The sequence below is a fragment of the Abramis brama genome, assembly GCF_963993115.1.
Source record: "Abramis brama genome assembly, chromosome: 18".
Classification (NCBI taxonomy): Eukaryota; Metazoa; Chordata; class Actinopteri; order Cypriniformes; family Leuciscidae; genus Abramis; species Abramis brama.
In genome coordinates, this window is record NC_139980.1 from 12,229,634 (window position 1) to 12,360,187 (window position 130,554).

A 130,554-nucleotide genomic window follows, 5' to 3' on the forward strand; every position below is an offset into this window, starting at 1 on the left:
GGCTTGGCACTGTACAGTCTTATGTAAGAAGAATGACATCTGAAGCATACAACCATCCAAAACACACCAGCACAAAAAAACTTACCATCTAATAGTCACTTTTGCATTTACAAGTGTGAAAATGCAAAAGATTTTTTTAATGATGCTGCATCATGAAATGCACCATCAGTGTGTGTGTGTGTGTGTGTTGTCCAGGTAAACCCTACACACTACAAAACCCTACACGCAAATGTCCCCATAAATATAGTAAAACTTGAAATTTTTTACCTTTTTTTTGGTATGAGGAAAACAGCATATAAATCATATTAAATTATGTTTTTTTGAAAATGTAAAAATGTTTTCTGTGAGCGTTTTGTTTAGGGTTAGGGCAAAGAATATACAGATTTCACCAGGTGTTGGTTTTATATATTGGTTTTGGCACAGAACATGAACATATATCACTCTGTTTCTTGGGATAAATGCATTGTAAATAACTGTTTCCCTTCTTATCTCCATGAAATTCATTCTTCATAAGAAACACGGAAGACATGAATTTAACATGTGAGCATGTAAGTATCTCTATAGTACTCTTTTTTTACTCTCTATAGTGCCCTTTAGTGATGTTTTCTTTTCTTTTAAAGGGGCATTGCCCTCGCTCAGCACAGCCATAAAACATGCGTTCTGCATTGTCACAGAGTTTCCATGTGAAATGACGCTCTGACCATTTTCTGGTTGCATAACACAGGAGTTTTATTTTTTATAAAATACATATTTTTAAAGTTATATGTGATTGAGTTGTAACTATATGTAGCTGTCAATGTAATTAAATAATCACAATTAATCTCATGTCTTTGGCAAACAGAATGATTATCAAATAATAATCAGAATACTATCAAATTTGGAAAATGTATTAAAAAATAATAGCTTAAAATGTATTTAATTGATATCTTATGTTAACACATTTGACAGCCCCAAAAACTGTCCCCTTAAATGTTTCATGAACCCCCAAGCACCTCCTTGAGGGTCCCTAGAACCAGTTTGAAGACCACTGGCATAACAGAAATCAAATATTTATGGATTTAACAGATTATTAATATAATTTTTCTAGCAAACATACTGTTCATTAACTTCAAAGTCCATTTAAAACCAGGTAGGTATGTTATAATGGGTATTTAGTGCAGTTAAAACTTTTTATAGTTTTTTTTTTTGGCAAAAAATAAATAAATAAATAAAAAATCTTCTCATACAGTATAGGCCACTTGAATGCCTTTACCTGCAAGACTAATTTTATTATGCCCGGAAGGAAATATGGGATCTCTCGAGGACAGCCTTCGCAGCTTGACTTCTGACAAGCTAGAGGAAGAATTCATCCCTCTACTTCTAAAGCCACTCGAGCATGTCTTGTCTTTTTTTAGTGTGTTGAGATACGTAGGAAATCTGGAGGTGATCTGGAGGGGAATGTGAAATTGTGAGATACAGATAAGTAGACATTGGCAGACGAGGCATGGTGGGTCTGCTGTTTCATTTTCATTCCTGTGGGCTGTTACCTTCCCTGCCTTATTACCCTCTGGGCAGAAAAAATAAAATAAAAAAATTCCAATAATAAGCCCGCCGCCAGCGCACAGAGAAGCTTCTTTAGCAGAAGAGCTGAATTTATCCATGCAGGTATTTTTTTATACAGTACGATGGTGGATGTATCACTGTGCTGCTTGATATATTAAGAACAACAATTCTACATGGTTCTCTATACTGAAGAAAAGAAGTATGACTTGAATCTGAAGGAACACAGACATAATGTATTTCTCATCTTCTGTTGTAAAGGTCTGTCAATGACTGAAAAAAAAAGAAATGGGTCACTGGGAAAGTGGGTGTCTGGGTGGCTAATGTTAAAAAAGGAAAGCAATGGCTTTGAAAAGAATCATTTAAGAAATATCAAATGAGAATACTGCTGTTCAAAAAAAAAAAATGTTGTGAGTGTGATTTTATAGGCTACATCAGTACAATTTAAATGTAAAAATACTTACAAAAGTTGACAGTGGTTCTCAACCTTTTTTGACTGCAAGCCCCCCATTGTCCATAACAATAAATTAAAGCCCTAGAATTTTCCAGGTTTTGAGAATTTATTTTATTTTATTATATTTTTATAACTGACCCAATAATATTTTAGAGATTGGCATAAATAGAAGAATGCCTATTGAGTTATATGATTTTATTATACATGACTTTTACATGCCAGGCCTATTAATCACACATTTAATTGTAAGCTACCTCATATTGACAGGATTGTTTTGTTTAGTTGTCTTTTCGTTCCTATGTGTTTGTTTCTTGTGCTTCAGTTCAGTTTAGCCTTGATTGTATCCTAGTTTGTCTCCTTTGTTACTGATTACGTTCAGCTGTCAATCATTAGTCCCCTTGTTACCTCTGTGTATCAGTTCTTTGTCGGTATTTAATGTGGTAAGCTTTTGTATTCTTGTGATATTCTCCCGTGTAACTCTTTTTTGGATGGTATCACCACATCTGACACATATGTCCAGGTTTTTCAATACAGTGATTATCCTGGTTATTTGATGAATGATAAAACAGTGGTTGTGGGGGTGAATTCAAATAAGGAATATCTTAATTTTGGGGTTTTTTCTTTGTCTTATTTTAAGTCATATTGAGTCCCTTGGGAAGTTTGCTGATGTCCCCTGGGCCCCGGCCCCCTTATTGAGATCCATTGCTACTGTATGCATTATGCAGTCATTTAGGACTACTCACCGTAAAAGCACAACGGTTGTTCTGTATTCATTTTCCCCCAAAGCATTTTTTAATGCACATAATCTCATGAGCTCTTGTTCCAATTAAACAAATTTAAAAACTCTTTAGTAATTAGATGCCTTTGGACCTTGAACAGGAAATGCTTGGTTGCCTTTAAAAGGCATTACATTGCTCAACTGAGAAGCCAGCTCTTTGAGAGTAGGCTATCTGCTTATGTTAATCAAAATAACCATCCCTGTATATCTGAGCCATTAATGGCTTTTAATGTAATGTATTGTGTTATTGATCACAATGTGGATTTTTTTTTAAATCCACATTTAAAGGGACAATTACAATCGGTATGAATTTTGATGTATTATTCACTTTCTTATTGCCAATGTATGAAAATCTTGTAACGAAACTTAAAAAACGAGACCTTCAACGACTTCCTATAGGTTGTCTATGAAAGACTGATTTTTATATGAAGGACTTCTCTTCCATTCTACGAAAGAGCCCTTCTGTACTGTATGTCAATATGTCATGCAAAGAAAAGGGATTAATTCAAACTAGATCTTCATTAGTATATCGCTGCAAAGGTATTTCCAACTTATTTTTACTTCTAAGCTAAGAATAAAAAAGAACTGCGTCGTGAATTTATCAGGGAATTAAATCAAGTTCAGTCTCTTGTATGTTACGTGTGCGAGCATGAGCAATAAGTTGCTGGCCGCAGTTCATTTAACAGTCAAAAACAAGTCACTAATAACAAGGGTTTCTGAAATCTAAATATAGCCCTATAGCCTTTTAATATTTTAGCTATTGAGTGCTGTTAAACCTATGTTCAGTTGCCTGTCAGCTCTAAAAATGCCTGTGGCTCTAGGACAAGAAATTTAGCTAAATCTTTAACATTTCATGGCATTTTTATGTGGCACTTTTTGTTTCTGCTGAAATGGTCTGTTGGTGGAGAGGATTAGAAAAAGAGATGTGCTTGGTTCAGATGTGAATACCCCAGATTTCCAATCACAGAAAGTGGAGCTGTCAGGAGTAATCACTTTATGAGACTCTGTGTGTGCACGTAAATGTGTGTGTGCATGGATGCATGAAATAAGTGTGTAGGGATGTGCCTGCAGTATGGGAAGAGGGCTGTTTTGTTGTGCAACTGTTTAAGTGTCTAAATGATTTCAGTGATGGCCCCAGCATTGATCAGCACTTCTGTTTTAATATATAGAAAAATGATTTTCTACTATACCCAAAGAATAACTAATGGTCAAATAACTTCATAAAATAAATAAAATACAAGAAATATATTATCCATTGTGTGTGTTCAAATATGTTCTGCAATTAGATGGTTCTGAAAGAATGGATCATTTAGAGAAAGTACTGTCAGGCCAACCCGGTATCACGCTAAAGCGTGTAATACACACGCTGGTCCACACTAACATCTCTATGTGTAGTCTGATTGATGAGGCATGACTCTCTATTTACCTGCTTCAGTAAACAGAGTTCCATCTTTATGGAGCCACTCATCCTGATATACAGAAAAGGCTTGCGTGATCAGCTCCATTAAACGGATTCATCCCTTGAGACAGGTTTATCTGGCCCAGAACAGGAGGCACACATGAGTAAACCTCAGGTAGAATTAATGTGCGTGAGTTGGTACATATACACCTTCTGGATAAATCAGCAAATGTTATATTACTCCAATTACAAGATTTGATTCCAATCATTTCAACATGATTGGTTTTGATTTGGGTATATTCAGTCATTAAGTCCATTTGCTTACATAGAGGCAACAAGATATACAGTGCAGTGTTTCAGACTGATTTAAGCCGGTATCTCGTCTTTTTGAAATATTCATTAAAAACGGATGATAAGAGTCATTTGTCTCGAGAATCAGGCTACCCTGGTTGCACGTACTGTATGGGTTTGAATCACTAAAACATACCGCCTCTTAAGACGCAATATGTGTTTATTTTGCATTTAGATGAGGTCAGCATCGAATTCAAGCTCCTTGAAGTAAGGCAGAATGAAGGTTAAATTTGTTGATCTGATGTTATCACGTGTCAAACGTGCCTTTTTTCCTGTTTCAGGTGCTTTGCGAGAAGAGTGTTTTAAAATCGTCCAAACCATGGGAGAATACAGCTATGAGGGAGCTCTGGCTTTTTAACAAGCTCAGGTGTCATTTTTGTTGTGTAATACAGATACAGAGAACAATTAACTCATCTCCTCCAATCCTGATGAAAGTTTGTTTTACCCAACTAGCATTAATGAGGAACCCCAATCCACTGTACCGCATTTTAAAGATCAACACATTTACACTGAGCCCATTTTCTGATGACACTGTGCGAGTCACTTAGAGGCAGTTGATGAATTATGAACATCAGGTAGGCACAATGTGTTTCTGGGATAGTGCTGAATAGCATGATGAATCCTCTGGAAACAATGGTGACATCCTGAAGGTAAACAGAATGAAGATGGATGGCTCATTATATGCTGTTTCTTCAGATTTTCATTCATCTCAAGCTATTATTTTGTTTGAAGTTGCTTACTAAGTTGCTAAGTTTTGAGTTGGCAACTATTTGTTCCATTTTTACAATGCAAATATTGCACTCAATTCAGCTTCTCAAATTAAAGAACACTCTGCATTTGATTCTTTTTTACCACAATTTGTATGGTTCTGTAGAGATGCAATGATTCAACACTTCCCAAGATCTGAAGTGGCCACATTTATGTTTTTAAATCAAACTGTCTGTAAATGTAGTGATTTTCTTATCATATTTTTCTCTCACAGAAATTAAAGGATACCTTTCCTATATGCCATGTCAATATACTTTCTTTCAGTTTGGAATCTGCACTGTAAGACAAAAATCTGTTGAAAGCCGAAAAGATAGCCTAGTGGTTATTCTGACAGAACATTATCCATTAAGTTTACAGACGTTTCCTTTAACCCCAAAACAAAACCCGATGCAATGCGTAATTCAAAATACAGGAAAAATACCTGTGAAAAATCAATAAGCATAAGTTCCTTCATATTAACACAGTAGTACATTGGAGCCTATTTTATGGACTTATGACTGTCTGCTCACCAACCAAGGTAAATCTACTGAAAAACAAAACAAATGACATTAACAACTTAGGTCGTGTACATGTGATTGATAGAAAAGAGTGTATTGGAGTCAATTCACTGGCCAAAGGTTGTTACTTCAAACATATTGCCATACAATATTAAAAGGTCTCAATCTTTCAGTAGGCTAACTTTATTATTTCTCACTTTATGAAAACACACATGCTGACTAGTTGCCCTGGCAACAAGGCACCTGGTGCCAACCAATACCTGATGCCAACCAATAGTGCTGCATTTCTAGACCATATGTAGCCCCGCCCCTTTTCAGCACTGCGCTTCTTGTCTTTTGTAGTCCGACTCCGGTTTGTATTTCCACAGCGATCTTACGTAGGCCATTTATGAATGAACTGCCCGTTTTAAAATCTTCCCGGTCTACTGACATATTTTAAGACATCTGCTTTAAACATTACAATGCTCGTGATAACTTTCATTAACTGTACAATAAGTAAATCCACTTCACCAGCTAATTACTCTTGGACAGCGATGCCAGTGTTCAAAGACAGTATTCTAAAGATGGCTGCGCACTTGTTTCTCTGGCGCATAAGGTCTATACTAACTAAAGAATCAGAGGGACCTCGAGCTCAGAACGTTTGTTGCAGCTATTTTTGGGGGATTCTTGGTGGGGAAGAGTTTTGTGAAAAGAAAAGAAAGCAGTAGTCGTTTGTGACTTTTAATAACTTTTAAATCAAGAAAGTGCACTAGTAAGCACATTTTAATATCCTAACACTTCATACCAAACATGCAAAGACAGCATGAAAAAGTGGGCAAATTCGCATTAACACACAGGCTGACAGTATTGCATGAGTAAGTGCTGAGGAAAGTACATTGAGGATGAAATAGAATGGCCTTTGCCAGTGTTTGTGCGGGGGAAATGTTTGTGTGGTAATAAAGTTGATTTACATGACAACTTGCAAAAACTCGCAAAGCTTGCAGCGAAAATCGTGAGGCCAGAGTAAAATGTATGTGCATGTTTGCATATTGTGGCGGGAGGAGCAGACAGAAACAGTGATAGTGGTGTCCAAGCCTAGGAGATGCATTAATTAACAGAAATAAACATAAAATGTAATAAAATGGGGAAATAAAGTGTTAAAATAAAAGGGGATCTGGTGTCCTCGTCGTGCCAGGGAATCGTGAAGGATGAGTAGTGAAGAGATGGGATGGGTCCAGGTAAGGGGGCGGTGTCCGGCGGTCGCACGAGCTTCTCTCTCTGGTCTGAGGCGCGAGGGGAGGCGGCTTCAGCATCGCGGCTTGTCCTCTTCATCCATTTGAGGAGAATAGCGGCCCGGAATCCTAGCCTGTCAGCGGCATCACGCATGGTTCTCCGTTCGGACCGCGGGTCCGGCGTCTCTCACAACGCGGGAATCCCTCCGCGCTCCCTTCCTGGACCCACGAGGGTGTGCTTGTGCTTGCACAGGGAAGAAACCGGTCTCTCGAGGAGAGGCGCACTCAGCATTTAAAGGGGACCTATTATGCAAAATTCACTTTTGTATGGTGTTTGGACATAAATGTGTGTTGGCAGTGTGTGTACACAACCACCCTACAGTGATAAAAATCCACTCACTCCTTTTTTTTTAATCTCCATAAATCAAAAGCAGTCTCTCCAAACGACCCGTTTTCAGAATGTGGCTTTAGTGACATCACTAAAGCCACAGGCCCCGCCCACGAGTGTTGACTGACACCGCCGTTATAACTTAGACCCGCCCTGATCGAGTTAACTGCGAGTTGTACACATCAGCCATTGCTGCAGCAATGCACTCATGAGAAGCGTCGAAGCATCTCCCAAGCGTTGAAGGTGTTGTAGCTGGATGTATTCATTCACATAGCTCTCTTTATTTACTCTTGAAATCTGCCAGCCACTGAAGACGAGGTGGATTCATTTTGTTTAACTTAACTCTACAGAAATTTATGTAAGTTATTTATGCACTTCTTATACTGTTTACTCAGCTCTAACAGTGATTTTCTGAAGAAAAACTGATGCTTCATCTTTTGTGTGACATACAGTAAAATTTATTAAACTCATCAGTATATTTTGTGTCATCATTCAGACAATTCAGATCGTCAGACGGAGTCCTACAGCAGGCTTGCATAGTGTATACAAGCAATGCCAAATAGGTTATAATCGTAATTAAACTAAACTATACCTTTTCCAACTCCATACAACATATATTCTCTGACTCTGCAGGCATTTTTATGGTCGAAATGAACACCATTACTGTGACTGTCTGTTTTATTATTATCAGAGCCATAGAGAGAAAGAGTTGCGACACTCTTTGATGTCGCCGCTATGGCTGTCACGTGGTTCATGTAAGCCGCAATAGTTCCAAAACACACGCTGGCTGTCATGTTCTTCTATGGGACAGACAGCAGCGATTGCATTATTGAACGGTAAATATAAAATAAAACACACACCCAAGTACTTTTTCAGCTGTTATTGCATTATTGCATTTTGTTAATGTCAGTTTTGCATTTGGAGATAAGTTTTAGGCTATATTTTTGGAGGGAAAAGCATAGTGTTCATGTTCGCATGGGTAGTAGCACTGGCTTTAGCGGCTCTAACTTAACTTTTCCATATCATTCATCTGATGATGGACGTCTCATGATATTTATTTTAGCACAACTGGGCTGTATTAGGCTATTGATTCCCGTGATTTTGCTTATAAATTTTGATTCAGCCATTACACCTTCGTGATCACGCAAAGAGGTCTGCCGTGGCCGTCCGTTCAGAGTTCGCTTAAATATTTTTTATTAAACAATGACAGACAACAAAAATGTGTGCTTGTGTGTGAACAAGAAAAACAAAAACCAGGGGCAGGTGATCCATGAAACAGACAGGACTGGTGATCCCATAACAATCCTAGAGGTCCAGCATTGTTCTCACAAGCCGCTTCACTCAAGACAATAAAACATAATGAAAAGTTAGTATATCCCAAAAAATTAAATTAAATAAAAGTTGCTATAAAGGTGGTAGCGATTCATTACCGAACTCTTACTGTCACAGTGACAGCTGACGAAGTCGCGCTAGCTAACTAGCTAGCGCAGTGCTTGAAAATTGGTTGAAACATCCAACATAAAATATAAATAATTACGCTGTGCATGTACAAATGAAGACCAGTATAAGCATCGCAAAGGGCCTCTGATACAATATAGACAGTTGACAATTCAAAAGAGGTCGATATCTCAACAACTTAACTCTGGAACAACTCGACGCGCTGCAATGTAAGTGAATGGTGTCCAACGCCAAAATGACAGTGTTTGGAACTATTCCGATCTTCTAATCCCGGAAGTAGGCGGTTAAAAGCGCCGCCATTGTTTACAACGGAGGTCTATGGGAGTGTCGCAACTCTTTAGGCTTGTTCGACTTCATGCAGCTCTGCGCAGACCGATCGGCGGCTGACTTGAAGCAGTGCATGCCGGTTAGAAATTTTGTCCGACTTGATCCAGCGCCGACGCCACGTGACTGTGACATGTGTCATCAAAGTACCGCGAGAGCGATTCGAGAGTAGCCGGAGAACTCAGCCAGCGCAGCTTCTCAAGAGCGGCTGCACTGGGCTGCACGAGGGCGGGTGACGACACAGCTGTTCCACCATTGGCCGGATTCACCGCATGACAACGATCACGTGTGTTGCGTGTTTATTCAAACACCTTTAGTTCCTCTAAAGCTCACAAATCAGTTTTTTTTATAACAGTAAACACTCTTTTTATGTAGTTGCGATGTTAAATTGTGTCATGTTTATCAAAATAAAACTGATTAAAAAACGTAGACTCCACTTCATTGATAGTAGCTTATGTTGAACTTTATTCTTGTTCAAACAGACGCTGTATGAAGCAGTACATAAAGTATTTAATGAAAATGTCTCTGACACATTATTTGGCAAATATTGCATTTATTTCACTTCAGCTGTGGTAAAGTATGCAAACACCACGTGAGCGGTCACTACGGGAACCAGAAAGTGTCCGACTTCACGTCTCCGTTTGCAGCTCCTCCCCGCCTGCACGCGGCTACTCTCGCCGATCAGTTGCATCCAGCCGCAGCCGATGTCGAACACACCTATTCTCTCTATGGCTCTGATTATTATCATCTTCCCTGTTCTAGCTCTGATCGCGGGATTCGCGGCTGCTTAGGCTCCGCCCCCTGTGACGTGAACCAGCAGCTCATTAGCATTTAAAGGAGAAGCACTAAAACAGTGCGTTTTTCACAGACCCAAAAAATGATGATTTAAACGTGCTGTAAATAAAATTCTGTTGGGTATTTTGAGCTAAAACTTCACATACACACTCTGGGGACATCAGAGAATTATTTTACATCTTGTGAAAAGGGGCATAATAGGTCCCCTTTAACATCTTCACGTGTGCATCATCACACGCCGCCAATTCTCCTCTTCAGCGCCCCTCCTCTCCAATCACACCCACTCCAGTCAGGAACCTGGCGAAGGGCGGCGAGTTAAGGGACGGGGTGGCGCTAATTAAGGGAGGGGCAGCCGTCACATTAGGCTTGTTCGACTTGAACCGGCGCTGCACAAACCGATCGGTTTATGACATCAAAGTACCGCGAGAGCAATTCAAAAGCATAAGGAGCCATCTACTCTCTATTCGCTCTTGCGGCATTTTGATGTCATTCACCGATCGGTCTGTGCAGCGCCTGTTCAAGTCGAACAAGCCTAACGTGTGCTGGAACAAGAAGAATCTGAGGTGCTGCAAATAAACTATATTCAGTGGCAGATTAGAAAAAAACATTCCCAGTGTCTTATCCGTCATATAAACTAACTAATTACCCAGTTCTGCCAAGACAACATGCAATTACTTTCTGCAACATTCTTCTCTAAAGAAAAACAGTCTCGTTTTACAAACACCCTAACCAGTGGAAACGGACATTGTTTTTGTTCTCAGCATAAATTGCCGAGGTTGTTTTTTCAGCCATGCATATTTTGTTTCAGTAAGTAATAATGCTGTTGTAAGAAAGGTCACGCAGATGACTGTATAGTCGTATATGCGCACCTCTGACGCATATTGATGTGCTCTAACGCACCCTTGAGCGCACGCAATGAGTAGCGCTCTGCTTCTGCGCAGATTCACGGACGATTCTGAAGCAGATGTGTGACAGGACGACGCGGCTGAGATTATTCCCGTTTGGAGAGTGTTTAGATAATATTGTGTGCGTCACTGCTGAATAAACCACACCTACACTCATCTAAATGCATAATGGAAGACTGTATGCCCATGTCTACTGCAACAGTTTATTAAACACCATTCATTCAGATCTTGGTCTGGTTCATGTGTTCTGACCGACACCCGAGAGTGATTACCACACTAAAGTAGTTCCAGCAATAGTATAAAATACAGTCCTTATAAGTCTCCCCAACAGCTGTAGCCTACACTATTCTTACTTTTTGCAATAAATAAATAAATAAAATTAGCTTAATTTGTCAGAAAAGCTTGAAATGCCTTTTTTGTTGCTATTGTGGTATTTGTTCTTCTATTTTTTCATTGAGTCTAAATATTAGTAATGAACAGTCACAGTGATATTTGCTCATTACCCACCAGCCACATTTGAAACGTCCACACTGATAAAGCACCCCACCAGCCCCCCATACTGGACAGTAGAAGATCAATATTGTTGCCTCATTAATTTTTTAAAGATGTCAATTCCCCTTAAACTTTAATGTTATTTAATTGCAGTGGGGGAGTCGGTAAGCAGTCGTCTGTGAAAGTAATCATTCAGTTTTGAGTGCTGCCCATTCATTTACCCCTGAGTGCGCAAACAGAAGGCTGGGAAGGTCAGGGACCATTGCTGAGATCTCTTGGAGACCCCAACTGTGTTTTGAATGAATGGAACAGCGGAGAGAGAGCAGAATAAGAGAAAGTACTGTAAGTTTTAGTGAATAGAGAGAATCAGAAGGACTCTAAGCTTTTGGGTTTGCTCCAAATACTTCCCTGCTGACTTCGGGCTCTGCAGTGAAAGAAGAGCTGAAGAAGAAAAAAACGAGGATGGCGACATTAAGAGAGACTACAGATAGAAATAATAGACAAAATAAGACCAGAGGTGAAACAGCTTTGGGTTCTTAGCATATTGTACAATACTTTACTTTAATTCTTTAATTAAAAACACTTTTGGTTTAGAAAAGAAATAAAATGGCTCAAAAGAGGCAGACAAAAAGTCATTGTGTGAAACTTGTCCAAGCTTGATGTAATTACCTTGCGTAATGGTCATGGTGTTGTTATGGTGGTATTGAACATAACAAGAAATGAAAGAGATGAATATGAACAGACATGCTGTCATCATTATCAAGCGATTCCAGTTCATCATTTATTATCATCTTTAGCAACAAACAAAGCTGCCGTTTCAGAGGTTTGACATCCTTAAACATACACAAATGATACACAAAAATCTGCAATACCTACATAGTGGCACAAAACAAAAGGCTATAGTGAACATGGCATGGTCAAAGACGAAAAGGGTTTACAGTATACCGAATGAAACTAAGGCATAGCCTATTTAAAAATGTCACTGTTGGTTGGTTGCAGTAGTAAGTGCACGGAAACGAGGAACTCATAGAGAACAATCTTTAAAATAATAATCCAACACAGAAAATAACTGGAGATCACGGGTTACGGGATCACACAACCATAAAAAGACGACACGGAAAAACGATTAAACAGAACTGAGGGTATAAATACACAGTGGAAGAAGATTTAAGGATCGGGAATAGTTGAGGACTAATCAAAAACCATTGACACAAACTAGAGGCAAAGACAATGGCTGCGTCAGAAAAGTGAAAAATGCATCAAGGAACGACCGAATCTAAAGTTAGCTTCACTTCTTGTCTCCTGAGATACCTTCATCAGATCGATCTTTAAAGGCAGTAGATGTATCGTTCACTGCCTTTGATAGGCTATCCCACAAACCTGTGCTTTCCATTCTGTGACAGTTGAACTAAAAAACGAAGACGGTGTCTGAAAGTTGAGGTTGGTGGTCAGTTTGTGTGTAAATGTACATTTTTGACCAATGTTTTCCACTTTTGATGTAATTTCTAGCGAGAAATTACTATTGTAGTAATTAAATATTCGCTTAGTTTTCACCAAAGCGCTCTCTGTTTTGCTGTAGATCATTAAACCGTTACACTGGCTCAGAAGTCTGTCCGAAATCAGTTTCGTGAGGTGTCTTCATGCGCAAACGCGGGCCACAAAGTCATTGTCTGATAGGGCAGCGAGGCAACAAGTCAGCTGCCTAAAATTTCGGACGCAGCTAATGACAAGGACTAAGAACAGAACTAAACAGAACAAAAACAAGACTCATTTGATGTCATATTATACTCGATTGTAACCTGTCTTTTGAAAATCATATTTCGTATGTTACAAAAACAGCCTTTTTCCACCTTAGAAACATTGCTAAGCTACGTAATATGCTATCAGTTTCTGATGCAGAAAAGTTAGTTCATGCATTCATGACCTCGAGACTAGATTACTGTAATGCTTTATTAGCTGGTTGTCCTGCGTCCTCAATAAACAAGCTACAGTTAGTCCAAAATGCAGCCGCTAGAGTTCTTACTAGATCAAGAAAATATGATCATATAACACCGATTTTATCATCACTACATTGGCTACCTATAAAGTTCCGTATTAATTATAAGGTATTGCTACTGACTTATAAAGCCCTAAACGGCTTAGCTCCAGTCTATTTAACGGATCTTCTATCACCCTATAATCCATCGCGCTCTTTAAGATCAATAAATTCAAGGCTTTTGGTCATACCTAGGATATCCAGATCAACCAAAAGAGGGAGAGCATTTTCACATTTGGCTCCAAAACTCTGGAATAGTCTTCCTGATACTGTTCGTTGCTCGGACTCACTCTCCCAGTTTAAAACTAGATTAAAGACGCATCTTTTCAGCCAGGCATTCATATAATATTGTTAATCTCACAGTTTCAAACTACAATCCGGCCTCTAGTTCATAAATGCCAGAGGAGAACTGGCCCCGACTGAGCCTGGGTTCTCCCAAGGTTTTTTTTTTTCTCCATTAGGTCACCTGATGGAGTTTTAGGACACCATTAGGCCGCTTGATGGAGTTTTTTCGGTTCCTTGCCACTGTTGCCTTTGGCTTGCTCAGTTGGGGATATTTTGGGGATATTTAATTTTATTCTATCAATCAATAAATTCCACTAGAAACAAACGTTGTTGTATTATTTTATTTTAATACTGTGAAGCTGCTTTGATACAATCTGTATTGTGAAAAGCGCTATACAAATATACTTGATTTGATTTGATTTGATTCATATTAAAATATTAAAATAATGGAACATTATTTCACTCATATTAGTTATTTGAAAGATGAAAGTAGACACTTTACTTTAAAAATGGTGACAAAGACATGGTGTCTTTAATCGGGCAACAGTTTCTTTTGAATCTGTGATAATACATTTGGGATGTTGTATCTTATTATGCAACATGGCACCTTGTTTCAATAACAAAAGTGAAATTGAATGACTGCCCTTATTTTTGAAGAATGCTAGTGTGATTTGAAGGTGTGAAGCTGGTTGAACAGCAGAGGCAATTTAAATAAAAAGCAGCCCTGTGTATTGATTTAAATTACAGTGTAGGCTACTTAAAGACTAATATGCATGGCACAATATTCTACTTATGGTTTAAACAGTGAACTTATTGCTTTGTGAAGTCGTTAAAGAACTGTGCTAATGATCAGGTGTGCAGTATAACATTATTATGTAGACCATTTTTATAACATCCTGGGTGAATAATCTCAATTAAATGTACAAATCTGTCAAGAATTATGAAAAAACAACAACATAGAAACATTGTTAGTTAGTTTGTGTTAGACAAGAAACATATTCTCTGTGAAAAAAGTCACATGCTCTACAGCCTTAGGAGAGAAATGCATACACTTTTGTGAGAAGTACGCACACACACACTTGGGCCCTTGTGTATTGGAGGGAGGGGAATTCAAATCTGATACACATCAGTGCGTTTCGGGTCCCCTGTGCATGTGTGCGTGTCTCAAGGCATGACTGTGACGGGAGTCACAGAGTCTCTCAGCCATATTCCCTCTACAGTCTCCTGTCCCAGAAGTCCCACTACTGTCTAATCCGTCCAGAAAGCCACCAGGACATTGAAAAATAAAACCATTGTATATAGGAATTGGCTTGGTAAGGTTAGAGGTTTGCCAAATGTTTGATTAGTCTTTGTCTTTGTGAAAATGACTTAGGGCTAATACTTGCATACCTTGCTCCATTTTCAAGTAAGGGCCTGTCTCTTTCTTGTAGATATATCTGGTTTGAATACTTTCTGCATATAAAATACTTTCAACAAAAGTTTTTACCCTCACCCTCTGTCTATCAATCTTTTCCGATCTCCCACTAGCTGTTGTGCCGTGTAGTTGTGTCTCTGTGCAGCGTCTCCAGAATTAGTTTAAATGTGCAGAACAGCAACACACATAATCAGCCATGAACAACAGGGAAAAGGGACTTCACCTTGTGTCTCATTTCTGCTAACATTAATGTGGCCTGATGTGCTAAATCAACTGTGCTTTTTCAGTGTGAACTGTCTGTCCATAGGCATCTGTGATGACAGGGACATGTCAACACCTCTTTTTACCATGGCAGGTTTTACCCCCTACACTACACTTATGGCAAAATGCGGAAACTGTCAAGCAGAGGTTTCCATTTTGTTTGTGTGAGGTGTAGTGTGATGACCATTTGCTGGAATTTGTGGCAAATTAATGAGGTACAGCAACAATTTAGGTTTAAACAGAAACCCAGAACTGTTTTTGAAAAGATGTATCTTATGCTCAAGAAGGCTGCATTTATTTGATTAAAAAATACAGTAAAAACAGTAATATTATGAAATATTTTTATATTTGAATTTATTTAAAAATGTAATGTATTCCTGTGATGAATTTTCAGCATCATTACTCCAGTCTTTAGTGTCTCATGATCCTTCAGAAATCATTGTAATATGCTGATTTGCTGCTCAAGAAACATTTATTATTATTATCAATGTTGAAAAAAGTCATGCTGCTTAAGTGATACATTATTCAGGATTCTTTGATGAATAAAAAGTGGAAAAACAAACAATCTTTCTTTTGAAATATTAGAAATGTCTTTACTCTCACTAATATGACTATTAATGTATAAAATGCAAGAATAATTTTAGGTAAGTTTTTTGAAAAGCACAGAAATGGTTATTTAATTATTTATTTATTGCATATAAAGTCAAAATATTATGGTTTACATTTCAGTTTTTACTAAGCAAATAGACCCGACGCCTGGTTCAATACGTCACGGTATTTCAAAACAGTAAAAAAAAAAAATCATATACAATTTTTGGCACCTAAATTATGACCATATTAAAATGTATAAATATTTTCAATATTATATAATATTATAAATCCCCACTGCTTGCGAACCTCTATTTTAGAGGCTGTTTACACGTCATTGTTTTCAACTAAAAACAAAAAAAAAGAACACTTTTTATGCGTTGTGGCCTTGTTGTAGCCTATAGCCTACAAACAGCGTTTTGGGGGCCTGAAAATGCAAACTTTTGAAAACGGGTTTCAAAGTGCACGTTTTTGAAAACAACAGCCTCATCATCTCCGAGTAAACTACAAAAATACAAATCTATGAAAACGTAGGGCATGAAAACGCACATGCGTATTATGTGTCCAGTCTAGGCGCGTGGTAATACAAAAATACAAATCTATGAAAACGTAGTCGTCAGCACATGCGAATTATGTGTCCAGTCTAGGCGCGTGGTGTTTCTTTACAAAGTGACATCGCCAACTACTGGCCTGGCAGCATAACACAGTATTTTTTAGTAATTTTCACAGATCTGTGTGAATGGGGACCATTTTGACAACGTTGTCGCCTGTACAAATATTTTTTTTACATCGTTGTCGTGTAAACGTAGGCTACCCTTAGAGAGGTTTAACAACACAGATGGCAGATGTGATTGTGTAGCTCTCATTAATCCATTGCTTGACATTTAAGTAGCCTACACACGTGTGTGTTTGCGCACAAGCTCGATGTCACTGTATTAAAGTCTAATTTAATTATGACAAAGGAGACTCAGCACAGCCCACTTTGCCCTCAGTGGTACAATGGGAAGCAGCAGTAATAGCCAGCCTGTACTCTGAAAAGCAACAAAGCAGTAATTGGGGTGTCGTGAGCCACAGGTGTGATATCCTCCCACATGTTTCAATGAGCAATTTAGGATGATTCTGTGTAGACATGAGATAGGCTACCTGACTCTAATTAAAATGAGCCAGTTCAGGAAGAGCTCGCTATGTTTGCTTGCGGATCAGTACATGGACTACTTACACTGTAATGCATTGTCATGTGTGGATTCATCATCCTGATCCTAATGAGAAACATTAAGCTTTAAAAACAAATGGTGGGATTTTACAATATTTTATTACATAACAGAACAGTAACAACATACACATACAGAGGATCACAATGTGTTCAACTATTATCTATTACATTCATAATAGCATCAAAGGAAACTGGAAAAATAACCAGTTAACTTTATTAAAAAAATCTTATTAACTTACAAAAAATTCAAAAAGAAAAAAATTATATATCTTTTTTGCTTTTTTATTTCTTGCATCTTTTAAGGCCTCAATATAATAATTTATTTTTTTATTATTAGTCCATTTCTGTTTGTGTATGGTATTTTCCATACATATTTATTAAGATAATCACCAAATTTTGATCCAAACACTTTACTTTTATATAGCAAAATGATATCTTTACCAGATAGTCAAATCTTTACATTTGTGAATTTAAATATTAGATGTTCAATATCAATCCGAAACAATTGGGTAAATACATATTCAAAGAATAAATGTTTTATGGTTTCTTCTAAATTACAAAAGACGCATTTAGTCTCTGTGTCTCTGAAAAATCTTGAGACTACTTGTCTCACTGGGTAAATCAAATGAATAACCTTATCTGTAACTTCTTTAGCTTTATTAGTTAGACAGTATTTACTGGGTAAACTCAACCTTTTTCCAATCAATCTTGTTATACATTGAGTTCCAAAACGGTTTGCATTTAGGCAATAATGTAGTTCTACATACTTTTTTTAATATAAATGTTATCACATTTATTATCTATATTTTTCACACCATTAATACTTAAATGATTTGTATATAATGAGATAGACTTAGAAGATGTAACAGTCAGTTTGTCAAATCAGAAAAGAGTTGTGGTGATGTCATCAATATCATACACTCCCATCACCTTTTTGAGGAGAAGTGGCATGTGACTGTCAGAAACATTGTAGATTTTATGACCAATATATATATATATTTTCAGGAAAGAAAGTACATTTTTTATCAAGATTATCTTTGCCTAGCATTGTATTGTAGATACAATTATTTGATTCACATAACCTAAGCTGTTTAGTTAAATTTGATGCTTTCCACTATGCCAACTTCAATAAACAGTTAGCTATGCTAAGTGGGGATAGTTGTAAAAGTTCATTAAAAATGTAACAACCAACCCCTAATGAATCCAGTTATCCAATCACTTCCTCTGTTAAGGCAAAGTCACGTGAATTTGTTGTTGTGCATCAATGTGTTTCCATGCGCATGACTTCTTGTTGTATAAAAACATTAGCCGCCTCAATTGAGTGCACAGGTTTTTTGTGCACAGTTTTTTTAATATATTTATATTATGCGGATCTTGGCCTTTCCATCCAGAGCTTTTTTATGTGATATCCCAAAATTCACTTAAAAATAGGTGGATGGCAACATATGACTGAACCCTTATGTGACTGGAATACAGTTATCAAGTTCTCGCATAAATTAGATAGTGTGATCTTATTTCAGCAAATGATTAGCCTACCTCTCATTGTTACATCAGTTCCCAGCTAGTGTTACAACTCTCACCCCAGTAGGTGGGTAGGTTGTAACAACTCTTTGTATTTGACATTAACTCACATAATATGTGAGTTTAATTTGTCTTGGACAAATATAGGTACCGTGAATCAAAGTTTGAGAGATCTAGCACAAACAAACACTGAGATACTGACAAAACCTGTTACTTCCATCCTCAGACTCCCCTATTTCTTTAACACAAATTAAAAATTACAGGTAAAACAGGTGTGAAAAAATCAATACGGAAAATTCCTTCATATTAACACAGTACAGTTTTTTTTTGGAGTGTGTTCACTGTGAAGTCACAATGCAGTTGTCATGAACTACTTCTATGAATAAAATGACAAAGGATCCATGTCATTTTTTTTTTTTTACAGTGTACCACCATGAGAAAGGGTGTGTGCACTGTGTATAGTTAAATGACTGCTTGACCTGTTTATGTCAATGTGGAGACAGAATGACGGCGGAAAGAGCAATAGGTGTGACCATCAATATAATGAGCATTTTAATGTGTCCCATTAAAGCTTCACAGTTGGAATTCTTCTTGGTTGAGTTACTTCAGAACAGGCCGCCAATGCTGAACCTCTGATGCAGGAACAGCTCTAATTTCAGTCATTATATAGTCGGACACACATTAAAGATCCAAGAATGGAACTGACTTTTAAAATCGCTGAACAAAATATTGTTCATTTACAATGTAGAAATGGTAAATCTAACCTAACTGAAGCAGTAACCCTTACGAAAAAGAAGTTTATTCAAGTGTGCAATTAGTATACTTCTTTTAAACTAAAAATAAGAAAGTATACTTTCATTTTATACTTTTTATGTAAAATAAAATATACACACTTAAGTATACTTGACTTAAACTGATAGAAATGTCTAAGTGTCTATGTCTATAATGTCTATAATGTCTCTATACTTGGCTTTTAGTTATGTTTACTCTTTTGATTGAGTAACCTATTAAATTTTTTTTTTTTCTCATAGTTTTAAATACCGTCTTATAAACTTACATTGTTTGAAATATTGATTTTATAAAGAAAACAGATATAGGTAATTCTGAATAGGCTACTATGTGAATTTTTGTGCTTCAAAGTGTATTTTCTTAAACTATAAAATGTGCTACAAGTATTTGACTAGTAACTATCAGTGTACCTGTCACGGTTTTGTTCATGTTTCATGTCCTTTTGTAGCTAAGTCATGTTCATGTTTCCCTTGTGCAACCCTTGTTTGTGCCATGTCTTAGTCATGTGATCCTGCCATGTGCTCCCCTCGCCATGTGTTCTATGTTGTCATGTTCTCATTGGTTTGTTTCTTGATTGTGCACAGGTGTCCCTTGTCTTGTCTTGTCATTAGTAGTTTGTGTATTTAAGCCTATGTTTGCCATGTGTCTTGGTCAAGTATTGTTTGCAACTGTATGGTGAGTGGTCCTGCTAGTCAAGTCCTGCTAGTGTATTTTGATCACGTTTGGATGTAAATAAACTTCCCTTTGGGTTCTGCAACTCGCCTCCAGTGGATCCATTATAGTAACACAAGTAGTATAGTTGCAGTGCAAAAGAAAAACTTGTCTGTAAACTAGTTGTGTACTACTGTTGTATAAGTATTCTTAAGAGTTCACTTTTATAGGCCTACACTAAAAATATAGTCCCAAGTAGGATTGAAACACAAGTCTAGTACATTGATATTAGTAGCCTGTACTTACATATAGATATAAGCCACTTAAAAATATACTTTAACTTTACTTAAGTACACTTAATAGTATTTATAAAAGTATACTTTTTTTTTTTTTTTTTTTGTAAGGGAAGCTCTGTAAAATGAGTCTGCTCTTGTTGTGCGTGTCTGTACTGTGATTCTTCTGCACATTAAATAGTCTTATTATTAACATCTGATCAGTGTGACTTCCATCTGCCACAGCACTGGATTCTGCACAAGTCCATCACGCATGGCTCATTCATCCTGAAGGGGTCAAGCTGTCAGAAATAAGTTTAAGGTCCATGCAGTGTCTGTGACCAGGAAGTCAACCGTATTGCCATTTTCTGGACACTGCACAAAGAATTATGTTCAGCTGTTGTGCAATGGCGGATGGTAACTCTGTTTTTCATTACAGAGGACGAAGGGATGTTTCCCCCTCCAGTGTTGCTGTGAATATACTGCCATCTACTGAGGCAAATAATTTATGGTTCAATGACAAATTTGAATATATTTGTTGCAGAACTTCTGTGGTGTATTTCTGGTGCACAGATATTACAGTAATAAACTAACATATAACACATAACAGTTAGTTCCTGACGGTGCCATAATCTGATTGGCTGAGCAGTTATAGAGCAGACGGGGTCTTCAACAGGTGATCCATGACAGTGGTATTTTAGTATTAATAAGGCTATATAGCTACTGTTCACTATTCACCTAGATTTAAAGCTTTATTTTAATTTTAGAGTTCAATCTAATTGTTCTGAATGAAAAAAAAAACATGTTAACGACCAACCAAAGCTATAGTTCACCTCTCTACTAAATGTTACACTGTCGCTCCTTTATTCAAATGTGTTACATACAATTCAAATGGTTATTTTAATGGATTTACAATGTAAACATAAGCAGTTATTGTTCAGACAGATACTTTTTTGCGTCACTTTACGAAAGAGCAAAGTCTAAAGTAACCTAGTGGTTCCTATACTTGGCCACTAGATGTCAGTCGTGTCTTATGTAAAACAACATCACAGTATTTGATGAAAAATAAAAGATTTTATTTCTCAGAAATGCTTAATTGATTATTTGTATTATTATTCCCTATTATTCCTGATTATTCCCATCATTGCTCATAAAACATCAGTTAAAACATACTGTGACTTTTGCTAACTGTGTGTCATATCAAATGTAATCAAATGTGTGCATATTACAAATGTGAGAACGTGTTAAAGCGGTGACCGTTTGCTCAGTCTCACCTATAACGGAGAGCTTTCGACACTGCTAGGAAGTGCACTCTCAAGCGAAGGGAGTGGCTTGAGCATTCTCTCTATCTACCTGACTCTGAGAGCTGGACTTTGACTGGGGATCTTAAAGGAAATAAGAAAAGAAAAAGAAAAACAACAACAAGACAAAAAGACCACAACTTTGCAAGGTTAGTGAGCAACTTTAATTAATACTGCGTTAACGGTGACGGGCAAAACATCTTACGTGCTGTTGTTTTCCATACTGTCAGGTCAAGTTGTTAATAGTAAAATACACTCATTAAAATCTCAAACGTGCAATAAATTCCGAAGTGTTGTAATATATGGACATGTTATTAATTCAAATACACAGTTTTACATTACAACTCTTTTTCATGCATTTATATTTAGGCTATGTGTGGTGTTTTGGGAGGGCAAGTCTGCGCAGGTACGGTTACGTGCACGCGCATTCCATTGTCTACATAGTGCATGCATTCTGGCCACGCAACCTGCTGCAGTCTAGGAATAGTGCGGTCTGCCTTAACTTAGTGTTTATTTCGTCTTTAGAAGGGTTTATAGTTGTCAGTTTCTTAACTAAGTGTTCACCCTTTGATAGGCGTTTACAGCAAGTCAGTACAGTAGCCTACTTCAGTTTTTGGCCTGTTTTGGGTAAGGAGGATTCAGGAAACCACACACAATCAGGCGCGCTGAAAGCTGTTTCATGCGAGGGGGGCTGAGGGCTGAGTTGGAAAATATGTGACTTCATTATGTTGTAGCTGACGACAAGACAGGAAATTTCTAAAAAGTTGTAGCCATTAAAGTTGTAGCCATTAAAGAAAACATTTTTAGTTTCATATTTATGTTTAAATATTATAGGCTAATGTTATTTTTTAATTTAATCAATGTTGATTATGAAAGTGAGCATGCGGCATGAGAATGATACATCATGAGATGTGCAATATGTCTGGAGACATGGAGTGGGTAAGACATGATTTTGACCACTTCATTGAGTTTTGTTTTGTAGAAAGACTATTTTTAAAAGATTTTCGTTTTGCATAAATTGTATCTTAATTTTGATCAATGTTTTATCAACCAATTGCCTGTATTTAATAAATAAGAAGCACATATATAGCAGACTAATAAGGTGTTGGCACAATCACTTGCATTGCACGTGAACTGGAGGGCGCTGAAACTCAGCCTCACAGATCTGAGAAATATAGGCTATTATAGAAAGCTTGAAATGTCTACTTTTAAGCGAAACTATTCAAAACGAAAAGAAATAGGCTACTCTCTGATTATGTAATCCATATGAAATGTGTAGGCTATTTCTCTCTGGCGTTCATGGCGAGTCCGCATCGCCAACTTCATCTTTGCAGCGACACAGAAAACACCAGTTTATTAATAAACAATTAAATGTCTCCTTGCAATCTTTGACACATACTTTCGCCGGTTCTTTGTGGCAAGCTTTATGCGTGCGCTTGACTGCGGCTATAGGCTATTATGTACACGCTCATTATCCTGTATATAGCCTATTTAACTTAAATGTTAATGTTGGCTTAAATGAACAACTACTAGTCGACTAGGAAAAAAACTTTAGTCGGAGGCAGCCCTTATTCCACATATTTTCGAAGCAGCAGGCCATTCTGGGTTGAGCAAGCGACCCTGAGCGGAATGAGCGAGCGGAGCGGAATATTCAGAAATGTGCTCTCCGCTCACGTGCTCTGATTGGAACAAAGCATGACAAATTCAAACTTTTTTTCATTTTCTCCGTAGCTTGAACACTCACTACATTATAGGCATAAGAGAGTTAGTTAACGCTGTCCATTTATTTATTTTTATTTCACGTTTTTAAGTGCAATATTATGTTAGTCCACAGCCCATCGGGGTTGCTGATGCTATGACGAGGGGGGCTGCAGCACCCGCAGCACCCCCCCCCCCCCCCCCCTTCCCTCGCTACTGCACACAATTAATATAATTAAATGCTAAACATGTAAGTGTATATTTTATTATTCCATTAAAGTTGATAGTGAAAATATCAAGACTATCAGACTTTTAAAATGTTCATTATCAGTGTCAAGTGTAAAATAACAATACCAGAACACAAGAGAGTGTAGCGAAATGTATCATTTAGCCTATAAATTATTTATTTATTCATTCGTTCTTGCTGTCTGCTCTCAGTCAGGGCATGTGCTTCACTATATAAACAAAACGTGGAGCTATATAATTCAGTGACTTATAAAAGTGTAATTGAAAAAAATGTTTGACATAAAACAAACAAAAATCTGTATTTTCTTTATTGTTTTAGAACTTAACATTGAAATACTTTATCCAGGTATTTGAAAATGCTGTTTGCACGTAGAACTCCTCCCTTGTGCTAGTTCTGTTTTGTGTGTGTGTGTGTGTGTGTGTGTGTGTGTGTGTGTGTGTGTGTGTGTGTGTGTGTGTGTGTGTGTGTGTGTGTGTGCTCTGAGCTAGCGCTAGCTTGTAAAAACTACAGCCTCCAGAGGTCAAATCCCACATACTTGTTATCTGTGTGAGATTAACTATTTCAGAACAACTAGTCAAGTCGTTCTGGTTTCTACACTAATGTTTTATTCTTTTTTCAACTAACCAGACTTTAAAAACAATGTCCACTTTACTGATGTGACACTGAAACTTTAGCCCTGTGTAAACAAATGATTAGTCACTTAAAATAAAGGCTTAACTGAAACCAAGTAAAGCTGATACTTTATTTAGCCATTTATGACTCATTTTGCAACAGTAACTGCAAGGGATTATAATCTCACTCTTCAAGAAACAGAGCACATAAAGGTTTTGTCATATGCATGCATTGCACAGGACTATTTCAGTTGCTTGTGCACAAACACAGGTAGCGTGGCAGTTGTGCTTTGAGCAAGTAAAAAAAAAAGTAGCCTTACTTCTAGGAATTCATTGCCTCAGGCAAACAAAACAGCAAGACAGGCCCTAAAAGAGAAAACACAGATTGACACAGATTGACAACACATGCTCACATACATATAAATATACATTTATAAACCTCCTATAAACTACAAGCTTGCTGTGCCTTTAGAATTTGTGAAACACCCTCTGATAATCTCAGAACAAATCAATATTGTGTCAGCACTATATTCCAGAAAATACAATCACATGGGTGTGGGGACAAAAAGAGATGTGATTATTTGAGCACAGAAACACAACCAGTGTGAGCAAACACAGTGTAAACTTTGGTCTAATGGATTTTTAAGGATGTGGACATATAACATCCATTTTGAATATGCTTTTTTTCAGGTTGTCTAATAACAATGCACAGTATATGGCTAGCCTGCCATATATCAGTTATCAGCCGATTTTAGAAAAAAAAAAAATGTATTTACCAATTTTACCGGTATTTGTTGATATTGTATATTTAATTGTGCATGCTAATTTCCCTTATTTTTACATGTAGATTACATTTTCCATCATTTTGTTGTGGACACAGAAGTGCCTCATCATCCAGTGGTTACTTAAATTTAATCTTTAAAAACACTAATAATGTAATAACACTGTTAAATGTAATCTTCAGCAATTCTCAAAATGAAATATCCCTCTGTAATTACAATTCCTGCTGTAAAATGGTAAAAGTGATATACTATATATATATATACAATGTCATTAATTGTTAAAGCCTTAGCACATGCCACAAATGATTCATCTAACTATAAACAATGTTCTTGTTTTTCCAAACTGGCCTTACTACCAGATGAGATGATTGTGTAATGGTGTGTGAATATCTTTGAGGACGTAACGTGGACATGGCGAGTGATGCAAGCACCCTTTCCTGGAAGGTACCCACACAGGACTGGGATGGGGGCATCAAAAGCCCTGACTTGGGTCCTGTTGGAGATGGTGGCCCTGTGAAGATTATCAAAGTGTGCTTCAGTAGCAGCAACAACCTCAGCAAAAACTTCAAACTGGTCAAATGTGACAGCTCATGGCAGATCAAGGTATACATACACTGCTGTTCAAAAGTTTGGGGCTGGTACGTTTTTTTTTTTTTTTATGTTTCTAAATAGAAATTTAAAATAGAAATCTTTTGTTACATTATAAATGTCTTTACTGTCACTTTATCAATTTAATCGATTTAATGCATCCTTGCTGAATGACATTTTTTTTTTTTTGATTGGCAAAACTAATTCATAGAATTTCTAGTAACACTATACCAAATGTTGGAATACATTGTCTAAACATTTTGTATTTTGCGTATCCATCAGACTATCATCCAGTCTATTCTGATCAGTGGGCGTTTGGGTCCAAATGTGCAGAACGCAGGCTGCTTTGGGCTGAGGCTCAAACACCTCAAATCTGAGGAGCTCCACTGGCTTCACCCAGACCTGACTGTAGGAGAGGTTGAGACACGCTACGAGAGCCATTATGCTGAGGCAGAGTGGAGGTGAGGTACAATGACGCTGGTCAACACTCCCACCCTCATCACCAAATAAACTGGCTGTTATTTTAATGTTATATATATATATATATGTGTGTGTTTTATTTCAGATATGACCTTAGAATTCGCTACATTCCTGTTGATTTCATGAAGAGGTTAAAAGAAGACAGAACCTTCCTTTTGTATTTCTATCAACAGGTCAGCAAACATCTCCAGATTTGCTTCGTCTCTGTGGTTGTAACTTGTATGTAGTCACTTTTTGTTGCTCAGTCCATGAAAATACTGTTTCTCTTGTGGCAGGTGCGCTGTGACTACATGCAGCATCATCCTAGCAAAGTTAGCGACGGCATGGCACTTCAGCTAGGCTGTTTAGAGATCAGGTAAAGAACAGCAGACTCTGTTTGTCTGTTATCGAGTGTAACTACAGGGCTTCATGAGCAACAACTGAGGATTTTTTTTTTGTTGAACTGTGTTGAATTGGGAGAGGTAATGTCAGAGCGTTGAATGACATATGTGGTTTGTTCTGTCTTTCAGGAGATTTTATAAAGACATGAATGCCAAAGGTCTAGAGAAAAAGACAAATTTTGACTTGCTAGAGTAAGTTTATATTTTTCATTTGTACAAAAGTCATTTTAAAAAGGTGATTTTGTTTGCTAATATCGTGGCTTTTTTATTTAGAAAAGATGTTGGTCTGGACCTGTTCTTTCCTAAGGGACTTATTGACAGTATGAAGGTTAGATTTGTTTTCTGCTTTTCAAGAGGTGACAATAGTTGATTGAATGGCCATTTCCCAAGTTAATGTTGTCTGTGTTAAATAGTACTAGTAATCATTTCTCCTTAACCAGCTGTTCGGCACAACCTATAATACCAATGTTAATACATGTATAATACAAAATGTTTACCGATAAGACATTTAAACTCAGCATAAATTCAGATTGGCTCATGTATTTCTGACTGAGTGGATGAAGTGCGGAAAAGTAAACCCTCTCAGGGCGATCAGGACCCTGATTAAATAAACTGAAAAATAAAAAAGTGGCAGCTTATGAGAGCTCAACACACTGAAATTCTACATCTAAACTGTACAATTTTGGTTTTAACAGCCTAAGCAACTTCGGAAGCTCATCCAGCAGACGTTTCAGCAGTATGCTACACTAAAAGAGGACGAGTGTATGATCAAGTTCTTCGAGACCTATGGAGAATTCTCCAACTTTGACGAGGAAATATTCCCTTGTGAGCTAGTGGTAAGTTTCCACACAAGTTCCCCAATTTAGGTGTTTAAAAAATATTGGGGATTATGCAAAGAATTGTGGCCATGTTAGAAATTGAACTCAGATTTAAAGGGATACTTCAGGATTTAGCATTAAGCTTTGTATTAGTAGAAAACCTGTAGTATTTTCGAATTACCGTGCTTTCCACCCTCATATCCCCCTGAGATGAGAGATTTATGTATTTTTTTGTCTGGAAAAAATCCTCCGATGACGCAAAAATCGTCATTTTGCGTCATCAGAGGATTTTCTGGCCAGAGGCTAAAGACTACAGCCAGTAGGAGGGGCTGTCCCGCATGTTTTCAACCCGCCCATAGAGGGTGGGATCTCACTCACAGAATGTACACACAGTGTCAGCCGTCTTTCTTTGGAAGCTAAGCTAGCAGGCTCTTGTTCTGTGGAGAAAGCTGAGTAGTAGGAGTAAGCTGAGTAGTAGGGGTTACCATCCTCCTTTCCCTGGACTTGTCCGGCGGGCGAGATCGTTCAAAATGTCCGGGATTCGGCTTTTGCTTTCTGCAGTCGCCATTCATTGTTTACATGCACACCTTTTGTTTCAATCTAACTGGATTCCCGCTCCTCCGTGAGAGATACGAGACCGGCGCATCTCAGTAATGACGCCACCGGCCTCGTGCCGTTCTCCCACGGCCCTCAGCCTCGTCCTGCTCGCCACAGTAAACATAATGAATGGCGACTGTAGAACGCAAAAGCCGAATCCCAGACATTTTGGGCGATCTCGAAATCTCGGGCAAACTCGTCACGGAGACTCTCGAGTAGCCTAACCTTGTTGTTTTCAACTGCGCTTTCTTACCGGTAGGCGTGGCTTGGGAGTGGCCTCCTAGGGCAGCGAAGCAAGTGCATTCTGGGAGTTGTTGTCTTTCATCCACATGAGCCAAAAATACATTTTCTGGCTTTTCTCAGTCTAGAAAGCTCCAAATTCAAAAATTTCTTCACATTTCTTCTACATAAATGACCTATTTTAAATACACCTTCATCTTTCCAGAGGTGAAGTATCCCTTTAATGTACTACTTAAATTTACTGAAGTCCTTCTTAATCTACACAGCAAGGCTGGAGTTTAGCAGTGGATTTAGTCATTGGTGTCAAAGGCATTCGTCAACGCACCAAATCAGACTCCACGGTGAGCAACGTCATACTTGGAAAAGTCTTTATTTTAATTACTATCAGTTTATTTTCAGTCTCAGGACAGTTGTCTATGGAAGATTAATTCTGCCACGCAATAAAAATCTATTTTTTTAAAGTTAATTGCGAGTTTTTGTCTTGCAAAAATTTTGCTTTGATCTCAATTCTGACTTTTTAAAAAATCTGAATGGCATATTTATATCCCGCAATTGCTAGTTATATGAAGTAAACTATCGCAGAATTGCAATTGCATCTCGCAATTCTTTTTTCTTCTTCTCAGAATTCTGAGTTTACATCTCACAATTCTGTTTTTATTCCCACATTTTTAGACACCTGTCCTGATCACATATACATGCAGAATTCTGAGTAAAAAAGATGTAAACTAAGAATTCTGAGAAAAAAGTATGAATTGCAAGATGTATAACTTAAAAGTCAGTATTCTGCAAAAAAGTCAACATTGTGATATATAAACTTGCAATTGGGAGATTGTAAAGATAAAAATTGTGAGATAAAAAGTCGCAATTACCTTTTTAATATTATTATTTTGTGGTGAAATAAACTTTAGTAGTTGTCAGTGTCCAAACATTGTTTAAAGTTCATTCTCTTTTACCCTCCCCAGGCTGTCTGCCTTGCTGAATTTAAACAGATCCGAAGTATCAAGTATAACGCACAAAATGATGGCAGAACATTGTTACTTATTGATATCGAGGGTGCCAAACAGGTAAGAATGTGCTCACTATGCTCAGTATTAGGTTGTTAAACTTTGTATGCACAATGCCACTCATGTACTAAACTAGCCGTGACGTTTTTTCCATTCATAGCCTCTCTCTGTCAGCGTGGCGTCTCTGGCCATTGCGGAGAACATGGCTGATCTGATTGATGGCTACTGTCGGTTGCTTAACCGCACAGACTCATCTTTGATAGCTGGAACAAATAAAAGTAAATCTCAAGGTAAGTCCCAATTAATGTATGTCTGCAAAATGTCAATTAAAAGAGTTTGTGTGAGCTAGTTTCAGAGGCATTTACCAAGGAGATAAATGACTAATAGTTTTGCAGTTGATCTGAGAATAGAGCTTAGGGCAGCGTTCTTCTGAACGTTGTGCGTTTTGAATCATGACTTTTGTGATTAATGTGGGTTTGTGTATTGCCATATTTCTCTGTGTTGTAAACTGAGATTTATCTTTGCTCTCTTAGGTGTGCAGTTGCGCAACTCTCTTCCTGAAATTCCCTCTGGGTGAGTACATCAACATTCCTCTATCTCTGTTTTGTTCTCCACAGAATTAATATTAATCACTATAACTCTAAAATGATCTCATGTGGAATAATTTACAATAAGTGAAATGGATCTGGACCTGCTGATTAAACGTTGCACATTTTTTAGAGACTTTTTTTCACTGTCCTCAATGCTGTTCACTCTTTCCCGCTGTTAGGGAGCAGAAAGAAAGCTTCAGAGACAGCAGTGAGTATCAGACCCTCCCATTCAGGAACCCAGCTTGATATTTACTGTATTATTGTAACATCTTCTTGACAATGTGAATAACATCAACTCCATGTTTCAGACTCTGATATATATTGTGAAATCGCAGATGAAAAGCCGCCACCACCTGGTATGTAACGGAATTGTTTTTTGTATCACTGTGAAATCATTATTGTTTGTACTGTATTGATGTTCAAGTCCTCTCATAGTTTGACATGTGTTTCACAATAGCAAAGGTTGGCCTGTACAGGAAAGATATCATCCTGAAATGTATGCTGGGCGAAGGCTTCTTTGGGGAGGTTCATGAAGGAGTTTATCATAAAAAGGCAAGCAGTACTTCCAGACACTTTAGATGTGTTATGATGCAACAAATACTAAAAAAAAAAATTTTTGTGGGTCAAATCTGGATTTTTCCTTTTACATTTAGCATAATATTGATAGATGTCTCACAATAACATCAATACATCTTATCATCAGTGAATTAACTAACATGATTATGAATTTTTTTAATTTAATCATTTTAATTTTCAATAATTGTTGTGGTTAGAGTGGGGAGAAGATCAGTGTTGCGGTGAAGACCTGTAAGGAGTGTGCACCTGACGTCAGAGAGAAGTTTGTGGGTGAAGCAGGTATGTTAATGTAAATGTCAAGAGATGGGTGTTTCTTCAACTGTGGGCACTTTTGGACCTGTGGACTTTTAGACAATAAATATTTAACTTGTGTATATACAAATGTATCTACATATCAATCACCTGAGAATTCTGTCATTATCTGTCACAACTGTCAACCTTTTCAAGCATATCTCAAATGATACATTGTTTAATAACATTCTCTGGTGGAAATAGCATTTTAAATATTTTTGGAATAAAATATCAGACTCCTTTGGCTAGCATTTTATGTATCTTACATACAATTAATAAATATTTTTGCATAATTTTATAAAATTTCAGCTTGATTAGAAATTATGCACAAGAAAAAAAAAGTGATATTTACCTTGCTTTTTCTTTATTTCCTTGCATTTTTGTTCTACACCAGTTGATCTCATCCAGGGGCCCGGGGCCCACTAGGGGCCTTCAACAAACTTCCAAGGGGTCCTCAAAATTACTTAAAATTATTTAAAATAAGACAAAGCAATATTTGTTTTTGTTTTGATCTGTTTTTTTCTATTATTATTTGAAGAACCACATATTTTGTTATGTGATATATGAGGAAGCCTAATTTTAAAAGTGAAAAAGTTATGTAAATTAATAAAAAATTATAAAACATGCCATGTAATTTTTTTTTTTTTTTAAATAATCAATATACATGTTTCTAGTTGTCAAACTTGGCTGAAATATTTTATCTGGTAGAAATAAAAAAGACATGAAAAATATTCAATAATATAATAATAAGTTTTCACACAAGAGATGAAAATTCTATATAATGGTTTTAATGATGGATTTTCATATTCTCTGGGTCCACCGTGACAATTATTAAAAATTCTAATTATATATAAAAAAAAATATCATAATCATGTTAGATAATTCACTGATGATACAGACATTTGAAATCAAGCAAAAATAAACAATAAAGACATGATAAAATGTTAAATAATAATAATAAGTAACTGTATTCTTTTTTGCATTATAACGTCCCACCCATCTAGTTATCATGAAGAACCTTGACCATCCACACATAGTGCGGCTGATTGGTGTCATTGAGGAAGACCCGGTATGGATCGTCATGGAGCTCTGTCAGCACGGAGAGGTAAGCAACAGCTCTGACGCTGGATGTTATCACTCTTATTTTTATTATATGTCAAAACACGTCTTTTGGAAAATTGCAGGGCCAATAATGTTGTCACTATGAGGGATTATTTTGGCAAGGGTGGTTATATATTACATGAGATAGAGGGGTTTACGTAACTTTTAAATTAAATCAATAAAATTTCCTTTCAATCCATAGTGTAATTCCATTTGCCAGGAAGGCAGTGATTGATGTAGCAAACTCAATTAAGTGAATGCCATAGATATGGCTCTATTAACATTTGCAGGCTCTGTAAAACTGTCATAAACTGTTTACAAACTCACAGGAAGTTTAGTATTATGTGATTCTTGTCAAGTACAGAATCACTGGTTTGAGAAGTCAAGTAGTGGTAAGCAAACATGGTTACGATTTAATACAGTAACTAAATGCTTTAGAAACCATCATAGGGCTTGGAAAATGCCTTTCAGGGCAGCAGAAAGACTGTATTCCTATATGATGTGTAATGCTCCACTTTAATAAAGTGGAAATTGCCACACTAATCCTTTTCTAAAATACTTTCTTTTGTGCTTACAGCTGGGGAAGTACTTGACAAAAAATCAGCAGAGTCTGACCAGCGTGACTCTGGTTCTCTTCAGCCTACAGATCTGCAAAGCGCTTGTTTACCTACAGGGAATGAACATGGTCCACCGGTGTGACATTCAATTCAGTATTTTTAATTTACTTTGTTCACCATGGCTGCATTTATTTGATCAAAAATACAATAATAACAACATTATTGTGAAATATTATTACAATTTAAGATATCTGTTTTAAATTTACTACATACATGTAATTCATTCCTGAGATAGCAAAGCTGAATTTTCAGTCTTGTCACATGATCCTTCAGAAATCATTCTAAAATGCTGAATTTGTGTGCAAGAATTTTTTTTTTATTATTATTATTATCAATGTTGGAAACAATTGTGCTGCTTTATATTTTTTGGAAAACCGTGTAAAATGTTTGAGTAGAAAGATCAGAAGAACAGCATTTATTTGAAATAAATAAATTCAAATTTTACTGACAGAAATACTCAATAAATGCTGGATAATGTGATCATCAGGTTTTACACAAACTTGTGGAGTTCATGCAGCTCGAGTGCTACTGTCATTAAAGAAAAAGAAACAAACCAAATACTAAGACATTCTGAAATCTATGCATTAATCTAAAATCTAGATTTTCATTATTGTTGCTGTTTGTCTTATGTGTTTTTGTCATCTGGTTGACAGGGACATAGCTGTACGAAATGTGCTTGTTGCCACTCCTGAGTCTGTGAAGCTGGGTGACTTTGGCCTTTCCAGATACATAGAGGATGAAGAATATTACAAAGGTTACCTCAGCTGTTTTACACACTCATAAAAGTTGTGATTTTTTTTAATCATTGCATGATTCATCTTTTCATTCCCTGTTGAATCTGCATCTAAACTCCGCTAGTGCCACGTTATATAAATCTTCGAAAATATTCTTAGCTGTGTTGATGTTTATATTTTGTTTAGCAGGCATTGGAAATTTCTCATTACCTTGCATTATGTCTGCAGCATCTGTTACTCGTTTACCGATCAAATGGATGGCTCCCGAATCCATTAACTTCAGACGTTTCACCGCGGCCAGTGATGTGTGGATGTTTGGTGAGTGAATAGAAGAAAATCATCAGATTTTAACACAAGGCCAGTGTACCAACCAATGACACTGTTACAGTAATATAGACAGACAATCGCTTGTATATTGCCAGTTTAGAAACAAATATTTCTAAAATTCCCTCTCTCTTTATTAGTCATCGTAAAGTTCTCGGAGGGCACATAATTCTTTTTTATGAATCCAATTTTCTGTTTTGGCATGCTTAACCATCCTCTACTTGAAAACATTATTCAGTGCCCCAGGCCCACTATCAACTTAATTTAGACAAATTACCATACAATAACTGACTTTCATTTCCTTCACAACAATTTGCCAATTTTTCATTTTAAACTAATTTCCTGGTTTACTAAATAATCATATTGGAATAAAACATATCTGTAATAATCTTTCTGTACTGTATTTATATTAGTCTTTGATCAGCTGATAGCTTGATAGCTTGAGACGTCAGCAGATTTTATTTTATTTCTGACGCCCCTCACTGACACATGGGGTAAATAACACATGACTAGAGAGACAGAGACCCCTCTGTTCGTGAACCTCAGCTGCCATGTTCTGTAAATCATCACCTGTCACTCAGTCTCTCTGATGGATGGCTTCACACAAGAGTGCAGATGCACCATCATCAGTACTGAAGCAGGGGAAAGGTGAACAGATGATCCCAACATTTACTCAAGCTTTGGCCTCACTTTTCAGGAAAGAAAAACTATTCTGAATTAAAGTCCGCGTGAACCGGAAGTTGCAAATGACTTTTCTCCAGTGTTGTGACGTATTTCCCAGTGAAAAGGAATATTGAACAGAGGGCAGGGTTTTACTCTAGCACTCCTCCTCTCCATCTCTCGCTCATAACAGACTAACGGTTTGAGGGGAGTGGTTAAGCGTTTCCCAACCCAAGTCCTCAAACCTATGTCATCAGGGAAGGTCCTCCAATGCAGAGGGGAGGGGCATTTTCAGATTTTGATTAAAGATTACGAAGCCAAAAAATTTTTTTGTGTGGATTGACTTGCATGGATGAATTGTTCACCACAAAACGATCAATTTAGGCAAACAAAGTAAATATGGTCAATTTTGATTTCATGTGGACTTTAAATGTTTTAAATGTTCAGTTGTATCAATTTATTGCATATTTGCGGAATATAAGTATTCATTTTTTCTGAGAAGAGTAAAATGCGATTCCTCCTCATGTCCATTTTATTCTCTCGTGTTGCTCCCGTCCAGCTGTGTGCGTGTGGGAGATTACGAACCGAGGTAAACAGCCGTTCCACTGGCTGGACAATCGTGATGTGATTAACCAGCTGGAACAGGGCAACAGGTTGCCCAAACCTGAACAGTGCCCTCCTGCCCTGTACTCACTCATGACCCGCTGCTGGAGCTACGACCCTCGCGAGAGACCCACCTTCACTGAACTAGCCTGCAACATCAGGTTTCTTCCCAATAATAATCACTGTTATTGATATAATATCTTGCTTTTTTCTCTCTAAGTTATCTAAAATGGTTCAGAACATTGCATTAACTGACATTTTATCCATCTTTTTCCATTGTGTTTACATTCATTGTAACTAACGCACTCTTTTTTTAACAGTGATGTCCACCAAATGGAGAAGGAGGCGGAGGCGGAGAGAGAGAGAGACAAAGCCCGTAACACCCGGTTCCCGGAGCCCAAAGTTAACATTAGTGAACCTCCACCAAAGGTAGCTGTCAGCTTTCATTGGCTTTTTGTTTGCCCTTACACTCAGTTACAGCAGCACATTCCTCTTAACAGTCAGTGTATTTTGTTTACACCTCCAGCCTTCCAGGGTCAATACTAGCCGCTTCGGAAATACCCTTGGAGTCGGCCTACATCTCCAGGTAGTGTGTTCTTTTTGTTTAAATGTCATATATAGGAAATGTATAGTTTTAAGTTTAAAACACTAAGCACTGATTTGTTGTAAATATAGAATATAGAATCAATGAATATTTAATTGAATATATAGTACAGGTCAAAAGTTTGGAAACATTATGTTTTTTTTATATTTTTGAAAGAAGTCTCTAATGCTTATCAAGGCTGCGTTTATTTGATCAAAAATACAGAAATAAAACAGTAATATTGTGAAATATTATTACAACTTAAAGTAATAGTTTTCTATTTGAATATACTTTAAAAAATAATTTATTCCTGTGATGCAAAGCTGAATTTTCATCATCATTACTCCAGTCTTCAGTGTCACATGTGACATCCAGTCTATCACATGATCCTTTAGAAATCATTCTAATATTGTGATTTATTATGAGTGTTGGAAACAGTTCTGCTGCCTAATATATTTGATGAATAAAAGGTTAAAAAGAACTGCATTTATTCAAAATTAAAAATATTTTCTAATAATATAAATCTTCTTTACTATCACTTTTTATCAATTTAACACATCCTTGCTGAATAAAAGTATTGATTTATTTTAAAAAAAGAAAAAAAATTACTGACCCCAAATTACTGACCAGTAGTGTATATTGTTGTTACAAAAGATTTCTATTTTTAAGATTTTAATTTTTAAAATTAGCTTTTTTTTATTTTTATTTTTATTTTTTGTTTACTTTTTATTCATCAAAGTATCCTAAAAAAGTATCACAGGTTATGAAAAAATATTAAGCAGCAGAACTGTTTCCAACTTTGATAATGAATCATCATATTAGAATGATTTCTAAAGGATCATGTGATAGACTGGAGTAATGATCCTGAAAATTCAGCTTTGCATCACAGAAATAAATGATAATTTAAAGTATAATAAATTGAAAACCAATTATTTTAAATTGTAATAATAAATCACAATATTACATTTTTTTTTTCTGTATTTTTGATCAAATAAATGCAGGCTTGATGAGCAGAAGAAACTTCTTTCAAAAACATTAAAAATAGTAATGTTTCCAAACTTTTGACCTGTACTGTATATATACTGTATATGATGTGTTACTATAATATTTAATAATATTTTACATTATAATAATAATTGTAGATGATTCTATTTTATATTTATTTAATTTTATATTAATTTAATGTATTCTGCTCTTATTTCACTAGCTTAATGAGGCTTTATGTGCCAGTTCACCTGACCTGGCCAGCCCGTGTGATTACCAGTCACCTGTGGACTCAACCAACTCTCTGTCCGTTCCCAAGGCCTCGCCCCGTCGCCTCAGTCTTGGGGTAAAATTAAGCCATGATGTCTATTTTAAATGTATTTTCATTTAATTTCATTATTGTAATAGTTTTTTATTTTTAATAAAAACATTATAAAATAATATAATAATAAAATAAATAAAATATAAAAATAATTGTAGACTTTTATTAGAACTTTTATTGTGTGTGTACGGGGTAGGAGGGCGAGTTCAGCTTCGGTCCATCCAGTATGGAAGATGCCCAGAGGCTGTGGCAGGTGGAGAAGGAGCGCATGCAGGATGCTATGAAGATGCAGAAAGAGCAGATGGAGGAGGACACCAAATGGTTAAAGAAGGAGGAGAAGCTACTGGTAAGGAGGAAAACCTTTTTACCAATCTCTTATGTAATATAGGTCTGTCTTTAATATTTCATATAATACACATTGCATGCTTGCTGTTCTTTCTAAGGACCCAATGGTTCACGAGGGCACAGATATTCCTGAGGTGTGTATGTTCTTTCATTTTTAAAACCCATATCACATGTTTTATCAATTATATTTTCATTCCAGTTCATAGATCTGATGTACTATGTAAAAAAATGACTATCACCTGAGTGTAAAATTTGACAACCCCAATAATTATTATTTTTTATTAATTATCAGGCACCTGAACCACCACTTAGTTATGGTAAGTCCTCTGCATTCTAGTGAAAAGTCAAGATACGGATGTACATGTATTTATATTTGATGAGAAAACGAATGTAATTCTTGTGCCAGATTAACTTGTTACCTCCTATACTGACTGTTTCCTGTATCCACTTAAAGCTGAACTGCATCATCCTCCTTCGAAACCACCCAGAACTACAGTGCAAGTAAAGACTTGTTTACACTCATGTACAGTATGCATGTTGTATATGTTTAATGTGTAAATAATTGACCCCACTTTCCCAGTACAATGGTAGTAACAATTATTCAGTTTAATGTGTCTTCTGTCTGTCATCTGTCTTTCAGCCTACACCTACAGCAGAGCTGGACCGCTCAGAGGATAATGTGTACAAGTGTGTCATGGACGTGGTGAAAGTGGTGGTGCAGCTGAAAAATGACATTAACACACTGCCATCTACTGAATACATCTCTTCTGTCAAAGTGAGATTAGGCCTGGGCGGTATGAGGATATATCAAAGTGACAATATAAAGTGTCTATATAGAGATATTTCTACTTGAGTACTAAAATGTATTGGCACTTATTAGAGTGATAAAGAAACGTGCATGAATGAGAAGATAAAGAACAGGACGTGCATGATGTTAAAAAGAGTTATTAAGTGCAATAAGCTGTGGAAAAAAAGAACTAGATGCATTACTCACACTGACTGACAGCCTAATATACCTTGTGCCGTCTGTGTCATTAGTGTTAAAACAACAAAAGACAAAGAGTAAATTACTCACTGCTCTGAAGGAATTTTTTATGTTATATCTAATAAGAATCAGTTTATATTTAATTCATGCAGTGAAAAAAAATATTTAGGCCTAAATTTAAAATTAATGTATGTGTGTATTAATGTATATAATTCATTTGCAGACTGTCGGACTCTCATTAAGAAATCTGATCAACAGTGTGGATGATATACTACCAACTCTGCATGTTTCCTGTAGAACAGAGGTATCAGACCTGATTTCATGACACTAACAATATAAAGTATAAAAATAAATGTTTGCATTTTCCAAGTGAAATGCCCTCTCTAAGTGTTGCTAAAAGTGAGTTTAATCTTCTCCAATACAGATTAGACTTTAAGAGCACAAAGGTGAACTCAACATTTCTTTGTCTCTGCTCTCAGATCGAAGGCACTCAGAAGTTGTTGAATAAGGACTTGGCCGAGCTCATCAGCAAGATGCGTCTGGCCCAGCAGAACGCCATCACCTCTCTGAAGGAAGAGTGCAAGAAACAGATGCTGACAGCGGCCCACGGTTTGGCCATGGATGCCAAGAACCTGTTAGATTCTGTAGACCAGGCACGGGTGCGCTCGAACCTGGCCAGACCCAAACCTGAGGACGCAGACTCACCGACTGACTAGAGGAGCAGCTCGGGACATGCCGACCCGCAGCTTGAGTACAGGACAGATTGAATCATCTGTTTGCATAAGATTCAGTTCTTATGTAATAACAGGGCAACACAAACACCAGTATGGGACGTGAAACATCCAATAGAAATAACAGCTGTTAATAACAGCTAGCTTGCTGAACCCTCTACATGACCTAACATTGCTCTGGACATCTTGTCTTATTAATTACATTTTTATGTATTGTAGACCAAAGCTATATAAGAGAAATCACATATAAGCAAATATGCTTTTTATGTTTGCAAACAGCATTAAAAGATGTTGTTATTGGTAAATGTTGTCTTCCTAAAACACCACAGATCAAAAGTGCAAATATAACCCTTTACATGTGTATTTGAATGAAAGGGGCTATTTGTAGAATTCAGAAACCCTTGTGATTAGCGACACCGGTGGCCGTTAAGTGAACTGCAGCCAGCAACTTAAAGGAACACGCCGACTTTTTGGGACTTTAGCTTATTCACCGTATCCCCCAGAGTTAGATAAGTCCATACCCTTTTCATCTCCGTGTGTGCCGTAACTCTGTCTGACGCACCCACTGCTAGCCTAGCTTAGCACAAAGACTGGAGGTAAATGGCTCCAGCTAGCATACTGCTCCCAATAAGTGACAAAATAATGCCTATTTATTTTACATGTTGTGATTTGTATAGTCACAGTGTGTACAAATAACAAGGTCACATGAGACACAGCCATCTTCTAACCGTATACATACTGTGTCGAGGTCGAGGCCAGCATTTATCCCCTATAAAGTTACCATAAACTTCGCAGCTTTAAAAAACAATCATCATTCCTAATGCCGAAACATGACAGCCAATACGAGTCAGAGTAACGTTAGGGCAGAAATGTTTTCAAAGTCTTTTACACCGCGAGTCTGACAACTGGACACACTGCCGAACAAAGTACCGCACGTCGGAAAGAAAGCCTGAGGTAAGTTAGCTTACAATGTTAACTGTCCTGTCAGATACAGACAGCGATGTTGCCAATGTCATTATTTTTAATTTTGACATAGAAGTGGGCGAGATAATATCGCGAGCGGGCGCGGGCGCCGTGAGCGCTGAGCGAGCAGGAACAGTGCAGTGTTATTCATTGCGCGGCTCGCGAGCCTCATGTGGCTCGCCAAGCTTTAATTTGTGGCTCGCATGGCGATAAATAATACGGTGATATGATGCATTCACTAGAGATATTTCATAAAAACATTAATAACAAGTAGGGCTTTAACATAACCCGTTAAAATCTCAAAGTGTCAGCTCTATTACAAATAATTTCGATCGGATTGAAAGGGGTGGTTTATCGAGAGAACGTGAAAAAACTCGATCGATTGAAAACCGAAACTGAAAGGACGACGTATGACGCGCTGAACGAGCTGTTCTCCTGATGAATAAAGTGTCATATAAATGAGTATCCTTTCATTCTATAATTCTCCTTTCACTCAGCATCTGTGAAGTGAAGCAGGACAACGGCCCACCAGTCCTTGTTTCAGATTATCATACAGACGACTGGTTTGGGGCATTTTTAATACGTGATAAATAGTAGTAGTAAATAGTTTTTTTTTCTCTGACACCCGATGAAACACGTAGATCAGCGGCCCATTGGTTCTTTTCTTGATTGACACTGGGCTAGCCCAATCAAATCTTTAATGTGAAGTATAGAAATATACTCTTTCAAGTATAGAAATTAGTACAAAACTAATTATGAAAGTTTCCTTTATTTTTCAGTGCATTTGTTTTACAATATATGGCTATTACTATCATGGGATTAATATTATAACTATTATTGTAGTAGTAATGTAGACAGACACTGTAACTAAAAGAGTTTTGAAATTTTCTTTGTTTAATTTGCACCAGATTGATGAATTTAACATTAAAAAGCACAAAATTTTCTTACGGGGGACCATGCCCCCGAACCCCCCTAGAGTGGCAGAGGTCCATAAATGTGCATTTTGCATATATATATGCCGCATCCTTCTCACCTTTTTTACCCCTGACCTGTTTTCATGCCTGATACTGGGAACTATATTCTCAGAAGGCGAAGCACTGCTACTTGGGCGGAGTGATTTGGGTACTCATCACTACGGTACACCTGTAATAAGTGTTTATATTCGGATTATTTTAGATCGGTCGGGTCGGCACTGCTCCGGAGGAGCCCAGTATGTGTGTGACTCGTCATAGACAGAGAGAAGTAGCTCCTGCTACAATGTTCTTCCGCAAGACTCATGCGGTTCTGTTTATTAACCGCTAGAGCGCCAAAAGTTATGGACTGATACCATAGACTGATGCCACATATCAACAAACCACTTTGTTTCTATATCTTTTTAGTGTGCACTCCTTGATATGAACAGTAACAAGATATGAGAAATACCAACCGCAGTGATTTTATTTGTGTAACTGATTAAAGTAAGTCACCGTGTATCTTGTCCAGTTGGCACTTTTAATTTGGACAATAATATTCAAGGTTATACAGTACATTCAAATACAAGCTTTCTCATATACAAGCTTATGTCCTCTCAATTTCTGTCCTAAAAAAGAAAAAAAACAGGCGTTTGGTGCCACATTCCTGATGTCAAACATGCATTTTCTTACCCCATGCAGGGGAAATATCCCTGCTAGGATTGGCGTTGTGTCCCCATGCTGGTTCTTCCAGTGGAAGCCCATAAGTTAGAAGTCCTTATTAGAAGTGTTTTCTAGATCATGCCTGCGAGCCAGGGCGGGAGAAACAGCCCGATTGTGCCCAGCAAACACACTATGATGAACATCCATAAGAAGATTCTGTCTATTACCATAGCAACATACTTCCAGTCCTCTTTTACCTGTGTGAAGAGATAAGACAAATGAGTGGATTCTTATAGCAGTAGCGCAACTAGAAAATAAAAGCTGGAGTCAAACTTTGATGTTGACTTGACAAATCCTTTCTCGGACGTTTGAAATAGTTAATAGGTCTGTGTCAAGATTGATAGATCTACTGTAGCTTGAAAGCTATGGGAAAAGTTCATTTATTTTATAAATAAATATTAAAACAAAAAAAAGAGAAAAATATTTAAATTACAATTTGATATACTACCGTTCAAAAGTTTAGGAGCAGGATGATTTATATGTGAAATGCATCATGATTTATAATGTTACAAAAGATTTGTCAAATAAATGCTGTTATTTTTAACTTTATATTATACTTGATATATCATATAAAATATATTATCCTGATGTAAATATGTAAAAAAAAAAAAAAAACTTTTCAACATTGATAATAATATTAAATGTTTATTGCGCAGCAAATCATCATATTAGAATGATCTCTGAAGGATCATGTGACACTGAAAACTGGAGTAGCCTAATGATGCTGAAAATTCAGCTTTGACAACACAAGAATAAATACAATTTTAATTTTTTTTATACAGTTATTTGAAATGGTAATACTTCACAATATAACTGTATTTTTGATCAAATGAATGCAGCCCTGGTAAGAGAATTCTTTCAAAACCATAATAAAATCTTACCCACCCCAACACTTTTGAACGGTAGCATACAGCCCTCGGAAATCTGAAAGAAACTTACACTAAAGTCAGCGTCTTCTGCTCTCAGGTGGTCTGCTATGTAGTGGACCCCCTCCAGAGCTTGCAGGACACTGGGGGACAGAGGAAACCCTGGCTTGTCTGCTACCAGGTTGTCAGGCCGCTTCGTGACAGTAGCTCTTCCACTGGGCTGCCTGGAAGCCATGCCCATCTCCAGTCTAGGGGAGGGACCGAAATTCTGTAGAGGAGGTGGAATTGAGCCAAGAGGGCAGGGCGAAGCAGTTTGGAGTGAAAGTGAGATCGCGGAGGACAGCGTCCCCAGTTCTAAGTCCTTATAACATAAGCGCCTGCGGGACTCCTCCCCAGAGTCCTCCCCTCTAAACCAGCTAGTAGACGTACTGAGGGTTGTGTTTGCCGGTCCAAGCACCCGGGACATCATTCCTTGGCCCTGCCGCTGCAGGAGGAGGAGTTTCTGCCTACGACGGCTGTCCGGTGCAGGTCTGCGCATAAACAGCCACCGTGGGATCAAATCCAAGAAGACCGAGTGAACCCAATGGGGCATCTTATGAGTGCTGGGCGAGCGGTGATGAACGTTAAGTACGAAGACGGTGATAACGATGGACAGGGTGACGAAGATCATAGTGAAGAGCAGATATTCGCCGATGAGCGGGATCACGAGCGAGGTGGACGGGATGATTTCTGTGATGAGCAGCAGGAAGACGGTGAGCGAGAGGAGGACTGAGATACACAGCGTGATCTTCTCACCGCAGTCTGACGGGAGGTAGAAAACCAGCACGGTTAGGCAGGAGATGAGCAGGCAGGGAATGATGAGGTTGATGGTGTAGAAGAGCGGGAGACGGCGAATGATGAAGAAGTAGGTGATGTCTGGGTAGATCTCATGGCAGCAGTCATACTTCTTGGTGTTGTAGGTGCCAACAGCATTGATGATGGCCCACTCGCCGCTCTCCCAGTAATCTTTCAAGTCCACCGTGTTCTCTGTGGGCTCCAGGTCGATCTTGGCTTTGTCGTAAGTCCACGAGCCGAATTTCATCTTGCAGTTCTGCTGGTCAAAGGGGAAGAAGGTGACATCGATGCTGCATGAGCTCTTGTAGATGGCAGGTGGAACCCAGCGCACTTTACCTGTGTGGAAGAGGTGGGCTTTGGTCATGTGGGTCACCGCAAACTCCCCGTCTGCACTGAAAAGGACAACAACGTTTATTTCAGCAGTTGCCGCTTTACTGCAGGAAAAGCGTTAAAATGGTTTCATGCATCTACAATTCAGCAGGATTAATTTGGCAATAAAAGCAATTAAAACTATGCTTGCAGATACAATGACTGTTACAATGGATGTGATGTTTTATTACTATTTTTATTATTATTTTCCCAAACCGTTTTTTTTTTTTTTTACACTAAATATACACTGTTTGGTTATAGGACTTTTAACTGATAAAATAAACCCAAGCAATATTATTTAATTAATTAATTAATGTGATAGAATATATAAATGCTTATACCATGGTCTGGGTGAATACTCGATTCTGATTGGCTGCAGGGTGTCCGTTAAAAAGTGATAATGTACACCTAGGAAAGGCGTCCCGTCAATTTGCCTGATGACAGTTCTAAATGATTGCGCTGGCTCAAACTCACTGATCAACTGCTGCGGTCGGGTCGCTGTGGCCACGTTGCTTGGCAACGCCTATATACGGGAGATATTAAATAGTGCGCTCGACTTAATAAATAAAAACTCTCACGATTTTTACTCTAAAACACATTAAAGTATTATTAATTGATTAAATATTTCTTTCTTTCGTAAGTGACCATGGTATAAGCGGCGCGTCGGACGGTTCACGCCTCGCCGTCGTCCATTAATACCTGATAATGGACACCTCGTCGGGCATTAACCCTGCTACATAAGTGGTGTAACGTTAGCTGCTACCAGATGAAGGGGACGAGAGGTATTTCAGCATGCTTGCAGCTACAATTATAGTAATAATAGCTGATGTTTTTAATAAGTTTTACACTAAATATACACACTTTGATTATAGGATTTTTATAGACTTTGATTCTTTTTTCTATTTTATTTATATCACATATAGAAAAGATAAATAACAGGATTAATGATGCTTTAAATAAACAAATCATTTGCAAAACAATATAGTCAAGCTATTTTCGTATTATTTTATAAGCTATGTCATGTCACATGGAGTTTCCTGACAATGAAATCTTTTTCAGACAGGACAGATTTGTTCCCATATTTTAATAATGATCCAGCAGTAAACAGTGTATGAACTGCCTCTGCATTACCACTTTCAAACAGTAGGTGGTAGTCTAAACAAACGTGTGAGTTCATTTTAGTTTAAGTGCAACTCTAATGGCATCGTATTACATACAGTGCACCTTATAGATCATGCCACTGCTTATGCGCTTCCGACTCTGCATTTCAAACAGCCTTTTACGCTCTGGCATTTAACTTGTGTGAATTCATGCGAAGTGTTGTTTAGCTTAGATAAACTGTTACTCACTTGTTGTACAAGACTATATCCGGGACCCAGATGAGTTCAGACGGAACCCTGATAGAAGTCACATTGTCATAGTCTGATGGCTTCCAGCGTAGTTTATAGTCATTCCACTCCTGAGAGAGAGGCCACACATATTTAAGAAATTAAAACTAATTCATTACAAAATGTCTACCACCATTATTTGCCAATTTGAGGTTATTATTATAATCATTTTATTAATTAACCAACTTTGCTCTTATTTATGGTGCCAGATATATAAAACAAAATCTTCGTTACTCATATTAACTTTCCTGTTAAACATACCTGCTTTAGCCAGACATTTGTTGTCATCATCTGATTCTTCTCGTCCTGTGGAGGAGGAAAAGAAGGAAGGACAGTGGGTATTAGATGAGTCAGGATGCTGGGTTTGCTCCAGCAGAAAGCTTTTGGTTCAGAAAGGTCACAAACACCTTATAAATTTAATCTTCAGATGGACTTGGATACTTCAAGGACCATGTACCCTAATTCATCCAGATTCTAAGGTTTTAGGGCTCTTAATATGGCAATTTACTGTAGGAAATTGGTGTTGGTGTTACTGACACTTCCTCTATTAAATGAATATTTCATGACGTCTGTAAGCAAAACAAACAACAACCGGCATTTTATTATTTATTGTTATTATAAGTACACTAAGCTTTAAATGCCTTGGGCCAAAACAGACCATTGTTCCCCAATATTGATCAAGGATGCACTTTAAGTGTATATCTATTTTCTAAAGGTTTGAAATGAATGGAAGTCTGAAGTTGTGTAAGCTAATGACAGGGACTTCTCAGTTTTTTCTTCAATTTATCTCAATTGCAGTCTGACAAAGTAGTAGTTGTATAATAGTAATAGCATAAAAATAGTAATATGTTTACTACAGTGCCATTCAAAAGTTTGGGGTCAGCATTTATAATACGATTTCTATTTCAAATAAATACGGTTCTTTTGAACTTTATAGTCAAAGAATCCTAAACAAAGTATCAGTTTCCACAAAAAAAATATTAAGCATTTATAACATATAAACTGTTTTCAACATTGATAATAATAAGAAATGTTTCTTGAGCAGCAAATCATCATATTTGGATGATTTCTGAAGGATCATGTGACACTGAAAATTCAGCTTTGCCATCACAAGAATAAATGACATTTTAAAATATCTAATAAAATAAAATAAAAAATATTTCACAATATTATTGTTTTGACCATGTTCTTGATCAAATAAATGCAACTTAAGAGTCTTACTCTTAACTCTTAATAAATATTTTTAAAAATCTTACCGATCACAAGTTTTATACACATGAGCATATATAGGTTTAACTATAACTGTATGTAAGTCCTATATAATATACGCTAGTTAGTGCAGTTAGAACAATTAGTAGGAATTTCCAGGTGTTAACATGTTGAAATCATGATAATTTGGGTGCCACTGACCCACACATACTTTTTATTCCCTCTTTTCAAGATATAGCCTGTAGTACCTTACCACATCAATCAGCTGGGCAATAGATAAACCGAACTTGACGATGACAACATCAGAGGTGTTTGGTACAGGCCTTGACCACTTGTTGTAGCCATCAAAGAGCTTTTTGAAGAGATCATCTTCAGCATGTGAGTGAGTCCTCTCACAACAAGAAACTGTCAGTGGAAAAGACATTTCAACTTTTAAAAACATTTACAGACATTATATTAGATTTGTGAAATAAACTGTTTCAAAATAAATTCCAATATATAATAATATATCTTATAAGACTAGTAACATTTTTGATGATCTAATACCGCAACTTTTTGGTGAACAACGACAACAACAAAACACTTGATATGTTTAGACTTGGTATACAGTGAGAATTTCAAATAACTCATATAATCTGTGTTTGTGTGACTCCTGGTTAACACACACACAAGCCATATAATGTCAGTCATGCACACATGTAAACTACAAAACATCCCGAGTGGTAGAGAAGCTTAAAGCAGTTTCACACGCTCAGCGTTTTGAAAGTTTTCTTATAGATTTGAGAATGGCATGACAAATCATTAAGCAAGTGTGAATTCAGCAAGCTGGACTCTAAATACTTAATGAACTAACGGGACAGAGAGTCTATTAATTTATCTAGGGTTCACTGTGCGCACTATTTGCATGTTAAATAAGTAAAACATATAGTATTAAAGCAGGGGATTAACTCTCATTCATTTCTCTAATCATTTATAATTACACGCACCATAACTTCTCATCCGTCGACTGGCAGTAATGGATTTGCTCAAAAATGTTTCCAGGCGAATTATTTCACACGCTTAAACTTATCACACGAGCAAGAGTGCTGTGTTTCCGAAAATCAACGGTATACAGTATCTGCTGAGTGCCGCAGGTAATCCCAGCTGGAAACACCATGATTTGCCAGTGTAATATTACCTGAACAATAAAAAGTTAACTTACATTTTAGGCAACAATATTGCCAGTTACTTTGTCTGTTGTTGATCCAACAATGAAAATACTTCCAAACAAAGAACCCATGCACGTCTCTGAGCAACACAAAACACAGCAGGTGTTTGTTCCTGAATGAATCAGTGTGTTTTAAGGAATTGGTTGAGTAAATGATTCAATGACCCATTCAAAATATCACACTCTTATCACAGGCCTACTAAGTTACTCTTACTATAGCCTATCATACAAAGATGTTGCAGAAATACAATGCATTTTTGCATTCTACTGCGCTGCTTTTCCGTTGTTTTTCTGGCCTACACACTGCTGCTAAATTCGGTTGTCAATTTACCATGGTTACCACAGTGTCAATCACTGTGCCTTCGGGAGTGAGTTGTGTTCCGTATTCATACATAACAATTATTTAGAGGATTAACTCCTGACTTAGAGGATTAACTCCTAACTAATTTTAAGTCAGCATGAAATGGAAGATGCAATAGTCTTTTCTTCCCTATTGTTCCCCTATCCAAGTGAAACGGCTTCTCGAACAAGAAGAAATGTAGGACTTGATTTTTGTCATGCAGTATTATTTCTGCAACGGCCAGAGTTACATAGTGATAAAAGTAACATAGTAAATATATACCTAGCTTTTTTCTTTTTTTTTTCACTGCAATGAGTCTCTCGTGTTTAAATGCAAAAACGAGTGACGGGCTGTCTGGAATGTGCTAACACGGACAAGCGGAGTGATTCAAACAGTGAAAAGTTTCAGTGCTGCCTGGTACACTGGAACGCTGCTTGAGAACCATAACTATTCACTGTTCTTTATTTAAGTTTTCCTATATACACTGTAAAAAATGATTTTTTGGTGAAGTAAATACTACTGAAAAAAAACAAATGTAATTTACATGAAAAAGTTAGTCCAGGCAAGAATTAAAAAAACTAAGTAAATTCCATATCAGTACTTAATTCAAGCGAGTAGAAATGGAAACGTAAATATTAACTCAATAAAATTAAGTAAAAATTACTCAACTTTTCTGATACTGGGGTTCCCATCATGCACTGGACCTTGAATAATTAATGAGGTTAATTTTTCACTGTTTTCCAGCTGTATTTACACTGTTTTATCATTGCTTTTGTTGTCAGGATTAGTAACTTGCCATTTTGTGACATTTCAAGTAAATTTTCTGCTCAAAATGACACATTCAAACACAAAAATGATCCATCAAATGTTACCGTCATTGTGTATTGTCTACGAAGTATTGAGGTCTTTGCATTCACATGAGACTTAACATCTGACATGCTGTAGTATAAGTTACTTAGATAATCTAAGTAAAGCACATACTATAAATGATTGGTATAATTCAATATTATTGATTGAGTCAAATGTAATGCAAAGGAATTTTCAACTAAATCGATATTAATCAACCATTTACTAGCCAAGTTAAAATGACTTATTATCTTTGTTACTTTCACTTAACTAGGTTAAGTAAAGTTTACTTAATTCCATATTTCAAGTAAATTTAACTTAACCCTTAATCAGTGTTTGGGGTCATTATGACCCCACTGGACTTTTCTTTCATTTTTTAAAAATGTTACCTTCATCTCAGGGGCATGAAACTTTTCCTAAATAACCTATCTAAACATGCACAAAAAAACTGGGCTTGATTTGGTTGTTCTAAAGGTGTGTAAAAAAAATTTTACCTTTTAAGGTGTTTGGGGTCAAAATGACCCCACATTGAAAATGAATGGGAAAATGAAAAAAATGACTTTTTTTAATTTTGTTTGTCAAAAAAATCAAATTAAATCCATTATAAATCTGAAAATTTCTACATATAAACCAAGGTCTGGTCCTAGAGCATAAATAAAAAGTAGAACGAACTTTCTATCTCATACACACACACACACAGACACACACAAACACATAAACAAACAAACAAATGTATGTTTTTGCAACAGAGAGCATTTTTACAGAATTTGGCAAATAAAATAAACAAAACTGGCATAAATCTAAAAAAAATTTACATTTAAATCAAGGTCTGGTCCTAGAGCATAAACCCAAAGTGGAACGAACTTTCTATCTCATACACACATACACACAAACGCACACAAACACACACAAACACACACAAACACACACATGTATGTCACTGCAACAGAAAGCATTTTTATAGAAATTGGCAAATAAAATAAATAAAACTGGCATAAATCTAAAAAAAATTTACATTTAAATCAAGATCTGGTCCTAGAGCATAAACCCAAAGTGGAACAAACTTTCTATCTCATACACACACACACACAAACACACACAAACACACACATGTATGTCACTGCAACAGAGAGCATTTTTATAGAAATTGGCAAATAAAATAAACAAAACTGGCATAAATCAAAAAAAAATTACATTTAAATCAAGGTCTGGTCCTAGAGCATAAACCCAAAGTGGAACGAACTTTCTATCTCATACACAAACACACACAAACACACACAAACACACACATGTATGTCACTGCAACAGAGCATTTTTATAGAAATTGGCAAATAAAATAAACAAAACTGGCATAAATCTAAAAAAAAATACATTTAAATCAAGGTCTGGTCCTAGAGCATAAACCCAAAGTGGAACGAACTTTCTATCTCATACACAAACACACACAAACACACACAAACACACACATGTATGTCACTGCAACAGAGAGCATTTTTATAGAAATTGGCAAATAAAATAAACAAAACTGGCATAAATCTAAAAAAAATTACATTTAAATCAAGGTCTGGTCCTAGAGCATAAACCCAAAGTGGAACGAACTTTCTATCTCATACACACACACACACACAAACACACACATGTATGTCACTGCAACAGAGAGCATTTGTGTAGAAATTGGCAAATAAAATCAACTAAACTGGAATAAATCTGAAAAATGTCACATAAGCAACATGGAACAAGCTTGTTCCCACACACACACACACACACACACACACACACACACACACACACACACACACACACACACACACACACACCAACACACACACACACACAATCATGTCATAGTGGTGACTTGTAATGGTTCTGCAAATGTATATAATAATTTGATAATAATTATATAATTAATATTATATAATTATAATAATTAATTTGATAATAATAATAATTAGATTTTTTATGTATTTCAAAATGTTTAAATAAATATTCACATATATATATGTATATATATATCAAATTTGTGAGGAGAAGTGAAAATGAGTGAATGAATGGTTCTCTATGGCCCTCTATTGGATACATTTGGCCATTGCACTTTAATTCCTTTCCCATAAGAAATAAGTTTTTTCGACTAACCTTTAGATGGCAGTATTCCATCCCTAACACATAGAGCAATGCCCAAAAACCATTTATATTGAATTAATATCATTATTTAAGTGATTTTTTCTTTAAAAAATCATTTTTCATAAGCCAATTTATGGCCTAGTTATGTAATTGTGCAGTAAATAGGTAAAAAACTTCAAAATTTCCACAAAAACACAGCATAAATGTATAGTTGAGAAGTAAATAAAAAAAATGATATATAGTTTTCCATATAAAAATGTATATTTCCTTATGCAATCGCTCTTTAAAAGTTTGGGGTCAAAATGACCCCAAACACCTTAAGTGTTGTCCTTTTCAAACACTGATTAAGGGTTAAAGATTTCTAATTAAAGCTACTGATGAATATGTTTAGGTTTTTACTTGGCAAACTTTGTAAATTTACTAGCATTTTCTGAGTGAAAAAAATTAGCAAGCTTTTTTCAAGTAAATCTTACTCCAAATTTTTTACAGTGTAGTATACTATGAAAAAAAAAAGCTATCTCAAGAACATTGCTTCAAACACCTGATATGTGAAAAAGCCAACAGTTTTTAATGATATGTGGGCCAGTGTGGCTAACTGAATGAGATTGATTCTCTTCATTTTCCAGGAGGAGATGCCCTGTAACAGAGCGTAGACACCATTAAGCCGGCCAACTCCGGTCTCACGCCTGAGCTGAGGTCTGAGGAGGCATTAACACAGAACCCTGAGGACAGTGTTTGCAGATAGTATGTGTCAGGCCTGCTATATTTGAGTGCTGTAGCGTGGCTGGAGTTGCTCTCTGAGCGCATTCATTTGCTGTGTGGTGAAGTGAGCTCCCATGGGTCACGCTGGCACAATGAGTCACACTCTGGGCGAATGACAACGTGCCATTAACAAGTCAGATTTAGGGTCTGCACCACAGGGTATTAGCACAGTGGGACATGATGTGAAACCCAAGCACAGCCAACGAATACAGTCAGTGGCCTGCAGATGGGGAGGGAAATATTTTCTCACCTCTGGCACATTTATTGCTTTTTTAAAGCATATTATGGCCAGGCCATGTGGTTCAAAGCTATTATTACTCTGAGGCAGGAATTTTATATTTTTAGAAGAAAACAGCCTATATCTAAATATATAACCCAAATGATTAATTTATAGCTTAAAATAAAAGAGGTGTTCATTAACCAACCGGCAATATGGTTTAATTGGTAAAGAATATGCAGATGTTTTCTTAACAAACTATTTCTCTTTAGTCGTTATATTATTTTTATTATTCCATTTTTTTAACCATATAACCATTAAAATAAAGCACAGATAGACCCTTGGTAACTTTGTATTTCTCACCATTGTCATAACAATAAACAAAATAATGCAAGATTGAGAATCCTTCTTTTACACTGCATTTATTTTATTTTTTTATTATTATTGTCATAACTTTTTGTCCACATTCCACTTGTTACAATCATTTTTATCATATCGTCTTGATTTTATGAGTTTTCAATGTTTCCACTAATTGTCTTCTAATTGTCTCAATTTTATAATAAAGTTATAAAAAATGTTAAATAGACAATTACACACACACACACACACACAGTGTACAACGTTTAAATGAGATTTTTTTTTTTTTTTTTTTTGCTCAAGCAACAGAAGCCTAGAAATTATATAGGCCTAATTTTTTTATTTTGTGTAATGAACGTCAGAATCCTATAGCCTCGATCAGAATTCCAGTTTGGAATGGTGACGCCTGCGTCAGTTCTGCAGCCTCTCCAACAGCGCATCTGTTCTCCAGTGTGAGTGTGAGGAGCACAGCAGGTGGACGGGTTCGACTGTACAGTCTACAGACTGTAGTAGATCAAAGCCTCGGACCTGAAATTGATTGGCAACCGCTTCTTCGTGTATCTCCGTTCAACTTTAGAAACTTTCCAAAGCGCGGAGATGTTCTTAAACCAACCCGATGCAAATAGCGGTGGTAAAGTGCATCCAGCTGCAGCTCGAGCGCACGGGAGGTGTCAGATGCCCGCAGTGATATTCATTCATCAGGAGTCCAGCGGCTGCTGACAGCGAGCGGACACATAAATGAAGAGTGCGAGCGTAAACGCAGAGTGATGAGCAAGCCCAATAAATCTGCCTTGATTTAAGCGACATTGGACACTTGGCCGTGGAGAGGACGTTTCATTTTACTGGCAATCGTGCGTGCCATTTTAATTCCTATACTAGCCTACACATCTCTGAATGTGGATGTGAAAGCCAAATAGCTACACTGTACCCCTTCGTATACCCCTCACGATGATTTGCTAGTCTTAGCTAAGATAACCACCTTAAAAAAAACAGCTTTTAAAAAAAGCAGCAGAGAAAGCAAACTGATAAGTCACCACTGCACGTTAGTAATGCCTAAAACACACATAAAGCAAACACATATAAACTTTATAGAAAATGTATCTGAAGATGAACTTTTTTGTTTCTGGTCCAGTGTGGCTATTAGCTGGTTTAAGTTGACGGACCAATTTAGACCAGCAACAAAGAGCTACTGATTATAGGCTGCCAGATTCAGGTGGTAGGCTAAGTGTTTTGGGCAAATGCCAACTGTTTGACCTGCCAAAAGCAGTTTGGACTGACAGTTAATGACCAGTTCCATGAGTCTCTCCATTTCTTAAACAATAGCTATATTTGTGGAAAAATGTGAGGAAAAAAAACAAACAAATCAAAAACAGAAGTGAAACTTACTTGACTCACATAGGATAGTGAAGAGAAGAGTAATCCGCAGAAAGAACCGCTGCTTCTCAAAGCGCTCCATCATACAGCCAATTCCACGCTACAGTTTCCGTATAATTCAGTTTTTCTCATGGCCTCTGTGTTTTCTGTTGTGTTGTCAAACTCATTCTACATCTGGGGCTGGTGGTTGTAGGCTATTTAGGGTGAGATGTTCTCCTCTCACACAAGTTTTTTTTTTTTTTTTTCTTTAAAAAAAAAAAAAAAAATCACGTGTAGCCTATTTTAAATGCTGGCAGAATTGGCGTTTTTCATAAATATGTTTCGATTTAAGTTGCATAAATCCCGTGTTTATCCATATTTCTCCAAACTCGAAGTTTCCTGCTCTTCTAAAGGCACGATGATAAGATTAAGTTTTGCGCACCTGTTCAGCTGAAGATCAGGAACACAGATTCGGTGCTGCAAAATTATTATTTATTTCCATATGCATCCAAAAATGATTATTTTTAGAAGCAGATATATCCCAGAGTAACTCCATCTGTGTCAAAAAATGCATAGATGCACTCATGACCTGGCTCCTGCTGTTTCCAGGGTTTACTCCAGACTGAGCATCTCTCTCTCTCTCAGCCCGCCCATCCACTTTCATGTCAGGCAGAAAGGGAGGGAGGGACCTCATCACAAGTTCACGAGCGTGACCCGATTTCAAATTCAATTAGCAACTAATCTAAATGTCATTTTTTTCCCTCTCTCTTATATAAACAATGAACACACATTTAATGGATACGTGCGCGAACTCGTATAACAAACATCCTGGGCCAATTAAACCTATTGGATTTTAAGTGATTAAAATGTTAATCAATTGAATTGCATCTTATGACCGCTAGAGGTCAGGGTAGCTGAATAAATGCTGAAGGAAAGCGCGAACTCAGGCAGAATTCGGTGCAACTGACACATTTTTTATTTTTTTTTAAGACACAGAGACTCTATTAGAATCTATTCATAATAACATTTATGCTGATTAAACACACAGGACCGGAATACTGAAAGATTCTGTGAGACGATTATGGCTAGAGGAATAGCCTATTGTCAGCACGCATGAATAAGACGAGGGAATATCCAACAAAACAGTCTTTATTAAAATGCAACAGGATGGATAGGCCTACGTAGGAGATCGCAGGAATAACAATAGTCAAATAACGAAACTGAATGTCAAAATAAAAGCAAACAGAACGGAACATTACCGTGACAATAGGACTATTAAAGGGATAGTTCATCAAAAAATGAAAATTCTTTCTTATACTCACCCTCCTGTTGTTCCAAACCAGTAAGACTTTCGTTCATCTTCGGAAAACAAATGAAGATCTTTTTTGATGAAATCTGAGAGCTTTCTGTCCCTCCATTGACAGTTGACATCCCAGGCAACTGACACTTCAAAAAGTTCATTAAAAAGATCGTAAAACTAATCAATATGAATTGAGCATTTTAGTCCAAAATTTTCTGAAGATGCACGATTGCTTAATGATGAACAGACTGAATTTAGGCTTTTATTCACATCTAGCCTAAATATTCATCAGTTGTGGTAAAGGAAAGCTCAAACATTTTTGCTTGACAAGAACCAATGAGATTCATTCTCGTTTGAGCTTAAAAGAGGTTTGTTCTCGCGTGTCAAGCAGGTTCGGTTGAATATGTTAATCATATAAAGCGATTGAGTCTCTTCAGAAAATTTGGACTAAACCGCTCAATTCATATGGATTAGTTTTTATGATCTCTTTTTGAACCTTTTGAAGCGTCAAAGTGGCATAGTGGCAGTTGCATAGCATATGGAACCACTCAAAATCATCTTAATTTGTGTTCAGAAGATGAATGAAAGGCTTATGGGTTTGGAATGAGGGTAATTAATGACAGAATTGTTTAGATTTATACTTTATTTTTTATTTATAGCCTATACATAAATATATTTCAGACATACAAGTAGGCAGTAATATTTCTCATTGCTATTTTTACATAAATGTTAATATAAGCAGCCTAATTGTTACAATTCTGGGGTGCGTTTCCCGAAAGCATCGTTGGCCAACTATGGTCGCAAGTTCCGTCGTTACCAATAGAGTTCAATGGACATTGCAATGAACTTGCGACCATAGTTAGCCAACGATGCTTTCGGGAAACGCACCCCTGTATTGTAAGTTGTAAGCCGATTGGCTTTTCAGTGACTTTTACTGTCATTTATGATATCTGGATTTTATTCTTAATCCAACTAAAGAGTTAACACACACAAAGAGCAATTTATAGCTGAGGAATTACTTGAAAAATCTATATTGGCTATAGAAGTTTCCATGACCTTTTAAATTCTTGGTAACACTTTATTTTGATGATCCCTTTTGAACGTGCTGTTGACTATAAGTAACATTGCAACTATATGTCAACTAACTTTCATTGGAGTATAAGTAGACTGTCTGCTTAATATCTGCTAACACTTTATTGTGATGGTCCTCCAACAGACATTCTACTGACAAAAAGTAATTTTGCAACTACATGTCAACTTAATCTAACCCTAACCCTACCAGTCTATTAATACTTAACTAACACTTTAATGAGAGTTAGTAGACATAGGTGCAACGTTACTTATAGTCAACAGAATGTGTTAAAGGGACCATCAAAATAAAGTGAAACCAAATTTTTTTTAACAGTTTTACAGTACATGACCGTGGGAACCCTGCTATTTTTTGACAAAGCTGAATTTTTGTGAATATCATTTTCAACAATGGCACATCAAGACTGACTAGCATCAATAGTATTTATTTAAGTATAAAACACTCAATATATAGGATATTTATATATGTCATGTCCCTGTAATTCATTCACTCACACAGGCTGTATCTATGACCATACAAATATTACAATACACTCAGAATTGGGTCAAAATATGCATACAGCAAAAGTGACAACAACTGACTAACACACTGAAAATGAACATTCTTTGGTCGCAAAGATTTCATACTCTTTCTTCATCTGCTTCTTTAGGTTCTGGCTCCAAGCTGCCAAGTCATGTTTTCATTTATTCCTCAGTGACATCACTGTGATATTTTTTTCTCTTTTTCTTTCTCCGCCTTGCTCTCTCTTTCCAATGTATATGAGTTCATGCTTGTTGATTTCCAAACCCTCATACAGTCTTTTCACCATCTGCTCCCTAGCGCCAAGACAGCCAGACCATAGCTGCGGGGTTGTCTGTACTTGGAAAGAGTATATTCTTTTAAGATGTCACCACACTGCCAAGATCATTTTTTTCAATTTCCTTGTACACAGAGCCATTATGTTTTCATTATGGCTCACAAATGAACATTGGACAAGAGAGGAAAAATATAGTTTGCGTTTCAGTCCTCAGAAAATAATTCTGATTCACAAAAAAACAATGTAAGGATGGGAGATAACATATATAGACTGTTTAAAGTGATGACATGGTATCACTGTTATTAAAACATTGTGGATAAATACAGAATTTTTCTATTTTTCCAGGTTGGACAGCTTCCCACCGAGTCATTTAGTTTAGCGTGGCTGTCTCATGTTCTTCCTCAGCTGTGCGATCATCTCCACATGCAGGGCTCTTGAAGAACTCTCCAGTCGAGTGGCGATGTCTGACGCGGTACGCAGCATTTCTTCAAAGGAAAGGGACTCCTCTTTTATTCTTAGATAAAGACATAAAGCAGACACAACATCAGAAATAATCCAAGACAGACAGACAGACAGAGAGAGAGAGAGAGAGGGATGGAGGAGAAGGAGGAAATGAACAGGGGCCTCCTCAGGGCCTCAGTTTAGTTTTTCTTAAACCAGGGGCCTCTGAGGGGCTGAAATTTACATTCCTTCCAACTGTCCAGGCTGGTGATGGAAAACCCAGAAACCAGAATCAAAGCAGCATCATTGTGGCTAGTCTGAGGTTCTATGTTTCTATGCAACTCATCACTGTGTTTATAAGCATATATATATTTATTGTTTAGGATCTTTTTTTACAGTTTTACTTGGTTATGCATTTACTATCTTTTGCCTGGAAAGTGTTTATGTATATGCAGACTCTTAAGCTGCAATATTTAGTGAGTGGTCTTGAAATTAACTTTAATTCTTTACACAATTTGAATGATAAATTATTAGAAAGTATTACATTGATCAAAAGTGACATTAAATACATAAAAGATTTATATTTCATATTGGCCTAAATGCTGTTATTTTGAACTATCTGTCCAAGAATCCTGAAAAAAAGTATCAGTTTCCACAAAAATATTTTGTTTTAAACATTGATAATAATATGAAATGTTTCTTGAGCAGCAAATCAGCATATTAGAATGATTTCTGAAGGATCATGTGACAGTATCAGACAAATTAGTTTAGAGATTTGCATATTGACCATTTTAATACTGGTGCATCCACAAAATCTAAATAAAATAATTCCTAAAATACAATAATAAAAGAATCTTCCATCACCATTTCTTATCTGAGAGAACCAAATCACATAATTTTGACTCAAAATTTTCTCTCCCACGTATCAAATATTCCCCCGATTCAGGTTTGTTGCCTTTAAGCATCTTACATTTTTAAAAGCCTTGAAGTTTTGCCTGGAAGATAAGAGGATATGAATGTCTTAATAGGATTCAACTCATCTTACTTCTGAATTCCAGCCGAAGTGTCTAGTGCGTCTCCCTCCAGCTGACTCTCCATCTCCTCTGCTGCTTTTGTCACCACACTCTCACAGCTCACATGATCCTCCCTGATTCCAACAATGTTTTCTTGGATCACCTCCTCATAGCGTTGATCTCCCATTTCTGCTCCAACAAACTGGACCAGATTCTCCATCACTGCCTGGTTCCCATGTTGAACAGCCTTTAGATATGCAACTTCCTCTCTGAAAGCTCGTAACCGTCTAGACATGACTTGGCCGGTGTGGAAGTTGACATAACAGTCGCCGCCTTCCGTCTCTGGCAGGGTTTGAAAAAGTGGCCTGGTTCTGTCTGGCTCATCCCCGGCTGCATGGAAGATTGGAGCAGAGGAGTTGCCAGTGACCACAGGCCCGGAGACGTCACCTGATCCCAACTCTCCATCATCACCACTCTGGCAGTAGACTGGCATCACTAGGAGTGTGAAGAGCAAAGTGCCCAGTGTTGAGTGCAGCCTCATCATGACCCAGAAGAGTCCCGGAATAACCTCTATGACCTGGGACTTGATGGAGTGATGGATGAGAACCCAAGCGATGAGAAATGTGAGGTCCCTCTTGACCCTCTCAAAGCTTTTTCACACAATCACCACTGCTGCAAAGCTCTGACCTCATCTGTGAAGAAATAAACAGAAGCTCAAATCCCTAAAAAGTCTGATTCTTAAGTCTCCTCAAGTGAAAATAGTGCATTTATTTGACTACGTACAGTAAAACAGTAATATTGTAAAAGATTTTTACAATTTAAAATCGCTTTTCTATTTTAATATATTTTAGCAAGTCATTTGTTCCTGTGATGGTGAATTTTCAGCATCACTACTCCAGTCTTCAGTCACATGCTGATTTTTGCATTTTTAAAACTGTGATACTTTTCTTTTTCAGGATTCTTGGATGAATAGAAAGTTCAAAAGAACTGCATTTTTTTAAACAAAAAAACTACCTGAACATAACAATCTAAAAGTCTTGACTGTCACTTTTAATTAATTTAACGCATTCCTTGCTGAATAAACATTTTAATGAATAAACAGTATGTGTGTGCAAAAAATGGGTATTATATTGTATATTATATTATACTATAGATACCAAACTGACTAAAAAGAAAAAGACATATCTTCCAATAATTTCCTGTAACTTAGGTTAAAATGTGACAGATAATTGAGAGGTAAGGGGATGAAAGAAGTTTATTTATTTGTGAAGCTATACTGCCAACTGTAGCCTACTGTGAAAGTGAAATCAACCAGTCATTTTTACAGGGTTTTCCGGAGCATGTGGTGGGGGGCTTCCTGCTGGTGTTTGTAGTGAGTACATTCATTTATGTGAGGGCCCTGAGGTGTAGCACATGACCCTCTGAGAAAGGGAGGCTGTTTGTTTAGTCTTGCATGTGCAAGGATGAGTGCTCTATACTGCTCTCGCTCTCTCATTCTTCGCTCTTTCAAAGAAAAAGTGTGAGTCCCATTTACAATCACACAGGCTCTTGTTAATACTGATTCTACAATGCGTAGTGGACAGTGGCCACCACTATGTCACCAAAACGTTTTTACAATGGTTTTATAATCTAAAAAAGTTAAATAAATAAATATAATGTTTTAAATAATTATATAATTTAAAGCAAATACTCACGAAAACAAGCAAAACTGCAGATATTTAAACTTACAAAGAACATATATTAAATTTAGAGAGGTTTGTGTCTATATATATATATATATATATATATATATATATATATATGTGTAACCCAGGTGAGGTTAATAATATTTCATATAGGGTTATTACTATCTTATTTCTGACAATATTACAGAAATAGTTAATTCTGAGTAAGAAGGGAATTATTATTGATTAAATAATAATAGTAGTCATTCAGATAGTTACTTTATAGGATTTATAAGTGATATAAAGGGTATCTCATGAAGAAGAATAAAACTGGGAGTTGTTGCTTTAAGAATAATGAGGGAGATTAAAGTTAGTCTGTAATGCACTTGGCCAAAATGTGCTTTTGCCTAGCAATCTTGTATTGTTTTATTCTCATTGGCTGTTGCTTTATCTTTATCCCGCCTTCTTAAGCAGAGGGTGATTCTGATTGGATGGGAGCGGGGTAGTGACTGACAGGGAGGCGATTCGAGAAGGGTGAGAGACTGAAGTTGGAAGAATATGTTCTGATGGCTGAAGGAAAAAATGTAATCTAAGTGCTGTATAAGTGTTTAGTTCGTGCATTTATTCATTTCTGACTTTCAAAACAAGAAACATTTGTGAAAGTTTATGAGTCACTCCATACAGGAGTTCGTGCACGATACTTTAGTACACGGACATTTAGATACTAGACTGCACGTTGGTTATCGCATCCGTATGAAGAGGACACCGATTCGCTGGACTCTGACCAGAGCGTTCTAGATCGGGTGAGATCTGGATTACGATTGCTGCTGTCGGGGAAGAAGATGGTGAGCTGATGGGTCATGTAAGAGCCAGTGTGTTCGTATGTGCTCGCGGAGGATGAAGAGCTGCTGATCGTGAGGGTTCGCTGACTGAAGAATTCAGGTGATCTTGTTTATTTTATTTGCTCGATGGAGTGAAGAGGCCATTTGTTGTTTCTAGGCCACAGCGAACTCTAGCAACGGTACAGGCCTGCAACGAGGGGTTGGGTGGTGACTTTTGCATTGTGTGTGTGTGCGCGCGCATATACGAGTGATCACTCAAAAAGGTACTTTTGTTTCACGTTTAATTTTTCCAAAAAGACAAAAATTGAGTATTAAGAAGTGTTATTGCTCATTTATGTGAGGTAACGGAAAAGTTTATTCTGTTATTTGAACTTTTGCATTCTATTGGATTTCTATATAGTGATTTAATTCACTTAAAGTGAAAGTGAATTGAGGGTTTAGTTACTTTCTGAAAGGTAAAACAAGAAATAAGATACAAGTGTTGATTTGCATTTGAAGTTTATTGATCATTTAATATTCACTACAAGTGTTTTCATTTATTTAATATTTCCTTTATTTTGTGTGTAAATAAATCTTATTGTTTTGGATATATTGTGTAGCTTGAAGTCAATTAATATAGACATAATCTTAGACTAGAAAGGGAAAGAATAACATTATTGCATAGTTGCAAGTCGAGAGACACATTTTAAGAATCCGGAGCGTCGCTTGGGTTACACTTAGAGCATAGGGGGCGCTACACAATTTGGGGGCTCGTCCGGGATCGATTATTCTTTTCCTGAGATCCTGTTGAAGATTTGAGAAGACTAAAAAAGTTGTTACTTACTCGTTTCAAGCTTGAAGATGGAGTTCAAGGGTGATGCACTGTTGGCTGCTGAACTTACAGAGTGGAGTAAGGAAGCTTTGATTGATGAAAATCATGCTCTCATGTTATTAGGAGTACCATCAACAACGGAGGTGGAATACATTGAAGACGCGGTCCAAACCATAAAAGCTGTTGGTAAAGTGAGAGTAAGAGACTCCAAAGTGGGGAAAACTCCAGATACTATGATGGTATTGTGTGAATGCCGTGAAATAATTGACTCATCTCGCATACCAGCTGAATTGCAGAGAGCTGATGGTGAAGATCCATGGAGAGTTATTGTAGCATCGGCTGATGTTCATGCTTCTGATTTCGCAGAGAAGTTGAAAAGATTTCTTCGTGAGGAAGGAAAATCCATGAGTGATGTGGGATCATTGTTCCATTCGTCTGGTTCGAATGCTGCGTCGCCTGAGTCTATCATTCGTGCTGTTGGTGATCTGCTGGAGAAGACAAAACCTTCTGGAGATTCAAATGCTTACAGAAGATTGAGGATGTTCTCTGGTGTCATTCCTATTCCGGCTGGAGAAGAGAGTTTCGAGAACTGGTTGGAACAGGCCAGAATGATGATTTCTGAATGTGAGTGTTCAGAGAAAGAAAAAAGAAGAAGAATTCTGGAGAGTTTGAAAGGTCCTGCTTTTGATATTGTGAAAGTGGTGAGATTTTCAAGTCCTGAGGCTAGTGCTTTTGAGTACTTGGAGGCACTGGAAAATACCTTTGGATCATCTGAATCAGGTGAAGATCTTTACTTTGCATTCAGATTACTGAGACAATTCCCTAAAGAAATGCTGTCTGATTTCCTGACCAGATTGGAGAAGTCGTTGACGAAAGTTGTGCAGAAAGGAGGGTTGATGTCACAGTCAATGGATAGAGCGAGAATTGAACAACTTATCAGAGGTGCTTCTGCTGATTCTGACCTGATGTTGTTACAACTGCGCCTAAGAGAAAGGAAAGCTAAACCTCCTGGTTTCTTGGAGTTGCTGAATGAGATAAAGACAGCTGAAGAGAATGAGCTTGCGAGACGTAGAATTGGAGTGCCAGTGAAATCATTGAATTTGAAAACTGATTCTGCTGTGGATTCTGATGTGGTGAATAAGCTTAGAACTGAACTTCAAGAGCTGAAGTTGAAGATGAGAAAAGATTCATCTAAGGTGCCTGCTGATTCCATGAAAACTGATTCTGCTGCAGAGAAGCAGGAGAAGAAAAGAGAGAATACTCGTGGAGACACTGAGGTGGAAGAGTTGAAGATGCAGATTCAGAAGTTGAACAAACGTCTGGAAGTGATGAGCATAAACTCAACTGCTGAGCAGATTCAGACAAAGAGGCCGAATTACAGAGAAATGCCTTTGCGAAGAAATGCTGAGAGAAGGTTGCAGCCTAAGGAGGATTTCTTCTGTTACCGTTGTGGTGAAGACGGACATATTGCCACTAAGTGCAAAGCAACAGAGAATACTGGAAAAGTGATTCAAAAGCTGGTGAGATCACTCCATAGAGCTAAAGCTGAAGTGAGCAGAGCAAAGGATGATTCTACTGTGTCCGGTGGTCCAGATTGTTTCTCAAAGAAGGGAACTACTGATGGCAGTGAGAAGGATTGTGTGCCGAGAGGTCTTGTGGGTCCAGTTTCTACCCTTTCAGTTGAAGTGAATGGATGTTCATGCAGTGCATTGCTTGACAGTGGGTCGCAAGTTACCATTGTTTTTGAGCATTTTCATGAGAAACATTTGTCAAATGTTCCAATTCAACCATTGAGTGGATTGTCAATTTGATCTGAAGATACCTCAGAATGGTGGAAAGTATGCTGAGTGTAAAGTGGAACTGAAGAAACAGACTAGAGAAGATATTCTAATTGTGGAAGCCACTGATGAGAATCAGTTACCTGCTGGAGTGTTTGTTCCTTCGTCTGTCTTGCATTCATCTGAGGTGGATGTGGATAGTTTCAAGTTGCTGGTGTGTAATGAGACTGGGAAGGACATAACTATTTCTGAAGGAACTGTGATGGCGAATGTGTTTCATACAGATACTGTAACTGTGATGCAAAGAGAACAGACATCTGTGAAGAAGTTGGATCCGAATATCTTTAACTTTGGTGTTTCTCCAATACCAAGTAATTGGGAAGGAAGATTGAGAAAGAAGTTGTCTGAGCGTGGGAATGTGTTTTCCATATCTGAGTGGGATGTGGGGAAAGCAAAGGATGTTATTCATACTATCAGGCTGATGGATAGTACACCTTTCCGAGAGAGGTCGAGGCGGATTGCTACAGCTGACATAGATGATGTGCGTCGTCATCTGAAGGATCTACTGGCTGCAGGAGTTATTAAGGAATCGAGGAGTCCTTATGCATCACCTATAGTTATAGCTCGAAAGAAGAATGGTGCTATAAGGATGTGCATTGACTATAGAACTTTGAACTCCAGAACTATACCTGACCAGTATACAACGCCGAGGATAGAAGATGCTTTGGATTGTCTGACGGGAAGTAGGTGGTTTTCAGTGCTGGATTTGAGGAGTGGATACTATCAAATCGAAATGGCTTCTGAAGATAAAGAAAAGACTGCGTTCATTTGTCCTCTTGGATTCTACCAGTTTGAGCGGATGCCTCAGGGGATATCTGGAGCTCCTGCAACGTTTCAAAGGTTGATGGAAAGGGCAGTTGGAGACATGCACTTACTACAAGTGATTGTGTACTTGGATGATCTGATTGTTTTCGGAAGAACCTTGGAAGAACATGAAGAGAGACTGATGAAAGTGCTTGATAGATTGGAGGAGTTTGGGCTGAAATTATCAGTTGATAAGTGTCAATTCTGTCAACCATCTGTCAAGTATGTGGGACATATTGTGAGTGCGGACGGCGTAACACCAGATCCAGAGAAGGTGAAGGCTGTGAAGGAGTGGAAGATACCTCATGATCTGAAGTCACTAAGATCATTTCTTGGATTTTGCGGATTCTATCGCAGATTTGTCAAGAATTACTCCAAGATCGTAAGGCCTTTAACGGAACTGACCAAAGGGTATGCACCTGTGAGGGGTAAAAAGAAGGTAGAGAAGAAAGCGAAATACTTCAATGAGAAGGAATCCTTTGGAGAGAGGTGGACTGACGAATGCACTGAAGCGTTTCATTCTATTATCAAGTGTTTGACTCATGCACCTGTACTGGCGTATGCTGATCCATCTAAGCCGTACATATTGCATGTGGATGCTAGCTTGAAAGGGCTCGGAGCAGTCTTGAATCAAGAGTACCCTGAGGGGTTGAGGCCAATTGCATTCGCAAGCCGGAAACTGAGTGAGGCCGAACAACGATATCCCATTCATCAGTTGGAGTTCCTGGCGCTGAAATGGGCCATTGTTGACAAATTCCATGACTACTTGTATGGAACAAAATTCACAGTAAGGACTGACAACAATCCCCTTACATATGTTCTAACAAGTGCGAAACTTAATGCAACTGGACATAGATGGTTGAGTGCCTTAGCCACGTATGATTTTAACCTACAGTATAAGGCTGGAAGTCAGAATGTTGATGCTGATGTACTGTCGCGTTATCCTGCGGATGCAGCTGAAACTACCAACTGGATGGATATTCCTAGATCCGGGGTGAAAGCTATTTGTGGACGTGTGAAGAGTACTTACTGGGCTGAAGAAGAGGAGGACAGACTGGTAGATCAGTTGGGTGTTGGAGTTGAAAGTGTTCCAGAACTGTATGTTTGCCCGATTCGTTTGGATACTAATGAGGGAGATTCCTTGACTAACCAGGAGTTGAGATTGGCACAGGGGGAAGATCCGATCATTGGTCCAGTGAAGGGAGATGTGGAGTCCGGAAAGTGTCTGAAAACAACAAAGAGTTCAGGTGTGTTGGAGACTTTGTTGAGGAAACAAGGGAAAAAGTTGGTTATTCGTAATCATCTGTTGTACAGAGTGACACAGAATTCTCTTGGAGGAGAGAAAGTACAGTTGGTTTTGCCTGAAAAGTACAGACAAGAAGTCTTGAATTCTTTACATGATGAGTCTGGTCATCTGGGGATTGAGAGAACGACTCAGCTGTGCAAGGACAGATTCTTCTGGCCGCATATGTCCAGGGAAGTGGAAAGATATGTGAAGAATTGTGGGAGGTGTATTGTGAGAAAGACATTGCCGCAGAGATCTGCGTACTTGAATCATATTTCAAGCAAGGGACCGATGGATCTTGTTTGCATTGATTTCCTATCAATTGAGCCAGACATGAGAGGAGTATCAAATGTTCTTGTAGTAACTGATCATTTTTCACGTTATGCACAAGCGTATCCTGCAAAAGATCAGAAGGCGCTGACGGTTGCAAAGATTCTAGTGGAGAAGTTTTTCGTTCATTACGGATTACCTGCTAGGATACACTCTGACCAGGGTCGAGATTTTGAGAGCCGGCTGATCAAAGAGTTGCTTGGAATTCTGGGGATCAGAAAGTCTCGTACATCGCCATATCATCCTCAGGGAGATCCTCAACCGGAACGTTTTAACAGAACATTGTTATCTATGCTGGGGACATTGGATGCTTCTAAGAAGGAGAGATGGAGTCAGAGTGTGAGTCAGATGGTGCATGCGTATAACTGCACGAAGAGTGAAGTTACTGGATTTTCTCCTTACTATCTTATGTTTGGGAGAGAGGCTCGTCTTCCAATTGATGTACGCTTTGGAAATGCTGGAGATGGGAGAAGAGGAGAAAAGCATGTGACGTATGTAGAGAGAATGAAAGAGGATTTGAGGAAAGCATTTGATTTGTCACTGCAGAATGCACAGAAAACGGAGCAGAGGAACAAAAGACTCTATGATCAGAGAGTGAAGTTCTGTGAGCTTGGAAAAGGAGACCGTGTGCTGGTGAAGAATTTGGCTACAACTGGGAAGCAGAAGTTAAGAGATAAGTGGAGTTCAGTACCTTACCTTGTTCTGGAGAAGCTGGAGAATTTGCCTGTGTACAGGGTGAAGCCAGAGGCTGGAACAGGAGGGGTGAGAACTTTGCACAGAGATCACTTGTTGCCAATTGGTGAGGGAGTGAGAATACACTTACCTTCAGAGAGGGAGGAGAGTTCACGCCGCGTGGTGACCAGATCTAAAACTGTGGAAAGAAGACAGAAGAAAGCCATGAATCATGAAAGAGAGAATCGTGAATCAGTGAACTGTAATTCTGAGAGTGATGATAGTAGTGATTGTGTTTATTATCCAGTAGGAAGAACTGTGAACCTTGAAAGACTGTCTTTTCCGTCAGCTGAGGGGGAAAACGTACAGAGTCCTAATAGGTCTCGAGAGGATCCTGATCAGGTGGAAGTGATTGGAGGAGAAGAGTCTGATGCTCAAATGGAGGAGAACATTGAGGATTCAGTTTCTGAAGAAGGAATTGAAACTGTGAATGTTGCGAGTGGAGAAGAGGAACTTGAAAGAGGGAGGAATTATCCAAAGAGGATGATTAAGCCAGTTCAGAAGTTGAGTTATGATGAACTTGGAAAGTCTTCTGACAGGCCTTTGACTATCGTGTATAGGGGTATGGTTGTGAAGATCCAAGAGTCTTCTAAGAAGAAGAGTGCTTGCAGAACATTGTGGTGTCATCCAATGGCCACATGTCAACACTGTATTCAGCAGAAGATATATCCGAAGTCTGAAGTCTTACTACAGTTGTAGTTGGAGACTCATGAGGACATGAGTAATTTAGTAGGGGGAGAGTGTAACCCAGGTGAGGTTAATAATATTTCATATAGGGTTATTACTATCTTATTTCTGACAATATTACAGAAATAGTTAATTCTGAGTAAGAAGGGAATTATTATTGATTAAATAATAATAGTAGTCATTCAGATAGTTACTTTATAGGATTTATAAGTGATATAAAGGGTATCTCATGAAGAAGAATAAAACTGGGAGTTGTTGCTTTAAGAATAATGAGGGAGATTAAAGTTAGTCTGTAATGCACTTGGCCAAAATGTGCTTTTGCCTAGCAATCTTGTATTGTTTTATTCTCATTGGCTGTTGCTTTATCTTTATCCCGCCTTCTTAAGCAGAGGGTGATTCTGATTGGATGGGAGCGGGGTAGTGACTGACAGGGAGGCGATTCGAGAAGGGTGAGAGACTGAAGTTGGAAGAATATGTTCTGATGGCTGAAGGAAAAAATGTAATCTAAGTGCTGTATAAGTGTTTAGTTCGTGCATTTATTCATTTCTGACTTTCAAAACAAGAAACATTTGTGAAAGTTTATGAGTCACTCCATACAGGAGTTCGTGCACGATACTTTAGTACACGGACATTTAGATACTAGACTGCACGTTGGTTATCGCATCCGTATGAAGAGGACACCGATTCGCTGGACTCTGACCAGAGCGTTCTAGATCGGGTGAGATCTGGATTACGATTGCTGCTGTCGGGGAAGAAGATGGTGAGCTGATGGGTCATGTAAGAGCCAGTGTGTTCGTATGTGCTCGCGGAGGATGAAGAGCTGCTGATCGTGAGGGTTCGCTGACTGAAGAATTCAGGTGATCTTGTTTATTTTATTTGCTCGATGGAGTGAAGAGGCCATTTGTTGTTTCTAGGCCACAGCGAACTCTAGCAACGGTACAGGCCTGCAACGAGGGGTTGGGTGGTGACTTTTGCATTGTGTGTGTGTGCGCGCGCATATACGAGTGATCACTCAAAAAGGTACTTTTGTTTCACGTTTAATTTTTCCAAAAAGACAAAAATTGAGTATTAAGAAGTGTTATTGCTCATTTATGTGAGGTAACGGAAAAGTTTATTCTGTTATTTGAACTTTTGCATTCTATTGGATTTCTATATAGTGATTTAATTCACTTAAAGTGAAAGTGAATTGAGGGTTTAGTTACTTTCTGAAAGGTAAAACAAGAAATAAGATACAAGTGTTGATTTGCATTTGAAGTTTATTGATCATTTAATATTCACTATAAGTGTTTTCATTTATTTAATATTTCCTTTATTTTGTGTGTAAATAAATCTTATTGTTTTGGATATATTGTGTAGCTTGAAGTCAATTAATATAGACATAATCTTAGACTAGAAAGGGAAAGAATAACATTATTGCATAGTTGCAAGTCGAGAGACACATTTTAAGAATCCGGAGCGTCGCTTGGGTTACACTTAGAGCATAGGGGGCGCTACATATATATATATATATATATGGGCTATGTTCTCTGAAAACAAGTCTTATTATCAATTTTGCATCTTAAGTAAAGCTTAGGCTGTTTAGTTATTTTTGCAGCAAAAATGTAGTGAAGTTATTATAGCTCCTGCTTTCTGATGTAGGGAGGACTCATCACCTCATCCCTCATGTCTCCAGATGTGACTGAACTGAACACACACAATTTCTTTCAGTGTCCTGTCTACTCCAGGGCGTCCCAACACTCCTCTCAACATCTGGAAACATGTGAAATGCGATATCTGTCTTCAAGGGTAGAAAGCAGCTCTTTTCCACAAAGTGAGCATTTTGGCTTCTGCAGTGTAGCAAAGTTCAGAAAAAATATTGACATATATATACGTATATATATATATATATATATATATATATATATATATATATATATATACATATACATATACATATACATATACATATACATTTACATATACATATAGCCTACATATATATATGTATTTGTATACGTCTTTTTTCAGGGTCATCTCCCTAATTTAATCCTAACCATATCCCTACCCCAGTCCATAAGTTATTCCTAAAATCAGAGGGAAACGATAGGTGATTAACACAGATGTAGAAGCACCTAACCCTGGTTGTAAGCCTAAATTTAATATAAACTGTAAACTTGTCCCTCAAATCCTATTTGTTTGATTGAAATGTTGTTCCAGGATCAACAAAGATGTTGGTGAAATCAGGTTCTGCTGCATTCGGACAAATAAAACATTTTTTGATTTAATTTTAAGTCATTGGTTACCTATCCTATCAAATCTGTTTGCATCTCTTTTTTTTACATTTAAAATTTAAAGACACTATCAGTGTTTATCAAGCTCTTTTAGTAAACGAGTATCATCAAGAGCATCTGTACCTCTCACTTTCAGTGCCTCTCACTGAAATGTTTTTGCAGGATTTTTTTAACTTAAGTCTTAATGTGTAAAATGTATTGAGATGAGAAATATTAAAACTGTTTTTCATATCTTTGAATGATGCATATTATTCGTAAACCAAATGCAGTCATGTGCAGACATCATTTTTAGATGTACTGATCAACAATGTGCACAAATGCCTTGATTTGATTAGCAGCTCCATTTTTATCACACACAACTCCCCACACTGCCAATCCAGAGCTTGTAATTATTTACAACGGAGAAAACAATTAAACATTTTAGACACTTAAATGATACTATTGGAACAATAAAAGCCCATTTAAACAGCACTTTTAACCTTTATGTTTCCTTCAGGAATCTTTAATAGTATCATTGTTTCATTCCAAAAATAAATGCCAAACCAGTTCAAAGCAGAGGAAATGCAGTATATTTTAATGATAACAAAGTCTAATGCTCAGTCCAAATAAAAAGGGCACAATTAACCTTCAGTATTAATGCCAAGTGTCTGGAAGTTTTCATGTTCACCCTTGTGCTGAAACTCATCCATCAGAGCAGATGAAACATTTGCAAAATTGCAATATTGGAAGACTATGCAAATAAGCCATAAGTCTCTTTGAATGGAAAGTACAAAAGTTGCTTTTACAGTTTTTGGCTTAATGTAAACTTATGAAATGAAAGAGAATTTTTGTAATTACCCATAACAAAAGTAAATACACACACAAAACAAGTAGAAACAGAGTAACAGGATATATTTAAAACTGGATATATTTACACAAATCACTAAATCAATGAATCATGCAATCAATCAGTGGTCAGTTTCGCAGAATGCAGAAAAACTCCATAAAAACTGCATAAACTAGCTCTGCCATATTCATCAAGACATGTCTTGTTTTTCAAGGTAGAAACAAGAATAAAATCAAATTCACAAAGCCAAAAACTGACAGAACTCACCAGAATCTTCTGCCATGTCACAAGTTAGAGCCATGTGCCTGGTCAAATGTCCAAAACTCCATTCTTTACTTTGCCATTCAGAGGCAGAGAAGTGGAGCACATAATCAGCCTGCCATAAACCTCTTTTCACTTCTTCCAACAAAGTTTGGGAACCTGGAAGTCTGTGCCCCTATTTGGAGACTACTGGAAGGGGAGGGAGTGTTTATAAAAAGGGTGAAACTCAATGATTTCTTTCTTTTGTGGTCAGGAGAGTGAGGGAGAGAGAGAGAGAGAGAGAGTGCAGGAAAAGAATATTAGGGGGAGTGTGTGGTAATCTAGTTCACATCTGTGCCCTGAAGTCTGATAAAGTACGAGAGTTTCGTAGAAATGGGGAAAAGTCTTTTCATGACCATGCTGGATTTTCACTCAGCCATTCATTTTAATAGTGAGAATGTTGAGATATGAGTCAATGAAAGCTGCTAAAAACACAAAAAGATCTTTCGGCTCTGAACTCCACAATACATTTTCCCCCAACTTCACAGGGGTGAAAACCAGTTATAAAAACATCACATGAGCTTTTCAAACACAAAGTTTATCCATCATTACCTGTTAAAAGATAAGAACATAAAGCTCTCTTTGCAACAACTGAAGGGATTTAACGCTTACTCGGTCAGCCAATGTCAGTCAGATATGTCACCCTGAAATTAAATGCATTTAAACGTACAGTCCTATAACAATCACTTTGTTTCAGTTGTATATTTACTCACACATTATTTATGACACATGGTTCGTTTTTTTTTTTCATTTTTTTTTTAATAAATGTTTTTATATATATGGCTGAACAACTCTATTGATAGCGATATCTATGGCAATATATACGTCTAGCTCCCCCTCACTAGATGTCCAGCGAGGAGGAGCGGATGTAATTTGGGCCTAATGGGTGGAGCTAGAATATTCAACCACACACTATTCCTATCTACAACTCTATCCCTCCACCCCATTAGACGTCTGAATCCGAAGAGGTGGACCAAGTGTGCCGCACAAGTCCTGAAAAGTGAAGCCAAAGCGTCTCGATCGCCCCCAGGTGGTTGGTCCCAGTATAAATCATAAACCCCGCCCTCCCCATGCAGTCTAATGGGCAATGGAAACTAAATCAAATTACACTTAAAAAAAAAAAAAAATTCTAAAGATGTTTGGTAGTTTTAATCACGCTGATGTAAGTTTTAGTGTTCGTTTTTTGAAATACGTTTGATGCTATAAAACAAGAATGTGACGTCATGATTGACAGTTGTGATTGACAGCTTCTCTGAACAAAGTAGTCTGACTTTTTGGGGGATTTTCGGGAGGAGATTGGAGCTTCAACTTTAATTTCTACATGTCCATAACTGTTTATTTCACAATGAGTTGCTCTGCAGTAAACTGCACTAACCGTTCTGTAGAGTGTGGACTTGATATCGCAGCTCCACTTCACGCTCACTACTGCGCAGACTCGGGTCCTGCGTTCACTACTGCGCAGACTCGGGTCCTGCGTTCACTACAGCGCAGACTCAGGTCCCGCGATCACTACTGTGCAAAATTAGGTCCCAAATCAGCGAAAGATGTCAGCGTCATATTAGGACTTTGGCGGCTTCACTTTTCATCAATGGAAGAGAGTGAAGGATCGTCGTCCATCTTTTTTTACAGCTGGACTATCCCCACACCATCAGACTTCCAGAGAGGTGGAGCTGGATGTCATTTGACTCTGCAGTGAGTACCACTCGATAAATACGGCCGGCCGGCACACACTCACTCATTCATGCTTTGCTTCGGAGCCGAACGGTTGTGGCAGCGATCGCTCATTCTAGTCATCCTTCATCTGAGTGGATTCCTGTGGCAGAGAAACAGCGATTTTAATTGCTTTAGAGAGCTTATCCTGTGGAGATCTCTCCTGCCGGTCTGAGGGCGCATCCAGCGGTGATTCGCCTCCTGAGAGAGCTGTGCACGGAGAAGTGCAGTTCTGTCCGTGTGTTTCTGGATGCTCTCGTATCCTGGCTTCATCTGACCGCCATGATCGCTGTCTCACATGCGTTTGTTAATGGTTCATGCTCTCACTGCGGGATGTGCATGTGCATGTTTGCATTGCGGTCATGACTTTCCTTCTTCACAGAGGCACGAGTCCCCTCTGCAGTTACCTAGTCTGCCGCCACTTCTCATAGCAGAGCCGCGGTCTGGTCAACACTTTGGGAGACCTGAGGGTTACATTGGGAGCTCTTCCGCCGGGTCAATCCCCACGGACCTGAGACCGCGTCCCGGATACGTGCCCAAAGTTCCCACCACTCCTTTCATGGACCAGGTGGTGAACTTGTAAGCAATGCCCCCGGAGGAGGCAGACCCAGCCCTCGCGTTGCTGTGTCCTTTTTTCCGTATTGAGTGTTTACATGGACCACTCGCAGAGCTTCAGAAGCTCAGAGCAGCTCTTTGCCTGACCGGTCAGCCCTGGGCTAGATGCCCATATGCTGTGATTCCACTTGGGTAATCCCATATAAGTACTGTCCATAATACGGTTTCCCTGTCGGGGGCAGTTCTGCTCTGCATTGGTAGTAGCTCCTCCCTGGCTAGGCAGAACCTACAGTAGAGATCTTCCATATGTAATACTGCCCCACGGGTCAGTCCATATGTGTATCCACCACAATCTACTTCCTTTTTGGTAGGGTGTGGCCTTCGTAGGACTAGGTATGCTCCCCTAGCGTTAACAACGCATTTTCATGGCTGAAAATGGTGGGAATCGAGATCCGAAGCACTTCCACGTGAAGTATCACGATAAGAGGAACAGCAGCTACGACCGTCTCCAGAGTAAGCCCTGTCCCTTCCATCCCTTTGGTGTGGAGGACTACTCTACTTGGGCTTACATGGGGTGCTGGGTAGGTTACAACTGTGTGGCCAAAAGGCACACTACGGCTTGCAAGCATCTGCGTCTCCGACACTCGTAACACAGTTCAGTGGCTGTGGCCCTTTCCACAGGGACCCCAATACGTCAGCATCGACGTAACGTCTCCGTTCCCTCCTTTAGGGTCCGAGGGTTACATCAGTAGCCGAGACGTTCACAATATTATTGTCTTTATTGTAATTTTGATCAAATAATTGCAGCCTTTGTGAGTATAAGAGACTTCTTTGAAAAACAAAGGAACAATTTGTCAAACACATGAAAAGGGAAAGTCAAACACGTGAAAGTCTCTTAAAGTAATGTTAATCGCAGACTTATTTCACTCCTAAATTGAAAACCGCAATTTTAAAAAGACATTCAAAATTCCCAAGTGATGGTGTAGTGGCGTTTACTGCCAAAAACAATGATGGACATGCCAAATCTACCTGCAAACATTGTACAGTTCATACAGAGACACAAAAGAACAAGTTTGAAAGTATATTAAAAATAATTGATTTATTTTGATTAACTAGCTCCCTGGGCCATTGCAGGATGGAAACAGGATAGAATCATGTTCCTCTTCTCCTCATGGTTTATATTTTGTCATCACTCTGATTGCAAAGTTGTTCAGATGGACACTGTTTATTCATAGTGTAAACTTGCCAATTTGTTTTAGATTTTGGATGAGAAATGTACGTGAATGTCATTAAATACTGTAATGTTCTCAGCACAGGTAATTAAACAACTGAAACTATATTCTATAAACTACATTCTTTTAACACAATTAATGTAGGTCAAAAAAAGGACGCATTTTAGATGAATGAGAACATGCTTTTTGTCAACCCACACTTAAGACTTTGACTGTAAACTGTAACTTTGTTTGTTAACGGCACAATTCAGCTGTAGATTGCAGCGATGAAGCAATAACAATGGCTAAAAGTTGAAACTAGAGTCATGCTTTACTAAGAAGCAATAAAAATCGCTTGAAAACAACTAAATATAGCACATTTGGCGGATGCTTTTATCCAACTGCTGACCTTCAAGCCGCTTGACGAGTTTCTGTATTTTGTGTGTTTAACTGGTGAAGTTCAACCGTCTCTGTTTACTGGTGTAACCTGGAAGGATACAAGAATATACACTTTTTTTAATCAAGATGAATTATTCAGTGTCTTCCACAATCGTGGACCTCTGGTCATCTTTGGAGAGCAAATAAAAAAAGTGACATGGTTTTATGAGATGAGGTAAGGTAAATTGTATGCCTAAACATTCAATATTCACTGCGAAACTAGCTTTTAAAATAAATGAATAACAAAACACACACACACACACAAAAAAGGTCTGTTTAATTGTTATGGAACTATTCTGATGTTCTGTATAAGGCAACTGACTTGAATATATATAATTGAAGTGACAGGATTTTTCTTTTATACAGACATACTCTATTGTATGTTTGTTGGCTTTATTTATTTAGGAGCCAGTCCATCTGCACTCAGTTATCTAAACTCAATTTTAAAACTCCTTGTAAATCAGATTTTATTGAATTTACTTGCCATTTGCCTCAGAGGGGTGCAACTAAGAAGCAGACTACACAAACCAGATGTTTTCCGATTTATAGATCGGTTGTAGGATGCAATTCTTCTAATTGTCATTATACCCGTATTAAGCCAAATAGATGTAAAAGTAGCTTTGTGATTCTAATTATATCATAAATGTATACATTTCTGATCTTTCTTTAATAAAGAGATCATTTTGACACTCGTTTGGAACAGAAGGGTTTTGGAATTGGCTGAAAGAAGAAAATAGGTAGATAAAAGGATTTAATTTAGTCAATCTCCAAATTCGATTTGAAAGCCACATGTATTTCAGCTGGGATCACTGTTCTCTGTCTGGGAAATAATAGTTTGGACCACTAAGCAGTTGAGCGTCCAGTGGAGAGCTATAATTGGGCTGGTGGTCCTGACTGCTCACAGGATGTTTGACTCATCATATCTTCTCTATCTAGATTTCCTGTGTTTATTTCCTACTGAATTAACTGTGCATGATTTCTGTAGCTAATATTTAAACCATCTCATATCTACTCTCTGTGTGATGTGAAATGTTTCTCACCTGCAGTGTAGTGTTTTGCAGTGGCTGGAATAACTGTGCTGCAAGTAATAAACAATATATAATCAAATATAAAAAAATATAAAATGAATTTAAGAAATAAATTAAAATGTAGAATTGCTATGTACTGTAGATTGTTAAGGGCTAAAAAGAACACACATGAAGTTTTGTAATGTCTCGTGCAACTGATGCCGTCAGGTGATGGCAACATGTCTCTTAAGTCGCTTATAAATAGACAGTTCACCCCAGAATAGTACATACTTCTGCCCTGTTGTGTAAAAAAATCCAGTGGGTCAGCATTGTTAAATGCACACATATGGGTGTCACATCCCCGGCTGTCAAAGTCAAAGGGCGTCCCAGTCAGCATCCTTTCCTCTAATGCTGAGGTCAGTGAACATTAAGGGGGTGGAACATGAGCCAGACAGGATCTTTGAAGTACTGCGACAGATATGATTCACATTTGCATTGTGAAACTGAGAAAGGTTGTTTTTTTAAAAGTCACATGTTTACTATTCAATTGTCCTTGCGTGCATGCACTCTAAACAAAGCATTGGTAAATGGTAATTCAAATTCACCAGTGGTAAAGAAAACGCTTAACCCAGGGCTGTCAATTCAAATAAAATGTAAATAGTAATTAAATAAATATGTTAACTGAATTTATTACATGAAATGTTTTGATTAATCGATAGACAATTTGAGTTATGATTAATTAGCCGAAACGAATCACATACTGTATATAAATGTTTGCAAAGAAAAGCTCCCAAAGATAATTCTGTGAAATTTCGTTATGGCAGCATGGGTGAAACCACTGAAAAAAGTGCTTTTGTTTTATTTCCATTTCACTCAACATAAACCTACAGTCCACATAAATCCATCCATTTAATTAAATTAACACGTTAAATTGACAGTCCTAAATCAAACAGAGGTTCTCAAAGACAGCTAACAAGCAGCAGAAAATATGACCAAACCAAGCATGTACCGGTACGTTGATGTGATACACTTTTGAAACCAATTATGCTGCAAACCACCTCACCAAATCCCTTAAAGCAAAGAGTTGGCTGCTTAAATGCAGTGTAAGAACTTCATATCTAATTGCTGGCATGCTAATTGTGTCCCACTTCATTGCGCAGAGTGCTAAAAACTTGCACGGCTCATAAACCACAAGAGATTGAATGGGCTGATTGGCTTCTGTTCATGATTTCATGGCTGCTTCTCTCTATCCATTAAGAATAATTGTATTTATTTATTTCCTTTTCAATCTGTTTTTACGTGACGTTCCTCTTACATCTCACAGCCTAAAGAAGCCCACATTACCACTTCAACCTGAAATTCATTACAGTTGAGAACAAGTGTGTTGTGGGCAAAATTGAATGGGAGCTTGATTGTGCAAACAGTTAGGTAATCCGATCTCATTTTGTAAACACAAATTAATTGCTTTTACCCTTGGCCCCCTCGCAGTTCGGGATCAAAGATGTTTAAAAGAGAAGAAAACCATTTAAAATTCCCAAGTGCTGTTGTAAGTAGTGCTCCAAACTAAATCTTTTACTTGGATCATATTGGATCAATAAATGGCAGAGTATCCTAAAGAGCGCCGCTGACAGGATACAACGGTGTGTTATTCACATGATGAAACCGCTGCATATGGCAACAAAAAAAAAGAAGTTGAGTATCTCTGTCAAGGAAAAGAAATAAAACGTATTAGCCAGTGATTTATGTCCTCCCTAAATCATTGCAAAAGGAGGAAGATGCTGTGTAACATTTGTAACATGAAAAGACCAGTGAAATACAGGCTCTTATAAACCACTAAACCGCTTTGCTTCTGTCAGTCTTCTCCTCAAGGACAACTAGTTGCCTTTGGCTAAGCTGTAAAACCTTTCGCTGAGATTGGAAACATTTTATGGTATATTCGATATCCAGGATTGGGCAACGGATTGGCCTAGCTGAACAACTAATATATACAGTAGAACACAAGAGCAAGAAAAATCACAAATGAGATCTCTTAAATATCTCTCTAATATCTCACGTGTCTCTTCAAGCATTTCAGAGATGTTGACAACATCACGTGGATACATTTTATTCAACAGTTAACGATAAGTTAAAGGGATACTCCATCCAAAAATGAAAATTCTCTCATACATCCCAGATGTATGACTTACTTTCTTCTGTGGAACACAAACAAAGATTTTTAGAAAAATAATCCATCCTGTGAGTCCATATAAAGCAAGTGGATGGGTCCTTTATAGTTGATTCTTCAATAATCCATAAAAACCCTGTGGATCACTTGACTTATTGGTGACTTTTTGACTTTGTTTTATTTTACACTGTTCTAGCCTTGAGCTCTTCCTCTAGATTTACATGAGTATCAATACTTTTGAGAGCATTTTGTGTAGTGTGCAATTTTACATGATGTTATGTTATAGTAATATTAGTATTATATTGTATTAAATTAGTACACTGTATTATATTGTATTAGTACAGTATATTATAGTTATAGTGTTAAAACACTCTTGACATAATATATTACTTGTTTTTTGAGTGTTCAAATTTTGTTAGTTTAAAAATACTTCACACAGCTCACACAGAGATCAGTTCTGTCATGACAACTCTCGGAGTGTTTGACATGGTATTAGATATGACAATGTTGTATGTTTGGTCTTGGCGTAATAGACCTGCTACGCTGCTGCTGTTGGTTATTGCTGCTGCAGAGCGAGTACGGGACTTGCCACTGCCAATACATACACGACACGCTGCTGTGAGCAAGTAAGACATGCTGCTGCTGTACAAGCATACATGAATTACCCGCAGCAGATCTATACAGGTGGAGCTGGGGAAGGTGGAGGGATTCTGAAGTGCGCTGCACTGCTAAAGCAAATGCTACCCAGGTAGTTGAAGGTTGAGCAGCGAGCTCATTGGCTACTGATACAGCAGGAACCAATCAGCTGTGCCCTAATGATGTGATTACAAGCAGGTTGAGTTAAAAGACTTATTAGCCTGCACCATCTGTTTCATGACAGAACATGGTATTTTATCTACAAGGGATCGAAATGGATTCTTGATATTAATTGTGTGTTAAAGTGCCATGGCAACTAGAGAAGCAGCTGCTCAGCCTGAACATAATATCTTCATGGTTTCCTCTCAGCGGATCAACAGTATCATAAAAAAGTCAGCAGGCCATGAGAATTCCCAGAATCAGACACTGCATGGCAAAATTCTCAATTGTGCTGTCTTGTGTCTGCTGTAATAAATACTGGCTTACAGATCTTATGCAAGTCCGCTTCACCTCCGGTGTATTTTGTACTGTGCTGTCACAGCAATTTGGTGCTACAACAGACCTTGTCCTCTACTTTCTATGTTTAGCATTTTGTCTGCACAGTGTCAATAGGGTAAATGTCCAGACAGTCTCCTTGTTCACCTTGGGATGTGTGGTCTGCTCAGCCATTATCAAACTGCACCTGTGCTTAAATTAAAGTGTCATGGGTTCAGAAGAGAACAATGCTGTCTATAGAAGCATCTCACATTACTATGCTTGGATGCTAAACTAGCTGATGGTAGGGATCTGCTCACTGTCAAACAGCTATCGCCATATCACATTTAATTCAACTGAAAGGATCAAATGGGGACATTATTAATCTCCCTAAATATATCTCCGAACTATAGAGCTGCGCTTGATATTTCTATTTCATTTGATTTCATTAAAAGCCATTTTTCACACACACATTTATAACATTTATCATAAAGGTGGCTTTGCTTTGTGCCTGATGTAAGAACATTAAGAGAAATGAGCTTTTAGATATTTTACATTTACATTTACATTCCGGACAAAACTGGAGCAAACATAGTGAGCCTGCTTTTAGTACAGTAGACAGATCAATCATATAGTTAGACTGAAGGAGAATTCACCCTTGCCCTCACCTGTTTTTGTTATTGTGGAAATGTCTACAAAGAACACAATCTATTGATGATGATAAATTCTGGTCGTTCACGTTAATGAGGAGTGTTTCACTTTGGGAGATTGCTGAGCTAATGCTTCAGTGAGAAGGCTTTGTGCGCTGGACACACTCGAGTACATTAGGCTGATTGCCGCTCCTCCGTTTATACTGGACGCTGGCAAAGGCATCAAATGCCGTCCCAAACATGAACGCTGAAAATGTACAACTATGAATTTGATATTTGTGTCTGCCTTTGACAAACCATGCCATAATGTGTATTTTTGTAGTTTTTCTTGTGATTTTATGACATTGTTGTGTCTAAAATAAGTTTGAGTTGTTCAGTTGGTGGTGGTGATGGATGACCATGATTTGATTGACACAGCTGGGTTCAATCACTCGTTGCTATGCTTTATGGGAACGGCAATGCAATTAATCCTCTCCAAAGTCATAGCCAATCTGTAACGTTGCTACCTTAAAGTGTTATATAACGCAGTAGATCTCATTTGGTTTTATATTGATTTTCTTTGTATATCCGGAGGTATATAGGATCAACAGATTGTTTGTTCAATTTCCCCCTGAAACCTCTTAACATCAGACATATATGTCACTGTGGATAAGTTTGAAATTTGTCACCATCTTATCGTGTGCTGTGGTAACCTTACAGAGCCCACAGGTTTAAAAAGCTTTAGATGGTTATCTGGCCTTGTCAATTGGAAAGACGGACTACAAACAAGGTTTTATCATGGCACCGTACTTTGTTTAAATCTGTGGCCATTTATTGAGTGGCACTAAGACTGATGGATAGGAGGGATCTTTTATGTTCAGACACACCTTTTTATTGCCAGACAATGAAGTCCAAGATTAATGGGGTAGGAAAGCTGCTGCTCATGAGCATTAGACCGCTACTGTTGGCATCCAGCCCTAAAAGAGAGGCATCACTTATGCAAACATGGCATCTCGTTTTGTGACGATTGTAAGGTCATAAAGTAGGAAAATGTTGTCAGGTAACCTAAAAATTTGCTTTATTTGGTAACATCTAAATTAACTGGTTTTATTAAAATAAAAATTAGGGATGTAGGCTACCAATATTACAGTTCTGGCCAATAATTTGTTTCATTGGTTGATAACTAATAAATGGCCATTGTTAAAATGTATACTATACTGTCTAATTGCATTTCAAATCAAACTCTAAAAACTCAAATGAATTATGTAAAATGCTACATGTTTAAAAATTTAAGCATTGCAACATTATATGTTTATGAAAAATGGATATTCATTATACAGTACACACACACACACTGAATATTTTAATGATATAATAATAATTGTAATGTTGTCAGCTATATTAAAAATGTGCTTTATGTGGTAACTTCTAATTTAGCTGGTGTTTATTCAAGTAAAAAATTTGAGATGATAAAATTATAGCTTATAGTTTCCTTGGTTGAAAAATGGCAAATATTCCAATTTATGCTATACTGTCTAAATAAGTATCAAATAAAACACCAACACACTGTTTTGGCTTTTTGCAGTGTGCATGTCCTGACCATGCTTGTCAGGCTTCATTGATTGACAGGTCGAGCTGATCTGGGTCAAGGATATGGACCTTCATGAATTGAACTTCATGTTGATGTTGAAGTTATACTGATGTATATTTATCACCAAGCAATCTGTTTTTGATTTCTTGACACTATGCACAAACACTGTGAAGATATAGACAGGCTGCTTTTCAATGCTGTACTGCAGGTGTTGTCATTTGTGTTGCATACTGCCTAATTGCTTCATGCTACATGCTGTTAAAGTGCCATTGATTTCACACATTCAAGCATGCCTTTAATTCATCCTCATCAAGTGATAGAATGAAGCTGTTTTACTGTCCCTACATGGGAAAATTAATGAGGAATCCAGGATGATTTATTTTGACCAGTAAGCTCCCTGATTGCATGTAACATGACTTTTACAACTGCAATAAAGTAATCTTCACCTCTTCCAACAGTGAAAGTCACAATGCTCAATGCTCTCTGGTACCTCCATTTTCACTTATTGCATTTTCAAGGGCATTTTCAGAGTTTTCTATAATTTTTACTGTTCATCTTTTAAGTGTCAGTACAGATACAAGGTTTTATAGAGTAATCTATCTCAGTTTGTGTCAGAATCAGGGTCGAAATCTTCAACAAAATCTAATGAGTGTGTCATGAAAAGAATAAATCACTTGTAACGAGATGGGTCCTTTACTATAAAAGAATGAAAGTAAATCAGCACCAGCCTAATGCTAATAGTCATTGTTTAATGCATTTATTATTATTTTATTTTTTTTACTTGCGTGTTTTGTATGTGTTTGCTTACACTGGGGATTCAATTGTTTCTCAGTTCACTCCTGCAGCTCAACAATTAGAGCTTGATGCTAAGAATCCAGATATAATAATTTGTATTATATTACATTACATTACATTACATTACATTACATTATATTATAAACATAAAAAAAAAAAAAAAAAATGTAACAATTGCATGTTTTGGCCTTTTGCTGTGTACATGTCCTAATGACCATATACAGGCTTCATTGATTGCTTTAACCATAGAAAGACATCAATAGAACAGCTTGTAAACCATGTCCTGTTCCAATTACTTCAGAGAAGCCAAAATTGAATCAGGGGATTTCGGTCACTATCTAGTCTATTCTTAATTCTGATATTGATTCAAACATTTAAACTGCACATAAGTCAGTTTTATAATAATAAAGTTATAATAACTTTTTAATGATATAATTATATTTCTACCTATATTTTCTATATGATATAACTATATTTCTTGCACCTTTCTCGAGTTAATTTTTCTTTCTAACTATCAAGCTATGAACATTGAATGGCTTCTCTGAGGTAAATGTAACAGGACATTGTTTACAAGCTGTTTTATAGATGTCCTTCTGTGGTTAAAACACTGATTGAACAATTACATGAGACATGATACATTTCGGTAAGTTGTACTGCATATAATACTAGGCTGCTGTTGTTTTGTTGTAATTTATGCTATACTTCTTGAAAGGTAAATTAAGTTATTACTTTTAATGATTTTTTTCAAGGGGTTTGAAGATATTATTTAAAAGTTAATAAAGACACAGTGTTAAAGCAGTTGGCTTTAATAAGCTTTCCACTAAAAACAATGACTTCTCTGTTTGCTTAATCAGGCTCTACCTAAGGAAAACTCTCTACCATAATGTGAGAAATGGCTCTATTAGGATGTGATTAAGTCCAGATTTAGGTGATTGGGCTGGGTGACAGAGTGAAGAATTGTCCCAGTGTTAAAGGGACACAGGGGGTGTGAGGAATCATGTTGTCAGGATTTGAGGTGGTTTGATTGCTGACAGGCTCTTGGTGCGATGAAATTCAAGAGCTCAGTGGGTGATGACAGAGATGGACAGGAGCAGTCAACAGGAGACATTGTCTTCTCATCGGAATCCGATTGATGGAATGCTGGAAAATTTGTTCTCTAGGACACTTGTTTTTTTTTTGTTCTTTATCTGTGATTCAATGTTAATGACCTAGAAAATACTTAATTCTGCATCTTTGTTAAACTCTTAAAAATGAAGTTAACAAAAGGTTGTTGTTTTTTTTGTAGCGATGCATTTGAAAAGCCATTTTTTGGTTCCCCAAATAACCTTTCTGTGAACAGTATCCTTTTAAAAGAATAATTATTTTTCTTAGTTTGAAAAATATTTCAATTATTTAAAGAACCTTTTTGTTTTTTTATTGAAAAGATGCTTTTGTGAAATAGAAAGATTCCATATGTTAAAGGTTCCTGAAACCATTTATGCCAATGAAGACCCTTTATTTTATATATATATATATATATATATATATATATAGTATATTTAATATCATGTTTTTATATTACAAGATTTTATTTTATATATTTTTTTATATGTATTGGATGTAAATCTTCAGTTCAGGCACACATTCTCTTTGTAAGTAATTAGACTTTGCTTAGTACTCCGAGATTCTTCTCAAATTAAATCTTAACCTCTGGACATGAATTCATTTGAATAATGAAATTAAAATGCCTTATGCTAGGCCTTTTAGGTCTGCTAAGCTTTTGAAGTCGAGGCTATCATTATAAAAATTCGCAAGTACAATGCAACTCCATATGGCATACAAAAACAGGTCTCTTGAGAACTTGATGATTTAGCTTTTTTTTTTTTTACGTGTTTGAATGTTGAGAGAATAATAATGCCAGAAATTACATTCTGGTTCCACATGGTAAAACTTGTATCACTGATTGTGTAGAGATCAAAGCATCTTGGATTAGTTGTCTGTGTATCGTGTAATGTGAGAGTATCTGTATTACATGAGCCTGTTTGGTCATTTTGGCTTTTGCAGGTTCTAAAGTGCCATGATCAAGGAGAAAGATGAAAGGGGACATAAGCCTGTGCTCAAGGCAGTATTCTTTGGATATCTACACTGTGTAACTCTGCCTTCATCACCCCCGGCACCTCATTACCTTGTCAGAGCAATGGATTTTCCATCAAGTGTCCCTCTTCCAATGCCACACCTTTTCACACTCTCTAGCCTAATCACACTTTAAAGCAACCATAGGGACGCAGGTAGTTTTAAGAAGTCTGGTTTTGACGCGTGCTTCTGATTTGAATAAAATAAACACATTGTCCATTGTACATCGGGATAAAGTTGGATATGCCAATCCATTTCTATTTGGCATTGCAAACAACAAAACAAAACAAAAAAGAAAAAAAAATACATATTCCAGTACTTAACTTCAACTTTCTAATAACAAACTAATATTTAATTCAAAACAAAACTCTTACAGGCAGAAGCACATCCAGCATGGCTTTACAGAACATTGTAGTTAATTTGTCTATATTTGCTCCAAAACAAAAACGATTCTAACGCAGAATCAACTGTGTTTCCGAGCAACACACATGGTGTTTCGTTCCTGAATGAATCTGAGTTGAATCAGTGTTGGATAAAGTGTAACTTCACCGATATTCAACCCGCTTTGTATTGTTATAATGTCGGTAATATATGTAAATTAACAATGTTTAACTGGACAGAAAAATTTACAAAGTAAATAAGAAGTATTTGCTAGTAAAGCAAGGCGATATTTGACTCGTAAGCATATCCATAGCAGACTGGTGGGAGTGGCCTTGGACAACAACATGTCCAGTGCATTATGGGTGTTGAAGTTTTTCTACCTTTTGGCAAAAGGCCAAGGTTGACAACAGCCTTTTTTGTATGTTCCCTTTCAAGGGAACTTGCGCTGTCTTGAGAATGGTGCTGTGGGAACGATCTGCATGATTGCATCGTAAAGCACATGTGAAATCAGTCCAATGGTGGGATGGGACGTCAGAGGCAGGTGACGTCATGACCAGAAAACTATAAAGTATGCCCAAACAAAGCAACACTAATATCTGCGTCTTCAGTAAGCATATATATATATACAATGCGAGCAAGCAGGAATTTAAGTTGTGTGTGTTCCTCCCCGCCCACGCTACATAATGTGGGTAAACACATAATTCAGATTCAGGTCGTGGGGATTGCAAATGGATGTTAGAGATGGGCCTGGCCTTTTCTAGTAGACATGTAACCCTTTTTTGATGCTACGGGTCAATTTTAACTTAACAAGAGCTTGGGTTCCCAGCAGTTGAATAGTGAATTCGCCAGAGTTTTTTTCTTTTGTTACCAAAAATAACTATATTAACTATTAATAAGTGCACAGTGCCTCCACCAGGAATAATTAAGCAAAATAGTTTAGCCTTCTCACACACTCTTCACACACAATGAATTTGGATAATCAATACAGCAATACCACTTTTGTGTGTTTAAATCTTTTTATTTGGTATTTTAACAGACGATCATTTGTAATTACACTTTCTTTTAAATGCAAACAAATAAAACATACTAACAAATATTCATGAGGAAAAAAAAACACATCGGGGTAATAATAATTGAACAGAAAAAAAAAAGAAAAAGAAAAAAACTCACCCAAAACTCTAAACTCAAAAGCTATCCAGTGGTAAAAGCAGGTAATGAAGGCATGATAAACATATTGATCACAAGCTTGCAGAAAATAAATAAAAGGGGACCAAACGTTTTCAAATAACAAAATCTTGTATTTTAGGGTGTACCTAATTTTTTCTAAATGTAGTGTACCAGTCAACTCTGTCAGCCATATTTTAAGAGTTGGAACTTCTTTCTTCCAAAATAAAAGAATAAGTTTTTTGGCAGAGATAACCCATATGAAACAAACTGTTGTTGTACCAATAATGTAAGTCTCAAAAATTCTTCAGAAACTCCAAATATAATTAATATATATATTAATCCTATAGGATCTAGTCCAAATGTCCAAATTTATCTAAAAAAAAATAATAATTTGAATGGAAAATTTTGTTCCAAAAACTTTGTAATTTTGGACACTTAACATAGCAATGAGACAGGCTGGCATCTAAAAATTGACATGTGTCACATAATGGAGAGACTTTTATAACACAACAACACATTTTATTCAATTTACACTTGGAATAATGAAGTCTATAAAGTACTTTAGACTGAATGAGAATGTTTTGCATTAATGGAACACCTGTGGACAAGTTCAAGACTGCGTTCCCATATTTCAATAGGAATTTCCACCACAAGCTCCTCTTCCCAGGCAGATTTAATTTTCTCCATAGAAGGAATTTTTACCTGTTCTAAAGCCTTGTATAAGGAGATGGTACTACCATCTCTATGACGTCTTTCCAAAAATGCACAGGAGTAGCAGCAACATAATTAGGAATGTAAGACTTCACAAAGTCTCTGATTGAAGGTACCTAAAGAAATTATTAGAAGGGATATCATTTCTCACACAGCTGCTGAAAGGAAGCAAATATTCCATTCACGTATAAATCCCCTATATTTCGTAACCCTACATTTTTCTAAATCTCAAATGCAGTCTAACTGTCACGCTGTAGGTGGTCGTTGAATGCACAAGACGACGATGAGAGTAACAGTGTTTATTTAAACTAACTCAGGCAGGACAGACACAACCACGTTCAACACAAATGAGAACCGACAAAGGATTGAACAGAACAGGGAGTATAAATACACAGGAGGAAACTAACTAGACACAGGTGTAGAAGGTAAACTAATCAGGGACTAACAAGTACAGGTGCAGACAATATATGACATCATAGTGACACTAACATTGAAGGGCAAAAGGAGGGGTTAGCTGAGATAGAGAGCAAAAATGGCATTTGAGTGAATTTAAAATGTGTTTTAACTGTTTCCAAATACAAATAGAGTTCTGAATAATTAATCTGAATAATAAAAATCTGATTATAAAGTGAACAAGCTATACCTGTGGGTGATAAAAGAATTGTGTTAATGGAATATGAGACATTCCTCCTGTTCCAACACTAGCCAACTCTCCCCTATCATAGTCAAATCTATCCATAAAGTCAGAGCCCTCAGGTTTGTAGCCCAATAGTAATAAAGAAAATTAGGTAGGGCGAGCCCACCATGTATTTTAGGTTTACATATAGGTGCTGTTTAGAAATCCTATGGGCTTTATAATCCCAAACAAAAGGAACCAGTATAGAGTCCAATTTTTTGAAAAAGGATTTGGGCAGAAACACAGGAATGTTCTGCACCATGTACAGAAATTGTGGGAGAAATATCATCTTAATTGCATTTACCCTGCCCAGAAGAGAAATAGCGTTCTCCAGAAATTAAACATTGATTTAAGTTTAAACAACACGGGCAGAAAATTAAACTTAACTAAATTGGAAAACTTTTTTGTCACCTCAATTCCTAGGTATGTGAATTGTTCTGAAGCAATCTTAAAAGGCAAGCGAGGAAGCCAAGAAGTATCTTTGACAGTGACTGGCATCAACACACTCTTGTCCCAATTAATTTTATATCCTGCAAATGTACCATAGGAATTGATCAAATTAAGGATATTTGGAATGCTGCTATTGGGCTCAGAAATAAATAAAATTATATCATAATGATAATTTATTATCAGTATTTCTGGTTTTATAGCCTTTAATACCAGCATGGGCTCTAATGGCCTCAGCTGGGCTCAATCGCTAATGCAAACAAATGTGGTGACAGCGAGCAACTCTGTCTTGTACCTCTATGTAAATCAAAACGAGAGGAAATTGTTGAATTGATGAGAATTCTTGCACACGGACTAGAGTACAACAATTTAATCCATGAAATGACATTTTTTCCAACATTAAACTTCTTCAATACCGAAAAAAGGTAAGGCCACTCAATTTGATCGAATGCCTTCTCCGCATCCAATAAACAGTCTTTGAAAATGAAAAGTAGAAAGAATTATTCACATCATGGATGTGAAAGGCGGCGCACAGCATCAAATTAAAACTGTGACTGAATCTCCAGCCTTCAATGGGCACATGTGTCACAAGCTGGGGTCAAAACTTCCATCTTTTTTTGAAGATGATTGCTGACAAGATATAAAGCTTCTTTATGTCCTGCAGCTATTTTGGTATTTGAGACCATTATCTAACAGCTTACGTCCATCTGCCTGGTTTTGTTACAAGGCCGTATTGATAGGAGAGTGAGATATGCTGAAAAATGTTCCTGTGTATATTGAACAAAGGATTAGAGAGACACACTGCTGTGGGATACACAGCTAACCATGACTAAAACCAATTTCATTAACATTCCAATGCATCATTTATAGTATCTATTTTACACAAACATCAATACAAAGTCATCACCCACACACCTCAGGATAGAGACTCTCCAGTCGGCTTTATTGCTACTCGGATGAAATGTGCATATGCAATGCAGACCTCCCAGGCACATATAATTCACAAATTGAGAAATTAAATTGATGAATGACCAGAACGCAACTTCTAGAGAATGACCAATACTGACACTAAAAAAAGCATTTGTAATAATGGAGTTCATGCTAGATGCAAGCTATAATACCATGCATTCCATGTGGTTTAATTATTCAATGCAAAAATGTATTCAAGTTGATAAAAAAGTAATTATTTAACAGAAATGGAGAGCGAATATAAATAATAGAATAAAAAAGGGTCTGTGCTGGTGACAGAATATAACCAAATGAGAGCAAAGCCGAGCCTTGAGCAAAGTAAATGGAGAAATGCACGTTTTGTATTAGTTAGCACGCTTGCGCAATGTTGACTGAATGAAAATAAGAAAAGTAAAACAGATTCAATTTAATTATAAATAAGATAACCTTGCGCCTGCAACTGTCCTTCATACTAGTTTCATATCTCATATTTGCAGCCGTGGCTTACTCTGCTGTTTCAATTGTGAACCTGCAATCAATCATAACTTTGCAATTATTTTATTCAACACTGTTTAGAATTTGTTTCTTTCAATATACTGAAATTAGCATCTACATACAGTACAATCAGATTGGTTTATGAGAAGGATGCATAAATTGCTTTACTTTGGATTGAGAATAAATGTACACATGATATGAGCAAAACTAATTGTTTTTGAATATTTTACATACTCTACAAACATCTATTTTTGAATATCCACACTTTAAATTTTGTGTCACAGTAAATTCCAACATATAAATGTGTTCTGTGTTCTGATCTTAAATCAGCCTAAACTGGTTTAATATGGTTTAAGCAGTCTATGATGACCAGGGTGATAGGTTAAAACCAGCAAACCATCTTATGGTTTAATCTGTTTTCCACTCACATTTACATTCACTTAACATGCCATAATTTCGACTGCATGACTAATTATCGTTTAATCTAATCTCCATCAGGTTTTCGAAAATACTTTGAGGATCCTCAGTAGCATTTATTAACCTTGACACTTATCTGTGCTCTGTACAACCATAGTCCTTTTAGTGCCATGCAGGGTCAATACACTGTAAGATCCACTTTGAAGAGATTTATTAAGGGCTTTCTAAAGATGGTCATGTTATCATTGAAAATAAGAAAGAACTTCATAAATGACCCACCATGCAAGGTCACCAATCTATCGCAATAGAGAACTGTGGTGAATGCAATAAAGTGGGTTAGAAGCGAGCTTCTTTCATGGCATATTTTTTTAAAGTGCAGTTTCTCCTTAGTTTTGAAGTATATTCAATGGTGGAGCAAAAATAGTTATATATATTATAAAAGTGCAATATTCTGTCGATCATGTAAGTTATTTAAAATTAACTTCTTATTTATTGAACTGTTGTATAACACCACACTCACGTTCGTTCTGTTGGTCTGAATATGTTTTGTGTGATATTAAGATTTAACATGGCCTTGGCTTGACTGTTTGGTTTCCATCCAAGTTTTATTTACTTAAGTTAATGAAACATTCATTCCTCAAGAGATCCAAATATAAAGTGTGACTGAAGACACGCATGCCGCAGAATTTTAACTGGCACCTAAGTCTATATTATTGACATTAAAAAGCTTGTCTTGGATTGATATTTAGAAAATGACCACCACAGCCTCTCTATACTCAGCTCAAGCTATTTATTGCAAATGGCTGTCACTAAGACTTTTGATGGAATTGGCTGGCAGCGGAGGAAGGAATCATCCGCTAAAAGAGTAAAGGTGAGATTGAGTGGTTGTAAATCATCTCATAAATCTTAAGGTAAAAGAAAATAAGATGAGCACCAAGGGCTGTTTATCAGGCCAAGGTTACATGACACAGCTTTGAGGTGCTGTTCCCAATTTATGGCTACTCAATGTCAGTATCACTGTAATGTCTTTAACTGGTCTTGTGTATAAAAGTAAACAGGAACGGTCAGCAATATGTGCGTTTTAAAACTATCGTCTGTCGGTTGCCTCGCATAATTAATTGTCTTTTCTGGCGGGGCACATGATTAGAAGCACTCCAATGGAAGCAGTTTCTTGTCAGCTGCCTTGACTTGAGGCCGCTCATGTCCTCTGTTTTGACAGGGTCCTGACATCGAAACTGCTGTGATTACAATTAGACGTAATTGAGATTTTTAAGTAGATGCAGGGTGCAGCAGTATTGATTAACATGTGTTTCATCTCAAGGCACATCACAGCAGTCCGTGAGACAGATGGTGGCATGGATTGAATCCACACTGTGCAGTGAAGGATGTTTGAAACATTTCCCTGCTGAGGACACTTTGGCAAAGGTGAAATGTGAGCTGTCAGATACGCAGATGACAGGAGGAAATGGAGTTCATGCAGGTACATTCAGAGAAAGTAATCTTTACATTTTTGTTCTTTTCCTCTCTGCTACTTAACATACTTTTTCAGATAAACAAATTTGTAAGATATTTATTTTCATTTGTGTCTAGAATTTCATTTTGCTAAGTATTTAATGGTGAATTTCTTAGTGATTATTGTCATGGCACATAGAAGGAATATATATAAGCTTTTTTCTTTTTTCGTGATGAGCAATCTTCACACCAATCACACAGTTATAAATCAATTTCAAGTTCTATAAAAGGCTTTGGATGTGGTTGAGTTTGTTAACTCAAGGCATTTAAACATTCTCGGCACGACACTCACAAGTACCGTAGTGGCCAAAATTGATGTCCAGCCTAAGACAGCTGTATCTTCGCTGTTTATTAAAATATAATTAAAAATTATTTAAAGATTTTGTAAGCATATTTCATAGATGTGCTTGGAGTCAATTGTTTTATTTGCAATAAAAAGGCAATGAAAAATGACAAATTGTGCCCATAATTTTTGGCCAGGCTGTCATACAAAGAAATTATGAACACATGCAAAAAAAAGACACAACCAACAAAATATTAATAATAATAAGCATGTATAATACTGTAATAAAGTAGTCAATAGTCAATGTAGGCCTATGATTTTTCCTGTCAGCTATTTGTTTTTCTATGCATTTTTTTTTTTTTGCTAAAGCTATAGTTTGCCATTTTTGCCAAATTATTTGATCAGATAAATACCTTAACAGATTTAAAAATAAAAATATTTTGCTCATATTTTGATTGTTTAATCAAACTTGTAAGTCAAACAAATATCCCCTCCGTACATCACTTTTGACCACTACTATTTTATTAGATGGTGAGTTAGAATGAAGTAAGCAGATCATATGAATTCATACAAATTAGCCACCAGTTCGCTGAAACATACAAATCATACAAATTGCCATGAGATTGTGTTGCAATATGACGTTTTGTCTTTAACTGGGACATACACTGTTTATGTTAGCATTTTTATATTTTATAGATATTTTTTAAAATACACAATTTTTTTTTTTAATTAACCATTCGAACATGCACAAAACCACTAATATGAATTGAGGGTGATAAAATTCAGAAATATCCCATTTGAACTGGAAATAAATGTAATATAGACTATTTTTTGGCTTTCTTTCCTGTAACCCCTTACAAAAATGTTTCCTGGTTACCACAGATATTTTTAAAAAATCCAGAAAGATTCTGAATGCGTCTGACATGATTTGAATTGAAGGGTTTTATGGTAGGCTTAATAACAATAATTGCAGTAGTTTGCCAGAAACTATATGGTTACTATAGTAAAACAGAGCCTATAGAAATAAAACCCCTATATTGGCCTTCTAAATCAAATCTGCATTATCCATTAGGTAATGTGTGGCTAGCTCTAGCAGAAACACTGATGACCTTTTTATCAAGTGAAAGTCATTTGTGACAGTGTGCAATTAGCACAACGATGAACTTGATTAGTGTTTCTGCTAGACAATCAATGATAAGAAGAAAGACGACATCTGTTCTGGAACAGGTTTTATATTGCATACACACCCACTCTTTGGCGTCCAGAGTAATGTATGACCTAGATCATTTTCCAGGCCAGTAATGTCATCACTGTAAAGCAGTTAAACTTTTCCTCCTCTGACCATCTGCTGGAGTTTGTGTTCCCTTTCGAGAACGTTCACTTCGTATTGCATACGCAGAGGGAAAACTCCTTTTCTCGAGAATACTGAAGCCATTATTTTAAACGCAGTGCAGCTGCACAGCGAGCACAGAGCAGAGCGTCTAGCTTGCTCATTGGCTGTGCTGTGGCAACTGCACGAACCTATGGCGAGGCGCCTGAGACGCACGAACCAATCAGGTAGCTTCGCGCCCGGGGCACGTCAGAGCCCCCCAGAATGGGCGTGGCTTATGCCTATATAAGCGGACCATTTCACCATAGAATCAGATTTAATCTCCTTCAGCGAACACCTTCTTCGCTGACCTTCGAGCTTTCCAGCGCCAGGCACCAGGCATTCTGAACCAGAGCGTGGATATGTCATCCAGAGACAATGTTCCCCCAGGGGAATGGTCTCTCCACCCTCAGACGGTTCACATGATCTGGAAAACCTTCGGCAGGGTGGAGGTTGACCTCTTCGCCTCAGAAGACAATGCTTACTGCCAAATATTCTTTTCGAAAAAGAGGGACGCGCTGGCCCACAACTGGCCCAGCCACCCTCTTTATGCGTTCCCTCCAGTCTCGATGCTCCCACAGGTCATCGAGCGGATCAGGGAGAGCAAATGCTCAGTCCTTCTCATAGCCCCCCTCTGAAGATCCAAAGCTTGGTTCCCAGACCTGGCAAAGCTGCTGAAGGCAGCTCCCTCGCCTATACCACTGAGGAAGGACCTTCTCTCGCAGGCGAACAGGACAATCTGGCACCCCCGCCCAGATCTGTGGGCCCTAAATGTATGGCCCCTCAATGCGTACACAGGGACCTTTCAGAAGGAGTCCAAATCACCATGATTGAAGCTAGAGCACTGTTTACCATATGCCTCTATCTATGCCATCAAATGGTCTGCATTCGCGAGCTGGTGTGCAGCACTAAACGTATACCCATACATATGTGGAGTACCTCTAGAACTTTCCTTTCTCCAGGAGCTACTGGATGCGGGCAGGACCCCCTCCATGCTTAAAGTATATGTGGTGGCCTGGCGACTCCAGAGTTGTGCTCAGACCAAGACACGGCTATATTCCCAAGGTGCTCTCAACTCCGTTCAGAGCCCAGGTGATATCACTATCAGCTCTTCCCCCATCAGCAGACGATAACGACTTGAATCTGCTCTGCCCAGTAAGGGCTCTCAGAATCTATATGGAGCGCTCCACCACATTCAGTCGGAACAGCTCTTTGTATGTTTTGGTGGCCGCACTAAAGGTCTGCCTGTCACAAAACAGAGACTATCTAGATAGTAGATGCTATCTCTCTAGTCTACACCTCCATGGGCCTTCATTGTCTCATAGGCGTTAGAGCTCATTCTACAAGAGGCATGGCCTCCTCATAGGCTTGGTCCAGTGGTGTACCAATCAAAGATATCTGTGCGGCGGCAGGCTGGTCCTCACCGTCTACATTTATGAGATTTTACAAACTAGAAGTCCCTGCTCTGCAGACACGGGTACTTTCTATCTAGAGGCCTCTGCACCGAGGGTTCCGAGCCTCTGAGACATTTTACTTTAATAAAGAGCCCGACTTTGTCCGGCTCTGGGGGTGATTTGACTTTCAAACTGTACTTTTGACCTCGGGCCGTTTTAGCCCCAGGTAATGGTTCAGGGCGAAGTCGCAAGCCAATGGCACTGTGTTTCAAAATGGGTTCCCACTGCGTATAGCTATGCAATACGAAGTGAACGTTCTCGAAAGGGAACGTACTCGGTTACTAACGTAACCTCGGTTCCCTGAGAGTAGGGAATGAGTATTGTGTAGCCTGCCGTGCTATTACGCTTGGCTCAGGTGCTGTCGCTTCAGTCGATTTAACCTGATTCTATGGCGAAATGGTCCGCTTATATAGACATAAGCCACGCCCATTCTGGCGAGCTCTGACACGCCCTGGGCGCGAAGTGACCCAACTGGTTTGCGCGTCTCAGCCACCTCGCTATAAGTTTGTGCAGTTGCCGCAGCACAGCCAATGAGCAAGATAGACGCCCTGCTCTGTGCTCGCTGTGCAGCTGCACTGCGTTTTAAAATAATGGCTTCAATATACTCGAGAAAAGGAGTTTTCCCACTGCGTATAGCTATGCAATACTCGTTCCCTACTCTCAGGGAACCGAGGTTACGCAAGTAACCGAGTACGTTTTCTTGTTTTTCTGTTTAAAGCGGTCTTTTCATTCGTTTTGACTTTACTAATAGACAAGGACCAGGCCTGAGGGATTTGGGCTACTGTGACTGGATTGCTTTATTGTTCCATCCATATTCTCAACTGGCTTTTCACTGGATTCACACCAGATCTAATTGAAATTATAGAGAGCTGAGCAGCTGTAACCTTGCCAAAGGCAAAATACTTGTTAACCTAAGAAGCTGTTTCTTTAGATCGGTCTAATACAATCCGAGGAAAAATTAGGCTTTTTATTTTCATGCACTTAAAAGTTAAATAGAAGGAAGATTTCAAGCATTTGCTTTTCTCCATAAAGAATTTTTTTTATATTTGGGTCAGTGGCAATCATTTTTGCCCATCTATTAAGTTTAAAAAATGTGTTAAATATGAAATTATGTACCACGTGTACTATGTACTATGACTTTAATACAGCTCTTTTATGAACATATTTTTCACAATATTTATTTTCAAATTCATGTGGAGCAACCAACATGCAGAAACCATAAAACAGGAAATGACATCATATATGACTCCTGGAGATCCCATGACCATGACTCCACAAAAACTTGATATTTTATAATAATTAATAATCCGTTACATTTATATAGCGCTTTACATATAGAAGGGGGTAAAAAAAATGCATGACATTTTTGAATATGCAATACACTACCATTTAAAAGTGTGTGGTTTCTTTAGAAAATGCTAATGACATATTGTTGTAATATAGTATAACAGTAATTGATCTCCAAAGGGCTTTTCAACCATTCTTTTATATTGCTTCATAGTCTAAACTCGTCAAAATGAAGAGGAGAAGAGGCATGGAAATATGCAGTTTTGTATTTGCTAGCGTGAATAGTGAACGTGTCTGATTTCATCCCTTGACATTGTGTTTACACTTGAGAACAAATATGTAGCTCATAATGAACTGAGTAAGTGATATTGTTGATTTATTTGCGATATGAATAATATTATTGTGACAACAGCGTAATATCCAGTCCATAGGGATTTGCTCTTTTCTCTATCAATATTGGAGCATGACATGAAAAATGCCTGCATTTATTTCCATAATGACAGATTTGATGCTGGCAAAGTGAAGCAAAGCACATCTATCATGGAAGTTCTGCATTGTTACAAACAATCTTATCAGCAGCTGCTATCCACATAGCAGTGATAATGTGTGAAATGTGATTAGATGGAGCTGCTAGTGACTACCTGACACTGATAATAATAGAGAACCTTTGAATATGATTTACATGTTATTGAATAATACCATCAAGATCATCGTTTTCTCTTCTTTCCCAGGATATTATGTAGCTATCATAAGCACATACTGTATTAAGGTATAATTTACTCATTTGTTTAACTTTATGTACTGAGTTTCAGACATCTTTAAGTCATGATGTTTGCTTTGACATATTTTAAGACATTAGCCCCTAAATTTGTAATGTGTGAGCAGGGATGGGGAGAGGTGAGAATCCAAATGCAAGCACAGTTTATTAGAAGAAGAAGAAGAAGAAGAAGAAGAAGAAGAAGAAGAAGAAGAAGAAGAAGAAGAAGAAGAAGAAGCAGCTAGTCCTGGAACAGGAATATAATCCAAACAGAGAAACCAGGAGTGCAACAACTTAGAACACAAAAACAGGAACAACGACCAAAAAACACAACTGAAACACAGGGGTATAAATACACTGTAAATACAAGGGCTAACCAGGCACAGGTGAAGGATATTTGTAACTATGGTAACAAATGAGGGTAACTACTAACTAGGGAGACAAACAATGAAACAACAGAAACAGGAACTAAACAGGAAGTAAAAACACAGAACAATGGGAACAAATCACTTCAAAATAAAAGTCCTTAAACACAAGAGAGTAATTGTGACACCACTTCCTCTTATGGTACATGGATGGATGGAAATTGTATGAGATATAACATCTGAAATATAATATGTAATGACTTAAACACTGAATCGACCAGTAACTATTGGCAGTTATTCATTGATTATGAGAGTTATCACTGCATTCACCTCTGTAAAGAAACATAGGAACAAAGTGTTCATAAATTGAACACAACAAAAACATCTGCTGAGTGGGTTTGGAATGACCCTTCAACATGGCTTCCATGATTGTTCTCTCTTCTGTCCCCTTAGTTATCATTATTTGTGCCATTTGAAACAGTGTAAATTGAAAACGCCTGCTCTGCTCATTCCATGCCATATGGTTAATGTGTTCAAGACAGATCACGCTTCTGTAAAGCCAGGCAAAATGTAAAATGTTTGGCTCACCAAGCAATCACATCTCTTATTCTAAAATTGATTCATATTTTCATAGGTCAAAGAAATTGCACCTTAAAATTACCCCATTACAGATCTCTTTCATTATGAGATTGCCTCTGGCACATTCACTGAAATAAGCCATTATGCACAGAAAGCAGGGAGTCCGTTTTTCATCAGAACTTCCATTGATTCTCCACCACCCTAATTTTAAAAGTTCATTGTGTTAATTAGTCTGTAAACCCAGCAAAGAATGAGTGCTAAATTATTTTACACGAGTTGATGGCTCCATGTAACTTTTATTATCTAATAAATTAAATGTGTTTTTGGACTGTGCAAAGCTTAGTCAACACCTGTAGATGGCTTGTCTTGATGTGTCTGAATCCATTTCTAATTAAGGGGACTTCTAATGCTGACTGGAAAGGAACCTATAGTATGACACATATACATTGATTGATTGTTTTTTTCCATCTTATTTGATATGGAATTTACTGGCTAATAGTTCACTGGCAATTATTTTAAAAGTACTTTTTAAAATCTAAAATAGAAGATTTGACCATGAGCATGAACAGACTTGACCAAATCACTCACCGACAGCAGGGTTACATAAATCCAAAACATGACAAAGTAACATGACAAACAAACATGGGCTTAAATACAGGACTATAGGGATCACCTGACAAAAACATCCAATGAGAACATGACACACGAAACAGGGAAAGCACAATATATGCAAGGGGGTAATCCAGCACCCGGAAAGCGTACCTTCCCTGGGGGCCGCCATTGGTTAGCAAGCCATCACCTGCTGTTAGCATTCCATTGACTCCCATTCATTTTGGCGTCACTATGACAGCGAATAACTTTACATCTGAGGCGTTTAAAGACTCTATTTATCCATTGTTTATTTCTAAAGAAACACGACAATGAATAAAAGGTTCCATTACCTTGTATCTTACGTTATGGCCCCGTAGAAGCAGTTTTTGTAAAAATAGGCTAACGATTGCGTCATAACCACGCGACTCTCTGTCGCACAGTAGAGAAATTACCGTATAGAAAGGAGGAGAAGCTCGCAGGCAATCAGGGGGACGTGGAGGCATAAAGTCCGATAAAGTCAAGGGAGAAGCCCATAGGGAGTCATAAAGTTGCTCCTGCTTCTAGCTCATGGACAGCTCCTACTCACGCTCTCCGTCTCTGCAAGATTCGGAAGGGAATGATTCAGATTTCTCTTGGCACAGCTACTAGAAGACTTACAACTGTCAGACAGTTTGCTCACGTCACATCTACGTCGTCAAGCTCAGTTTGAGGCTGCGCAGTACGCTCAGCCATCAGGAAGTGAGTGATTCTAATTGACTTCACTTTTCTCCGTTGAAGTCTATGGGGTCGCTGTGTCCATTTCTTATACTGTCTATGAATATATGAGGACAAGGAGGTCACATGACAAGAAACCAGGAAACATGACTATGACTAAACTTAAAAATAAAAGACATGAACACAAACAAGACCCAAAAACAACCTTGACACTTGTACCACAGTTAAAGTCATGTCTGAATTTTCCTTTACTTTCTATTAAATGCAAGTGCTTGACTCTGATGAGCAATTTATGGAATTTAACTCTGAAATGTCATCTGAAAACAAGTTTTCTCTGTCATTAGTTGGAAATTAGTAGCCTGACTACGTCAGACTTCGTACTTCCGCTCAATTTCATTTCGCTTCTGTACTCAGTCTGAGACAGCGTCAGAGCTTTCTGTTTTCCTCCGGCCTGAAAACAGCCGGCCAATCAACGAACAGAGGGCGGGCTGAGAGCCGTGACGTAGACGCTGATTGTACCGTGGATGCGTAGATTTACTTCACATAATCTGCAAAAGTCGTTCACAGCCATGTTCACTCCGGTATTTCGCTCGATGGTTTTGTTTTCGCATCATACATGTGTTTACAGTGGAAGTTAGATGCGGCTGAGCATGCGCATAACACACGCCATAACCAAACGTTATGTGATTGGCTTACGGGTAACCAATGATTTTAAACTTCAGACAAGCATAAAAAGCAGCTAAAACTCACTTGTTTAAACTGCTTTTGTCTAAATTGTGACCTTTTTATTGATTGTTTGTTTTTTTAATGTCTGTTATTCTTATTTGTGATTTCTCTTTTGTATTTTGGATGAACAGAACCTTGTGACACTTGCTTTGGAAAGGTGCTATAGAAATGTCTTACTAATACATGCAATTTTTACCTGAAGGAGCTATTTCAACCTGATCTAACCTTAGTGTTTTTGCTAAATAATGCAAGGTTGATTCTGAGATTTTAGTTGAAAAATATCAATTAATGTAAGTGTTGCCACACAAATAATCTTTAGAGTAACATTTTTTTTTTTACAAATAGAAATTCAATTAATTTTCTTGTTTTTTAATTTTTGCATTTTGAAGAATTAGAATTCATTCTGAAGCCACAATAAATGGACTGAGAATCTGTTTCATATTGATCTTAATCTAATTTGAAACAAACTAACAACAACAAAAAAGTGTACATTCTACTACACAAACAACATCCAGCAAAATGTTTGTATTTCTGCCCTGGCTAGAATGCTGAGGTTTAATTTGAGTCATCATTGCCTGAGCTGAGGAAAACAGGAATAAATAAACATATTCAAGGTGACAACCAGTTGTCATCTCACTGAGTGCAGGGAGCGTGCATGGAATGAATTGTTGAGGGGAACAAATGAGATTGGTGGTGGAGAAAAGGCAGAGCCTGTGATTGGATGACAGATAAAGATGGTTCAGTGGTTTCCTGTCTGGCTTTTGGACTATGATGGATGGTAAAACCAGGTGTCACCTGGGATTGCCTTTTCCTTACCTCCACTCACACCCTTCTGCAAATTTGCTCTGTCTCGCTCTCTTAATCTCACACAAACAACCCCCCACCCCCCACCCCCACCCCCCCACCCCACTATCCGTCTCTTCTTTCTCACAATCTCTTTTCCAACTTGTTTGTACTGCAATACAAGGAAAAGCTGAAAAAAAAGTAATATCGCACCAAATAAGACAAAATATATGGAGTCTGTCCAACAATTCCCTGATATGAATGTGTTTCAATTCAAAGCATGAATCCTATTTTCCTGTGCTACAAAAACAAGTCGTTAGAAATACAGTGATGCTGACATTCACATGTGGCCATGTTAACATATGACAAAAATAATATGCACTAATTTTATTAGTTCATCGCTCTGTTTATATGTATAAGCAATGATGGGCATAGATGTATTTTTTCTTTACCAGTTATTCTAGGAACTATCTTCTAAGAAGAAAATCACACACGAGTCTTTGTTAACATCTTGAGCCAGCAAGCACTAGCAAAACATTCTCCCCCTAGTCCGGTACTCCTCCTGTCATGACGCAATTCTCCACACATTACCGTCTTATTGCAAACATCACACAGAACAGCACATCAGACCGCTTTTAGCTCTTTTTCTAGAGTTTAGGAATAATAGTATCTACTTTTTTTGTAGCTAAGTATCAATAAATTATCTTTTTAGACTGGTGGATAGTTTTTTTTATTATTTTTTTATACATATTTTAACATATTTTTCATTACTAAATGAAAAACTACATAAAAATATTAATTCTTTCCCCACCATTGACGGAATTTTCCATAATTTATGAGAAAACGTTTCCCGCCATTGACGGAATTTTCCGGCTTTCCATGTTTTCACTGTTATACAGTAGGGGGTGCTATGACACATCTTCTGAAAGAGTATTGCATTTCCTGACACAGGCGAGGAAGAAGCAGAAATAAGTGATGGCTAGGCGAAAAACAGTATGTGACAAAAGAAGTATGTACTAAAAAAATTCACAGTACTAAAAAAGTATACAGGCAAAAAGTACCTGGATGACATACTACTACTGGTGAGATTCTAAAGTGTGCATATGATGGACACTTTACTATCCCATGAGGCCACAGAAGAGGATTTGTGAATGACAGTGAAGCAACGCAACTGACACTGGTAGGTCACATGATGATAATGACAACATGCTGAATGTAGTATGTCCAGATTACATTCAAACTACACATTCATACTATATAGAACGTACTTTTTTAGCGGCCATTAAGTAATACCTTATTCAGAATTAGTACCTACTCAAGAGAGTATGCGATTTCGGACATAGCCCATAGCATATGTAAGCAGATACATATGTAAAATAACGTGATCATCAACATTAAGGGCCCTTTTTTAACGATCCAAGCGCACAGTCTAAAGCGCAAGGTGCAAGTTCACTTAGGGCTTGTCCAAATCCACTTTTTTCTAGTTTAACGACTGGAAAAATGGTCGACGCACCCAGCGCATGGTCTAAAAGGATTGTCCCTATTCTTAATGAGTAATGGGTGTGTTTTGGGCTTAACGTGAAATAAACCAACCAAAGTTGCATCTGCCATTCCCTTTAAAAGCCAGTTGCGCTCACGCCATGGCGGATTACTATTTACATGGCGGAATTTACAAGCGGAAAAACTGAACGCTTCTCCAGAGCCCAAACGGATCTGCTTGTTGCGCAGGGTCAAAGTACACCATCTATGGGACAAGACGGATTCCACCATATCGTTATGTACACAATATTAATCTTTTACATTTTAATCATTTTATTTTTAATATTTGGCATGTTTGTGTGCTGATGCGCATCCCTGTGTGTTTAATAAGCAGAGTGGACGCGCATTGTGTACCCGCCTATAGGCGCATATTAATGCACTCTTTAAATAACAGAAAAAATATTATGGGGCAGTCTATTTCAGTTGCCTCAAAATAGCAACGCGCCAACAATGCGCCTGAACACACCTCGGTTTCAGACCAGCATGCCCATGGGCGCAAATGCATTTGCTATTTAAACAACGTGGCGCAGGATGTGAAAATGATAACTGCGTCAGGCTGAAACTAGCAAAAAACACGGCATAATGTTACCGAATGAAATATCGACCCAGGACGAGCTACAGGACTGTGCAAGCTTTGGGGGTGTTGTTGGACTCGGATCTACTTAACCTATGTTTTGATCATCGTTCTGAATCCAGACGTAGTCTTTGACAAAAACATGATTTTCTCAGCTTTTTGCTCACAATGTTGCTTTTTTAATGAAACTTACCCACGTTCAAATGTTGATAAAAAAATAAAAAAAAGAATGCATAAAGCTAGAATAAAACAAAAAAGGGTCTGTTCTTTCTTTTGATGTATTGCATGTTCTGATATTCATACAACAAAATATTCTGGGGGCCATGAAACTTTTGCAAAAATGCTGGCGCTGGCTGGCAACTTTTTTCAAAAACGTTGGCAGGCAGAGTTAATAATAAAAACTATAAAAGCATCTCACTGATACTAAAATAACACGGGGCCAAGACACAATAAGAGGGCCAAACTACTCTAGCCCCATCATCAGTGCTATAAAGTAATGCAGTTTAATTGGTTTGGTTAAAAACATATGCACACAGATGTGAACAAGTGAATTATTTAGATGCTAAATATAACATTGCATTGAAAACAAAGTCATTGGCACAAATTTGTCATTCCATTGGCAACAGTATTAGTCCACATGCTGCCACCACGTTCCATTTCAAAATGGATAAATATTTCAGCATCACTTTGGGGTTCCATGACTGATATGGCTTTGAGAAAAGCCTGTTGTTTGCCTTATTGTTTTCCAGGTCTGTGGTTGAATGGAATAATAATAATAATGTTTGCCTAAAGCCTCTGATTGCTGGGACAGCAGATATGTCTTTATAATGATACAATATGATGTGATTGAGCTTTATTTTCCTGGAAATTCTTGGTGGACTAATGCTGATTTACTTGCTGTGATGAAAAATGAATATTGTCAGATTGATAATGACATCAATGCTTTTGGTTCTTAGTTAATGTAATCGCAATTTGTTTAATAGCTGGTTAGAGTAATTATTGTTTTCATTTATCAAGCATAACCAAGAATGGAAATAAATCATATCTTAATTTTCTACAGGCCACTAACTATTAAAATTTCACAAGTGAGCTGCCTTTATCTGCGACTGCGACCTTTATATATCAACGACCTCATTAGAATGATATCTCAAAGCATTCTGAGGGAAAACAGGCCTTTGAAGGATAAGATGAATGCATGCTCTATTAAGAATGTAAAAAATGTTTGTGAATATGTTACAATCATCATGAATAGAATCCCTCCTCATTGCTGTTCCTTTCAGAATATTTCCTTTTTATCTTCTGATAACCTTTCTTGTTCTTCTGGTGTGCCTTTAACCCTCAGAAATGATGGCATTAGAAGAGAGATTTTGTTTGGTGTCTCTCTCAGATCATTTGTCTCATATGTCAGCTTCAGTTGGAGTGTGTGGAGAGAGTGATATTCAGCCCAAACACGAGGCACTGGTCTTGTCACACTTGGTTAGGGCTGGCTGATGTGTTAAATGCCAGGTTATGTGCGCAGACTGGCAGCTTCTCACACTCCCTCAACAATGATGACACTCTGACATCTGTTACGCTCAAAGTCATCTCACTTCTTTCATCTCACTCTCCCTCTCATCTCCACCTCTCCTCTTCTCTTTTTCTACTACATTCAAATCCAGAAAATAGTCAATTGCACAATGGCATATTGCACAAAATTACATGATTGAATTTAATAATATTTTTGATATTGTTATAGTGACAGACACTGAAATTGCTAGAAATGAAAGAAAAAAAAAAACTAATTTGGGGGTCCCCAAATAGCTGTGAAATTATAATGATAAAATCAGTTTGCTTTAAGCAAGACAAGCAATTGTCTTGCTTTAATTGTCAGCAAGACAATACAGTATATGGAAAGCCTAAAAATATATTACACATATAATAATTTCAATCTTTATATTGTGCAATTGTGACTTTATTTCTTAAAATGTGACTTTAGATGTAAGGATACACTGTAAGCAGGTTGCAGCTGAACCCATGTGCAGTTGATTAGCATAAATCTGAAACCAATACAAAATAAAGAAAGACTTGACTAGAAACATGAACATAAACTTGAAATAAACAAACTAGACAAGAGACAATGGGAACATGTGGGCAAAGACTAATGACTAACAAGAAACATTAGTACAACCAAACATTGGTTGTACACTCCTTATTGTGGTGCATTATGGGATTGAATGAGTGCACTATTACGTCCAATATGGTTTCGGACACCACTACAAATGGCTGTTCCCTCAAACAGTGCCCTATTTAAGGGTATTGGGGGTGATTTCGGACACAGCCCATGACTATGAAAACAACAATTAATGAAAACATTAACGTGAACCAAAATCAAAACTTGACATTATATATCAGAATTGCTACTTCTCATAACTGTGTCTATCACTATTGCGATTTGATTTCTCATAATTGTGACATTATACATCACGATTGCAACTTAATTTCTCATAATTGTGACTTCATGACTTTGTCACAATGTGACTTTATTTTTGTATTATATGCCTAATTTTTACTTTTTTAATTAATACAATTTGGTACTTTTAATTTTGTTTTATCTAATCATTCATTTGAAGAAGGTCATCTGAAATCTGACTTGATTTAAATTAATCCATTCTTTCTTTACTTGTTCTACTTATTGGTAGACCCCTCATAAGACCTGAGTCAATTCAAGCACTGATACCAGGTATAGTTTTTGTTTTGTTTTGTGATTACTTCAGTTGAATTCTGTCATAGTATTGTTTTGAATGGTAGTTTATCTGTGACTAGAGTCTGTACACAACTGTGATGGGGCCAGATGCTCCTTTAGCAAGCATCATTTGCCTCAGAAGCAGAGAGAGCTGAAGATAGGGAGGTAATTGCCATCTGGTGCAAATCATTCAACAGAATCATTTTTAAGACAGCAGCATACGCTTTTACCACTGCAACTGTTTATGTGTCCAGTTGCGTGTTTGCTGTTTTACATGGAAGAAGTTTAGTCACTGCTTTCATTCAGTCAGATTTCAGTCATTGGTCATTATACACTTCCTGTTTATTTGCTTTAATGTGAATTGACTCTTTGGGACTCTAATAATTTAGGGAAAACTACAGGAATTAGTCAGGGAGAGTTTCCAGATTGATTTGGCTTATGGAGCTGTCCAGAAACCATTTTGTCTCAGTTTGTAATCCATTTAGACTCAGCATTCAGCTGTTCTGTTGCACTGTGCTGTCTCTAACTTTTAATGTGATTCAAACTTTTTGTTATATGAAGGGCTGAATGAGATATGACTCATAACGCATTGGGAATTATGAATGATGACATTTGCATGACTTTGACAAAGGATTCTTAGCATATAGCTGTGCCATTATAAAATACATTTAGTTATTAGATTTCAGAACATCTACCATCACATATCGAGCATATCTTTAACATAATTCTGTATTTAGTGTTGCTTTTAGGAATAATCCCTTTTGATCTGTCATTCATTTGATGATATTATATTCTATGGCTAGCAATTAATCTAGCAAGAACATGTTATTTGATGTTTCAATGTGTCATTAACACATTCATTGTGCAGTTCAAACACACGGTTACATGACAAAGACAGAATCCTAAAGGAAGATTAGCATCATGTACTCACCCTCATGACGTTACAAAGCTGTATGACTGTGTTTCTTCTGTAAAACACAAAATGTGTAATTTTGAAAAATTTACTGGTCGCTCATTTCTATGCAGTTGCAATGAACGGGACTTCAGGCTTAAAAAAAGGATGCAAATCACATCACAGTTCATATGACTTATGAAGCCATATGATGTGAGAAATAGACTGAAATTTATACTACCATTAACTTATAACCTTTCAGTGAGATGTTAACTGCTGCGACCAGTGATCAGTTGCATAAACTGCTTAGACTAGTCTTAGCCTACAAGCTCTAATTCTTTTCTTTAAGACTGGTCATAACATTATGTCACTTATAAAAAAATAAAAAAAAATAAAAAAAAACTTTTAAAATTGGAATAATTTGAATACGAAGAGTAAAACTGATTACCCCTTGACTAACTGCCAGTTGGTCAGACAAGTTCTTAAAGGTCCCATGACATGAAATTTCCACTTTCTGAGGTTTTTTAACATTCATATGAGTTCCCCTAGCCTGTATATGGTCCCAAAGTTTCTAGAAATTTTAATCGGTGTAAATCGAGCTTTTGCTATTTTTCTCTGCCTTTGAGAAAATGGAAGCTCAACCGGGCTGATCTTGAATCTCCTCATGACGTTATAAGGAGAAATGTTACCTCCCCTTTCCCCGCTTTGCCCGCCCAGAGAATATTTCTCGCCCATGAGAAAATGAGCTAGGAAGTAGAACGCGCGCGCGCGATTTTAGTTTGTCCACGAGAGATATCATGGCTTTTGAGCGAGCGAAGCATAATAATTGCTCAATAATTGGATGTACAAATGAACACCGAAGGGTACACACAGCTACACACCTCGGACAAGTAAGTCAACAAATGATATATAAGTGTGTTGCTTTACTGTTAATGGTTACCTAGCTTCTTACACGTAGAATGTGGCTGTAACATTAGCTATGCAGCTATGCAGTTACTTGCGCTAATGTAAAGGTAGACAGCATCAAGTTACACATACTGTAACGCGAGTGTTGTAACGTTACATTTCTTTGTTATTTGGATAACCGTTTTCCTGTTGGTTATATGGCGCGCGCGATATCCGCATTTCAAGATAGAAAGCTTGATGTAATTGTAATAAGATAAATTACAGACGTTAAGTTACAGATCTCTCATGAAAAGGCAACAGTAGGTTCGCGTTAGCTACATGATAATAACTGTAAACCATCCGAATAAAGTAGTATCCAGACATAATATTTTAAACTAACCATTCGGAAAAGTCCTGCTGGAGCCGCTGAGTTGCAACTTCTTCATCCGTTGCTTCTCCATCTGGATCAGATTCTGGGTCAAACTGAAATGCTTGAACGACTGCGTGTCTTCGTGCCATTGCAATAGGCTATATCCAACATAAACATGCATGGTACCGTTGCGTAAGATGGTCATAGGCCACACCCACCCTCCACCTTGCGCCGCCTTTCTCCTCCTCATTAGTATTTAAAGCTGCCTGAATGAATTCACGTAGCTTCTGTGTTGTACATCAATAGTGAGCCTACGTGGTGACGTACAACCCAGACGCGCTGCGCTGTTGCACTACATGAACTCACTCAGGCCCACACAGTCGAAAATGAATAGTTGAATAAAGTCGTTATTTTTGTTGTTTTTTTGCACGCAAAAAGTATTCTCTTCGCTTGATAAACTTGTGGTTGAGTCACTGAAGTCACTTGGACTATTTTAACGATGTCTTTAATAACTTTTCTGGGCCGGCAAGTTTCGAGACCATAGAAGCCTATGGAGAAGTGAGCCAGCTCTCAGATTTCATCAGAAATATCTGAATTTGTGTTCCGAAGATGAACGAAAGCCTTAAGGGGTGGGAACAACATGAGGGTGAGTGATTACTGACAGAATTTTCTTTTTTGGGTGAACTATCCCTGGATTGTTAAAAGGACAATATATCGCAGTGGACATTCAAACAGATTTTTTATTAGGAATATAGGACTGACCTGAGGGAAGATGCTACATCTACTGTAAATGCAGGTACACTCGCTTACTCTATCTCTCAAAATACTACTCTATAAGCTTCAATGAACAATATCAATGAGAACAAACCACTGATCTATATAATGTCATTTGTTTACGTTGCTAAGAGTGGTTGCTAGCGTGTTGTGTACATAGAACCATAGGGTGAAGTGGTCATAGCTGTGTTTTATCGTGAATAAAACACAGCTGTTCATGTTATATTATAGTGATTGACCAATCAGAATCAAGGACTGGACCTAACCTAACCATTTTATAAAAATCAAAAAGAGCCTAAGCAGTTATTCTTGATGCATTGCCAACTTCTACTGAATGTTTACCTTGATGTTAATGGATCTAGTGCATTTCTTTGTAAACAATGTCTTAACATTGGATTTTTAAAAAGCTTAACTCTTCTGAATCAAAATGTGCTAGGCCAGTGCTGGATCAATGATCAGAGGAGGTGTTCACAAATTTGTCTTAGCTGACAGAAAGTCAATAGCTGTACACAGAGGAGACTGACAAGACACACGGTGGCCCCAGGCCGACCCTACTGCCAGTCGCTGGTGCAGTGTGCTGCAGGCTGTCAGGAGCTACATGAGTAATGGGCTGTGAGGGGCTTTGGTGGGACTGTTTAATTAACCATAAATTATTGCTGTAGCAACTCCAGCAACCAGCTTGGGAGGTCTCGGCCTGGTCCAAATAAATGAGGTGGCAGGACACTGCATGAAAAGAGGTGTATCTGGACCAGTATACTCCTGTATACACTGCTGAAATTCGGAAGAATCCAGGAGTATACTGGCCGGATAGCTCAAATTCCATGGGTCTGTATATATCCGTATACATCCGAAATGATACCAAATCGGATGTATGTTGTGGACGTATACTTCCGTGCTACAGCCATTTGTTGCCATGGCAAGTAATCGCATCAAAGGTTTTTTCAAGAGAACATTTTCACACCTTTGTGCACCTTTTGGCCTTCCCCCCTATTGGTCCTTTTCTTTTAAAACCACTCTCATTACCCAGACCACTATTGGAGGACAGGACACATTGAAAACCAGGAAAGTGATTTGATTGGTTACTTTTAGAACATAGCCCACCCTAGGCCTTATCGCACAGTGATTTGATTGGTTATCGGCCAGCTATGCAGATATTGCTCAGTATACACTAAACCCCCCTTCCCCCAATTTTAATACATTCAAATATAATTTTAAAAACACACACAAAGAACAATGAGAAAGTCTGAAAGTAAACATTTTTATTAAGGTAAATTAAACATTCCAAAGAGCATTATAAACAAGCATTAAAAAGGAATGGGGGAACAAAAATATTTGAAGGGATGAAAATGTAAAGGAACAAAAACAAATATAACATGAACATTCCAAAGAACATTATAAACATACATTAAAATGAATGGGGAAAAAGAAATGTGAACAAAGGTGTAAAGGAATAAAATACAAAACGTGGAGATAAGCAACATGCACATCAAAAAGGAACAAATATACAAAGTATACAATATAAAACAAGATCAATAAATAAGAAATATAGAAATTAAAGTGTATATAAAATATATGTAAATATTCATTTTTTCAAACTGCCATGATGCACTGGTGGTGTGACATGTAGCGTGGGTCAGCCTCTAGTCTGGTTTGTAGTACCTGGCAGAGAGCAGATAACTCTGTGGTTCTGTTTGGTGGAGACCTCACCATCCACACTGGCCTTCCATCAACAATAGCATCTTCATCAGACATCAGTTCTATTGTTGCAGTCTTCCACAGTTCCCTTTCTGTGTTGGTTTGTACAACACTGGACCTGGTCTCCAGCAACTGCAAAACATGACAGTAATTTAACCACTAAAACACAGAGAGGAGGACAGTTACATTCTGAAGAAAAAACAAAACAAAAACTGCTTAACCAGTTTCTTAAAGGTATAGTGGAGGATTTTAAAGGGACTATGTGTAGCTTTTTAGGTATTTTATTATCTAAAATCAATATTTTTATTAATAAATATGCCCTCAATGGTGTACAAATACCTATGCCAATGATCAGACTAATCCTCGTAAACGAAGAATTTATTATCTTTATATACATGGGACGGGTAGGTCCACGGAGGCTTCCATGTAGTTCCGCCATCTTGAAAAACTATAATAGCAGAGAGGGACAAAAAGTACTAGGCCAACGCGTTTCCACAACGTGTTTTCGTTCAGAACCAGCGTCACGTGACTGAAGCCAGCAGAAGCGGAGGAGCAGAGCAGTGAGAGGCGCTTGTCACTGCCGCGGCAAGTTTAAAAGGATGCACTGCACGGTTATTTATACACCGTTCATTCATACATATGCTGAGTCACAGGATAAGGAGTCCTTGTCGTCGAAAAAGTACAAAATAGACCGTAAAAGGAAACGTGACCGGAGATTACAAAAACAAGGGTTAATGTTGGGATAGCTAATGCAGGAGAAAGCTTTCAAAAGAGACCCTGAAGTTGCCTGCTTTCTTCTCGACAGGTAAGTCAATGTTACGGTCTTAATTACAAGCTTTTTTTTTCATTGCTTGGTTGTGTACTTTATTATGTAGACAGTAGAACATTTATAGTTAAAAGTTAAACAGGCTCTTTGATGAATAGCAGCTACTGAGTAAAGTAACGTTAGAGAAGGCTCTGATGATGATGATATCTAACAATGCACGTACTTCAAAAAATATAACGAGTAAAGAAGGCATTACTACTAATTACCATAGTTAATGTTTTTCACAGTCAGTAATTCATACTGTAGCATTCTTTTTTTCGTTGTTTCAAGTTTCAGTTTGTTTTAAATAACAAACCTGTTCACCCGAAGAAAAACTCGAAGTGCTATTATAAGACATCCTGTCATAGCTTTTTGGTACATAACGGCTACCGTAGATGCAACGCGCATTTGAAAAAGTGAGGCGCTGGAGAGCATTATTCGTTTGAATGCAAAATACAATTTCACCACTAGATGGGAGAAATTCCTACACACAGTCCCTTTAACACAAACAGCAGCAACACACTCAAAAACAGAAGGAGTATCACTTGCTGAAAAGAGTTATTGACTAACGTTAACATTATTGCCCTGCCACGACATTAACAGTAACGTTACACAGGATATTCTGTCACTAGCAGGCGGACTGACGGCAATCGCGCCCGCGGCACCGCGCTTGCAAATTAAAAATAGCCTCGTCTAACAGTCAAATATCACGTGTAATATGATATTCTTACAATATTACAACAAGCAAAGTATTTTTGAAGTGTTTTGGTTTACTTACAAGTTGTTTCATGCTTGATACCCATAGACTGTAAAAAAATATGGACAAAGCATCTGTGACGTCACCCATAGACTTTCTGAAGAACGGGTTTGAAGCCGTTTATGGGGGGTATGGGCGGCGCCATCTTGGAAAATCTTGGGAAATCCTAACCCCGCCCACCTTCTGACGCAGCGCGCGTCACTCAGCTCGCTCTGCTACTCTGGTTATCTCTGTGTATATTTTAGGCAACGAAATATGTTATAAAACACCATATTAACTCTTTTCGTTTTCATTTAAAGAAATCTTAAACATTATAGCCACACAAATGTGGTTCAGGCAACGCGTATTGATTATATTCACTGCACATAACGTTTGCCTATTTATAAAAAAACAAAATAGAAAACACAAACCTGCCTCTTTTCGTTTTAAATATAATATAAAAATATTAAACATTTTAATATGGTCCAGGCAATATGTGCATTTGTACTAAACAACAGATTTTGCAGTAAACAACTTTACAGATCATCTTCGTTGTATTAAAATTTAAAATGACAAAACTCAAACCTGTCTCTTTTTGTTAAATTTCACTTTTATCAATATTAGCCATTATAAAAGTATAAGTAAAAGGTACAAGAAGCTATACAAATAAAGCAAACAATTCAGTCAAACATACAAAGTCAGCGCTCTAGTCTAACCATACAACGGTAAAGTTAAATAGCTTATAAAGTTATGAAACTTCCCCACAGCCTAAACGATTGCCCAGGGAACAATTTATAGATTCACGAGACCAAAAATCGCCCATTAGATATAGACCAGACGAATTATATCTCATGTTTAACCACTACAGAGACGCCAGAGTCCGCGGCAAACGCCAGAATGACTAGCCGAGGAAAGGCTGCTCCAGGCGGGGTACATGAACGCCGAGCGCCCGGTCATCGCTGGATCTCACAACTGGATAAAATTTTCATAAATCTTTAAATAAACCACAGATTTGAGCTTTAAACAACTACATTCTCGCCTGAAAAACTTTTAAAACTACATTTCATGATACAGAAACAGTAGTATTATATTTCAACTGTGTTTAAAAATGGCGCTTCTTATGTTGTCATTCTCCTTGGCGTAGCCTAAGCTGTCAATCAAGCTGTCAGTCAAAGTTAACCACGCCCTTATTTGTCATACATTTTATATCTAAATACGATCTAAACAGAAAAAAAATTCACAGCCCTCATGGTTGTCAGGCACTCGGAACCTATCGAAAAATACAATAAAAGTCCATGGGACCAACCTGTAAAAACATGAATTTATGCTGTGAAAACGGACATTTTAACATTAGCGCAAGCTAAAAGCCAATTGTGAAAAAGGTGACAAATGTTGTTGTCTGCAATTTGTAAAACTTCACAATAAAATTTGAAATATTCTGAAATGTTTGGTTCATTTTTCTTTATTTGTTCCATTAAATTCCTTTGTTTATTTAATTAAATATTCAGATGTTTTTTGTGAACGTATATGTTCAGACTGGGTGTTTATTTTGTCCTATTTTTATAAAAAATATTTGATTAAGAGACTTTTTTTCATGCAGTGGTTTTAAGGCCCTGACACAGGCGACGTGAGCCAACCCTAGAGTCGGCTTTAGTCATTGCTAGTTCTTTGATGTCGGTTTTGTGTTTCAGGGCCTTAAGAATTTATTTATTTTTCTGTACAAAAAGCTTGTTTGCTGTAGCCTATAGTAATACAGAGATAATTCTCAATCCTGAAGTCCTCCCTGGCCACCCCTCCCTCTGAGAACAGCCAGCACTGTGTTAAGGCCTCATTATACTTCTGCGTCGAACTCACGCCGGAGCCTCTACGCTGTAGGCAACGCGTTGGTTTTCATTTATACTTCTGCGTCATTGTCCGCGTTGTCGCGCATGCAGAGGGAGTGTGTGAAACCCGAGGGAGCGGTCCTAGCAGACCAATCACAGCGCTTGCATCCGCGTAGAGTTGACGCGTTGTTACATTTTTGGAGAGGTGCACGTCAGGGTACGCCGAAGGTTACGCGCGCTGCACACAACCTACGACGTAGCTACGGCGTAAGTTCGACGCAGAAGTATAAATTGGGCTTTAGTGTCAGTCATTAACAAAGGTCTTCACACCTAACAGTCGTCAGTCCCCTCTCACACCCAGCAGTGTTTATGTCCGTGAAATTTCACAGATTCCTGTATATGTCCGCATATGTGAGGTTTCCGGGTTTATCTGGAAATATACTGTTCCATGTTACTCTGATCCGCTTTTTCCCACATACATCCGGCAAACATCAAATTACACAGGAGTTTACAATGCCCGTATTTTGCCGGATTTGAGTCTTTTCATGCAGTGGGAGCTGTCATAATGGAGGGCTTGTAAATCTAATACTTGGGTGACAATTCTATGTCCATTCTGGTTACTTTGGGGTCTGATGGGACTAAATTATTATATCAACACTATGAATTTACTTAATAGGTTTTAATTAATAGTGAATAGTTGTTCTGGTGGGCAATCTTATCCCAAGAGTCTACTTTTATCTTTTCACTTCAAAATAAAAACAACATTTTGTGTCATGTTGTGCTCTCGTTTTGTTCAGTTCATTATATTCAGGTGTCTCCCTCTTTTTATTAATATATCTCTAAAACTAGTTGTTTTCCAGCTGTTGAAGGATAAATACATTGACAGCCAATCAGAATCCACCCGACTTCAAAGAACTTGAGCATTTAAAGTGGTAGATGATGTAACTGCAATGCATGTTCATAAAGAGAACATTATCATGCTTTGGTGTGGATGGTAGTGTAGTTATTGTTATAGTTATCTTTATAGTTATCATACTTGATGTGAACGGCCCTTAACTGTCTTCAAGTTTAGCAACTTTCTCCAACAAGTAGTGTAACTGTCAGATTTATGTTTCATTCTATTGTCTTTTATTTTGACATTCTGTTCTGGTGTCCCATTCTGTTCTTTTGTTCCTGTTTCCCAGATCTGTTTAGTTTCAGTTTCTTTGGTTACTAATTATGTCCTTGTTGGTTTCTATAGTTACACATTGCTGTCACCTGTGTCTTGTTTAGTTCCCTTGTTTGCTCTTTGTATTGACCCCAGTTTAGTTCAGTCCCTTGTCGGTTATTGTTAGTACTTTGTGCTGTTTATGATAGATATATTACTCCTATGATCTCCTTTTTGGTTGGATTATTAATAAAGAGTGTTTGATTTTGGATACTCCTGCGTCTAGTTTGTGTGTGTTGACAACACACTAGGGCTGCACGATTAATCGCAATAAAATCGCACGCGATTTGGCAAAGGCTGTGATTATTTTGTGCACAGCTTGTCAGTGGAGTGCGGCTGATTGGTAGTAAATACCATAGATATCATATATGAACGCTAGATGTCTTATGGCGCAGTCACTTCCGGCATCACCGTTCGGCCATCTTGTCACAGTGAAGCTGTGAATTAAGGTGAGTGATCAGCATGCACACAAATCCTCTTATCTCGCTGAAATCTTGACGGATTTACAAACGGTTTGGTTTCTTACAAACGTTATTAACGTGGCTATAATTCCGAATGCTTGAACATACATGTTATAATTATTCATATGTATGCAGTGTATGTATGCAGTGTCATAACTACATCTCTGACGTTTATAACAAACCAAACCGTTTGAAAATCGGTAGAAAATTTAGCAAGTTATGGTTATTTAAAAGTACATGCACCATTAAACGAGTGAGCGAGCACACTGTGGCAAGATGGCCGCCACGTGCGGACGTCGACCTCCATTGGCCAGCAGCGCGCACGAGACATCTAGCGTTTATATGATATCTATGGTAAATACTGCCCCATTTGAACGCCAGAGGGCGCTCTCACGCAAACACGCTAAATATGCCCCACCGCAGAAGTACAATAATGCGCATCATTCCAGGAAATCCCTATCGCTGTAGCTGAATAAACAGAAGATTGAAATGCTTTGATTAAACATGACTTATAAATACACGACTGCCTTATTCTGTGTAAGAAGGCACATCATCTCACAGGAGGAGGAGCTCAACTGTCGTTATGAAGTGAGTTTGGAGTTAATGCATATTATTAAATGTTGTCTGTTGTTGGACAAGAGGTTCATAAATGCTTCTCATGTTTTGGAAAGATGTTTGACGCGTGTTGTTTTTTCAAATGTACGTTATAAGTGACTCAAACTCACAGTGCTTTCAGATGGAGCAGCGTTTACAGAGCCGTACATCAATGACAAACTGCGCATAAAAAATAATCGCAGCCTTTGCGATTTTAAAATCGCAATAAGCCATCTCGATTCAAGTGCGATTACATGTAAATTGCGATTAATCGTACAGCCCTACAACACACTGACAGAAACAAACTGATACACTCTCATATGCAGTGTTGGAAAGTCAGATTCATTGGTTAGTTTGAATGGTTCATGTAAATGAATCAATTCTAGGAACAATTAACTGATTTGATTCCATCCATGAGTGATTCTCTGCATAGAAGTACTGCATTTTAGATGTTTTTTTACAGAAAAATACTTGGTTACATGCTGTTTTGATTTAAACAAATTAGTACCTGTTGTGTTCTAGTATTGTTGTTGCATTTGTATTAAATGCTGTAAGTGATTAATTATTGATTAATTATACATTTTTATATTCTAAAAGATAATGACCCCTTAAGTAACTTTGCAGCTTCAAATACAGCTTCAAAGGGCTCTACACAATCCCAGCCAAGGGATAAGGGTCTTATCTAGCGAAACATGAAGTTGCGGACGCGCATCACAGAGCTAGTGCAAGACGAGCATTTGTGGTTACATTTATTTAATTTTTTTTGAAAATGACTGATCGTTTAGTTAGACAAGACCCTTATTCCTCAGCTGGGATTGTGTAGAGCCCTTTGAAGCTAGTCTGGCTATCACCAGACCAAGCTCAATCTTTTAAGATTGAACATTGGTCTGGGGAGTCTGCTATGTATTTTCTACTGCACAAGAGGCGTGATCAACGGGCAGAGTTCAAATGACTCTGTACGCAATTGGATAGTCCTTCAACCAATCAGACCAACGATCTGGGTGACGTAATATGCAGAGCGACGCGAAAACTCCAGGCAGGAAATGTGTAACCAAACGTGTTGATCAGCGGTTTGCAGAAGCAGCAATGGAATTTAGGAGGAGGTGAAAAAAATGATCCAACTACAAATGATTGAACTGTCCAATAGCCCTTGGTCCAGCCCGATCGTCACGGTCCCTAAGCCTGATGGCATTTTCCATTTTTGTAATGATTTCAGGAAGCAAAACAAAGTCTCACAGTTCGACAGCTACCCCATGCCCAGAGTGGATGAGCTCATCGAGACGCTAGGAAGGGCCCGTTACATCTCCACACTGGACCTCACCAAGGGCTATTGGCAAGTACTACTGAGCCCCTAGGACAAGCAGAAAACAGCCTTCAGTACGCCCTCAGGCCACTGGCAAAATGGCTCCTTCCTTTTGACCTGCATGGGGCTCCAACTACCTTGCAACGGCTCATGGTAATTGTCCTGCGGCCCCACCTATCTTGATGTTGTGGTCCACTCTGAGAGGTGGGAGGACCATTTAACCAGGTTACGGGAAGTGCTGTCTGCGTTACATCGGGCTGGACTAACCGCTAATCCCTGCAAGTGCCACCTGGGACTCGATGAAGCACACTACCTGGGCTACCACATAGGCTGATGCTTTATCCTTCCCCAAAAGGAGAAAGTGGCAGCTATACGGGACTGTCCCCGGCCAACCACAAAAAACATGGTACGGACTTTCCTGGGCTTAGCAGGCTACTATCGATGTTTCATCCCGTCCTTCACCTCATTAGCTTGTGCCCTTACAGACCTGACCAAGAAGGGCAAACCAGACAAAATACAGTGTAGCCCTGCAGCCAAAGAGGCGTTCCAGCGCCTGAAGGCTGCCCTCTCTTCGTCCCTGGTTCTACACACCCCTGACTTTTCCTGGCCCTTCACCCTCCAGACAGATGCCTCAGACACCGGCCTTGGAGCAGTCCTGTCACAAACCATCAGGGGGGAAGAACATCCGGTGACATACATTAGTAGGAAGCTCACCCCACCGGAAACCCGGTATGCCGTGGTTGAGAAGGAAGCCCTCGCCATTAAGTGGGTAATCCTGGAGCAGCGTTACTACCTTTTAGGGAGATCCTTCACGCTGGCCCCTTCAGTGGATGACCAAGGCAAAGGACACCAATGGCAGAGTCACCAGGTGATTCCTAGCCCTTCAGGTTTTCCATTTTGTGGTGAAACATCTGGCTGGGGTCTCCAATGCAGATGGTTTGTCCCGGATGTTCTCTGGCTGGTCGGGTCTGGTAAGGGTCATTCCCATCCCCTGCCCCGATAACAGTTCTCACTTCTATCAACAGGACCCGCAAAGGAAAAAAAAAAGGGGGGAGGGGGTGTGACGAGTTGCCAGCAGTCGCCCCTGGCAACACACACAAACCAGCTGGGGAGCAATCAACAAGCCCAGCTGATGGCATTCCGTCAATCATCTAGGCAAGGATATAAATTCCGGTGGAGACAGAAGAAGTAGAGATTCTTCTCTCAACTGAAACTAATACTTGTGATTTTGTTGTTTTGCCAGAGAGTGATTAATAGGAGGATGGTGTTACGGACTCTTTGACTCCACACACACTGAACGCTGTCTGCTCAGTGGACTTTCACCATTACTCACCCAGACCATGAAGACACTCTCACTGGAAACACTAAAAGAAGCACTGCTTCTTGGAGACCCGGACCTGAGATTACATTCAAGCATCCACTGGTCTACTTTCCTTGCATTTGGTCACTTGTAAATAAATAGACCCTCCGGGTTGAACTCACTTCCTCGTGCGCGTTCTCCTTTTTCCCCTTAGGAACCCACTACTATATATATTAGTGGGTTCCTGAGGGGAAAAAGGAGAACGCGCACGAGGAAGTGAGTACACTTCCTCGTGCGGGGGATGGGAATGACCCTTACCAGACCCGACCAGCCAGAGAACATCCGGGACAAACCATCTGCATTGGAGACCCCAGCCAGATGTTTCACCACTCGTATATATTTATATATAGGGTACAACAGGACTAAAGGCGCCGCGGGGGAAAATGCGTCTTTGGTTTTATTTTCCTCTAAACCACTAGATGGCACAAAAACTTGCCGCAGTACTTTCCAAAATTTCACGTAGAAAATTGGCTGATCCTTGATGTGATCGCGGACAGCAGCTCAAAGTTGATTTTGCTAAATTTTATGTAATATTTGATGGTTTTTTAAAATGTTGTCGATTTAATGACTCGTTTCCACTGAGCGGTACGGTACGGTTCGGTACGGAACGGTACGCATTTATTTGCGTTTCCACTATCAAAAGTTGTGAATGGTACCAAAATGCCATACCGTACAACTTTTTAGGTACCCTTCCATTGGGGTACCTAGCACAGTGGTACGGTACTAAAAGGTGGAGCTAGACTCACTGCAGGACGTTGATTGGTTGACAGAGAATCGTCACTTGCGCGTGCTACAAGGGGAATGATAACATAAGAAGCGCCATTTTTTAATATACAGTTTAATATAATACTACTGTTACTGTGTCACGAAATGTAATTTTAAGAGTTTTTCAGGCGAGAACGTAGTTGTTTAAAGCACAAATCTGTGGTTTATTTATAAAGATGATTTTTTTTTCCCCGGTTGTGAGATCCATGCGATCAGCGGGCGCTCGGCGCTTATGTTTCCCGGCTGGATGAGCCTTTCCTCGGCTAGTTCTTCTGACGTTCGCCGCTGACTCCGACGGTAGTGGTTAAACATGAGATATAATTCGTCTTGTGTAGACCTAACGGGCGATCTTTGGTCTCGTGAATATATAATTCGTTCCCTGTCAATCGTTTTGGCTGAGGGCTAAGTTTAGTTTCATATTATAGGCTATTTGTATTTAACTTTACTGTTGTAATGTTAGACTAGAGAGCTGCATTTGGATATTTGACTGAATTGTTTGCTTTATTTCTTATTGCATAGCTTCTTGTACCTTTTACTTAAACTTTTATATTGGCTATTATTGATAAAACTGAAATTTTACAAAAAGAAATATGGTTTCTTGTCATTTTTTTTATTACAAGATTATCACTGATGTTTATTGCAACATTTGTACAAATGCATATATTGCCTGGAATATGTGTAAGTTATTTTTTTTATTATTTAAACGAAAAGAGGTAACGTTAGGGTTGTGTTTTAAATTTCGTTTTGTTATAAATAGAATAACGTATAACGTGCAGTGAATAATCAATATGCGTTGCGCATGAACCACATTTGTGTCCCTATAATGTTTAATTTATTTAAATGAAAACGAAAAGAGGCAGAGTGGTGTTTTATAACATATTTCGTTTTATTGTTGCTTAAAATGTACATACAGAGTAACAGAGATAACCGGAGTAGCAGAGCGAGCTGAGTGACGCTTTTAAGAACGCGCTGTACCATTTGCATGTAGGAGTCGCACATAGCAAGTACAAACTTTGCGTACTTGATATTGAGAAAAGCATAATGTCGGTGCTTGTCTTCTTGTGACAAACATGTCGAGGAGCAAGAACAAGATCTGCTGTATGTCATCCATTGTAGTTTACTCTTCTTCGCGCGAAAATGACGTCGATCGAAACACCACGCCTATCAAGTAAGGGCACTGTTGGCAGTGGAAACGCTAGCCAGATCATGGTTAACAGACCCGAACCGTACCGTACTGTACCGTACAGTACTGCTCAGTGGAAAGAGCCATAAGTAACAAATGAGAATATATACCTCGAGTGTGGGGTAAAAGGCCCCCATCGCCACCTCGTACATTTATACGATTTTTAAACCAAATGAGCCACTTTTATGATTTATTTTCACATAAAATGTGTTGCTCCATCAAAGTTCAATACAAACATTTTTCTTTCAGCAATCATGCACTTTGGGAGGAGTGTACACATATACACACACACACACACACACAGTGTAAAGAAGATATTACATTGCATGAGTTTGGCAAAACGCTGGAGATTTATTCACTACTTATGTGCATTGTGGCATAATGACAGCAGCTGACTTGCCAAATTGTTCTCAGCAACATTTTTTACTCACTATGGAATGGATGGCACCAAATAAACAATGGATTCTTATTTGACAGTTTAGAATGAAAGACATTCCCTTAAAATTCACTGATAGTACAGTTTTCATTCCTCTAATGGAGACTCTGGATTGTTGGACTTACTCATGTGATTTTTTTTTAATGCCTAAAAGTCCTCAAATTTGTGTCATCAACCATCTCCTTTCACATATCCGTGACTGTCATTTTTATTTCAGTAAAGGATACTTGTTAATGACTGAAGTCTTTCAAAGGCTCACAGAGAGTAATAGTCAAGGAAGGTTCACTTTGAGTCATAGTGAGACCTGGATAATTAATTAAATAAAAGTATGTGAATAGTGGGGACATGCCCTTTGTAAGTACACATTAACAAGGTTCTCCAATGAGGCAGATGTGAAAGTGCAGTCTTTGTATCAGAGCTGGAACACTACTCTTCAGTACTGTAGCCTATCCCACACCTCATTAGATATCAGCTTGAGCAATTTATTATGCCAGGCAAGGCAAAAATGTGTCAAAAGAAGAAAAATGAACACAGTACAGCACAGGCAATCTTGCAACTCATTTATCTATTGTTAAAGAGAGCCTGAATAGAGCTGATATGTCTGCGTTCACATACATACACATATATCATACAAATACATGACAAGAAGCTCCCGTCCATACATTAGTTTTGCAGGAACACAGCTGCTGCATGGAATGAACAATTTAGCTTAGGTTATTAAATATAAAAGGGTCATTATTTGTGTGCATTTCATAGTGCTAAGAGTCGATAAGGTTCTCTATTAGCAATACTTCAACAATACACTCTATTAACGCACCTCAATTAAAATGTTAATGCATCCTGTTATCACTGTTATCATATACATATATAAAATGAATTCAGTTACTTAATTGTAAGAAACAGTTTATGATACCATTTTATTTTCCGATTTGTATTGCTGATTTGAAATATGTTATTGAAATATGAGTCTGGCAAGTATTTTGAGATTTTTGGTATTTCTCAATTCAGTTATATATGAGCTTTTTTCATTTGCGACTTTGTTTCTCAATAATTCTGCCAATATATTTTCCCAGTGTGACTTTAAATATTTGAATTGCTAAATTGTACTGTATGTCTCACAATTAACAATCTCATTGAGTGACGCTATTTCTTATTTTAAACTTTGTATCACAGTTGCCTTTTATAATTATTAGTCTGGGGTGGAAATAGGCTTCCATAAATGTCATCAGGTAAATTAAAAATACTCATTGCAAAAACATACTCTGTTACTAACATAACCTCGGTTTCCTGAGATAACGGGAACGAGTACTGCGTGTCTAGACGCAATGGGAAAACTCCATTTTCTCCAATTACTGAAGATTATAGAATAACACAGTGAAACTGTGTGCATCACACACATGACCAGCATCGGCCAATAGTGAGCCTACGTGGTGACGTACAACACAGAAGCGCTGCGCTGGTACACTACGTGAATTCACTCAGGCCCACACAGAAGAAAATGAATAGTTGAATAAAGTTGTTATTTTGGGGGGTTTTGCGCACAAAAAGTATTCTTGTCGCTTGATAAACTTATCGTTGAGCCACTGTAGTCACTTGGACTATTTTAACAATGTCTTTACTAACTTTTCTGGGCCGTCAAGTTTCAATCCCATAGAAGCCCTATGGAGGAGTGATCCAGCTCTCAGATTTAATCAAAAATCTTAATTTGTGTTCCGAAGATGAACGAAAGTCTTACGGGGTTGGAACAACTTGTGCAATACATATGTCACAACTAGTGTTGTATAAAGTGCATGAAGAAAAAGGTTCAGAGCTCAAATAGGGTTTAATAATATCCACATGTAAATCCAAGAGAAGAAGCAACACAGAATAACATTGACAATACCGGACACTGAACTGAAACAGAACCGAACATACAGGTGATAATGATGGTGATAGATGAGACCACAGCTGGACATAATTAGTGTCCGTGACAACAAATGAATGATTAAGACAGACGATGACGAAACACAAATGTGATTGTGACAGCATAAAATAACCAATGCAATACAACGTTAACAGATTCATATTTATTTTCCATAAGTGTTGGTCTTTAGGTCATGTTCCAAGAACATTTAAACTGGCAGTTATAAAACCTCTCATTAAGAAACCACAATTAGATCATAATAATCTAGCAAATTATAGACCCATTTCAAATCTTCCATTTATGTCTAAAATACTAGAAAAAGTTGTGTCCGCTCAACTGGGCTCTTTCTTGCAAGAAAATGATATCTATGAAAAGTTTCAGTCAGGATTCAGGCCGCATCATAGCACTGAAACTGCGCTCGTTAAAATCACAAATGATTTACTTTTAGCTTCTGACCAAGGCTGTATCTCAATACTAGTTTTACTTGATCTAAGTGCTGCGTTCGATACTATAGATCACACAATACTCTTAGATCGACTACAAAATTATACTGGTGTTCAAGGACAAGCATTAAGCTGGTTTAGATCATACTTATCTGACCGCTACCATTTTGTCTATTTGAATGGAGAAAAATCGATCATAACTTCAGTAAACTATGGAGTGCCGCAGGGATCTGTGTTGGGCCCTCTATTATTCTCAATATATATGATGCCACTTGGAAATATTATAAGGAAACATGGAATTAGTTTCCATTGTTATGCTGATGACACTCAAATATATATTTCATCACGGCCGGATGAAAACGCTAAATTATCCAAATTGACAGAGTGTGTTAAAGATATAACGACCGGTTCAAAAAACCGCCCACAGAACCTCTCAAAATACAACTTTGACATCGTAGGATGTCCTGTTACTTTATCCTCTACAGTAAAAGACCTGGGTGTTATACTCGATTGTAACCTGTCTTTTGAAAATCATATTTCATATGTTACAAAAACAGCCTTTTTCCACCTTAGAAACATTGCTAAGCTACGTAATATGCTATCAGTTTCTGATGCAGAAAAGTTAGTTCATGCATTCATGACCTCGAGACTAGATTACTGTAATGCTTTATTAGCTGGTTGTCCTGCATCCTCAGTAAACAAGCTACAGTTAGTCCAAAATGCCGCCGCTAGAGTTCTTACTAGATCAAGAAAATATGATCATATAACACCGATTTTATCATCACTGCATTGGTTACCTATAAAGTTCCGTATTAATTACAAGGTATTGCTACTGACTTATAAAGCCCTAAACGGCTTAGCTCCAGTCTATTTAACGGATCTTCTATCGCCCTATAATCCATCGCGCTCTTTAAGATCAATAAATTCGAGGCTTTTGGTCATACCTAGGATATCCAGATCAACCAAAGGAGGGAGAGCATTTTCACATTTGGCTCCGAAACTCTGGAATAGTCTTCCTGATACTGTTCGTTGCTCGGACTCGCTCTCCCAGTTTAAAACTAGATTAAAGACGCATCTTTTCGGCCAGGCATTCATATAATATTTTTAATCTTACAGTTCAAACTACAATCCGGCCTCTAGTTCATAAATGCCAGAGGAGAACTGGCCCCGACTGAGCCTGGGTTCTCCCAAGGTTTTTTTTTCTCCATTAGGTCACCTGATGGAGTTTTAGGACACCATTAGGTCACTTGATGGAGTTTTTTCGGTTCCTTGCCACTGTTGCCTTTGGCTTGCTCAGTTGGGGATATTTTGGGGATATTTAATTTTATTTTATCAATCAATAAATTCCACTAGAAACAAACCTTGTTGTATTATTTTATTTTAATTTAATACTGTGAAGATGCTTTGATACAATCTGTATTGTGAAAAGCGCTATACAAATATACTTGATTTGATTTGATTTGATTTGTTGCCACATGCATTTTTTTCCATTGAGCCTGGGTTGGATTTACCTGAAAAATGTATATGGAAATGTATACCTGTTTCCCCCTTTAAAGAGTATATTTATTGGGAAAACTAATGATATAACTAATAAATTACTAATTTGGTGGAAAAGTTGATACAGAAATCTCATCTTACCTCAAAATATCCCATCCTTGCAAATGAATATGCTTGAGTTGTCAAAGGTCAAGAGAAACCATCCCTCACAAATTGAAGATTGCCAATCCCGTCCTCATAAATATATCATCCCCCCCCCCCCCCCCCCCCCCCCCCCCCCCCCCCCCCCCCCCCAGATGGCTATGGAAGAAACCTTGCATAAATCGATATGCACTGTAAATCCAGTGTAGCAAAATGTTTAGCATTTGCCATGAAGCAGTAAAATGTATTTAAATGTGTCCATGCATGAAATACTTGAAGGCCAGTGTAAAACTTGAGAAAAAAATTAGATACATTTCCACACAGCTTCCTGTAGTTCTTCAAGTGTCTTATGAAATAAAAATCTTTTTAATTGTTATTCATGCATTTGAAAAAGAATGCTTTATAGGCCACACTTTTCCCATTATTATTGTCTGTATAAGCCTGAAATCCTATTACTGGCACAGCACATATTTCTGAGGCTCAGTGTTTGGAATCTGGTCCTGCCATACTTCCCATATATCTCAAGGGCAGAATCTGAAACAGCTCGTGCCCAGCAGATAAAGTGGAGAAAAAATGGTCTGGCTTTTGATCAAGAGCACTAGTGGAATCTGAGGAGTTTGGGTCAGCTTTAAAATACTCTTCTGGACATTGAGGAATTAGTTGTTATTTTGTCCAGTTTTTACCCCATTTTGAGGGTCAGAGCTCTGATTTTGAAGCATTTAGCAGCTATGGCTTTCAATTGGAGGTCCCTTCTTCTCAATGGGGATTATGTCACTGCAAAGCTTTAACTAAACATTGAATGCTGAACTGAACACTGAAATTAATTTATTACCATTAACCCAAATTCACTATTAAGCCTCTGCAACGCCAAAGGGGTGAGTTTTTGTCAAATTGAAATCAAATTGTATCTATTATTTGGAATAATAGTTTTGGTATTTCAGTATGTTTTCGATTGACGTGCGTTATACTAAATTATGTTTCATTAACAAAGTTCGGAAATACATACTGTATCCAATTAACTCGCCATCAGAAACTATCACGTCTAATCCTATCAGCATGAGAGGAAGCCTATTATATATACACAGTTGACTCACCTACATTCCTCAACAGTTTTCAGCATTTGGCCCACCTATTTGTTACAATGTCTGAGATTGAATTGTTCAATCTGATGACAAATCCCCCGTTGCCCAGGATCCTTCACCACATCTCACCAATATTTTTCTACCCTCTTTGTCTTTTTTTAAAGCACAAGCACATCTCTTGTCTATGCAAATTAGTTTTATTATAGATTGCACACAGTTCTCAAAACTCAGCACTTTTTGTCTGGCACAATTTGTTGTGCTATTACTGCTTGTGGAAAGCAGGTGGTAAACAGAATTCTTTTTATTTTATTTTATTTTTTATTGATCATGGCAGCGGTAATTCATTGACTGATGATGAATTGATGGAGAAGAGCATTTAACACAATCTCTTGCATTGCATTGAACATCTCGGATTCAAATTTAGATTCAAATTCAAATTCGGATTCATTCAGTAGAAACAGACAAAAAGATTTTGAACTGTGAAACAAAGAAACATTATAACAAAATTAATCTGCACTAATTATAGGCCTCTGATTAAAGCACATTTGTGACAATGATCAAGTGACTTGTACAGATAGTAAGGTGTTCTTGCTTCCATTAAACTCTATGCTCTTTGGATTTTCTTAAATGATGCTTAAGAACATGATCATCAGATTTTTACACAAATTTGTGGAGGTCATGCAGATGGAGTGTCACGGTCATTAAAGCAAAAGAGGGACAAATCGAAGACATTCTGAAAATCAAGGTAATTTTTTTTTCTTTTTTTTTTCTTTTGCAGGGATAGGCTTCTGTATCTCTACAACCCACAATGGACACTACAGTTTGGAAAATGGAAGGAGTGCCATAGAGACCAATACCTTTTTCTGTTTCAGTCACAATCCAACTCACCTCAGCAGCGCTGCAGGGTATAAATAAATAACTAAAGAATCAGACAGATCTGTGTGGCATGACTTTGTCAGGCTCCTAGCCAGCTTCTGGATCAGGGTTATGCATGGTTGTTTCCATGATGAAGGTGGTCATGGACCTATTCACCAGCTGTTGCCAATTGCAGAGCCTGTAGCAGCTGTCTGGAGGGAGAGGAGAGGAAGGACATGAAAGGACTAACCTTGCTTCTGGCTCTTTGTATGCTCATTTTAAACTTCTTAAGAAGCCTCATGCAGAGTCTCCCCAAAAGAACATATAAAGACAGTAGATTGAGCTAATCTATGTGTTTACTGAAAATACACAAGAAAACACCAAATAGAAATAAAATGGTGCTGTTAATATAATAATAAAAAAAAAGATTATTTGGAATTTTAGAGAAAAATAGTTAGGTCTGTAATCATTTTGTTTCTGCCTATCCAGAAATAGATTTACTTGCATATAGTTGCCGCCTCTGGTGTTGCCATCTGCCATCTTTAATTTCCGTCTCGTGTTGCAATATGTAAAATAATCAGTTGGCGAATCGAATGTACATGCGAAATCAGAGTGCACTGTGTGTAAAAAAAAGAATGAATGAATCTGGGGAAGGATGTTGTTAACCCAGAATTCGGACACCACTACGAAATGGCCGACACCCAATATAGTGCACTATTTAGAAAATAGGCAGCGGTTTCGGACACAGCATATGAATGAGAGAAAGTTCACCGTGCAATATGGCAGAATATCAGTGGCGGCTGCTGGTCTTTCAAAGTGGGGAAGCTCATTTTCGGCCTACTGTACATCATAAATATTGTCCATTTATTTATACGTAAATTCTGCCCTACGTTCCTTTTCAAGAAAATGCTCTGTGACCCTGTTGTACCAACTAGGTGTCTTTTCCAGTGACTTGACCAGTGTCCTCTCAATGGCCAGCAGAGCTAGGCTGCTTAAATGGCTTTGGCCCATTGTGTTACGGGTGAAGGACTTGAGCCACTTTAAACAGGAGAAGCTCCTTTCTACACCTACAGATGTAGCTCCAATTGTTGCCACTAATGAGAACAGTTTGTAAAGCCAAGGCATTAATGAATGAATGAACAAACGATCTAAAAAAAAAGATATTAAACTCGACGGAGGAAATGTGGGAATTAGGTTAAACTGAAACAAGGAATGTGGTGTATAATTGTGTGAAATGTATGATGAAAATTGACTAGCAATTTCGCCAAGCAAGAAATAAGTTGCAGCAGTTTGTCTTTCGACTACACTTGCAAAATCCACGATGGACTGAGCTCGAATAGCTTCAGCGTCAGCGACTTTTTATAGCACAAAATCGCTGTCAATCAAAAGGAGATGCAGTCTTTCGACAGACCCTCCAATCATCACGCAGAAGCCCAGAGTCCAGGCCAGCCCACTCCTCCATTCACCCCCAGAGACGCTGAGCGTCCGTGGGCGGGACATAATCGCAGCATTTATCCAATGACCGTCTATCGAAGCACTGAAAAAAAACTGTTCAAAGCAGCCCCATTGAAGTCAATGGATGCTAGGCTTCAACAGGGAAATGCACTGTGACGCTACGGGAATGTATGAGAAGGAAATCGAGTCAGCCGACCTGCTATATGTGGCTGATTCTGAATGAACTCGTCTTCGAGATGAACGTGTTCTAACGCATTTTTAGACAATAAAATGTTAACACAATAGTACATATTTGACATTCATTTTTTGACATTATAGGGGAAGCCGAGCTTCCCTTGCAGTCTTAAAGAAATCCCCAATGCAGAATATATACCGCCTTCTAAATAAAAAAGTCAATCACCATTTCCTAAAGTCATTGCACATTTTTTGAGATTTCAGGATTCCCCCAATTAAGTAGAACTTCGTCTTGGATGCCTGAAATAGCTGCCTGGAGGCATTGCAAAAATGGCCTCCGAGTGAACATACTAATTCATTTCTACATTACATAAATAAAAGAACATCTCTTTGATTCAGAGATAATTTTGCATGAATCTGAGTTGCTGTTTTGAATTAGAAGTCCATGTTCGAATCAACTACTGGCCTGCTCCTGAGCATCACAGCTCAGTGTGACTTATTTAGTTTTCCTTCTGAATGGAGGTTCATTGGATGTGTTACATAGGGGACATGTTGAAAGGCACCCGTCCAAACTATCACCCCGCATTGCTCTCGCCATCGATTGCATTGATCCGCAGGACTGTTAAAATAGGTAGAGTGTTGTCATTTATCAGTCATGGTCTAACTCAACCTGATTAAGCTCTGTAAGTGTATGTTAAGATGAATTACACTCCACAGCACAGCAGTCCACAGCCACCATCAATGCACAGCCTTCTAGATACAAGAGTTAAGCGGCGGTCAACACATCTCTCCAGATTTCTCATGCATGTCAGCCATTTACAAGAGTCAGCTGTATGCAAAATTATAGCCAGTGTCTAAAAGCTAAATTTTTTGGCTGCTTTGTTTATATATATTTTTTTTTATACATCTCTACTGCTTTGTCTACTTGCTATATTAATTAATTGCATATGTGGATCCAACAGAGAGGATTTAAGGATTTAATTTAATACTGTCAGCTTTAAAACCTTTTTCTTCTGGGTTCCTGGTCTTCACACTGACCTCCCGGAGAAGCAGAAAATGAGCTTGCTGTAGGTGATTAATGGCTAGAGGAAAAGCCTTCGTTTTGATCTCTGGATCAGTGTGAAGAAAACTTTGTGTTGCTTTGATTTGCTCTTGATCAAGCTCAATATTTTGTGATGCATATCATATTGCTGGTTTCAAGATTTCACACTGTACATTAGTGGATTAGCGTTCTTATTTGCATATTTATGAGGTCAATATTATTGATAGAAAACCATTGGACAATATGTGAAAGTTTCTATGGCTACTTTTCAAATGAAAGGCTGCATCCTAGTGAGGCTGTGTCCTTCCTAGTCCAGTCCTTTGGAGGCTTAAATCCTCCTCAGCATTAAACGCTAGAATGAGACGGTATAGGAAGTGTGCATTGCTACGCCATAAATGTTTCCGCCCTGCGGTCACCGCACGAAAATACTATTTAAACTTAACTTTGGAAAAATACTTTACAAATCTTTATAGTGACCGGCTTTCTATTAATACAGTACAGTGAATGACAACCGTATGTGGTATCCCAGTGTCTTACATTTATTGGCATTTTAGTATTAAGGTATTAATTTACAGCAAAACAAAAAATAACAACATCTATGCTTTCATGTCTGAAAACATTATTTTTGTCTTACAATAAATCAGACGAGCTCAATACCGACTCATTTTCTGTCAGTTTTATTTTCTTGAATTTGAATATGTGCAAAGGATTGTGGGTGATTTAAGGCTGCGAAGGATACATCCGATGCCTCCTTCAAAACAGGCCGAATGAAGGACACGAAGCGAATGATCCTTCAAACTGAGATGGCCTTCAGCAACGTTTGATGACGTGGCAGCCGAGATTTGCAGCCTTCGTAGGATGTAGCCTTCTGAGTGTATAAAGACCATGAATATTTAATGTGGAAAGCAATGACAAATCTCATGATTTGTTGACTGTTAAAAACTCACTGTAAGATTCCACTTACCCTTCCCCCCTTTTTTAAAATGATTATCTTTTTTATAGTGATCTATTTTTATGACCTTATCTCAGGGTTTCAATAACCCAGGGTGAAAAGCTTGTAAAGACTTGTGGCCATTTTACAACCACTCGTGCATGAATTGTGATTTCTCATCACAGTAGATTTTATTCAGCTCAAGCCATTAAAACTGAATGTTGACTCAGTAGACCTGAGCCCTTCAGTTAATGACCATCCTATTGGATTATTTCTGACTAGTACCATAGTGATTTTTTGTAACTAGATTTTTAATAAACAAATTAAGTCTGGATTTAGGGTATGCTAGACTTCTCAGCATGACTCATGGCAGCAGGGTAACTCATCCTGAGGTATAATTACACTTGCTGAGCCTTAGTGAGCTTTGATTTGATAACCATTACTTCAACAGCAGGATGCAGACCCATGACGCATGGCTGTGTTTTTATTTTATTATTGTTTCCAGAGGCTCACCAATGAAGAATCGATTATTTTAACCACATACTGGTCGGTTAAAAGTGCAGTTAGTAACAAATCTGTTTTTCGGTTGGTGTTTTAAGTTTTTGCTAAATCTTTTTTATGTGTGAATTATGAAAGTCTATGAAATGTCACAGAAAAGATAAAACGTGGAGGATCAAATTATAGAGAGAGAGAGAGAGAGAGAGAGAGAGAGAGATGATGGAACAGCTAGTAACAAGCACATAAATTAATAACATACTTTTTCTTTTCACTTAGAATGTGGATTGCAGGCGTTTGCTATTAGTGTGTCTGAAATGTTCATTCAATTAACTTGAGGCATAATTTATAACTTCAAAAGTAATTTCAAGTAAGAATCTAAAAGAGACTGCTCAAATGTTAATGTCTGTGCGAGAGAGCAAAATGTGATGAGACTACTAATATTGTACAAGTGTATCAGCAATATCACAGGCTCATTTCATGTAAACTTATTGTGCAGGTATTCTAATGGCCTCTTTTTATAAAAAAAAGATACAGAAAAAATATTGTTCATCTATGAGCGTTTTCTTTCTTCCAAACAATGGAAACCTCAGAAAAGTGGTTGTCTCACTCATTTCCACACGATTTTTGTTTAGAATTATAAGTATCTTACTTTTTTTGTCAGTCCAACAGGTAGCCATGATTTATGTGCACTCTGGATCTGTGCTTTTTAGGCGGTACAACTCAGTGCAGCTCCCTGTCCATTGGCAGACTCTGCGAGCTCCATTAATCTAAAGCCATTTAGACGGAAGCATTCCACTGCCTGATAACGGATAGTGGTTTGGACGGATTTCCTCACTGGACTATAAACACCAAGTGCAGTGTGCGTCAGCTGAAAAAGGTTTTGTGATGATGTAACCAGCAAGATATTTTATCACTATAAAGTCCCAAGATGCATTTCGGAGGTCCAGTCTTACAGTTCTTCAGTTACGTTTGTTGTCTTTAGCTTTTACATTTATGTTCTATCCAACATATTTTTGCTACATTTTCTTTCTTTCTCCTCTGGCCAACGAACGTAGTGTGTATGATTATGATTAAGGCAGCATTACAGGTCAGAAGTCAGATTGGATCAGAACATTCAGAATAGTTATCCAGTTCCATACATTAGCATGTTACCATAAACTATTAGCACCACATTAGCATTAGCTCATACTTGAAATGATGTGCTAGTTGCCAGCCATGTCTAATTACTGACATTTAAAATGTGTTACAGTGATAATTGGCTGCTTTGTGTAGTTAAGGATTTCAACTTAATTAACTGTGGAATTAAAACTC

General features: G+C 37.8%; 3 protein-coding genes across 6 annotated transcripts; 1 reads left to right on the forward strand and 2 right to left on the reverse strand.

Moving 5' to 3' along the window:
• Window positions 1-21,693: 21,693 nt before the first annotated feature.
• ptk2bb (protein tyrosine kinase 2 beta, b) lies at window positions 21,694-38,882 on the forward strand. 3 transcript variants are annotated; one of them, XM_084091969.1, is made up of 31 exons: window positions 21,694-21,838; window positions 25,387-25,630; window positions 25,898-26,076; window positions 26,181-26,268; window positions 26,371-26,450; window positions 26,605-26,667; window positions 26,749-26,803; window positions 27,171-27,311; window positions 28,397-28,471; window positions 29,093-29,194; window positions 29,295-29,424; window positions 29,668-29,707; window positions 29,904-29,932; window positions 30,033-30,080; window positions 30,182-30,276; window positions 30,498-30,579; window positions 31,596-31,696; window positions 32,270-32,385; window positions 32,963-33,063; window positions 33,272-33,361; window positions 34,587-34,791; window positions 34,951-35,059; window positions 35,157-35,216; window positions 36,421-36,543; window positions 36,716-36,865; window positions 36,963-36,998; window positions 37,157-37,181; window positions 37,319-37,365; window positions 37,505-37,639; window positions 38,073-38,153; window positions 38,329-38,882. In XM_084091969.1, exons 2-31 carry the CDS (start codon window positions 25,439-25,441, stop codon window positions 38,563-38,565), a joined length of 3,015 nt encoding a protein of 1,004 aa, XP_083948095.1. In that variant the 5' UTR covers window positions 21,694-21,838; window positions 25,387-25,438; the 3' UTR covers window positions 38,566-38,882. The 3 variants fall into 3 exon arrangements, with proteins under 3 accessions (XP_083948095.1, XP_083948097.1, XP_083948096.1); XM_084091971.1 differs by lacking the exon at window positions 21,694-21,838 and adding an exon at window positions 22,104-22,624; XM_084091970.1 differs by lacking the exon at window positions 21,694-21,838 and adding an exon at window positions 22,132-22,628.
• Window positions 38,883-39,329: 447 nt separating this feature from the next.
• Window positions 39,330-53,714, reverse strand: chrna2b (cholinergic receptor, nicotinic, alpha 2b (neuronal)). 2 transcript variants are annotated; one of them, XM_084090987.1, is made up of 6 exons: window positions 53,119-53,714; window positions 46,136-46,287; window positions 44,935-44,979; window positions 44,635-44,744; window positions 42,156-43,308; window positions 39,330-41,413 (listed from the first exon to the last, which is right to left on the reverse strand). In XM_084090987.1, the coding sequence occupies exons 1-6, from the start codon at window positions 53,189-53,191 to the stop codon at window positions 41,288-41,290; spliced, it is 1,659 nt and encodes a 552-aa protein (XP_083947113.1). In that variant the 5' UTR covers window positions 53,192-53,714; the 3' UTR covers window positions 39,330-41,287. The 2 variants fall into 2 exon arrangements, with proteins under 2 accessions (XP_083947113.1, XP_083947114.1); XM_084090988.1 differs by having other exon boundaries at window positions 53,128-53,709.
• A 2,169-nt stretch (window positions 53,715-55,883) lies between these two features.
• On the reverse strand, window positions 55,884-70,221 carry LOC311068011 (uncharacterized protein). The gene is made up of 3 exons (XM_084090169.1): window positions 70,082-70,221; window positions 57,758-58,417; window positions 55,884-56,785 (listed from the first exon to the last, which is right to left on the reverse strand). The coding sequence occupies exons 2-3, from the start codon at window positions 58,267-58,269 to the stop codon at window positions 56,647-56,649; spliced, it is 651 nt and encodes a 216-aa protein (XP_083946295.1). The 5' UTR covers window positions 58,270-58,417; window positions 70,082-70,221; the 3' UTR covers window positions 55,884-56,646.
• Between the last annotated feature and the right edge of the window lie 60,333 nt (window positions 70,222-130,554).

Bases quoted from the DNA above. Each gene is read 5' to 3' on its own strand.
- chrna2b (XM_084090987.1), bottom strand. From the start codon at position 53,191: ATGATGGAGCGCTTTGAGAAGCAGCGGTTCTTTCTGCGGATTACTCTT. The intron at 44,980-46,135 runs GTAAGGTACTAC...CCTCCTCCACAG, and splicing joins TTGCCCAGCTGATTGATGTG to GACGAGAAGAATCAGATGAT. The intron at 43,309-44,634 runs GTGAGTAACAGT...TGTCCTTTTCAG, and splicing joins GATATAGTCTTGTACAACAA to TGCAGACGGGGAGTTTGCGG.
- LOC311068011 (XM_084090169.1), bottom strand. From the start codon at position 58,269: ATGATGAGGCTGCACTCAACACTGGGCACTTTGCTCTTCACACTCCTA. The intron at 56,786-57,757 runs GTAAGATGAGTT...TCTTTATCTAAG, and splicing joins ACTTCGGCTGGAATTCAGAA to AATAAAAGAGGAGTCCCTTT.
- ptk2bb (XM_084091969.1), top strand. From the start codon at position 25,439: ATGGCGAGTGATGCAAGCACCCTTTCCTGGAAGGTACCCACACAGGAC. The intron at 30,277-30,497 runs GCAAGCAGTACT...TGTTGTGGTTAG, and splicing joins AAGGAGTTTATCATAAAAAG to AGTGGGGAGAAGATCAGTGT. The intron at 31,697-32,269 runs GTAAGCAACAGC...TTGTGCTTACAG, and splicing joins AGCTCTGTCAGCACGGAGAG to CTGGGGAAGTACTTGACAAA.